Below are 121,896 nucleotides of genomic sequence, written 5' to 3'. Positions count from 1 at the left end.
CCAGGAGACCGCAATAGACCTGGTGGAACGACCCTGAACAGGAAGAGAGGGAATCTCGGAAACAGACTCCTATGCCAACAAAATAGTCTCCTTGATCCAACGACTGATCGTGGAAAGGGAAGGCTTCATACCTTGACGGGACAACCCAAAATTGACAAATAAATTGTCCACCTTACAGAAGAAAGACGTGCGGGACAAATAAATCAACAAGGCACGTCGAAAATCCAAAAGATGTAAAAGAGCCTCCTCATCCGAGGAAGGATCCGGGCAAAGAACAGGAAGAACCACCTCCGCAGACCGATGAAAGAAGGAATCAACCTTCGGGACAAACGTAGGATGAGGGCACAAGACCACATGATCCATCAAAACAACCAAAAAGGAGCAGACCGGAGGAAAGCCCCCAACTCCCCAATACACCTGGCAGAGGCAATAGCCACCAGAAATACAACCTTAAGCGTCAAAAACTTCAAATCAACCATTTCCAAAGGCTTGAAAGGAACCGATTGCAAAGAACGCAACACCAAAGGAAGGTCCCAAGGAGGAGGACATAGGATAGGACGCGGCCGCTGGAAAGACAGAGAACGAAAAAGCTGCGCCACCAATGAAGCCTCTGAAACCAAAGGAAGGACATGAAATGCCCGAATGGCGGCCCACTAAGCACGAATAGTAGAAATGGCTAAACCCAACTCAAAACCCTCATTCAAAAAAATCAAGAATGCGAGCCTGTTCCACAGAATCCACAGATAAATCGTGATGAAGACACCAAGAAGCAAAGTTGTCCCAATGCTTAGCATAGGATTTCAACGTAGAAGGCCTCCGGGACTGCTGAATAACACTAGCAACAGTCACCGAACAACCACCACGGATCAGGGAATCCCTCTCAAGAGCCAGGCCCGCAGACCCAGGGATTGGAACACAGGAAGCGGAAGCAGAGGGCCCAACAGAGGGAAAGGCACGAATGGCAACGCCCACCCCGGTGTCACAGCCAATTCCAATAATGGGGGAACCATGGGCGACGACTCCATCCTGGAACAATCAGAAGTACAAAGGACTCCTCCCTCTTGATCTTCTGCAAGACAGCTGGAATCAGGGGAACAGGGGGAAAGGCATACAGGAGGCCTCGCGGCCAATGGAACGACAGAGCATCCACCCTCCAAGCATCCCGGCAAGGCATAATTGTGCAAAAGCAGCGGACCTTGGCATTGGACTGGGACGCAAAGAGGTCTACAATCGGAGACCCAAACATTTGCCTCAACCTCCTGAACATCAAGTGCATCAGGGACAATGAACCTATGGAGGGAAACACAGTCCACAGTCCGCCACAGTGTTCTCCCGACCAGGTAGATAAATCGCAGTCAGGGACACCAGGTGCAACTCCACCCAAGAACAAATCTGACGACTGAGGCAACTGAGAGAAAGAACTCTGCAACCCCCTTGATGGTTGACATACGACATCACCACCTGATTGTCCATCCGGACCTGGACATGGTGACCCAACAGTAGATCCGAGAAGGCCAACAGGCCCAACTGAACTGCCTTCAGCTCCTTGTAGTTGGAAGAACATGATATCACAGAGTGAGACCAAACCCCTTGCGTCGTCGAATCCCCCAGAGTAGCACCCCAGCGCAACAGGCTGGATCGGTAGTGAGAATCCGAGACGGAAGAACCATAAAGGGGCAACCCTGAGACAGATGAACCTCGTCCAATCACCAACCCAGGACCACCCAAATCTGGGTTGACACAGGGATCAACACACTCATATCTAGAGAACAGGGGTCCCAATGCAACAAAATGTGGGACACCACAGGATACATATGTAAGCGAGCCCAAGGTACCATCAACAAAGATGCGGACATCAGACCCTGCACCCTCAACCACAGGCCCACAGGATGAGAAGGACCCAACAACAGGGATCGAACAGCAGATATTAGAGTCACAATCCGAGCAGGGGGCAGGAACACCATCCCCAACTGAGTCCTGAAAAGTGCTCCAATGGAAGTCAATTCCAGTGCAGGAACCAGGGAGGACTTTGGGACATTCACCAGGAATCTGTGATATTCCAGGACATGGCACACCCTCCGGACATGCAACTCCGCCTTAGAAAGAGAAGAAGCAGAAATCAAAATATCGTCAAGATATGGAAAATCACTAATGCCCTTCCCATGCAAATGGCCAATAAGAGGAGCCCGAACTTTAGTAAAAATCCTGGGTGAAGAGCAGAGCCCAAAAGGCAATACCCGCAACTGATAGTGTCGACCCAGGACGCAGAATCGCAGAAACCTCTGAGAGTCGGGGTGGACAGGCACATGAAGATACGCATCCCGCAAGTCTATCGAGGCCAGAAAATCCCCTTGAGAAACAAGAGGAAGGATCACCTGGAGAGAAACCATCTTGAACTTCTGATGGGGAATGAAAGTATTTACCCATTTCAAATCCATCACAGGTCTGAGATCCCCTGTGCGCTTGGACACCAGGAACAGAATAGAATAAACTCCCAAACCCCCAATTGATCCTCTGGCACAGGAATCACCGCTCTTTTTCTCACTAGGGAATCGATGCCTTCCAAAAGCGCCACCCTCTTCAGAGCGTCTCTGGGACAAGGAGTGGACCTGAAACAGTCTGGGGAAGTCTGGGTAAACCCAAGACGAAAACATTTGGAAATCACTTGAAGGACCCATTGGTCCGAAACAGTCTAGTTCCAAGAGTCCCGGAAGCAATTCAGACGACCCCCATCCGGACCCACTCCAGGTGCAACCCAGTCATGATTTTGTATGAGGCAAAAGCGCCGGAGAACCGGGACTTGTCAGAGGAAGGAGCACCCCGATCACGCCCCCTCCCCCAAAAGGGCTGATGTGCACGTCCCCTCCATGAAGGACCAAAAGCCCTCTGGGACCCAAAAGCACGGTAGCGACCAGCCCGTTCAGGTGCAAGCAGCTTACTGTCCTCTGCCGTCTTCTCAACCATATCATCCAACGGGGAATCAAACAGCTTAACCCCAGTAAAGGGGATTTTCATCAACAGACCCTTCTGCGCAGCATCAGCCTTCCAGGAGCGGAGCCACAACTGCCTCCTTGCAGTGACAGAAGACCCCGCAGCAGAAGCAGCCGCCCCCAAAGAATCAAACGATTCGTCAGAAAGCAGACGAACCTGCTGCTCCATCATAGCCAGCATAGAAGACACATCCTCCCCTTGGTCCATCAATTCTGACAATGTTTGAAAATCTTTAAGCAAAGATTGGATGGTGTAAGAAGAATAGGCCGCCGGAATGGAAAAATTAGCAGCAGCAAAAGTGCGCTTCACCGCATTATCAACCTTACGATCCACAAGGTCAGCAGGAGAGGAATCCTCAGAAACAACAGTTCCATGAGACGACATACTAGCCATCAATGAATCAACCTTCACCGAGGAAGGAAACTTCTCAGAAAAATCTTGCAAGGGATAACATTTATTAAAAAAACACAGAAAAGAGCCCTTGTCTACATCCTTCCACTCCGTCTCCAAAACCTTTAAAACAGAAGAATGAAGGGGCAAAGATTCTGGCACTGGACTCTGATATTGCACAAATAAATCATCCTCCAAATCCACCACAGAATCAGGAAAAACTAAATTTTTGCGAATGTGACTAAGTACCACCTTAAGGTCGGCACCCTGCACAAAACGTCCCTTGACGTCCACATCCTCCTCCGTTTCTGAATCAACGGCAGGAGCAGCATCAGATTTAGTCTTCTTATCAGGAGGAACAGCCACCTTATCCTGCAAAGCAGCAGCCACAGCAGAATGAATCATCTTCGGCAAGAGATCCATAGAAGGAATCGTCACGCCAGAACCAGAAGCCATATCCATGGAGCTAGGATCAGCCACAGCAGAGGAACCACCTTCCATGACCACCAAATACGAGTGAACACACAGGGGCAACACACAGTCAACATGACCGGTAAAAAAGGCCAAACGTTGCCAGGCAACCAACAAAACCTCCCACTGCACGCCCACAATACCAATATAAAAGCGGAGGAAGTCCGGCGCTCCTGCCTAATGAAGCCGCCAGACCCACCGCCAAGAAAAGCCATGCAGCGGAGGAAAAACACCAAGGTAGGAAAAACGAAGAAGCTCAGCAACTCCATCCACCCACGGGGGAAGAACTACATCCCAGAAGCGCGCAATGTCCGCTGACGAGGATGCGCGTTTCCCCAGATGCAAAACGAGTCAGAAAGACCGCTAAAGCAGGTCAAGACTCGCGTGTTCCCGCAATGGAGGCCGGTTCCCATGCGAACCCACCACCATGAAAATCCCGAGTCCGCTAAGCAGGACGAGATGAAAAAAATCGGCAGATGAGGGGAACAGACAAAAAACACATAAAACCAAACACCAACATCCCCCGACATCAAAACCCCACCAGGACCTAGATCCCAGCTAAGGCAGGACCCAGCCCCACTTACCCGCAACGCAGGCACACAGAGTAGTGCAGAAACAAAAAAAACAGATAGTTTGGCTGTTTCTATGTCCCTTTATGGGATTGGCTGTTGCCACCGGGGGCCATATTGGGAGAGGGAGAGGGAGACTAGAATGTTAAATTTTACTTGGAGTTTCTGTGGGAGCCGGAGGCTCAATGGTGATTACTGTGGCGAGGAGGTAATGAATGTGAGAGCGAGGGGAGTGAGAGAGACTGCCAGCAGTCAGTCTGCAGCAGGGGCGGCTGATGACATTTGAAAGTGGTGGGGTGTAAAATTATTGGCATACTGCACTGTAGCGAGCGAGCCCGACCAACCTATGGGAGGTAAAAATATATGTAACAATCATTTCTCTCATTCTCCTCATCTGATGTTAATTATCTTTGTGATATTATGTTTATTACATTTTTCCCTTTATCTATACTGTTTTGGAAATGTTGCTGCTGTTTTCTTGCGTTTAGAACTGTTGACACGCTTGAACTTAACGCACTACACCATAACTACCCGTTCAGTACAGTTTCCTTGAGACTCGTGCTGAGACATAACCAGCGTTTCTTCAGAAAGTTGGTAAGGCCCCCGTCCCAAAATGAATACCCAACTTTCCGTCTCTCTCCTATTTTCAAATACCAACTTCCCCAGAGAGGCGCATCACTCAACCAACCTCGGGAGGCAGTATCCCGGCTGGAACCATCGCTGCTGCATTACCATTCACCGAAAGCTCGGCCGTGCTTGCCTAGCAACCAGCCCGGCCGCTTGCCAGAGGGAGATTGAAAATAATCAGTGTCATTACAGCGCCAGGCATGCAGGCTATGAGCAATTCAAAAAGTGCACTCTATGTCCACTCTATGTCCATACACGCAGACTGCCTGTTTATTATTTCATCTTTAATGCAAGAAAAACCACAGAAAATCGGTGGGTTGTCAAGCAGTTCGTTTGTTGTAGGCAGCAACTAATCTCATCTGCATCTCTTGCAAAATATGGAACTGCTTTTATAAGCATAGTAGCATACAATACATGGATAAGATTAAACAAAACTGGACAAGGAAAAATCTAGGATAGTACGCAGCTCGGACAGGCAAAGGAAATGTGAATCATAGAACTTTCCCCAAGCAAGGATAAGAGCAGTTAAACATCACAAGCAGTCCCACAACTAGTATCAACAAAACATGGCACTAGTTTCAGGGAAAGTCACTCGATAAACGCATGTTCAAGCATAACGCTTTCCCACATGATGTAGCCGTCCACACATACCCGCACTCTGCATGCCCTGCAATCTAGGGTAACCTAGAATAAGTGCCACCAGCTTGTGCTATCCTGTGGATCCACGCCATATAAAATGAATAGAAACTGACAGTCAACAGTTCTTGGCACTTTACTAACAACTCAAAAAACCAGTCAAAAGCAGTACATTTTCTTTAACAGACAGATGGTAGCGCTGGAGGCCATACGTGGTAAAAGGACAGACTCTTCGACATTTACAAAGAAATAGTCTGAACTTCCCCCAAATTATTTTCCACTGGAATAAAGCCATCCAAACGCTGCCGACAAATCTCCCTCCCACTGCCCCCCTTCCATCCAGCTCCAAAACGAAACCTCACCAGGAATGCGCTCCTGTCCAAGCTATATTAGGTTACACTTGTTTCCCCAGGTACACAAATTGTGCTAAATACAGTGCTTACCAGGCGCTTCCTGCAGTAATGCACTGGTGACCCAAAACACAGGAATTGGAGATTTATTTGGTTCTGGGGATTAGAGGTTGACATAAATATACTGTAAAAACAGGCAAAATGGAAACGTGCTTGATGTAAATAGAGCCGTGGAGGCGGCCTGCCCGCTGCCTGAGTTAATGAAAGGCAGACACACAACCTGCACAGTGTGTGCTGGTCCTGTGTGACAGCCCCTGCTGCGCCAGCCACAGGAGCCCAGTCAACAAACCAACGCCTGGCACCGAGTAATACAGTTTTCAAAGAAACCCTTCCTTGTATTCAGGTGCAGTGCAATGTTATTTAAAAGAAACTGCCTGAACTCCGTTCATTTTCTGATGTATCCAGCAGTGTCTCAGTGCCACTGCAGCATCCAGGTATTTTACACCAAACACTGGTAACGTCTCGCGCACCGCTTTCGACGTTCACGCGCAGCACCATTTCCATGAGAGGTGTTGTTAAGCAATAAGTGGACTGTGGCCATAAATTAAATAAACACACAGTGGTGTCTTTGCGCTATTTTAGATATGTTCAGTCGCGACTCGCGAGGGGGAGATTAAATATAATAAAACAAAACTTAACTCAATCACCGCCGGTCGGGTCCGCGCCACCTCTGCTTCCCCCTTGACGCCTTCACGTCACGAATGGCACTGGTCGTGACTGGCAGCACCAGGATTGGCTTGGGGCACAGGTTATTCTTCGCCCGCAGCACGCCCATTAGGAGACCGAGGGCTCCTAATGGGCATGCGCAAAAAAGTGCAAACACAAGTGCGCATGAGTGGGCACGGGTACAAAGTTCGCCCTCCGTCCCCACTCATGCGCACTTGTGTTGCTGCCTGTTGCCATGGTGACAATCATGTCAGTCAACATGACGCCAGGCCGCCCACCCCCTTCAGACTCTGAAGGGGGTTGTCGGTCTGACGTCATGCCGACTGACATGGCGTCTTTGTACTTAAGTTCAGAAACGCCGAGGGAGCTGCGGGTGGCTGCAGGCGGGGGGCTACGCCCCCATGCCCCAATGGACGCACCGCGCATGGTCTGCAGGACGAGTGTCTGCTCAGATGAAGTTGCTGCACTTCTAAAGGTTGTCTGGCTCCCACTCCCTGTGATGGACCAAGGTGACCTGTTCCCTTGGGATATGCAGTAAGAGGACAGTATACTTATTACGTGCCCAATGGATAAACAGGTGTGTAATCTAGCGCATAGATGCCCCGGCCTGAGGATCACGGTAGCCCAGTTAAATTGCACCAGCGCTCACGAGCGTACCCATAGGTTCCTGTCAGGGGCACAAAAGCTTCCTCAATGTTTAAAGTATCATCTGGTTCTTGGTGGTTCTAGAATAAGGTTCCTAGGGTGAGGTTGTGGCACTTTGTGCCGCGAGGAGAACCCCTCAATCATTCCTCTAGAAAGGCGACAAAATGTAAATATAAATGTACATGTATTTATATAGCGCATATCACCGACACAGTATCTAAGCGCTTGCTTAGGGAACCCGTCCTGGTATTCCCCTGTGAGATACCCCGGCAGGGTGGGCCGTAGTGGAGATTAAACAAGCTATTGCCCAGAGTCACAGAGTGTGACCCCGTGAGTCGAGTAGGCACCGGAGCGAGAATTATCGAGTCAGTGGAATTTTAGAGCCCGAGACCCGCCGAGGCGGGGAATCGAACCCTGGTCCATGGCCGATCTCAGTTTCCGGGTCTGCCGCCTCTAACCACTGAGCCACACTTCTCTACAAAGGAGAAGAGTTAACGGTTTATGTGACTGAACTTTCACTTTCACTCTCTGCGACTGTAGGAATGAGAGACTTGGATTCTGGGGGCTGTAGTTGGACTAATTAACCGCGATAAATCCCTTAAAGTTATGTGGATGGGCCCAGGGCAACTGAATTCATGTAACGAACAGTCCTGTTTGGTACTGACATTCTGCAGCAAGTTTGAATTTTCTTATTTTTTTCTTGTTATTGTTGTTTTCAGATCATAGGCACCCCTGATGGAGCAAGGATTCGAGTGAAACATTAAACTTACTCGGTAGCAAACCTCCCTGACAAAACTACTAATGGAATTAATCAACAGTTTCGTGAAATTAACACGCACCACGTAAACAGGCGGGTTAGGGAAGCTTGTAAAGGCGTGTAATAATTAATGCCTGCCAAGTATCACGCATCACGTGCGACACTAACGCCTTTTTGTGTGGTGCTCCGCATCACTGCACTATAATGCCTTGTCACGCATTTTTTATCATGCCAGTCTGAAACTGGGCGCCTGTAGCACGTTCTGTGCCCCGGCTCTGCTGCTTCCCAAAGACGTGCGTGGCCAGCAGCGCTCTGGCTCAGTAAGTAAATACTAAAAAAAGGACTGCTCAGCTCCGGAGTCAGAGTGCTTCAATGTTACTACCTGCCTGCTCCCATGCTTCATAATCATTTCATTTCCTGCCGAGCGCGGCTTTCAGACGCCACTGACTCGCACTCTCATCAGACCCGGGGGGCCGGGCCTGGCGTCTGCAGTGGTTGCTACTGGCAGCTGTGTGGCACCGTGGGGGGCCCCGAGGTTGGGACCGGCTCGTGCCTCGCCACGTCCTGGAGGAGCCAATAGGAAGTGAGGTAAGGTGGTTGGCAGGTCATAGAAACGGCGGGGGATCCAAGTGTCGGCGTGTCCTGGTAGTGGTTCGCAGCTGAGCTGTCTCCCAATAAAAACCCCCTTGGACCTGCGGGAGGCACTCACGGACACTGTGGTCTATTTACGGACAGTCCATGTAATTAACGGGCAGGGGGGGTCTCCCTATTTTACACTCCTGTGTGTTTCCCTTTCCTTTGTTCGTCTCCAGCTCTACCTTTTTTCCTCCTTCGTTTTATGTTTAACTTGTTGTACTTCTCTCCCTTCTCTTCTTCCCGGTATTAAAAGAGTCAGAGACAAGCATTACAGCGCGTGTAATCAGAGAGGAGCGGCAGAGAACACAAACTGACCCAGACCAGCACATTACAGACACCTGGGGTTAGGCTGGGCTACAGCATCAACCAATAGGAATCAGGAGCCTGTCCACCAATCAGAGCCAGTGCGGTCCTCAGCAGCAGCTTCCAAGGGACCCTGCAAACTGACGGCCAATCAGAACCTGCGCTCACCATTTGCAGCAACCAATTAGAGCCAGACGATGGTAAGCCAATCCGAACCCAACGATTCGATTTCTAAGGCGCCGACACACACTTTTCAAAAGGAGAAATCAAACTCCATTCCCACCCCACTGGACCATGGCAAAATTACATTCATGCAATCGCATGATAAGGGTAAGGAGTTCAGCTGGGATGGCTAATTTATGTAATACCATCCATACCTTATACCTTGAGACCAAGTCAAAGGCTGCCCGCAAGTCGACAAATGCAACATACAGGCAGCCTTTGCCAAGCAATACCGTCCTCCACCGCAAGATGGTAAATTGAAAAACTTGGTCGATTGTGCTGGTGGCCCGCCTAAATCCTGCTTGGTAGGGGGAAAGGGCATTATTATCGTCCACCCAGTCCATAAGCTGATTTACAACCATTTTCCCCATAACTTTTTGTATGGTTGCAATCAAGCTTATTGGCCTATAATTAGCTGGGAGAGATCGATCTCCTTTTTTGTAGATGGGTATGATAATAGCACCTTGCCACAGCTCAGGGACCACCCCTCCCTTGGCAATTGCATTACCCAATAGTAAGACATACCTCGCCCACCTTTTCATGTCATGTTTATAGACATCCGAGGGTATCCCGTCTAACCCTGGAGCCCTCCCCCCTTGAACAGAGCAAATGGCTAGTTCGACTTCCTTGAGGGAAAACAGGTTATCAGTAGCAAAAACTGGCGATAGCACCTCCCCTATCCCGTCCTTCTTAACTTCAGCATATTGTGGTCTAAAGTACTCAACCCAGGCTTCTTCAGCTACATTATTATCTGGCCTTCCAGGGGTACCGCCTCTACCCCACTTTATAATCTTCCAAAAAAGCCTGGAGTCCTTGCTACTGGAAGCCTCCTTTAACTCTGCCCAGTGCTCTTCATCCCATTGTCTCTTTGCCTGGAGAATACTTATATTATATAATTTTCTGGCTGCACTAATCGCAGCCCTGTCTCTTTCTCTAATAGCATGGCCCAGTGCCAATCGGGCTGACCTACACTGTCGATTAAACCACCTGGCCGCCTTAGGAGATTTTTTACCTTTAATACTTTGTGGTTGCATAAAGTATGGTCTTAGGAGGCAGAAAAGTTTATTGTGAATATCTGTAATTTCCCTGGAACCAGGGTTTATAGGTTTTGCCGCTTCCATAAAAATAAGAGCCTTATCAACCTCAGCATTAATAGTAATCATGGATTCTTCATTAGCTAATACACTTGGCCATTTCAACCTTCGCATGTCGTTGGCCATTACTGGGAGTTGATCATTTCTTATGTGCATGTTTTGGGGCCCAACACTCCACCATTTATGGGTCACACAAAGGGGATTGTGATCGCTTTCCAATCTACCTTTGATGACCATATCAAAAACCCCCTGCCAGAGTGAAAGACTACATATAACATAGTCTATTCTGCTCCTGCTATGACCATTGTCAAAAGTACAAGCACCCTCTTTATCCCCTGGTGTCCTCCCGTTTAGGGCTCTTAGCCCGTGCTCCAAACACATGGCATTTAGTAGCAGTATGTCCTTCGTCCACCGCTTAATAGGATCTATACTCAAATATGGTATTCCCCAAAGTGTATCCTCATCCTGACCTAGGGGATCATTTGTACTGTCAAGTGGTTCGAAGGTCCTGTTTAAGTCCCCAGCTACTACTACTCTATTACCTAGGGACTTAGTTTCCAAGAAGGCGAACAAGGCCTCTAGAGTGGGGGAACTCCCCGAGTTGGTTCCTCTTGCATAGATGTTATACAAATCAATCACATCCCACTTTTCTGAGGACAGTCTTAACATTTGAATGTCGTTATGGCCCAAATCCAACACTTTAATGGAAATGTCCAAGTCCTGCTTTATCCATACTGTAAGCCCTCCCATTGGCCGACCCCTAGCCCCTCTGGAGGCTGGGATTGAAAAGTTTAAATACCCACAGAGGAAAACAGGGTCACAGGCCCATGTTTCTTGAAAACAACACACGTCGAACCCATTAATGAAGTCTAACCAGGTTTGTGATTCAGACTTGCTACCCAGCCCAGCAATGTTCCAAGATAGGAACTTTCCAGGACTAAACCCATCCTCACATACTGCATTTGTTATAGAACATGGTTGAGGATTCATTGAGCTTTCATCATTCCCGACAAGTCTCACGCTATTCCTCGTACTGCCCCCATCCATATCATTAGCAACATATGCGGTTGGTATGGGTAACTCCCCCTTTCCATCGTTAACACTTACTTCCCCACATCCTTCCCCCACATTCATAATATCATCGCCAATGTTCATGTCATCTAACGTCGCTCCAGCATTTAAATCAGGATCATTACAATCCCCATGTTGATTCATGCTATTTCCTCCCCCACCAATATTCATATAGTCAAGGGTTTGTCAACATCCCCAACCTAGATCTTGCCATCCAGCCGAAAGATTATAGTTCGGGCCAATAAGATGATTTTGGCGCTGTAACAGTGGAACAGGTGGGGAAATCCTTGACCATGGGGGGTTAGAAGGACAGTTTTGCTCATTAAGCAGACCAGTCAGAACACTAATAGGACGTGGATAAAAGAAAGTAAGATCAACAATGTTAATTCCTCCATTGTTTGTGCCCCATCCCAATCTAGTTATCCATCCTGCCACCCTTGGATCTTGAAAGTTAACCACAATGCAGTCCCCCCCAAACTTTTGGGAGTACAACCTATCCATTCTATTCTCCTCACCCCCAGTATTAATCCATCAACTTCCCCTGGTAGAGGCCGGTTCACCCTTAACCAGTGCATAACCTTGTTTTTGAGCATCTGGAAGGTTTCTCTCTGTCCCGTTAAGAGTGGTGGGACATTTGTAAGGACAACTACATAGGGAAAGGAATCAGGGGTAAGGCTCATTGGGGGTTTCTTTTGAGGTGGCTTTGTCAAGGGTGGTAAGGACGGTTTGAAAGCTATAGGAGCAGGGCAGGGTACAGGTTTACTTACTAGGGGCTGGTTACTAATTGATGGAACGGTTGGTGGAACAGTACCTGTACCAAAACACACATTACCCCCTGCTCCCTCAGTGAGCAAGGGATTTAAACATTGATTGTGCCGCTATCTGGGATATAGTTACAATATTAGGACAATTGTTGGCAGAGCCCGGTGGAACTGAGTCAAGAGGCTTGGGTGGTATCTTCCCAACCGCACTGCCCAACGTAGGTAACACAGGGGAATTAATTTGTGACCTTCGTCCCTTATCCTGCGTTATACATTGGGTGTTGTTCTGGGGCTTACTACTTTCAACTAGCCTTGCTTGAGTTTTTATGAGTGCCTTTGTTGAAAAAAATGTATCTAGTGTTACCTGCTCAAAGTGGTCTAGCCGATCGGATAGCTTACTAATTCGTTCCTCTATTGGGAGCAAAATTGACCGCAGCAGCCTTTCTAGGTCAGGCAACAGGTTGCAGGGAAGTGGCGGTGTACCGGCCAATGGCAAGCCAGTGTCAGAAGAATTAATAATACTAGAATCTAAACTATCTAGTAAAACAACATCTCCCTCTTGTACACTTTCTCTGCTATGGCTTACTTCAGTGTCAGCCTTACTGGGGCACGTATTTCTGCCTATTTTCCTAAGTTTGTGTGGGGGTTTTGCTAGATAACATTTTCTAGGTGCAGTACTCCTTTTTCTTTTTGAACCTGATTTGGGTTGGGGAGAGAAACCGGGGTACTTATTTCTGGTGTACATATTATAGGATCAATATGGCTCACACAAGAAGATGTTAATTCTACCGCAATACCCTGGTTCTCCTCGTTAGTGATAACATCATGACATATTTTGGCTACAACAGGCAAATTTAAAGATGATAAGGGCGTTACCAATGCAGGGTAGGTTTGTACTGAGCGCTTATCTACAGGATTTTTGAGAAGTTCAATAGATAATCTACGCTCAGCACGCCTCTCTGCAAGCGTTATCTCTTTGTCGATGTCTATGGTGGGCCGGTTGAAGTATTTATCTAGAGGTCCAATAACTGCGGGCCCGGGCATCGGGATAGTACTGCTTGGAGATACAGACCTACTTGTAGACACCACCCTTTTACAAAACTTATAGTTTGGCACTTATCTGGCACAACCCTTTCCTTAAGACAGTATATTCCGTTAGGGTCAGTGTCAGAGGGCTGGCCCAGCCCGGCCTCCCTTGGCCCCGGATGGCCACAGACGGCCCCGCCCTTGTCCCGGGCTTCTCCCGGCGCTCCCGCGCGCTACCGCGCAGCTGGGCTGGACTATTGGCTTTATTGAGTCAGTGTGGGAAGGGAGGAGCCTGCAGGAAGAGCTGCTCAGCTGTTGATGATTGAGGCTGGCGGGCGCTCCTGGGACTAGTAGTCCTGCACCCACGCTCGCTCGCAGCCCTGCAGAATCAAAGCACCCACAGCTGCCACCACAGGCGTAGCGTTCTTAAAACCACAACCATACGCCTGAGAGTGCTGATGTGAAGTTCCCAAACGAAGCGGGACCCGCGAAGCGGGTTCCGCGAGCAGTCTCTGAAGCCACAGGAAAGGTCAGCTACTGTCGGTAGAGCAAAGCACAGAGGAATCATGGGGTGGTAGCCTCCCACTTTTACAGTGGACCAGAGTGTATGGACCCTAGACTCCCAACATAGTCTTGCACCTGCGGTTGAGTTACACTCCGTTTGTATACCACTTTCCAGGAGAGGGGGCTTGTGGGCTGGCCTTCCTCACAAGAAGATATCCCAGACCTGCCAGAATGATACAATGGAGCCGGTTTTCACATGGACACTGCACCAGGGGTTTTGCCGCGGACCCTGATTTTGGTTGGTGCCTATTCTCCTTGTCCGGCGTCTGCTCCTTGTTGCTGAATTTGTATCATGATATCACTTGCCGGTCTGTTCTCAGTTATAGACCCTGTATGAGATTGATGTCTGTTCCCTGTACCAGACCCTTTAAAGGGTAATGTCTGCCCTCTTGCTGCCTGTTCTCAGTTACAGCCCCTGTATTAGATTGATGTCTGTTCCCTGTAGCAGGCCATGTAAAGGGCAGTGACTGCTTGCTCACTTACAGCCCCTTTATGAGATTGGTGTCTGTACCCTGTAAAGGGTAATGTCTGCTCTATTGCTGCCTGTTCTCAGTTGCAGTCCCTGTATTAGATTGATGTCTGTCTGTGGCAGACCCCATAAAGGGTAGTGACTGCTCTCTCACTGTCTGTTCTCAGTAGCAGCCCCTGTATGAGATTGGTGCCTGTAGCAGACTCTGTAAAGGGTAGTGTCTGCTCTCTCACTATTCCTGACTGTTCTCAGTAGCAGCCCCTGTACACGATTGGTATCTGTTCCCTGTAGCAGGCCCTGTGGAGGGTAGTGTCTGCTTTCTCGCTGTCTGTTCTGAGTTGCTGCCCCTGTATGACATTAGTGTCTGATCCCTGTAAAGAGTTGTTCTTGCTGTCTCGGTCTCGCTGCTTGCCTGTCACAGACCTCTGAGACTGTCGTCTGTTTTCAGTTGTAGATTATGTAAGACGCTGGTGCGTGATTCTTGTTTCCGACAGTGGAAAGGGCTGCACGTGCCTTGTCTTGAACTCTGTACAGTGCCTACTGTCTATTTTCTGTACAAAAGGGGTTGGTGATGGACGGAGCATCTGAACCAATCAAACACTCACACCCAGTCAACAGATCTGGATTTGATCCATCACCATTCTTTAGCCCACTCTGCCACCCCAGTTCAGATATGGGCATATGCAAATCAGTCTGACCCTGTGCCTCATGGGAACAGTCCAGCCCGAACTGCCAAGCCATGCCTTCCCCGGACCGGAAACAAGCTTCATAGGACCGGTTTCAGGCAATACAGCCGTCCTCAGCCCGGCTTGCTTGAATCCAGTGGCAAAGTGAGCAAGGGACTCACGTCTGAGCATACCCTGCAAACTTATGGCGAACAAAGCGGTACAAAAGTCTGTTCGCTGTGATTCTCTGGTATTTAAGGTTACTACTAACCAGATATTCTACAGCACGATTAATATATTTTAGAAAATAGGAAATTTGATGTGCACTCTAAATATATGTTCCATTTACGGTTTACTTCCGATGACCAGTCTATCCAACAGGTCCCTAATTTTCTGCTATCTATAGGTATATTCTATATCTTAATCTTTCCACAATATTCAGGAAGTTGCTATGAGGACACAAGCATGGGTGACTGTTACGTATAGACACAAATCTTATGGTGTCTTTTCTCTTCAGTGTATCAGTTTTTCCTATATCTCACGATTGGCCAATTCTCACTATTTAATACCCCTAGTTTCTCCTAATTGAAGCATACTCTTTACATATATATTTTTTTGCTTTACTATACTGATATTTCCTATCCCTCGTTCAATGCATATTTTTGTAATTATATTGTCCTATGCTGTCATTATAGAACCCCTTTTATTGACAAGACCACTTTTACTTTCAGAGACTACACAACATTCTCTTTCTTGTGGCCCTTTTCCCTGGCGAAGGCACTTTTGGTGTGCCGAAATGCGCGTAGAGCACCCCTTTTCAACTAAATTCGTGCCACATTGTTTTTAACTGACATTGTTCTTTATATAAATTGTTACTTTGTCAACTATGAGAAATTTGTCAACAAACTGAACAATGTATTTTAATAATCTTTAGTATGTCTGGGAGTATGCATGATGGACATGCAAGTGAATGAATGAGTGTTATATTATATTTTTCTTGATTTCTCTATATTCAATAAAAAGTTTATTTTGTACTTTTTTGATAAATAATTTGTTCTGTTATTTTTCTGACATTGTATTGATCATACTTTATTATTGTGTCCATGATTAGTTGCCTTAATTCTGTAAATTTATTGTCTTTTTCCCTATGTTAAGGAACCATATCCTAATAGGGGGCCTCTCTTTTTGTGCTTTTTCTCTGTTGCAGACCATGTATGTTTGGCACCTGCTCTTTCACTGTGTCTGTTCTCTGGCACAGTGCCTTCGTGGATGATGGTAACTACTCTCTCGTCATGGATGTCTTTTGTCTGTTGCAGACCTTTCATAGGGCTGGCCCTGCTCTCTTCCTGTGTATTTCTGATACTTGTGCCCGGTCCCTAAAGTCTCAATAAGAAATTGACCTAAGCATAACCAGAGAGAGCTCTATGGAAGCCAGGGTAAGCGCCGGGACCGAATACACTTCAGATTTCACACGAATAAGATACAAACCAGACAAGATTGAAGAACTATCCACAAACGCGAAGGATCTAATTCATCAGGGTAAGCTGGCCACGAACCCAATAGAAGCCTGGGCGGAGTATACGAAGGCCCTCGGAATTAAACACGCAACAAAACCAAAGACGTTTAAAGGTAAACCTCAGAAGCACACATCAGGAAAGACAAGTTCACTGGAGACAAAAAGACTTAAACGGAAAATAAAACAACTTCTGAATTGAACAGCACCAAATCGCATGCCCCACGATTGGGAGAAATCCCGCTGTCCAATCTCCTATATGCTGACGATCTAGTCCTAATAAGCCGGACTCCAATTGGTCTCCAACACCTTCTAAATACTACCAGCTCATTCTCACAGCGCATTGGACTAATCATCAACTTATCAAAAACAAGAACTATGACTGTGAATTACAAGAAGGCTAGGAAAAACAGTTGGTACTTGGATGGGCAGAAACTAGACCATGCTACAAGTACCTTGGGGTCCTACTAGACAGCAGAGGCTCATTTAAACCTCATTTTAGAGACGCTGCATCGAAAAGGCACCATGAGTTATCTTGCGATGAAGCCCCTGAAGATAGTCCTGCCAGATTGTACATTGGATCCGCTACTACAAGTAATAAGAGCTCGTCTACAACCTATGCCGACATATGGGAGCAAATCAACACTTGGTAAAGATGCGCTGATTCTAGACAAAGTGATCAGTAAAACCTACAGATCCATCTTTCAGCTGCCCAGTTATGTATCTCCAGCCCAAATACGCCTCGAATTCGGTCTCCAGAAGCAGACGGTGGAAAGAAGGGGCAGCTACATAAAATGCTGGCACAAGAACAGAAATGCTGAACAACGGACCTTAAATGCCCACCTTTGGATTGAGCTACAACGACGAGAACGATCACCTGCCAGAGAGTATCTGATGGATCACTAGAGATGCTTGAACTGACTGATCTCTGGGAATCACCAGCAGACCATAAGAGTTTTCAAAAAGGTAGTAACCAAAGTAACGAAAATAATATCGTTAACAGAAGATAAGGAAGCTCTAGCAAAGAGGGCACATGGATGGACAGTTTTAATGACTACACAACACTTAAGCCTCAAGCTTATTTGGACCACGGATTCAAACAGAAGATAAAAGAAAAATTTCTAAAGCTGCGGCTCGGCATTTTACCAATCCTCCTTCGTCTGGCACCATGGAAAAGGAATCCAGAAGATCAGACTTGTCGTCTTTGTGGAGTAGGACCTGAAGATTTAACCCATATAATATGTATTTGCCCAGGCTTAATGGATAAAAGGAGATCTTTACTACGTGCAATATGGAACCAGAAGGGCATCAGAACTTGCAGACAGGCAGTCAAACTATGTTTTAACCCGCAGGAGACCCAATTAAACTGCCGCCTCTCAAAATTCTTTGATACAGTGACGGAAAGACTCCAGAATAAGCAAAATGAGGAAGTATACTAACAGACATACAGTGCTCTAGAGCACAATTCTGGGACTCCAGCCCATACAAACAACATTAAAAAGTAAATTGGAAACACTTTATTTACTATCGCACAATATGGCGATTCATGAATTTTAATCTTTGATAATCATTTTTATCTTTTGATATATACTTCCTTTTAAACTGTGAATTTTAAAAATTGTGAGTTTTAATTAACTGTACAATAAAGTTACTTACTTACTAAAGTCTCAATATGTGTGACTGGTACTTACAACCAGGATCGTTACAAATGATGCTTAAAATCTGGATATGTGTTACTGGAACATACAATATTTATTTATGGCCAGTACTTACTATCTGGGCCTTAATGGTTGGTACTTTAGTGATTGTTTTTTGTAATCCCCTTGCCAGTTTACACTTCTGATTCTTGCACACTCATCTCTTAAGGTAATACATCAGGAGTGGCGGCGTCTTCTCAAGAAAGAGGAGGAATATGTTCTGGAGTCTAAAGTCAAGGAGGAGGATCAATATAAAACCATGAGGGTGAGTGTCTGCAGTGAGTGCTGTGCACTTGTGTTTATGTAAATGTCTGTGTGTAGACGTATTAAGGTGTAACTCGCGGAAGCCGAGTCCCCCCACAGAGTGGGTCATGGTCCCCAACAGGTAAATATTCTGACTGGAGTCACTGCCATGGATATTGGGGCTGAAATCAGCTCAGTGTTAATGTAAAAAGAAAAAAAAATAAGAACTACCTGGCTGACCTTTAGCAAGTACTCACCTACTTTTGTGGTCTGTTTCTGTATTTATGCACAGGTGTGTCTGTGTACGCATGGGTGGGTGTTTGCGTATGCATGCACACGTTTTGAGCCATCCTAGTATGAAAATGCGTGTGTGCATCTCTGTTCATGTGTGTTTGGGGTTAGTGTGTGCACGGGCCTGGATTCGTTGGCACTGAGTTTGTACTTGCATATTTCGATGTGTCTGCATATGGCAAGGTCCAGTGGAATTTGAGAGTGCACATGCATGTGCGCATCTGTTTGAGTACAAACCTTGCTGAGTTTGTGTTTCCCTGGGTCTGCAGTTATCAGTCTTCCAGTGTATGCACACATATATGCATCTGTGTGCGAGAATGCATGTGTCATCTGAGGGTTTGTCTATGCATGGTCTAGAGATATCCATCTGGGAGTTTATACAAGCATTTATACATCTATATGTGAGTGTGCACATTGTGTTCATCTGTCTCAGTGTGAGTCTTTTTGTTTGGATGGACATCGGTCGGATGTTATACAAAAGCATATATGCATCCATGTGTGAATGTGGTTATGTGCATCCTCTATATTACTGCATAAGTAATTACTCATCACTCTGAAGGTGGGCCGTAGTAGGTACTCCCACAATGTCTCCTGCTTGGCATACACATCCAGTGTCCTGACAGCATGCGGGTACTCCTACTTCAGATCTCTGGTCTTCCAATCCCATGTGGTGAAACTTCATGTTCTCATCTCATTTACATTCGTGTTTGTCTGGCATGAACCCTTACACTTGACGTAAAGCCTGTCTCTCTGTCTTTGACTGTCTCTGCCTGCGGCTGTTTCTCTCCCTTTTATTATGTCCTTGGATTGAACATCTCTGCAGCTTTACAAATTCTGATCTCTGTGGTATGTGAGGTGTTTGAGGAGAGGAAGAGGACAGGAGTGTTGGGAAGAAAGACCGTAGAAGAGATCGTAGTTCCAAGATTAGTTCTGCTCTTTTAAAGAATCTGACCCTAGCAAGGATCGTCATGAATGCTCCTCCCAGGACACCATCCTGCCCCCTACTGTCTCAGCTTCACTGGCTTCCTGTGAAGAAGCGAGTTCATTTTAAGACTCTGTGCACTATACACAAGAGTCTAATGGGGATGGGCCCTAAGTATTTCATAGACATTTTTCAGCCCTACATCCCAGGACGCTCCTTGCGTTCCAGCGATCAGCTACTACTCAAAATACCTAGAATTAAGAAAACCAGGCAAGGTGGCCGTGCACTGGCCCATACCGGACCTATCTTATGGAACTCATTGCCGTTCGGACTGAGGTCAATCACCAATCACATGGCGTTTAGAAAAAACCTAAAAACCCATTTGTTTCCCAGCTATTAATTGTCTTCCCATCCTTGGACACTGTCTCTTACTCTCCCTCTACCTGCAGTTATAGCGCGGAGATACCCCTTCGGGGGTCTAGTCTGGCGCTTTATAAGCATATAAAATAAATAAATAAAATAAAATAAAAAAATAAAGCCAGCTTCATAATACCTAACCAGCTTTTCTTTGCTTCTTACAGGACAAGTTAAGAACTGAGCAGCAGAAAATTGAATCTGAGTTTGAAAAACTGCGGCAACTCCTGAAAGAAAATGAGCAAAAACTGCATGAAAAACTAGAGGAGATGGAGAAGAAAATTACCATGGTAGAAAATGCAAATATTACCGAACTATCCAATCAAATCACCTCTCTTAATGTTCTGATAACGGAGATAGAAAAGAAGTGTGAGTTGCCAGCGTGGGAATTTCTGAAGGTGAGTCACGTTTGGTAAATGCAACGAAAGAATGAAGTGAAATATTTGTACTTTGTGTGCAATTTTACATGTCTGAGGAAAACATGCATGATCTGACCGGGTGCATGCACAGTGAACCCATGCACCCTGACAGCCGCACACAACATACATTATCTTGATTATGCTGACAGCTCAACACAATATATAGACAATGCAATTTCAGGGTAACCCTAATGGTGTTACATGAATATCTATTCGAGCTCGGCGGATATGGGTAGGTCTCCCCACGCAGACACAGGTGATTCGAGCTACAATTAATGGGCTCATCCCTGATGTTCTGTCCCGCCGATCCCTCATGTGGCAAGTAGTCCTTGACCAGTAGGCATAAGAGAATCCACAGAGGTAACATACACCACACACATGACACTAGCATGTTGTTGTTTTTCCTTTTCCTCACTTTCGTAAAGGTCCTGATGAATCGCGGGTGACTTTACCCTTTGCGAGAAACATGTCGACCACTTTCACTTCTAGTCTCCTCTAGGGTCACTTGATCTAACCTGTTGACACCTAGCGAGCTAGCCCAACATTTTAATAGCAGCCAGGGGACCCCTAGAATAAAGCGAATTCCGGTACCCCTTGCTACATTTTAATTTCCCCATCATAATAACACACCATCCTGCCCACACACCCCCACCTCATCATAAGGCTGTTGGATAAAAAGATCTCCGCCAAAGAGCCCCTCTTTGAGGTGAGCCCGTCGGGGGTTGCACCGCCTCCCCGACGAGGAGCAAACGCCGATGATGAAGCATGACACCCTTCTGGGTGTGTGAGGCAAATACATCCAACATAATGGATGCCCTATGGTGTCATACGAACGCCTTTGGTCACGCCAGCTAAAAACTTCCCTATCTCTCTTTAGGAACAGTTCAACAACCCTTCTATTGCTTGCTCTGTACTAGATACGGACACAAGCTGTTACTGGACCTTCCATCATTCTGAGTGGTAAACAGTGTCCGTTGATCAATTGATCACTTGTCTTACCTCCCCCCTTTTTTGATAAAAACATGAATATCAATAACATCTCAATTTTGAGGCTAGCTCTTTTTAAAAAAACATTTTTAAAAGATTTTTTTTTCCCCATGAATACAGTGTAATACATAAAAAACAGTGTAGCCCCGCACTTTAACACCATATATATCGACAAATATTACAAAGTCACAGGTTAGCAAACTCAAAGCAATATAAACCAGACCCCACCGGTGTGTTCTTGGATCCTTATTCTTCATCAGAGTCTGTGTCATCTTCCTCTTGGTCCGGTGGCGGATCACAGATATTGCCCCTATATTTATTCCACGCCCCCCATATTCTACTCCACTTTTTCGGGCAATCCCTACAACTGAACACTGCCCTTTCGGCTACCATGGCTGCCTCCATGTGCCTTCCCCATGCCGCCAGCGATGGTACCTCTGCACCCCCCCCCCATTTTTGGGCTATGTTTCTTTTTGCAACCATAATTCCCATTGTTACCCAGCTTTGCCCGTTGCGCATGAGGTCATTCGGCTCCCATATATTTAACAAGCATCTTCTTTGTTCCGGCAGGAGCGATACCCCCTCTGATTGAGACATAATTCTCATTACCTGTGCCCAGTATTCCGCTATCCTAGGGCAATCCCATATGGTATGAAAAAAGGTTCCCTCATCCCCGCAGCCGCAGATACAGAAGGGGTGTTCAGCCCTCCCCATCCTATGTAAGGTATGTCTAGTGTAGTATGATCGGTGTAAGAGGCGGAGCTGCACTAGCCGGAGGTGTGAGGGTATGCCCACCTCTCTTGGGGATGCTAGTGCCTCTTGCCACTCTGAGTCATCAAACTCACCAATATTCTGGAACTGCTTATTCCTCCGTGGTCCCGTTGGGTCGGGCAGATTGAGGGAGGTGGCCTTCCTTGGCATATAGTCTATTAACAACCTATCCTCCATAGGGGATGCCTCCGGAACCACGGAGCCAGGCGGCAGTGCCGACATCAGGGCGTGTCTTATCTGTGTATATCTAAACAATTTTGTGGGTGCCAATTCGTATTGTTTCTGGAGATGTTCGAAGGAGACCATCTTCCCTCCCCGCCAAACATCCCCCACCGTGGATATTACAATATCGTCCCAATGATCAAATCCCTTACTATTCCGAAGTCTGCCAAGACGTTTTGTCTAGCTCTTTTTTTAATAACATATTTTTGTATGGAGGAAGTTTCAGTAAACCAGTCAATACTCTTGAGAGGAATTAACCTATGGCGACCAAAAAGCCAAAATGTAAAAATAAATAAAATAATGAGAGAAAAACCAACTGAATTGAGGGTTAGGGCACAAGATTACTAAAATATGGGGAAAAAATACTTCACTTTTCAATTCATCCCATGTTCTCTTTTATACTGACGGCCCCCATTTTCTTGTGGTCACCTAACACTGAAGGGCTAGGCGCACCATTCCAAGAATGTAGTCTCTCTAATGGGCCATTTGCCTGTAATTATGTATCCAGAATACAAAAAGTGATGAGTGGAATGCTTGAATTTATCTCAGCCGCTGGTAATTACACTCATGCGTATTCCATTCCATCATTTTTGTAGGCTTCGTTGCAGTTATGTTTCACATTGTTGGCTATAAGATGCAGTATTTTATATGACTATAAAAGGACGGTGCTGAATGTGATCATCTGGCCATCCATCATCATGTCCTCGTCTATTGTATCAGACGGACATGTAATGATCTTGGTTCAGATGTACTAACGTTTTTTGTGGGCGCAAATGGGTTTCTTATTTGAACTAACAAATGAGGCAACTCACGTACATGGTCACAAACTCACGTGGGCCCACCCGCCTCGACGCAGTGGAAATATTCTTTCTATCTCATCATTACTGTCTGAACTGAGACACAAAACAAACAAGTTCCACACTTTCCTCAGGAGTTTGAAAGCCTTTCTGTTCTGTGCAGTAATCTTTCTCCTGATGCAGATGTCTGCAGCCTTTCACCAGAAGTACCTCTTGTTATGGCAAACAGTGCCTATCTCACCTCTGAGGAGCCAGGGGGGCGCGACCAATAAACCATCCACTGAAGATCAGTGAGGTTTACTAGGACTCGAACTTTGAACCCCCCCCCCCCCCCTACCCCCCCTCTGTGAACTCCATATTATTTCTATCTGCAGGGACTTCAAGTCTGGAATGAAACGCACTGGAACTACCAATAGTGTCTTCGAAAAGAATAAAGCATGTGAGGTACAAGCCCCGCTTTAAGAGGCTTCCAAGGCTCCTCGCTGAACCCGGATAGCACATTCTCTTGTGCCCTAAAACATCGACACCAAGTATTTAAGGTAGAAGGCTTCAGGTCTAAGCCTTGTGCATGCTGAGTGGTAATACTTGGACCTCAGAGATGTACCAATGGGAACAAACTGGACTCAGTAATATTGGGTTTCAGCCCAGAAATGGTTACAAACTGCTCCAGCTTCAGAAGTGTCTCAGGGCTTCCATAGTGCAACCAACAACCTTCTCCTCGCCCCCTTATATACAGCAGGATGGCATCCTCGTACAGTGAAATGATGTGAGACTGATTATGTACCATCAGCCCATCTCACCTCTCCTCCCACCACCCCATCTGGCGCTCGTGACACGCCAGGGGCTCCGTAGCAACGGAGAACAAGAGGGGATGAAGGACAGCCGTGTCTCGCCTCTCTGCGAAGATACTTGATAGGATAGTTGGCTGCCTGTCTTCATTGGTGCTGTGGAGACCACGTATAAGAGTCATGCCCAAACTTGGAGCTCCAAACCCAAACCTGCACCCCAACAACTTGGTGCAAGTGATGCCAATTAACCAAGTCAAATGCTTTCTCCATGTCTGTAGACACCACCACCACCGTGGCATATGCATAGTCCGATCCCAAACCCACACTCCCAAGAACTGGGTGCAAGTGATGCCAATGTAGGGTCTCCAATGCTATCCCCAGTAGACGCCACTGTGGCATGTACACAGTCAAAACCCACACCCCCAAGAACGGGGGTGCAGGTAACGCCATTTAAGGGAGTCAAATGCTTTCTTGCAAACTGGAGACGCCTGCATGCCCCAGAGGCCATGTGGACTTTGGTCTGAGTGCAATAGACCTGGGAGATCCCTGTGAAATCGATTTGTTATAACTTCCCCCTGTACCTTGTAATCGGAAATTTGGTATCAAAGGGACCATTAGCGGTCAGGTCTAAAGGATCTCAGGCTGTGTTCTGGAGCTTGGTAACACTCGCCTCCTGGGTCGTCAGTGGGAGCTTGTTCCTCTCAGAGGCTGATGTGCACAATTCAAGGAGCTGCTGCAGTAGTTTGTTCTGGAAGGCCTCCTAGAAATCTAAGGGGGGGCTTTCCTACCTGGTGTTTTACGTCTTGGCAGCTGATCCACCGTGCAGAAAAGGCAGGATTCCTACACCAGACAGATGGTCTGATGATCCCACAGGACAGGCTTCTCCTCATGGAGTGTAGTTCAATATTTACTTCCTTCAGCAGACAGCTCCTCCATTCTCCAGGAGCTCTACAGCTCTACTTGAGGGGTCTCGTCCAGGTTGTCCGTACCTGGCAAGGAAACCAGAAATGATAGACCCTGGAGTTCAGGTGTTTCTCTTGAGCAGCACTGTCTGGCTCCTGGCTCTGGTCGAAGAGACTCCTGGCTCACTGCTGTGGTTTCCCACCTGGGTGAAGTGTAGCTTTGCCACTACACATGCAGATGTAGGTACCTGAGATCTATCTCTGGAGCTGGTTTCAGGTAGTTCCTGAGTATTTATTATCCCAGACTGGTCTGGTTAAAATGTTGTCTCTCCTAAAACGCCAGGAGTTGGACGTGGAGCTGTGTGTGCCGTGACAGGGAGTCTGAGACAAAGGCACATAACAGAGACTCACCTTCCCCCTCAGCCCCTACATTAACTGCAGTAACACCTGTGGCTAAAAATGAAGGGGGGGACTGTTCCTTCAAAACAACACCTGTCTTCACTTCGAAAGATCCCCAGGAATGACCCTACAATCTTCCTCCCTCTCTGGCACGCTCTCTCCGTCCAGTACCATGTATGTCCCCACACCTGAAAGCACAATAGCCTCTCTGTGATCACCCTAATACACACATGCAACATGTATAGCGCACACGCGCTATCCATACATGTCCCCTGCACCCTACTCAGAACACCTTTACCCTAACTGTCCGTCACAAGTGCTTCCAGTCTTTGTGTTCTCACTTGTAAGGTCTTGGAAAATGTCACCTTTATGTGACATTTCACATTCATTCACCACTTGTAATACTATGTGGCATTTTCCATGTGCTGAGTCATGTGACACTGATTAGAATAGACCAGGCAATGCAGTGTCATGTGACTCACAATCTGTGTCATGTGACCTTATCACAATATCACAGACTGTGATGTTTGCCCTTTATTTAGAATATTGTAGATTGTGCTTCGTCATGTGATCCCACAATCTGTGCTGTCACATGACTCGGTTCAGAATATTATAAACTGCGCTGTCACGTGACTCGGTTCAGAATATTATAAACCTCGCTGTCACGTGACTCAGTTCAGAATAGTATAAACTGTGCTGTCACGTGACTCAATTCATAATATAATAATCTGCGCTGTCACATGACTCAGTTCATAATATTATAAATTGCGCAGTTGCGTGACTCATTTCAGAATATTATAAACTGCTGTTGTCACATGCTTTAGTAGAAAATCTAAACTGCGCTGTCTCGTGACTCAGTTCTGACTCTCACAGGTTGTACAAGCGGTGGTGGGATTAGCTCCACAATGTTTTCTAATCAGAGATAGAAATGTGTAATGACTGTTTGTTTCTCTGTTTTGCAGGATGTCAGAAGCACCCTGAGCAGGTAAGGCTGGTTTATTATCCTCGTCTCAGTGCGTAAGAGTGTGTCTATTCATTACAAGTATGTGAGAGGCTTAATGGTGTCTTCCGTTATGTAGCTAATAATGTCATTTCCTCACAGGATTTATCAATAAATGACCTCTGAAGCACTTCATGAAATGATGTGAGATGCCGCTGGACCACACATAGGCTGTGGGGTTTTAGGTTTAAACCTATAATAACTGATAAACCCCACTGAAATAGAAATAGCCCTCACCAGTGAAAACCTATAAATACTGAAAAAAAACACCTGCACAACCACAAACTAAATGTCGTTCAAAGAAAGAAAAAAGAGTGAAAGGGCCCTTATTTTCATCCTGAAGGGGCCAATACAATGTAACTTTGTTATACAAGCTAGCAGTAAGAAAGACTGGGCTAACATTATTCTGCTTGAGTTTTGTTGTTTAGGGATGCCACTAAAATATTGTTTCTTCCTTTTGCTTTTTTCAGTTTTGTGGTTTTTGATCTAAAGATGCAGGGTTTATCAGCATGTGTTAGATCTCGTTTAATTATTTTATAAACTGTAGAGAATCGGAAAATATCAAAATCATATTTGATATTTTGGCTGCGTTTAATTCCTTCACTGATAGGTATAAAGAGCGCTATCTTGAAAAATATTAAAAGGGACCCCTAGTTTAACCAAGGGAATAGAGGTACTACACCAGAAAAAAGAGCAGGTTCCCTTGATTGTGATGCTCGCTGTACTGGTTGCTAAATTAGCTCACCCTATTGAACTCTATAATCAACACAATTTTCAATATTATCACACAAAGAATTATATTATCTAAAAAAATATGTCTTTATTTACATGCCTTTGGCATTTTCAATAAAATTATTTTTTTAAAACAACACGTGCAATGAATTATACAAAAGTGCATTTACATAAACAAATGTTACACAGAAAATTAAAAAAACGTCAAATTCACAAGTATTTCACCATCTCCACATTCAATATACATTAATTATGACCTTCATAATCTGGACAACAGAAAAACATAAAAATACCTAAAAATTATCTAATTAAATTGCACATTGATTTCGATAGCCGAAGGCCAATACTTTAAACTTTATATTTGCACCCTTCTGTGGCTGTCTTTTTCAATTGTGCTGTCCTTTAGCGTCGACGCGTTTCGGCGGTTTATCTTAATTTAATACCACCTTGTTTCAAGACATATAATTAGTTTGGTTGTCCCCAATGTGTTCAATGATTTTCCTAAAAACAGACACACATACATTCCATCATTTCATTGTAAATTTTCATTACTATATCATTATACATTGAAAAGTTGTGCTGCCTTGATATTTTACTGCATGGTTAGTTTTAGAAGGGGCGATCTCAGAGGGTCGGGTTGTGCTCACCCGACCACACCAGGACCCACCTCTCCCACAGAACTTGCCGAATCTTGACTGGGAGGTCCTCACCGTGGAGGACTTCGGGTCTAGGATCGTACACACTGAGCTCACACCACACTACGAACAGACACCACACCGGTGGGTTTTAGTAACAAGATCTTTATGTAAGCAAATAACGAAGGAAGCACTCCTGTATACACAGGGGTCAAGGGACCACAAAGTCTTGGAGGATTCGGGAAGGGGGAAGCGGGACAGTCTTTTAGTCTCTGGGTCAGTACGCGGCGTACCCTACGTACAGCTCTCAACCCTCGAGCCGGGGGGTACGGGATGATGGTCGTACTGGCTGCCTCACCTCCGTCGAGTCGGCTCGGTCGTGACGGTGGTCTCGATGGTCCCGCCGGACCAGAGTACTCCTCGAGCCGCGACGAGGTCAGCTGGGCTCGGATGGTCTTAGAGGTCGAGCAGAGACAGCGTCAGCAGGGCTCCGAGGGTTACAAGTTCAGCTTGAGCCGCGACAGCGTCAGCAGGGCTCCGAGGGTTACAAGTTCAGCTTGAGCCGCGACAGCGTCAGCAGGGCTCCGATGGTTACAGTTCAGCTTGAGCCGCGACAGCGTCAGCAGGGCTCAGAGGTTCAGGATGAGACTTCCTAGGGTCAGCCGCGATCAGATCAGCAGGGCTTCAGGTCCAAGATACAACTGCCCGCTAGTTGTCGGGCGGGCCCAGTTATCGTCCTTCTCCTCTTTGATCTCCGGACCCTCCCAGGTGGAGGCCTCAAGCCCTGGGGGCTGGTCGTTGGTGAGGTCCGGCGGTTGGCTCTTTGATCCCTTTGAAAGGTGGGTCCGGGAATTCCCAGACGCCCAGCAGGTCTGGAGCCAGCCCTCGGGGAGGCCAGAGGGGTGATCGAAACTGGCTCACAGGGGAGGGCCAAAGGTGTGACAGAAACCAGCCCCTCAGGGGAGGCCGGAGGTGCCATCGAAACTCCCTGGCTTATCTCACTTGGGAGCCCTTAACCCCCCAGTCCGGGACTGGCGCGCTTTTGGAGTCTGGGTTTCGCTGGGGCCGGGGTCACGCTAGGCCCAGGGATACAGGGATGCCGGGAAGGGAAGATGGCGTCCGGGCCTTGTGGGGCATGCAAGGTTAGGTGCTCGGAGCCGGGAGTGGAGCGGGGGAGGCAGGCCTGGTCGAGGTTCTAGTGGGATCTAGGCTTCGCTGGGGTAGGGCGCCCAGGCTCGGGGTGCAAGCTATCTTAATGGGGAGGCTGCGCCGGGAACCCTGGGTACCGGCCTACGCTCGCAGGGTGTGGAGGGACATAGGCGAACCACGCCATGAGGCCGGGTCCAACACGCGTCCCCCCCAGCTGAAGGCGGGGAGAACTACCCATCCTCTTGGGGGTTCTCTTCGCTGAGGCGGAAGAATCTGGACAGGCCGTCTGCGTTGGCGTGGTCAGAGCCAGGTCGGTGCTCCACAGTGAAGTCCATCCCCTGGAGGGAGATGGACCAGCGCAGCAATTTGGGATTCTCCCCTCTCATCTGCATTAGCCACCGGAGGGGTCGGTGGTCGGTTTGGACCCGGAAGTGAGTACCGAACAGGTAGGGCCTCAGCTTCTTCAGGGCCCAAACCACCGCGAAGGCCTCCCGCTCGATGGTGCTCCACCTTTGTTCGCGCGGGAGTAGCCTCCGGCTAATAAATGCCACTGGATGGTCTAGGCCGTTCTCGTTCACCTGGGACAGGACTGCTCCGATGCCATGCTCGGAAGCGTCTGTCTGGACGACAAACTCTCGGGAGTAGTCGGGAGCCTGTAGGATGGGGGCGGTGCACATGGCGTCTTTCAACCTTTCAAACGCCTCTTGGCAGGCGGCGGTCCAGCTGACTTTCTTCGGCTGGTTTTTGGAGGTTAACTCCGTGAGAGGGGTTACGATGCTGCCGTACCCCTTGATGAATCTTCGATAGTACCCCGTGAGCCCTAGAAACGCCCGAACTTCCGTCTGGGTCGTGGGCGCCTCCCAGGCCACGATGGCATCGATCTTGGGCTGGAGGGGGGCTACGAGGCCACTTCCGACCTGGTGCCCGAGGTAGATTACGGACCCTTGTCCGATCTGACACTTGCTTGCCTTAATGGTGAGACCAGCCCTTCTGAGGGCAGTCAGCACCGCCCAGAGGTGCTGGAGGTGCTCGGGTCAGTGGGAACTGTACACTGCGATATCGTCCAGATACGCAGCGCTGAACTCTTCCAACCCCGCCAGGACCTGGTTCACCAGTCGCTGGAAGGTGGCGGGGGCGTTCTTCATCCCGAAGGGCATCACCCGGAAATGGTAGTGACCATCCGGGGTGGAAAACGCGGATCTTTCCTTGGCTCCCTCGGTGAGGGCGATCTGCCAGTAGCCACTGGTCAGGTCGAACGTGCTAAGGAAGCGAGCCGCCCGAGGCGATCGATAAGCTCGTCGGCTCGGGGGATGGGGTGCGCATCGGTTCTGGTGACTGCGTTGAGCCCGCGGTAGTCGACGCAGAACCTCAGCTCGGGAACAGCACCGGGGGCGGCTGCCTTCGGAACCAGGACCACGGGGCTAGCCCATGGGCTGTCAGAGGCTTCGACCACCCCGAGAGCTAGCATCTTCGAGACCTCGGCCTTGATGCAGGCCCGGACTCGGTCAGGGACGCGGTAGGCTCTGTGCCGTACCGGTGGGCTGTCCCCGGTGTCCACGTCGTGGACGCACCAGTTGGTGACGCCGGGGGTGAAGGAGAAAAGGTCCGAGAACTGTCCCAGTAACTGGCGACAGTCCTCGCGCTGCTCGGGAGAGAGGGAGGAGGAGAGACTCACCCCCTCTACGGAGCCATCTTTTTCTTTCGTGGTCAGGAGATCAGGGAGAGGCTCCATTTCTTCTTCCTCCCCATCGTCCGTGGCGAGGAGCAGGCTCAACTCGGACCAAGCGAAGTGGGGCTTGAGGCGGTTCACGTGAAGGACCCGCAAGGGGTTCCGGGGGGACTCTACGTCGATGAGATAAGTCACCTGACTCTTGCGTTCTACCACCTTGAAGGGCCCTGTCCACTTGTCTTGCAGGGCACAGGGCTCCACAGGGGCCATCACCCAGACCCGCTGTCCGGGCTAAAACTCGACCAGGGTGGCATTCTGGTCATACCACCGTTTCATCTCTTCCTGGCTGGCCTCGAGGTTGGCCTCGGCCAGTTCTCGGAACTTCCTCGTCTGGTTCCGGAGGGCCAGAATGTATCGAAACACATTGGGAGGGGGGCGCTGGGGCCGCCGTCTCCCATCCTTCCTTGACCAGGGTGAGGGGTCCCCGGACGGGGTGCCCGTAGAGCAGCTCGAAGGGGCTGAACCCCAGGGACTTCTGGGGGACTTCGCGGTATGCGAAGAGGAGACAGGGGAGGAGGACGTCCCACTTACGCCTCAGGGGCTCTTCGAGACCCATGATCATTCCCTTGAGGGTCCGGTTGAATCGCTCCACCAGACCGTTACCCTGGGAGTGATATGGGGTGGTGAATTTGTACGTCACCCCACATTGTTGCCAAAGGGACTTCATGTACTTGGAGATGAAGTTGGTCCCTCGGTCGCTGACGACTTCTCGGGGGAATCCCACCCGAGAGAAGATGGCCATGAGAGCCCGCCCCACTACGGGGGCTGTCACCGTTCGGAGGGGAATGGCTTCGGGGTATCGGGTGGCATGGTCCACCAGCACCAGGATAAAGCGGTGCCCCAAGGAGGTCGGAGGGTCGAGGGGGCCCACGATGTCGATACCCACCCTCTCAAAGGGGGTACTGACCACGGGGAAGGGTTGGAGAGGAGCCTTGCGCTTCCCCCCGCTCTTTCCGCTGGACTGACATGTGGGGCAGGACTTACAGTGTCCTTCTACATCGGAGCGCATGCCCGGCCAGTAGAAGTGGGTGACCAGGCGATGGTACGTTTTGTCTTGTCCCAAGTGTCCCGCCAAGGGCACGTCATGGGCCAGGTTCAGGAGGAAGCCGCGGAAGCGTAGGGGGACCACCAGCACTCTGCCGGACCCTAGTTCGGCGGACTTTTGTTCGCTATACAAGAGGCCGTTTTCCCAATAGACAAAGTGGGAGCCGGGCGGGTCACCGGCGGCCTGGGCGGCGGCCTGCTGCCGTGGCCCCACCAAGGACGGACAGGAGGTCTGCTCTAGGCAGAATTCTTCTCGGGACGGTCCTCCTTCCTGGCGCCACTGGGCCAGCTCAGGAAGGTCGTCCCGGCTCGGGGTCAACTCGACGCTAGGGCCGAGGGGACCTGCGTCGGGGGGGAAGCTCTCTCCTGGGACCAGCTCCGGGGTCTCGGAGGGTTCGGGGACCTCGGGGTCCTCAGGGGCCACCGGTGCCGCCTCTAAGGTCGCCCCTTCGGGGGTGACCCTCCGGGCAGTCATCGACCGGGTGCTCACACAGGCCCACTCGGGTAGGCCCACCATCTCCAAGTGGGTCCTTTTCTCAACTCGCTGCCATGGGGAGCTCTCTAGATCGTTGCCGAGCAGGCAGTCCACAGGCATGTCTGAGCGGACCGCCACTCGTAACTCTCCCGAGACGCCCCCCCATTCGAACGGGACTTGAGCGATCCGGCAGGTGCGGACGGAGTTATCAGCTGCGATCACCCTGCAGGAGATGTGGGGAACAATCTGGGCCTCGGTGACGAGGTGCCGTTTGACGGCGGTGATACTGTCCCCAGTGTCCCGGAGTGCCCCGATGTGATGGCCATTGACAGTCACCTGCTGTCGGTACTTCTCTGTGTTGTCGGGTAGGGGAGCTCCGGGGACCATTTCCCTATCACCCAGGGAGACTAACATCATAGCCGCGGGGTCTGCTCCCTCGAACTCTTCCTCCCCCTCCTCTTCTAGGGCTACTGAGGTGATGTGGCGCGCTGGGGACCCTGCAGCGGCAGGCTTCTTGAACAAAGGGCAGCGGGGGTCATTGGCATAGTGCCCGGGTTGTTGGCAATGGTAGCAGGCTTGGCTGACTCGGGGCCCTGGTTTAGCTGTGGGAAACCCTGCGCGCGCTGTGGGAGGCGAGGTGCCGGGCTGGTTTCTGGGGGGGACTACGCGGGGACCCTACCTGGGAACCCCTCTGCCTATTCTGATTCCCCCTCCCCTCTGGCGGAACGACCCCTGTTCATTTCGGCCAGAATCTCCCCCGGGCCCCCGGGGGACTCTGGTGCTCACCCAGCGATCGGCCTCGATGGCCAGTTTCCGGGGGTCAGCCAATTTGCTGTCCAGGAGGTGCTGTCGGAGTTCCACAAAGCAATTCAGGGACAATTGTTCATATGCAATGAGGTCGATGAGTCCCTCGAAGGTGGATACTTTGCTGCCCTTGATCCACCCTTCCAGGGCCCGGCTGTAGAAATTGACATATTCCACCCAGGTGGTGCCGGGGATCTTCTTACAGTCTCTGAAGCGTTGGCGGTACATTTCTGGGGTGAGCCCGTACCTTGTGAGGAGGGCCTCTTTCATGTGGCTGTAGGAGGTCTGTTCGGCAGACGGTAGGTCGAGTAGGGTGTCTCTCCCCTCACTCAGGAATCGACCCCACAGCCCGGCTCCCCAATCTTTCTGCGGAACTCGGTGAGAGGTCATGGCGACCTCGTAGGCCTTGAACCATTGCTGGATGTCATCGTTTTTATAATATTCTTTGACCACGTCCTTGGGGATGTGGACCTTTGGTTCCACCGGGGGAATGGCCTCTCGGGTCGCTGCTGTTTTGTTGCCTTCGTTCCGAGCCTTTAGTTCTATTTCCAATATGCTGCGCTCGTGCTCCAGCTGGAGCTTCTTTCCGTCATGTTCTCGTTGGAGCTTCTTCTCCTCCAGTTCTCCTTCCAGCCGCAACTGCTCGATGGCTAGCTTTTTCTCGGCCAGCTTGAGTTCTACCTCCATCTTTAAACGGGCTAGTTCTGGCTCGTGGCTTCGGTTGCGTTCTGGGTCGGTCATCTCCTCTCGAGACAGACCTCTCTCCGTGCTGGGAGTCCGCGTGGGGGACTCTGCTCGTTCTTGCTCTGGGGCGTGGGTTTCGATCAGTGGCGCTCCCCCTCCATCGGCTTCTGTCTGTGCTGGAGGTTGGGCTCCGGTCTCCACCCAGGCTGTTAGAGCTTGTTGAAAGTCCTCTTTAGTGTTTAATCCCGTTGACGGGATACGGAGATCCTTGCAGAATTGCTTGAGCTCACGGTGCGAATAGTCTCCCAGAAGCTCCATCTGGAAGGTGGTCTTGTCGGTCGTGACGCTCATGGCTGCTCTTCGTTCGGGTAGTGTGTCAGTACTGTACGGTCCGTAGACGTAGGTTCTTATCCCGACACTGCCACCAATGTTAGAAGGGGCGATCTCAGAGGGTCGGGTTGTGCTCACCCGACCACACCAGGACCCACCTCTCCCACAGAACTTGCCGAGTCTTGACTGGGAGGTCCTCACCGGGGAGGTCTTCGGGTCTAGGATCGTACACACTGAGCTCACACCACACTACGAACAGACACCACACCGGTGGGTTTTAGTAACAAGATCTTTATATAAGCAAATAACGAAGGAAGCACTCCTGTATACACAGGGGTCAAGGGACCACAAAGTCTTGGAGGATTCGGGAAGGGGGAAGCGGGACAGTCTTTTAGTCTCTGGGTCAGTACGCGGCGTACCCTACGCACAGCTCTCAACCCTCGAGCCGGGGGGTACGGGATGATGGTCGTACTGGCTGCCTCACCTCCGTCGAGTCGGCTCGGTCGTGACGGTGGTCTCGATGGTCCCGCCGGACCAGAGTACTCCTCGAGCCGCGAAGAGGTCAGCTGGGCTCGGATGGTCTTAGAGGTCGAGCCGAGACAGCGTCAGCAGGGCTCCGAGGGTTACAAGTTCAGCTTGAGCCGCGACAGCGTCAGCAGGGCTCCGAGGGTTACAAGTTCAGCTTGAGCCGCGACAGCGTCAGCAGGGCTCCGATGGTTACAGTTCAGCTTGAGCCGCGACAGCGTCAGCAGGGCTCAGAGGTTCAGGATGAGACTTCCTAGGGTCAGCCGCGATCAGATCAGCAGGGCTTCAGGTCCAAGATACAACTGCCCGCTAGTTGTCGGGCGGGCCCAGTTATCGTCCTTCTCCTCTTTGATCTCCGGACCCTCCCAGGCAGAGGCCTCAAGCCCTGGGGGCTGGTCGTTGGTGAGGTCCGGCGGTTGGCTCTTTGATCCCTTTGAAAGGTGGGTCCGGGAATTCCCAGACGCCCAGCGGGTCTGGAGCCAGCCCTCGGGGAGGCCAGAGGGGTGATCGAAACTGGCCCACAGGGGAGGGCCAAAGGTGTGACAGAAACCAGCCCCTCAGGGGAGGCCGGAGGTGCCATCGAAACTCCCTGGCTTATCTCACTCGGGAGCCCTTAACCCCCCAGTCCGGGACTGGCGCGCTTTTGGAGTCTGGGTTTCGCTGGGGCCGGGGTCACGCTAGGCCCAGGGATACAGGGATGCCGGGAAGGGAAGATGGCGTCCGGGCCTTGTGGGGCATGCAAGGTTAGGTGCTCGGAGCCGGGAGTGGAGCGGGGGAGGCAGGCCTGGTCGAGGTTCTAGGGGGATCTAGGCTTCGCTGGGGTAGGGCGCCCAGGCTCGGGGTGCAAGCTATCTTAATGGGGAGGCTGCGCCGGGAACCCGGGGTACCGGCCTACGCTCGCAGGGTGTGGAGGGACATAGGCGAACCACGCCATGAGGCCGGGTCCAACAGTTAGGCTCTTCCACTTTACACACTATTTGTTAAAAAAGAAAAAGATTTTTCTACAAGTAAACATTTATGTCCTTTTTCTAACCTCACTTGTTCTACACCCCTATTGCAGCAGTGACACTAGTGACCCAACGGTATATAATACATTTAATTGGAGTTCCTTGCCTTATCACACATATCACACTCGCTTGTGTATTCATCATTTACTACAATGTTTAACCAAAAAATGCTTGGGGTTTTGGCTAGAAAGATCGCTGTTCCTTGTCTATGTCCTATTTCAATGCCTGACATGTCTCAAATGCTGTACTGAAATAAAGAGCGCTATCACCAAGCATCTGAAATAGTGGTGAAAACAGGACAACAGACTTTTGGAAAACATGGAACGCAGTGTCACTTGCAATGCTCTGCAAAAAAGGTTCTTCCCAAGTTCAACAAAGATTGGAGTGATATTGTTTGTATTTGCAGTGAATCAGCTACGTATATGAAAAAGTTGTGTGATGACCTATCAAAATTGATACCCAAGCTGAAGTGATTCCCTGTAGGAGATCCTTATCACTTGTTAGATGGTATGCTGAAAGCATCTTTACAATCTTCAGAGTTAATGAGGGATCCTATTGACTTTTTAGTCCATTCTGGTGCACTGTTATCATATGCACAGGAACTAAAACGCAAATATTTATCATTTTGTGCTTTGTGTTGCATCGAAGAAAGAGTCATCCCAACTGTGTCCCTTAGCTGATGGTTCTCAGTCTAAGGGGCTATGAATGCTATATAATCCATGTGGCAACTGTTTACAGAAATTTTGCTGAGTGATGATGCCAAAGGCAAGAAATGTGAGGATCTTTGGTCGCATATTGATAATGATGTGAAAAAAGTACACTCTACTACTTTATTAGATTTTTACAGGAGAACATAACTGCTGTAGTGGACATAATAAAACAACTAGAGTCTGAAAAAACTCTTTGTCTGCCAAGTGTTCAGCATAATTGGTGTAGATGTGAAACATCTCCTTGAGAGTAGGCTGGGCGACACCTTTAGTGACTTTGGCACTGCAACATGTTCCATGTTAGAGTGCTTGCCACTTGGTAAGCAAAGCAATGTTGAAGAACAATTCTGGAACATTTATTTTACAATGTATGAGAAATGGCTTGCAATGATGCATAGAAATGTCCCTTCACCACCAATGTCATGTGAAGTCAATAAAATCTCACTGTGGTACTCTATACAAGTTCTAGATCCCTTCAGTGAAGGGGAATTTCCTCCATAGTTTCAAAAGTGACGCTTAATTTTTGACCGCTTTAATAACTCTGAGGGCCTAGCTCAGTGCAAATGCTGCAGAACCTCCCCTGAGAATCGCAATCTTCAAGTGTACCAGTATTGGCATGAAAGGCTATGTCAGTGGCCAGAGTTAACAAATTCTGTACTATAGGGCCTGATTCACTGAACTAACTTAAGATAAAATGCTAAACTTACTACCATTTTGGTATTCACAGAAGGCACTTACTCATTTTGTTATTCACAGAAGGCACTTACTCATCAATGAGTAAGTGCCTTCTGTGAATACCAAAATGGTTAAGTTGGTTCTGTGAATCGGCCCTCGCTGTTTTGGAGTTGCCCTTCTCAAGTGCCAATGTTGAGAGGGCCTTTTCACAGACGTTTACATGGGAAGGAAAGAGCGCGCTCACATGGCCAAAGACTCACTGAAGAAGTATTGTATGGTGTACTATATAAGTTTAATTTGCAAAAATCTATTTGGACCTCATATACACTATACGTACACTGTCTATATATCATGTTCTATCAGTGCAGAAAGCAAGCAATAATAAAAGCAAAACGCTCCATAAACACCGGAAAAACACTTTTTTTGTTGTTTTTAGTAGCGCGAATATGTGTAACCACTGATAACTGTTTTTTTAAGGTATTGAAATCACTTGAAAACACTCTACCGGAATTTACCAAAAATCGAAACTGAAAACAGGAAAGCCTAACCGCACGCAATCACTGTCCTTGGTATTGTCACAGATTTGCAAACTAACCTTACTCTGCTTATTAAAAAATGTATAAAACACCGAGGTTGGAGGTCAATTACTCATCAAATTTTGACAAAAAAGGAAAGAAAAAGTATATTAAAAAACTGAAGCCTCTAACTGATCGATGTTTCACTTGAACTTGGGGTTACTAAGCGGGTAGAACACTAGGGTGGTTATTAAGCGGGTTGATCACTAGGGTGCTTATTAAGCAGGTTGGTCGCTAGGGTGGTTATTAAGCGGGCGTATCACTGCATTAAGAGGGTGGATCACTAGGGTGTTTTTAAGCGGGTGGATTACTAGGGTGGTTATTACGTGGGATGATCACTAGGATGGTAATTAGTGGGTGGATCACCTGGGTGGTGATTAAGCTGATAGGTCACTAGGGTGGGTATTAAGCAGGTAGATCACTAGGGTGCTCTCCACTTCACTGTCCTGGACCCACCCCATCTTCAAGCAGTCTTATCTCTACTCCCAAGAGACGCCCACCCAGTCACCAAAGACCGGCTGAAGCCTGTTCAGAATCATAACCAGGACGTCCGGCATTTTGTGGAGATAAAGTCCTGTGTATCACAATACTCTCTTTTTACCCGATAAAGTTAATCCAATAGATGCATTTTAAGTGTGATGCTGGATTATAACTAGAGACGCTACCTCTGGCCTCTGCGCGATAATTGTGGTCCAGTCGACTAGCGTGAGTCGCATGAACTGCTGCAATTCTCTTTGTCTGGGCTACACCATGGATATAAACTCTGGTTGTGAGTCTGCCAGCTGCTTCCATTCGAAAATCCACAGGCGGCGCAAGCGTTCTACACATTTAAAACCTGTGCCCATATCTAAGGGGTCAATTTATCCAGTAGTGAATTGGGAAGGTTGCATGCAGAGCTTTTCTTTTTTTATTTTTTTTTTTTTAAAACCTTAATTGTACAGAAGGCGCGCACAGATACGGGCCTACAACCCCCCGGGCCGGCCACCACAATAAAGAGACATACGAGGCAATACAGGAGAGACAACAGGATTTCTAAATAGCTCATATGAAAGGCAAAAGCAACAAGTCTTTGAGTCGCCATCACGGACAGGATAAAAGTAGGTTAATTTTATAATAGAAAAAGGGTGTCACAGGATACTGAAAATCTGTAAAGTCCAGAGGGCCGTGGTGGGCCGTGAGCAAGCCGAAGTCCCAAATACAGGAAAAGACCAACAGAACAATACATTTTGGCAAAGGCAGAACGTGAGTCCCACATCAAGAACAATCACAATCGCTGCTCAGCACCCACCCACCACTACCAGGGCACATAATAATAAAACAGCGAAAAATACGCTTACAAAACTAAAAGCCCTCCGTTACAACACCCAAGGGGGGAAAAGAAAATGGGGTGGGGAAAGGGAAAAAAGGGGAGGAAGAGGACATCAAAAAAGGGGAGGGGGAAAGTGAGGGCGCAGCGTCAGTGCACGCCCCCCACGGCTAACAAAGCACCCAATACTAATTCGGCACATGGAACTAGTGGCAACAGGAGAAATGAATGCGTAGTAAACCGGGACAGCAGACATACCAAAAGGGCCATGCCAGCACAAACACCCCGGGGGGCCACGTGCCGACACCGCGCCACGAAATTAGGGGATACATAAGAGCCATAGAACCAAAAAGAGGAACAGGGAAAGATACAATAAACAGACCCCCCCACCACCCCGCACAGCCCACCCTGCACCCCTGCAGAAGGCTATGGCCTACCCCCCAGCAGCGTGCCTGTCGCCCTAATTAGAACCCGAAATATAGAGAAATATAAGAAAGAAAGAATCACTTAGATTAAAAAGGGGGGGAAGGGAAAACAGGGAAAAAACAGCGGGAGAGGAGCCACATAATCAAAACCCCTTCAGCTCCCACCCCCCCGCCCGAAAATGTTCAGAGCCCACGGGAAGATAATAAACACACGGAGAAGCTCCAGGAACGTAAAGATGTATCAAACATAATCATACAATTATGAACGGATCACCCAACCATACCGCAAAATAACAGTCCACAGAGGCAAGATCAGCTCAACCCTGTCCTCGTTTTTCGCAAACTGTAATCGTCCAGCGCACCAGGAACCAGAACACATCAAACAGGAGGTGAATAACAGGGAGTCGGATCAAAAATACACTCAAGTTGTAGCGATCGTGACCCGGATTATCCAGAAAGTACAGTAACCACTTCAGGCAAAGTTCCGATGAGAATACGGAGAAAGCCGGTCCAGCGGCACCGTCACAGGATCTTCGTACGGCCATGTGAGGCAAAAGAGGAAAAGGAGACCCATCGAGGTCGGTCCAGACGGGATCCAGCCGGGGAACCTCCGGAGCAGAAGGAGGCACAGGATGAAGAAGGGCAGCGGACCCCCGCACATCTACACCAACAGCAGCCTCCAGGTCCACGACCCCAAGGAAAGTTCCAGCAGCACTCAACAGAGATGAGGCCGCACAAACCGAGGGGGGTCCGGCAGGCCCAACAAAGGGACCCCCCTCCAGGATAGCGGTCGGTGCGGTCATGGGTGCCCCCCAGGAGCGCAGGGCGGCGAGGATGTCGCGAAGCGTAGGCTCACCTTTACAGTATTCAGCAAACGTGCCGCGCGGCGGACCCGCATCGCCGGTCCCCGCAAGGCCGAGAATCATGGGGTCGGCCGCTATCTTAGAAGCCCGGCGGGGCCGCTGCGAACACCGACCTCCGCCCGGATATCTGCGGGGCAAAACAGGACACCGGCAACCACCTGCGGAAGTGCCACCAGGGCAGGAAGGGGAGCCACCAGAAGAAGGCGATGCGCCGGCACCCCACACGCCGCCGGTACCGTTCTCCGAGTCCGGGCGGAGGAACTCAAAATGGCCGGGCCGGAGAACAAAGGGGGGACGAGCCAGATGTACGGTTAACCCCGTCCATGGAAGTCAGCTCCCCAACACCAGGCAGCAGGACCGCCGGACCAGGCCCGGGAGGCCGCAATCGGTCTATTAGCACATCGGCCCCTCCGACCGACTCCACACCACCACCAAGGGCCAGCCACCGCGCCTCGTCCAGCCCGGGCGCCGCCAAGGAGTGCCAGGCCCGCCGCCCCAGAGGCCCCGAAGTAGACAGGGGCGTAACTCAGGATCCGTGGCACCCAGGAATCACCGGAGCAAACGGTAAGTGCCTGTGAGTTATCGTCGTTCCACTGCACATCGTGGAATACTTCCCGGGGCAGGATAAAGTACAGGATATTTGTTGCAGACAGGAGAGTGATCGGAGCCGAGCTAAAACGCGGCCATCTCGGACGCGAGCTTGGCTCCTCCCCCCATGCCGAGCTTTTCGAGCTCTTCCAATAAATAACCTTATGTAGTACGGGCACAGAGACTTCCCCCTAAACCCTAGTGCTGGGTGCAAAGCAGTTTCCCCACCCCCTAGAGCTCATGGCGAAGCAGGTACTTCACCGGGATCGCGGATTACGTATGGGATTGTACCCACTTATATAAATGACATAATGTTGTAGAGTCACAGAGGCCTCCCCCTAAACCCTAGTGCTGGGTGCGAAGCAGGTACTTCACCAGGATCGCGGATGCGCATAAGATTGTTTGCACCCAGGTTTATAAATAACGTAATGTTGTACAGGCACAGCCCCCCGTCCACCCCCCATAAGGGATCGCGGATGCGTATGAGACTGTACCCAGTTACATAAATAACGTAATGTTGTACAGGCACTGAGGCCTCTCCCTACCCCTTAGTGCTGGGTGCAAAGCAGGTACTCCTCGGGGGTCGCGGATGAGTATGGGATTGTACCCGGGTACAGCGCACCGAACCATCTGTATCTCAGCGAATGAGGGCGAGGATTAGAGTATCTGTGCCTGAAAATAATCAATCCATCATAGTGCGAGTGCATACGCGGATCCCATGAATCCCTCGCTTGATCAATTCCCATGCCGATTTCATGGCATCCCTGACAGGAGCAATAGCCAAGCGGATCCTATGGAATCCTCACAAGGAGAATGCACAGACAGATCCAATACATCCACCATAGCAGGAATGCACAGGCAACTTCTATAGATCCCTGGCAGGAGGAATGTAATGGCGAATTCTATACAAACCAACACAGGATTAATGCAGAAGCAGATCCTATGTATCCTTCATAGGAGGCATGCACAGACCAATCCTGTGGATCCTTCATAGGAGCACAGCCAGATCCAATGCATCACTCTCGGGAGGAATGCACAGGCTTATACTAGGGATCCTTCAAAGGAGTAATGCACAGCCAGATCCTATGGATCACTCACAGGAAGAATGCACTTATACATCCTGTGGATCCACCATATGAGGAATGCACAGGCAGAGCCAATAGATCCTTTAGTGGATAGCATGCACAGGCAGAGCCTGTGGCTCCCACAGAGGAGGATTGCACAGGCAGATCCTATGAATCCCTCCGAGGGGTTGCACAGGCAGATCCTTTGGATTCCAACAGAGCAGTCAAGCCAAAGATGGAGGAAGAAGGATTCTTTGCAAGTACAGGCGCATAGAGGCGGCAGTGTATAGTAATGTCTACCTACTCCTGTGTACGGTGGAAGTATTATGTGCTGATCCCACCAATGTTGTAGAGCAGCAGTGATGGAGTTTACAGTGGCAGGGACTGTGTGAGGTCTCTTTCCATGTTCTAGAGCAGTAATGGTGGGATTAACCGCGGCAGGAACTGTGCACTTGTCTCTTCAGGGTTCTAGGGCAACAATGAAGGGGTTTACAGTGTCAGGGACTGTGTGCGGGCTCTTGACCGTTCTAGAGCAGTAGTGACAGGATTTACAGTGGCAGGGACGACGTACTGGTCTCTTCAAGGTTCTAGAACAGTGATGAAGGGGTTTACAGTGGCAGGGATTCTTTGCATGTCGGGTGCTTTTGTCCAGGTATGTGCACAGCCGTCTCCCAAACTGCAGTTTTTTGGCATTCATATTTGCTGTAAATAAACTTAACCATTATCCACTTAAATGGTGCTCCCTTTGTTGACCCCTGAAAGATGAAATGCTGATTTTGCCTTGCTAGATTTCACAGGTGGCAATACTACTGAGGATTTATGTTTTTGGAGGAGTTGGTGCTCCAAGGTTCTAGAGCAGGGGCAATGGGGTTTACAGTGGCAGGGATGGCATGTGGCATTGTGTTGAGGGTGGTGGCCGGAACACACGTGGACTCTAGTGAAGACGGTGTTTATTATTTATATAGTCCAGTCCCACCAGGAGCTTGTTTAACCTGATGCTCAGTCCTGATATTAATGTGCCAACCACCTCTTCTAGAACACCCACACGCAGGACGCAGGCCAGGCTGCTAGAGGTAACCACAATTCCTAGAACACCCACACATAATGTATGGCGGTCTGATGGAAGTAGCCACAGTTACTAGAACACCCACACCCTGGTTGCCCGCTGGCCTCAGAGGTAACCGTGGTTTCTAGAACACCGACACCCAGGATGCATTCTCGTCTGATGGCGGTAACCACTGGTAGTAAGGCACTACGTTAAGCATATGTTTGTGAGTAAATAATATCACAGACTGCAGTCTGCTCCACTGGAGCTCCTGTGATTTTAATATTATATTTCTAATAACAGGGTGTAAGTGATGTTCCTTCTGAGATCTTATGAACTCTGGTGGTTCTGTAACACTTATGATGATTTGTTTGCTCTTCCAGGTGCAATAATGAGAAACTGCCATTCACAATGTCACTGATGAAAGGTTGTAAAGGTAAATATAATTGTGTAGCCTGTTAATGTATGTTACTGACTATAATACAATATTGTATAGTTAGTTATATGTTTAGTATAATGTAACATCAGACTTTACACACAGACCAATGCATACTTTGTATTCGGTCAAATCAAGATAATACAAGCAAAATCATTTCAAGAAGTCTCTCTTTAAGGACAGTGTGCACTAGTTCCTAAATCAAAGTATGACCAATTGAGTTGTGCCTGAACCTGAACCCTTTTCAGATCTTTTTTAAAATCTTTTTGGGGATTGGATGTTGTTCAAGTATATGGAGTATGGCCAGCATTGAAGCTCTCCCTCAAAACTAGTGATCAGCACCTGTCTTCAAAGTTTCGGGATGATTCGTCAAGCGGGGACCGAGAAAAAAGGGGGGTCCCAAAAAACACGTTTTCCCTGTGTAAGTTCCCATAGGAAACTTTAGACAAAGCTACAGCCCAAACTGCTGAACAGAATTGCACCAATTTTGGCAAAAACGTAGCCCTTGGTTCAGAAAGGGTCCCTTTTGTTAAATGGTGTAAATCAGTTCAGTAGTTCTGAGAAATTAAAAAAAAAAGTGTCGATATCTGGGCAGAGCCTAACTCCCCCGCCCCCAACATGAGCATGCCTCTGATTGGCTGCCAACAGTTCCCACCAGGAAGTGTTGGCAGCCATCTTGTGCCTCGAATGGAGAAAAAGGAGAGAGAAAGATTAAAAAACAAAAAAGGGGGCATGGTAAAAACAGCCTGATGCTCCTGGCCTGCTCAGGGGACCCCCATGCTAAAAAAAAAAACATTTTTGAAAAATATTCGGGCGGGGTCGCAAAGGTGTGTGAAACCGTCCGGGGGGAAAAAAACGAAGTGCGGACACCCACGTTTCGTTTTCAAAGCCCCCGGGTAGGCCAAGTCCTGGGGCAATTTATTTATGTAGCTGGGACCTGCGGGGCTTGCTTATTTTTAATCTGTGTGGGGGCCTCCAAGACACCCCAAACCCCGGGGCCCAACACCCCCGGGATTTTCTTAAATATTTGTGGGGGCACACAGCCCTCTTGATGACCGCCACCCCCCGGGGCTTTTTAAAAAAACTAAAAAAAAACTGTGGTGGGGCTGGAGCCTCCCCCGGGGACCCCCACCTCCCCGGGGCACTAAAAATGTAAATGCGGGCATCCATTGTGGTCCCCCGAGCCCCGGGCATCACCACCTCCACTGTACACTAGTAGGGAGGGGAGCCGCGCAGCTCCCCTCCTGGACCACCACACCCAGGGCCGGCTCCTGCAGTGTCCTGGTGTGCCCACCCCAGGGACACTGCTGTTTGCTATGGCAGCGGGGGGAGCCATGCTGCGCCCGCCCTGCCATAGCAAACACTGCTTTGGATTTTGGAAGCAAGAGCATGTTTCCTGCTCTCTCTTCCAAAATCCAAAGCAGATTGCTTTTCCACATGAGGAGCCGCATGTTAGCAGATCCCCGTGTGGAAAAGCAATCCCAGCACCCGCATGAGACGGGTAGCCGGCGGGACCGTGGGGGCTTTTGGGCTCCCCCACGGTCACCAACGAAGTGGCCAGGCCCAGGGGGATGGTGTCCCTGGGGTTGAAGTGACCCTGGAAGGGAGCCACTCGGAAGGACGGCCACGCAGCCCCCTTGCTAAAAAAAAATTGAAAAAAAAACCCAGCATCGCGCCGAAGGTCCCGCTGCCTCCCAGCAACACTCTGCAAGCGCGCTTGTGGCGCGTTTTAAGTTGGGGTATTAATTCCTCTCCAATCCTGAGGGTCCCTGGTGTCCAACGAGTCCACCAGGTAACTCCAGTGAGCGCCACAGAGCTGTGTTGAAGAGAGGTGTAAAAAGGGGTCGTGGCCTTGGACCACTCCTCTGCAACGCAGCTTCCTGGCGCTACTGGAGGTACCTGGCGGGCTAGTTGGACTCCAGGGACCCTCGGGATTCAAGGGGACTTAATCCCCCAACTTAAAACGCCCCCATGAGGCGCGTTTGCACACTTGACACTTGTCACATCAGACCCCGCCCCCTCCCTGCACCATTGTGCAAACGCGCCCCGTGGCGCATTTTAAGTTGGGGGGGGGGGAATTATTTCCCCTTTCAATCCTGAGGGTCCCTGGGGGCCAACTAGCCCACCGGGTACCTCCAGTAGTGCCAGGGAGCTGCATTGCAGAGGAATGATCCAAGGCCATGACCCCTTTTCACACCACTCCGCAACGCAGCTCAGTGGCGCTTACTGGAGGTAGCTGGTGGGATAGTTGGCCCCCAGGGACCCTCAGAATTCAAGGGGATTTAATCCCCAATTTACAACGCACTAGCCCATCAGGTACCTCCAGTAAGCACCAAGGAGCTGCTTTTCAGAAAGGTGGTCCAAGGCCACGCCGCATTTTTACACCACTCTTCAACGCTAGGCACTAGTATATTCACTGCTACAATCCCCAGAGCATACCGATGCACTCCAGCATTCCCCTTGTCACTCCGTGAGCACTCTTCTAATCACCCTGTCAGCACCGTATACTTGTCCAATCATTGTGCCAATACCCAAGCACTTCTGAATTCACCATTTATATCTTTGCAGCACTCTAATCATCCAGTCACTAACCATGTTTTTATGCAATGACCCAGGCACTAACAGATGTAGTGCTACAATTCCCTGAGGGCTACCTACGCAGTCCAGTAATCTGCCTGTCACTACCTACGCGCTCCTCCAATCACCCAGCCAGCACAATGTACTTATCCAATCAGTCTGCCAAAACCCAAGCACTTATAAATTCACCATGTACTCTCCTTACAGTACTGTAATCATACAGTGTCTACCCATGTACTGATGCCATGGCACAGGCACTAATACATTCACTGCTACAGTCCCCAGAGCACTGCCCATGCAGTCCAGCAATCCCTGTCACTCCTTGAGCACTCTTCTAATCACCCTGCCAGCATCATGTCCTTATCTAATCACTCGGCCAAAACCCAAGCATGTACTCTCCTTGCAGTACTCTCCTTGCAGTACTCTAATCACCCCATCACTACCCATATTGTCATGCAATGACCCAGGCACTAACACATGCAGTGGCACAATCACCTATGGAGAAGGAAAACAGAGGAGATAAGAAACAGCTGATTCTTTAGTAAAAATGGAAGTATTGATTTGATTAGATATAAAAAGAGGTGTATGTTGTAATAAAGTGAAAATATCCTTCCTTATCTAATGTTCGTGTTTCTTAAGCTTATGAAAACTGGTCTGAGATTGCCAGATGTATTCAAATGCCTAGACAATATCATTAATAAAGGTCACAGTAGAAATGTGAGCTACTTGTGGGTTTATAGATCGTCGTCATTGGCATTCATGCCCAGAAATGTCCTAGTTTAGTCCATGGAAATGGGTCCTGGGGTGGAAAATCCAATGTTCTCTGTTGAATAGCGATCTCTGCTCCCAGCAATTATTAGCCTTCAGTATCGTCCATCTGATGTCATCCAGTGTGTGTCTGACAGTTACAAAATGTACTGACATTATAGTATTGTATTGTATTGGAAACTTATATAGCGCAAAAATGCCACCCTACGGGTATCCTGGCACTAGATCAAAGAGAAGCCCTGAAAAAAAAACAGTCCGGTATCTATGAAGACAGACTTAGGCCCCATTACTTGGGAAGAGCCAAGTTTTCAGGCTCTTCCTAAAGCCAATCAACGAGCTAGCCTGTCTAAGAATTAGGGGCAGTTCATTCCAGATACGAGAGGCCATCACTCCAAAAGCTCTACCACCTTTCCGAGATCTCTTAAATCTGGTGGTAGCAATCAGATTAGAGTTTGAAGAATGGAGCTGGCTACTTGAATTGTACCAGGTGAATGTTTCTTGTAAAGGAACTGGGCCCTGGCCATGTTCTGCCTTATATACAATACAGAGGGATTTGAAACGAATTCTCTCCCCGATGGGCAGCCAATGGAGGTCTCTTAAGGCCAGTGTCGTAGAGGATCTATGTTGTCTATTTAAGGCCAGCTTTGCTGCCATCGATTGAACTCTCTGCAACCCCTGTACAATATATTGTGGTGCTCCCAAGTACAGGGAGTTGCAATAGTCCAGTCTACTCAGTATTATGCTCCCCACTACAAGAGGACGGGTGTCCTCGGGGAGTAGGGGAAGGATTTTCCGTAAAATTTGGAGCGAGGAAAGGCAGATACTGGCAGTTTTGTTGGCCTGCGCATCCATTTGGAGGTTTTCATCTACCACGACTCCCAAATTGCGCACCACTTTAGCCGAGGCCAAAGAGTCACCTTCAGGAGTGAGCTTAAACTCTATAGGTAGGTGTCGGGACATTCTCGTGGCAGGACCGTATATTACCTCAGTTTTTCCCTCATTAAATTGTAGGGCATTTCTCTTCAGTCAACCTGCTATTTGACACAAGCACTCCTGGAAGGTGTCAATAGATACCGCTCTTTTCCCCTCCAATGAGAACACCAGTTGAGTGTCATCTGCATAGTTGATTAGATCTACCCTGAAAGATTTAATAATGGGGAATAGAGGACGTAGATGGATGTTAAAAAGGATCGGGCTTATTGCCGAACCCTGAGGTACCCCATGGAGTACTGGGGACATGTCAGAGGTAAATGGCGATAAGGATACCGCCTGTTGTCTTCCTGACAGGTAGGATCGTAACCATTTTAGAGCCTGTCCTTTTACCCCTATGTCTTCCAGTCTCTCAACCAGCACAGCACGGTTGACTGTGTCAAATGCGGCTGACATATCAAATAATACCAGGACAGATGAAACCCCATTGTCAGCACGCATTCGCAGGTTATCCATTACCGTTACCAGTGCGGTCTCAGTCCCATGTCCCGGGCGGAAACCAAACTGATCCCTATCCAGCAATAAATTATCCTCTAGATAACAAGATAGACTTTTACTAACTACCTTTTCAAGGATTTTGACTGGGTAGGGCAGTAAGGAGATTGGTCTGAAACTCGCTGGGTCGGAAGGGTCCAGGGATGATTTACAATAGCTTGCTTCCAAGCCTCTGGTGCCACACCTTCCTCCAGTGACTAGCAACAGATCTTCCATAGCCATGGTAAAGGTTCTTCCCCCAGGGTTTTCCAGATTTTATGAGGAAAAGGATCCAACGGGGGACCTGAGGACACACTTTGAGCCAGCTGGTTAAAAGAGTCCTCTTTAGGAGAATGGAAGGTATCCAACGAGGTAGCTAACTGGGGTTTAAAAGCAGGCTTCTCGGCTAGACCAACCGGACCGTCCGATTGAAAATTCCCGACAATTTTAGTTATTTTGTCCTCAAAGAAGTCAGCGATCTCATCACATAGTTTCTGTGAAGCTATTACCTTATTACTAGCATATATTGGACTAGATATGTTCCTAACAATATTAAAAAGTGCTTTAGTACTGTTAGGGCCTTGCAGAATAGAATTGGCATAAAAATCAGCCTTGGCCCTGGCAATAGATTCCTTATAATGGGTATGTGCTAATTTCAAAGCTTTCCTGTCTAGATCCAGATAGGCCCTCCTTCATTTCCTCTCTGCCTTTTTACATGTTGCCTGTATCTGTTTTAATTCGGCGTTATACCAAGGAGCAGAAATGTTGCTCCTGTTTTATAGATGCTTTATTGGCACCACTGTATCAAGGGAGTCCGCCATAATCTTGCAGTAAGTCTGATCGTTTTCACCTACAGAAGTTGAAGGGGTAAAGGACATCCGGCCCTAAAAAGGCAATAGGGTTTTATTTTTTTATCAGCTTGGCCCATTCTCTTCCCTTTCGAAAACTCAATGACTGATTACTAGTGCCCTCTAAGCTAGATAGCTTGATAACAAAGTGGATTAACGAGTGGTCCATCCAATTTTGGGGCAAAATATCCACCACCTCTGTCTCTGCTTGCTTTGCAAACAGGAGGTCTAGAATATGGCCTCCTAGATGCGTTGATTGAGTTATCATTTGACAAAGACCAAGGTTCTCACAAGTTTGTCTTAAGTCACTCAAGTGGTTATCTAGACGGCCGTTGTCCCAAAGATTGAAATCTCCCAATACCATCAAGTGTGCATGAGTAATACTCAAATCGATAATGGGAGTTAAAAAGGTCTTGAAACTGCGTATCTGCCCGCGGGGGTCTATAACCGACCACCCCTGTGAGTAATCTACCCTTAGCCTCCTGAATTGAGAAGCCCAATCGTTCGATCCCATGAATCTCATCTATTTGTAGGGGTACAAAGTTCCATTTTTCCTTGAAGATTACCCCAACCCCCCTCCTCTCCCAGTTGTCCTTGGTTTATGGAATATTTTGTAGCCAACTGGGCATGCAAAACCCAACTGCACCAGTAACTCTGATGTAGTCCAGGTTTAGCTTAAAAAAAGGGCATCCAATTCCATATTTTCCAGCATGGTCTATACCTCATGATGGTGTTTCATCAGCGATCTACAATTAATCATCCCTCTTACCCAGGAAAAGTAGCTGTTCTCTGGAATATTTAATTCTATGCTGATGAACAATGCAACGGACAGCGTGGCTGGCACTGTGCGTGGCCGATGCGCGGACGGGCGCAGACGGGCTTGCCTCTGGTGCGCTGCTGGTGCGCCCGCTGCGTGCACGCTGCGCGCTTGCATTCCCTGCTCTAAAAAGGAAGAGGAGTGTCCAACCACTGGAGCGCAGCCCCGGAAGTGCGGCTGAGCCCTTGTCCCTATACCCAAAATGGCGCTAGAAAGAACCGCTTGCTAGCTATTCTCGCTAAACAGCGAGTTGAGTGGATTCAGTTTTTTTATGGTGCGGGTAAGAGTCTATGCTTGTAGTTGTCAGGAACAATTTTTAAAAGTAAATTTGGCAGTTTTACGACAAAAGGCTTTAAATATACAAACTAAATAATAATTTTAAAAACTGACAGCATATAGTTGCCAGCATAAAGCGCAAATGATTTACAGCTTTTCAGTGGCAAATCTCGGGTCCTAGTAGTTGCTTGTTTGCATCGGAGATTACTACGATGTTCTGTAATCCTGGCGGGGGCAATCCGCCTGACGTCCTCACTCGTTTTTCCCCCCGCCATATTAGTATGGCGGGGGGGACCTCGGCGGACGGAAAGACCGTCCGCCGCTTTTCCGCCGCGGTCGCCTTGCGGCCAGGGTGGAAAAGGAATAATATGGTGACGTTGTCTATCAGACACCGCCAGCCATATTACAATGGGCATTTTACAATGCCTTTCCGTGGCGGCATGGCATGCGGTCTTCACTTTGGGGGCCCCCTGCGGGCCCCCAAAGTGAAAGAGGGGTGGGTGGTGCACACGGGGGGTACCTGTGGTACCCCCCTGCATTTGCATATACAATGCGGTAGGCACCACGCGGTGCCTGCCGCATTGTGTATACAAATGCATACATGCATTTATGGCATTGTGGCCACAATGTTATAAATGCAGGATGCGGCCGCCACTGTGGCGGCCGCCTCCTAATACCACCCACGGGACCCCCGCCCTTCTGGCGGGCGGTCCCAATCCCCGTCAGGATGGCGGGCGGGCTGGCAAAGTCCACACGCCATCCTAATGACCCCCATAGTGTGCAGGGGCAGGTGCTAAGGTAAATGGCATTCTTGGTATTGCAATTGGTATGTCCTTTATATACCCTTGGACGGCATTCACCCAGATCAGTCTCTTTAGTTGCTTTTTTAAGAATGCATGCGTTGCACATTCAACATTGGTAGTTAATGTTAATGCCATTTATAACGTGCACAAATCACCCCAAGGGGTATCTCGGCGCGGCCAAGCAGCATAGCGCAACCAGCTCTGAACAAAACAGTCTCCAGTAATTTCCTAAAACAAACATTATCCGTACAGGTCCTAATATAGTGTGGTAGCTTATTCCAATATAAAGGGGCCAAATAATAAAAGGACCTGCTGCCCAAGCGGGCCCTCTTGACACGTGGGATACTTAAGTAATTTGTCACTTGATCTCAACAGTCTAGGCGGGTGGTACTGCCTAAGTTTGGTGGCTAAGTAAACAGAGCCACGACCAGTAGTGGCCCATAACTCGTTGTATCCCCTTTAATGTAGGTGGCAGGCTCCTTGGGGTGATTTGAGGTCGTGTGTGGACAGAAGGCCTCTCGGCTTCTGTGCCCGTTTGTATGCAAACCTGGGATTGGAGCTATTTAGGGTGCTTGTCTTGAGGATAGACCAGTATTTTTGTGATTATCTTTTGGATCTGGTTCGAGGATGGTGTGAAAGTAGTCATGCAGGTGATTAATCGTCTGGTTCCTCCTCTCGTGTTTCCAGTTGGGCTTCCCGGTGGTTGTTCCTGACCCTTTTGTATGCTTGTGTGACTATCTTCTGAGGGTAATCACTTGAAGTCAAATTGGTGCACAGTTCCTTTGCTTGAAGACCATACTCTATAAGGGTGTCACATTTACGCCGTAGTCTAAGGAACTGACCAAGTGCCGGTTGTTACGTAAGGCTCTTGGATGATGACTTCCATAGAGAAGAAGGCTGCTCCGGCCTGTCAGTTTTTTAAATTGGTGGTAGATAGTCTACCCGTGTCTCGGGTGACCTGAAGGTCCAAACACTTTACTGCTTGATCTGGGTTCCATGTAAATAAATAATTTAAAATTACATAACATATTCTATATTTAATTAACACATTAAACTATTAAAAAAAGAATAAAACATACATTTAATAACAAAATAAACACAACAGTAGTGAAAACGGTGGATAGCGAGGGGGTAAAAATTACTATTCCCACTCCAGTGAGTGCAACAGCAGGGAAAGCGCTGGATAGCGAAGGGGTAAAAATTACTATTCCCACTCCAGTGAGTGCAACAGTAGGGAAAGCGCTGGATAGCGGAGGGGTAAAAATTACTATTCCCACTCCAGTCAGTGCAACAGTAGGGAAAGCACTGGATCCCACAACAATAAAAAACAAAAACATCAACATTTGTATTAAATTTAATTTTCAATATTAACATAATATATACATTTAAAGATATTATTAACAAAGATAATAAATCATTAGTTACACATTAATGAACACTATAATATCCACAACACACACCTCAAATTAATCACACAATTAAAAATAAATAATAATGGAAATTAATTTATAAATATTTATTAATTAATCAATAAAAAATAATTACTTACCACCTTTCACAACATTTACGCTTGTAAACACCACAACACACCTAAAGTTAATTACAATTACTAATTACTAATTAATGGAAATTAATGTAAAAATAATTAATCGATACAATTATTAACTACCACCCTTGGACATATAAACACCACAACACACACCTAAAACTAATTAAACAATTAACATAATTAATTGAATTTAACAACTAATTATTAAACTATTAATTAATCAATTAACACATTAATTACTCAATACATTTTATATAATTAAATTACTTCCCACCCTATTCCCCTATAAACCCACAACCTGCTACGGAACTAAATATGCAAAATTCAAACAAAATTAATACCTAGTAAAATTTTAAAACCTATAATAAAATGACAAACAATTCTCATTAAAAACACTAAAATACATAACATTATGAATAATTCGATATTTTTGTAAACGATATTTAAGACGTCGATGTTTTTGAAATCAATATTACTTACCTGTCTGTCGATATTCTTGTCCGCAATATTTTTGTTTTCGATAATTCTTCCCCACTATATATTTGCGTGGCTATGTATGTCCCTTGATATTTATACGTCGATATTCCTGCTCTGCACCCTTGATCGGATATAGTGCTGGTCAATCTCGGGTATGGATTGAGTGTGTTCATCCAGGCGCAGCAGTTCACGCATGTGTCCACATCGCCATGTCAAGAGAAAAGAATATCATGAATGAACCTTAGACATATTCGGATATTGGTTTTGTATGGATTGGTATGCCCGGTAATGTATTTTTTCAAATGCTGCCATGTAAAGGCAGGATAGACTCAACCTTTGCTAATCACAGTAGAGAGGGACAAAGAGTAGTTCAAGAACCAGCACCCATGCTCCTTAATAGAAGTACGAACAAAAGGAGTGACTGTTCCTATACAGAGAACGTAAGGTTGAAGCGTGTAAAGTGAGAGGTCTTCCTTATTGGAAGGTATTGCCCTCACACACCCTTGTGGGTGATATGCTTTTCGGTCTTTTTCTCCTCATGTGGCTGGTGCTGCAATGCCCCACTGGTACCACGAGATGTCTCTTTAGCAGAAATGTTTTTGTTTTAGTCATGATGATGCATGCAGGTGTGTGGGAATTCCGTGATGGATATAGTGAGAAAGAATTGGTCTAATACTACTTAAGAGGTACCCAGAGATCTATTTAATCAGGGTACCCTTGGCAGGATTAAAAACAGATTAGTGTAGCTTGTCAAGGCAGTGTTATGAAGCGTGACAATCTAGTGTGCATTGGAGACAAGCAGTTTTGGCATGCCTGGCTCCAAGTGATCCTCAACTAAACTGTGCTCTGGTAAAATTTTTGACAGCATGCACTAAAAAATTGTTGCCGGAAATTAAAAATACTGACTGAAAACTAACTTTTATTTTTATCTATGCACTTATAAACAAAGTATTATATCCAAGAATTACCGTGGTGTAAATAATTGCGATATGCATTTCGGGATATAACCTGCCTGATCAAGTGTCTGCCTATATCCGAACTTTTATTGTACAGTCTTTTTAATAGAATGTTTTACCTTTTTATAATTATGGAGATTTTATGGGTTTGTAATGAAATACTTTTGTGTTGCAATGGTTTTAACAAACTATGCATAAATAAAATAAACTTGTGTGCATTGCTTGGAAGCCACAGGAAGGATTAGTCTGTGAGGACCTTAGAATATATTTTAGAGTCTGAATTAATCAGTGAGACAGGGTGATAGGAAATGCAGTTAAGAGGAGGCTTCGGTTTAAAAAAAAAAAATACAATATTAGTTTCTTTCCCTGAGAGAGTTGGACCTCCTACCCATTATTAGCTCAAGAATTAAGACCAGTCAGAAAAAGGAGCAAGAGCTGGAAAAACGGTCTCATAACAATTCTTCATGAATTCCATCTGGTCCTGTCGCTCTTCCTGAAGGGAGGGGCTTTATTGTCCTTTCTAACTTTTGTGGCCAAATGTCTAGGGCGGTCGACCTTGGAGCAGGGGAACCGGGTTCGTCTCTCTGCAATGACACTCCACATTCTGTAACTCTGAGCAAATCACTTAATCTCCCCGTGCCTACTAAAATGAATGTGTCTGTCTGTAACGTAACTGGTGCTCATGTAAAGCGCTCCAATACCTACAGGTCTATTTAGCGCTATATAAAACTCCACAAAAAAAAAACAACAGTTGGCTCTGTGATGAGGTGATCTTGGGTCTTTTAAATAATAAGAATTTATTTGAAGTATGCAAATCTGCTGACTAGACTGATATAATACCATGTAACTTTTCCTGAAAGGAAAATGTGTGCTATGTAAATAGATTTTACTTCTGACAAGTGTAGAGGTTATTCAAATTCCAAGTAAGAATTTTAATGTTGTTTAATGTAAAATGTTTATCCTGATTTACCCTTTACTCTGCAGTGGCACTATATAATTAATTGTGTTACTTCTAGTTGACTGCATCTCCCATTTTCTTTCACGTGTGATCTACAATTCTCAAGCCTGTACCATCCCCAACCCTCCATTGGCCCAACCAACCTACGGGATCATCAGGTTGGCATCACCCCCACGCCAAGGAGATATCTGAGAAAACCTCCCATTCCACAAACCCCGTTCCTTAACCATGACCGCATAGATATTTTAGTGATTCCAGCAGTGCTAAGTCCTCAAAAAGAATTGAATTAGTAATGTAAACCTAGACCATAGTAAGTGAGGTAAGAAAGTAAAGAAAGGCTAGTAACGCTAATAGCACTGAAACTGCCATGTGGTCCAGCTGATTAGAGCACAATTCATTGATCATTGTGAAGTGTGGCTCAATGGTTAGAGCGGCAGACCTTGATGCAGAACGCATGCCAGGGACCAGGGTTCGATTCCCGCCTCGGCGGGATCGGGCTTAAATTCCTCTGACCGGATATTCTCGCCTCAGTGCCGAATCTAAGCATGGGCCCCACGCTGCAACTCTGGGCAATAGCTTGCTTAGTCTCTACAACGGCCCCCGATGCACAAGGGATGCCTGGTTTCACCATGGGATGCCCAGGAGTGGACACCTCACAAGGAAAAGCCAGGAGGGGTTCCCTTGTGGTAGGAGTACAAGAGCCGGGATGCCTCCGGGTTACTGTTCGCGCTATACAAATACAACACATTTACATTCATTATGAGATATGCCACTAGTCCATGACTCCAAAAGTGCTTTGGCCTTCTCTTCAAAGATGCACATGTGAGTGTTTGAGCCCTTTATCATTTTCAGATGGCCAACTCCTAAAGGAAGACCTGGGCTCCTGGATCTTGGAAGCATGGAATCAGTTGTAACTTCAAGCAGAGATTGACTGTCCGCTGGCAAAAGTTTGAGTGGACAAAGAAAATATGTGTCCATCCACAACTGGATTAGAGGGGCGGACTGACTGGTAAAGCAACTGTTGAAATATAACTGTCAGGCTCCGTATCCTATACTCCTCGGGACTGTGACGAATGTCCTAAACCCGCACACCCACAACAACCCGGAAGTCTGATAAGATAGCACAGACCCCAGAATGGTTCCGAGAGCGCGGGAAAGGAAGGGGACAGCAGGGAAGGAGATCTGGAATGACAAAAGACAGTTTGTTTAGAAAAACATTCCCCCCCCTTTGTTTCTTACAACATTAAATCCTCTCACTTCCTCTATACTCTTCTGAGTGGATTCCTAAACCCCTACCTGAAAAGGAAGATAATAGGATCTTTAAACACAGGAGCACAGGCACAGGGTAATACCAGGGGCGGTCACCAGCTAGAAGAAAATAAGGAATACCTTACTACCCAGCTCTATCTCTTGATTGAGAGAAAGAAATGTATGCACCAAAGATCATAAATGACATACCACAATATATCTGAGTGCTAATCTTGGTCACACGCTCCCTCTGATCATGTACCCCCTGTTGAGTCTCTCCTGATGAAAACAATGAAATAACGATGTGCAGATAAGGCAAATAATAATGCGTGAGGTTGAAATCACCAAATCACAGTTCCTTCCCTAAATATTAAAGGACAGTTTCACACCTAGAAAAGTGTATTAGTCTTTATACATATTGATGTGACCATTAGGGACTTTGCCCAACGTTTTGAGCCCAAAAGCGTTATCAGTTCCCAACTGCTCGGGTAATTAATCTTAACCAAGCATACACATCAATAATATATATCCAATGATCGTTTGGCCCCAAGAATAGCGTTTCCCTCCTGCAATGAGAAAGCATATCTTTCTCCTCCAACAGGAAAGAAACCAAACATTAGTTTTACCAAGTCCGGAAATCCAATATGTTACACGGTTTACACGTTCAAATGGTTTACATCTTTTTTGGAAGGTCGCCGCCAGACGGTCTGGGTCTCCCAGAGCTCCTCCGAGATGCCGCCGTTGGGAGTAGGGGTTCCACAGGGTTCTGTGTTGAGCCCGTCATTGTTCAACATCTATATGTCCCCCCTAGCGGCGGCGGTGGAGGCCCATGGGGCCCGGATCGTGTCTTACGCCGATGACACGCAACTTCTCTTCACATGCGGTAAAGATCTAGCATTCGATGGAGAGAATATCCGGGGTTGTCTTGTCATGGTATTCGATTGGCTCCAGCGGAACAGCCTGAAGGCCAACTCCAGCAAGTCGGAGGTTTTATTCTTCGGCTGTGCTATCGACCCTGAGTGGCGGCTATGGTGGCCGTCTGAAATGTGCCCTCCCGCACAGTCTTCAGTGGTCGCAAAAAATCTTGGGGTTAAACTAGACAATAAGCTTTCGCTGAGAGCGCATGTCCTGGGTCTGGCCGGCACCTGTTTCGGCATTCTGAAAATGCTCCGCAAGTTTCTTCCACTGCTTTCTGCGGAGCACAGGCGGATAACCGTCCAGGCGCTTATCGGATCCAGGCTGGATTATGCCAACGCCCTTTTTCTTGGCCTCCCTGATTACCTTGTCCAGCGCCTGCAGGTGGCTCAAAACTCTGCTGCCCGGGCCATCTTCGGTTTGCATAGGCGAGCACGAGCGTCTGGGCTGCTGCAAATGCTCCATTGGCTACCTATCCGGAAGCGGATTATGTTCAAATCCCTGACGTTGATGCATAAAGCACTTTTCGGCTCAGGGGCCGGGTACCTAAGGCGTAGGTTGGCCTTCTATCGTCCAACCTGCTCGCTACGGTCAGAATCTCTCTTCACTGCCGTGGTTCCGCGTGTGAGGAAGGCCCGCACAGGGGGCCGTTCTTTTAGCTGCAAGGCTCCCCAGTTGTGGAACACTCTGCCATTGGCACTACGCAGTACCTCCAATCTGCTCCAGTTTAGGAAGAACCTGAAGACGTGGCTTTTTAATCTGTAGTTCCTTTCGGGCGGGTTTTGTTTTATTTGCTTTCTGTATTTGATTTCATTGTTGTGTTATTTGGTACTGAGCTGCCTGTGGAAAGCGCCGGGACACTCTTTTAGAGTAGCCGTGCGCTATATAAACTTAGTTTAACATAACATAACATAACACGCAGCCGCGTGTCTTCCAATTGCCAACAATGCGACACCCACTCGTTCACAGTCCAAGAGCGAGTGTCGTCTAGAACACAGTTTATGTACTCACGATTTCCCCAGATACTCTGCTTACCGACCAGATCACCAAACACAGAAGGAATTATCGGCACCGTCCTTCCTTGCCGCCGGTACTAGTTCCTGAATCAGCGCGACAACGTCATCACGCTCTTTTGCCGCTAGGGACCATGGGCAACGTAGTTCTCGATCCTCGGGGCTAGGATATGCCACGCATCTCGCGACAACGGCCCCGCATAGCGCTGATCCTGACAGTACATCCCCCCTCACAAGGGGCGCTGACTGGCAGCAGGTTTGGCTGGAAACCTAGAATGGAACCGTGCCACGAGCCGAGGCGCGTGAACCGAACCCACAGGCTCCCAGGAGTTTTCCTCCAAACCAAACCCCTTCCAAGCAATCAAATACTGCAAATGCCCCCTCACCCACCTGGAATCAAGGATCCTGCGTACTTCATACTCCTGATCTTGCTGAACCCAAATAGGTAGCGGAGCCCTACGCACAGGTGCCACTGAGGGTTTTAACAAAGATACGTGAAAAACAGGATGTATTTTGAAGTGAGCAGGCAGACGCAATCTTACAGACACAGGAGATACTCTAGACACCACCTGATAGGGACCGATAAACCGTGGGTTGAACACACTATATCTCCTAAACTTAATGTGTCTCGTGGACAACCATACAAGGTCCCCTTTCTTATACTCAGGACACTGCCTACGATGTTTATCGGCCTGTGCTTTGTACCTCACTTTAGCTTGAGCTAGATTACTCCGCGTCGCCAGAAGTATTTGGCGTATGCGCAACAATCGAGCCCGGACGTCTGGCAGCTTGACTGTATCGTTCAGGAGCACCAAGGGATTCACCCTAGGATGATAACCGTACGAACTGAAGAAAGGTGAGTGTTGCGTGGAAGAATGCTGAGTACTATTATATTCAGAAAAGGGGGTGGTGATGAACAGAGTGTCTGAATTAAGCAGACCACTCTTACCCAGTCCAAAGATCAGGGCTTGATCCATCACCGTTATTTAGCTCACTGCCCCATCCCAGCTCAGAACCTGGCTATATGCAAATTAGTCTGTCCCTGGCCCAGTGCATCATGGGAACAGGGCAGACCAAACTACCAAGCCAATTCTTCACCAGAAAGGAGACAAGCTACCGGGGACCGGTTTCTGGCATTTCAGCCTCGTCGGCCCGGCTTGCTTGAATCCTGATGGAGCAGTGAGCAAGGGACTCATGTCTGAGTATACCCTGCCACACCTATAGTGGCCAAAAACGATTCAGAAAAGGGGGTGGTGATGAACAGAGTGTCTGAATTAAGCAGACCACTCTTACCCAGTCCAAAGATCAGGGCTTGATCCATCACCGTTATTTAGCTCACTGCCCCATCCCAGCTCAGAACCTGGCTATATGCAAATTAGTCTGTCCCTGGCCCAGTGCATCATGGGAACAGGGCAGACCAAACTACCAAGCCAATTCTTCACCAGAAAGGAGACAAGCTACCGGGGACCGGTTTCTGGCATTTCAGCCTCGTCGGCCCGGCTTGCTTGAATCCTGATGGAGCAGTGAGCAAGGGACTCATGTCTGAGTATACCCTGCCACACCTATAGTGGGCAAAAACGATTCAGAAAAGGGGGTGGTGATGAACAGAGTGTCTGAATTAAGCAGACCACTCTTACCCAGTCCAAAGATCAGGGCTTGATCCATCACCGTTATTTAGTACACTGCCCCATCCCAGCTCAGAACCTGGCTATATGCAAATTAGTCTGTCCCTGGCCCAGTGCATCATGGGAACAGGGCAGACCAAACTACCAAGCCAATTCTTCACCAGAAAGGAGACAAGCTACCGGGGACCGGTTTCTGGCATTTCAGCCTCGTCAGCCCGGCTTGCTTGAATCCTGATGGAGCAGTGAGCAAGGGACTCATGTCTGAGTATACCCTGCCACACCTATAGTGGCCAAAAACGATTCAGAAAAGGGGGTAGTGATGAACAGAGTGTCTGAATTAAGCAGACCACTCTTACCCAGTCCAAAGATCAGGGCTTGATCCATCACGTTATTTAGCTCACTGCCCCATCCCAGCTCAGAACCTGGCTATATGCAAATTAGTCTGTCCCTGGCCCAGTGCATCATGGGAACAGGGCAGACCAAACTACCAAGCCAATTCTTCACCAGAAAGGAGACAAGCTACCGGGGACCGGTTTCTGGCATTTCAGCCTCGTCGGCCCGGCTTGCTTGAATCCTGATGGAGCAGTGAGCAAGGGACTCATGTCTGAGTATACCCTGCCACACCTATAGTGGCCAAAAACGATTCAGAAAAGGGGGTGGTGATGAACAGAGTGTCTGAATTAAGCAGACCACTCTTACCCAGTCCAAAGATCAGGGCTTGATCCATCACCGTTATTTAGCTCACTGCCCCATCCCAGCTCAGAACCTGGCTATATGCAAATTAGTCTGTCCCTGGCCCAGTGCATCATGGGAACAGGGCAGACCAAACTACCAAGCCAATTCTTCACCAGAAAGGAGACAAGCTACCGGGGACCGGTTTCTGGCATTTCAGCCTCGTCGGCCCGGCTTGCTTGAATCCTGATGGAGCAGTGAGCAAGGGACTCATGTCTGAGTATACCCTGCCACACCTATAGTGGCCAAAAACGATTCAGAAAAGGGGGTGGTGATGAACACCCCCCCCCCTTTTGTACCGCTTTTGGCCGCCATAAGTGTGGCAGGGCATGCTCAGATGTGAGTCCCTTGCTCACTTTGCCACTGGATTCAAGCAAGCCGGGCTGAAGACGGCTGGAATGCCAGAAACCGGTCCTCGGAAGCTTGTTTCCGGTCCAGGGAAGACATGGCTTGGCAGTTCGGGCTGGACTGTTCCCATGAGGCACAGGGTCAGACTGATTTGCATAAAGCCATGTCTGAACTGGGGTGGCAGAGTGGGCTAAAGAACGGTGATGGATTAAACCCAGATCTTTTGACTGGGTGTGAGTGTTTGATTGATTCAGATGCTCCGTCCATCACCACCCCCTTTTGTACCGCTTTTGGCCGCCATAAGTGTGGCAGGGCATGCTCAGATGTGAGTCCCTTGCTCACTTTGCCACTGGATTCAAGCAAGCCGGGCTGAAGACGGCTGGAATGCCAGAAACCGGTCCTCGGAAGCTTGTTTCTGGTCCAGGGAAGACATGGCTTGGCAGTTCGGGCTGGACTGTTCCCATGAGGCACAGGGTCAGACTGATTTGCATAAAGCCATGTCTGAACTGGGGTGGCAGAGTGGGCTAAAGAACGGTGATGGATTAAACCCAGATCTTTTGACTGGGTGTGAGTGTTTGATTGATTCAGATGCTCCGTCCATCACCACCCCCTTTTGTACCGCTTTTGGCCGCCATAAGTGTGGCAGGGCATGCTCAGATGTGAGGCCCTTGCTCACTTTGCCACTGGATTCAAGCAAGCCGGGCTGAAGACGGCTGGAATGCCAGAAACCGGTCCTCGAAGCTTGTTTCTGGTCCAGGGAAGACATGGCTTGGCAGTTCGGGCTGGACTGTTCCCATGAGGCACAGGGTCAGACTGATTTGCATAAAGCCATGTCTGAACTGGGGTGGCAGAGTGGGCTAAAGAACGGTGATGGATTAAACCCAGATCTTTTGACTGGGTGGGAGTGTTTGATTGATTCAGATGCTCCGTCCATCACCACCCCCTTTTGTACCGAGTACTATTATATGCCATTTCCGCCACCCACAGCCAATTCACCCAAGAGTCCGTATCGGCCTGCACATAGCACCGGCAGATATTGTTTCAGTGATTGATTTAACCTCTCCGTTTGACCGTCCGTTTGGGGGTGAAAGCTAGTGGACAAAGATGAAGTGATATGTAAAGCAGAACACCATACTTTCCAGAAGTGAGCAGTAAATTGTGCACCCCTATCCGACACTATCACCCTCGGGAGGCCATGTAACCTTACCACATGTACAAACAGCAGCTGGGCTAAGCGACCTGCCGTTGGAACCTGATCAAATGCGATAAAGTGTCCCATCTTTGTGAGATAGTCCACCACCACTAGGATGGTTGTCATGCCCTGTTCTTTAGGAAGTCCCACTATGAAATCAACTGAAAAACTTTCCCAAGGCTCTCCAGGTGTGGGCAAAGGTTGCAGATATCCCTGAGGTTGTTGCCGGTCCGACTTCATTCGAGCACACTGCGTACAGTTTTTTCCCCATTGGCACAAATCCAGTCGTATAGAGGGCCACCAGAATTGTCTCAATGCTTTCTCAAGAGTCTTCACGTATCCCATATGCCCTGCACTAGGCGTCTCGTGACACCAAGAAAAGACAGTTCTTTGCAGGGATTTTGTGGGTACCAGCACTTGCGTTCCTTTCATGGCCACTCCGTGTATCATTTTCCACTCTGGGTGATGACAAAGCCAAGTTCTCCACACACAGGACTGAATCCCAGTCTGTACAGCCTGCAGAAAGTCTTTAGATTGAGCAACACACACCACTTTCGTGGGATCAATGATGGAGCGAGTCTGTGTCGTAGAATGCAGAGCAGGATTTTCTTGCCTAGTCAGGGCGTCCGCTTTTTTGTTGTTGACACCAGGTCGAAACGTAATCACAAACCGGAATTCTTCAAAAAACAACATCCAGCGTAGCTGTCGGGGAGTAAGATGACGAGCTGATCGCATAAATTGTAAATTGCGATGGTCTGTGTAGACAGTAACTACATGCAGGGCTCCCAACAACCAATGTCTCCATTCTACAAAAGCATCTCGTATAGCTAGCAGCTCTTTTTCAGCTATTGTATAATTTATTTCGGCTGTACTGAGTTTCCTTGACATAAATGCGATAGGATGCATGTTTCCGGTGGTTTCATTCCGTTGGGATAATACAGCTCCTAACGCCACTTCAGAGGCATCCGCCTCCACCAAGAAGGGTAGGTCAGGATTAGCATGAATTAGAACAGGGGCACAAGTAAACGCATCCTTTAGTCCATCAAAAGCATCCTGTGCTTCGGTTCCCCATATAAATGGTACGTTCTTCCTAGTAAGACGCGTAAGAGGAGTCACCAAAGCCGAAAACCCCCTTCTAAAGCGCCTGTAAAAATTGGCGCAACCCAGGAGGCACTGTATGTCTTTGATGGTACAGGGACGAGGCCAATTCTTGATAGCTTTCACTTTTCTTTCTGCCATCACCTGACCCGATGGCGTAATCATCACCCCAAGAAATTCGACTGTGGTCACATGGAACTCTCATTTCGTGATTTTACAAAAAAGACGATGAAGAAGCAGGGCCTGTAACACCTGGCTCACATGTGATGGATGTTCCTCCGTTGAGTCTGAGTACACTAAAATATCGTCGATGTACACGACTACAAAACGGTCCAAGAACTCTCTCAGCACCTCATTCAGAAAATATTGGAAGGCTGCGGGGGCGTTACACAGCCCAAAGGGCATCACTAGATATTCAAACAGCCCATACCGCGTCTTGAAAGCTGTCTTCCATTCGTCACCAGATTTTATGCGGACGAGGTGGTATGCGCCTCTCAAGTCCAGCTTTGTATACACCTTGGCGGATCTTACCTGTTCTAATAAAACAGGGATCAAAGGTAACGGGTATTGATTCTTGATGGTGATAGAATTCAAGGCACGGTAGTCGATACAGCATCTCTTGTCACCGTTGGCCTTAGGAATAAAAAATAAAGGCGACGATGCAGGAGATCTTGAAGGCCTTATATACCCTATAGCCAGATATTTATCCAAATATGCCCGTAGGTATTCGTTCTCGGGCACCGTGAGAGCATAGAGTCTTCCGTTAGGAATAACCGATCCAGGGGTAAGGTCAATCCGGCAATCATAGGGTCTATGTGGTGGAAGAGTTTCGTCTTGTAACAGGAAGGCAATACCACTTCCTTCTCCTCAGCTGTAGCAATATGATTTAAGGAGGCTAAGGCTCGGGATGGGTCTTCAGACATCAACAGACACTGCTCGTTACAAAAATCAGATACAAAACTAATGGTTTGAGAAGTCCAATGTATGTGTGGTTCGTGCTTCTTAAGCCATGGCAGACCCAATATGATCCCATATTGCGGGGCCTGAATAATATTAAACGATAACATCTCCTGATGTTGCCCCTGATACACGAGCAAATATTCCGGCGTGTGGAATTTTATAGGCCCAGCTAACAATTCGCTACCATCCACTGCATATACCATTTCTGGTTTGATTTTGGTAATGAGTGGGATCCCTAGCCTTTCGGCTTCTGCATAATCCATGAAGCAGCCGGTCGCCCCAGAGTCCACCATCGCATTCGCTTCTTTTTCCTCTTTTCCCATGAACAGAGACATCACCAGGAATACATGGCTCTTCTCCTGATTACCTCCTGGTGTAATGGAAGGGATTATTATCCTACTTGAGGGGGCCCCTTCGTTCGTCCTCAAGCATGGGAGTTTTCCGACATCTTGTCAGACACTCCAACTGCTGCCTGTCCAATTTTATATTTTCCAGGTTTGGGCTTCACTGGGCAGTCTCTCAAATAGTGACCTTTTTTGCCACAATACAGGCAAAGACCGTTCTTTCTCCGATATTCTTTTTCGCTAAACGATAAAGAGGCTCTCACCGCTCCGATCTCCATAGCATCTTGAGCTGAAGCTGATTTTTCTCCCCCTCTGTCATAAGCCATCACAGGCGTTTCTTTTTTCTTATGATCGCCCCTCCGTTCTTTTATTCGATGATCTAGACGCAGTGCCAGTTCAATCAGCGCGGAGCAGGTACGAGGCTGTGGGTCAATGTGCGCTAAGACGTCTTTCATTTCATCATTCAATCCTTGGTAGAACAATGCAGATTGTTTAGCTTCTGGCCAATTAGTTTCCGCCACCAAGCGGCGGAAATTATTCAAATAAGTCACAAGTTCAGTGTTGCCCTGTTTTAGTACCAACAATTCTCTATCTGCTGAAAATGTCTCTGCCCGGCGATCAAACGATTTTTCAAATTCTGCTCGGAACTCGTCCCAGTCATGGAGTAGGGGATCATCCCGTCTAACAACAGGAACCGCCCATTGTGCTGCTTCCCCCCCTAGATAGGATATTAGGAAAGCCACCCGAGCCTGGTTGGTTGCGAACATCTTTGGTTTGCACATAAAGTGCAACAACACTTGGGTCATGAACACCTGGACCTTCTTATTATCCCCATAAAACCTTTCTGGAGGGGCGAGTGGTATTTGTGTTGGCATTTCTACTACCAGAGAGGGGGGAGGTGTCGAACTGGTTCCTGCACTAAAAGGATTCCCTTGCAAACCATCCACCCTTGCCTTCAATTGCGCGGTTTCTACTCGAGAAGCCGCCACCTCTCTATTGGAGGCTGCTAACTCCGTTTGTACTAAAGCCAGAGCTGCCAATACATCATCTAATGTCGCCATTCCTAATTCAACACAGCCAAGAGGAGAACAGTATCCGTGGGCCGATAATTCTGTCAGGCTCCGTATCCTATACTCCTCGGGACTGTGACGAATGTCCTAAACCCGCACACCCACAACAACCCCGAAGTCTGATAAGATAGCACAGACCCCAGAATGGTTCCGAGAGCGCGGGAAAGGAAGGGGACAGCAGGGAAGGAGATCTGGAATGACAAAAGACAGTTTGTTTAGAAAAACATTCCCCCCCCTTTGTTTCTTACAACATTAAATCCTCTCACTTCCTCTATACTCTTCTGAGTGGATTGCTAAACCCCTACCTGAAAAGGAAGATAATAGGATCTTTAAACACAGGAGCACAGGCACAGGGTAATACCAGGGGCGGTCACCAGCTAGAAGAAAATAAGGAATACCTTACTACCCAGCTCTATCTCTTGATTGAGAGAAAGAAATGTATGCACCAAAGATCATAAATGACATACCACAATATATCTGAGTGCTAATCTTGGTCACACGCTCCCTCTGATCATGTACCCCCTGTTGAGTCTCTCCTGATGAAAACAATGAAACGATGTGCAGATAAGGCAAATAATAATGCGTGAGGTTGAAATCACCAAATCACAGTTCCTTCCCTAAATAATAAAGGACAGTTTCACACCTAGAAAAGTGTATTAGTCTTTATACATATTGATGTGACCAGTAGGGACTTTGCCCAACGTTTTGAGCCCAAAGCGTTATCAGTTCCCAACTGCTCGGGTAATTAATCTTAACCAAGCATACACATCAATAGTTTATATCCAATGATCGTTTGGCCCCAAGAATAGCGTTTCCCTCCTGCAATGAGAAAGCGTATCTTTCTCCTCCAACAGGAAAGAAACCAAATATTCGTTTTACCAAGTCCGGAAATCCAATATGTTACACGGTTTACACGCAGCCGCGTGTCTTCCAATTGCCAACAATGCGACACCCACTCGTTCACAGTCCAAGAGCGAGTGTCGTCTAGAACACAGTTTCTGTACTCACGATTTCCCCAGATACTCTGCTTACCGACCAGGTCACCAAACACAGAAGGAATTATTGGCACTGTCCTTCCTTGCCGCCGGTACTAGTTCCTGAATCAGCGCGACGACGTCATCACGCTCCTTTGCCGCTAGGGACCATGGGCAACGTAGTTCTCGATCCTCGGGGCTTGGATATGCCACGCATCTCACGGACAACGGCCCCGCATAGCGCTGATCCTGACAATAACGTTGCCTGTGTATATTAAACTTGCCCTTAGATGCACACTTTTTTTTATTATCCTTTGGTCTTTGCAATGGAAAGCAATGTGCTTGTTTTACCTGACAATCTATATCTCACTCGTGTAAATTAGAAAGCGCTCTCTGGAATAGAACAATGGAGCTGCATGGATCATCACATTCAGCACCCTCTTCACTGCCCTGTTGCTGCAAATTAATGGGATGTATACAGTTATCCATAGCCGACATAAGGCATGGGTGTCCTTGTGATAGTCTCTTTCAAAAATTCCAACGATCTTATGAGGCATCCTCGCCTACAGATCTCCCGGACCGCGTCCGCCACTACCATTGCCGACCTCATGGTGCCTCATGCTATCACCTCCATGGACTACATACTCAACGGAGAACTCATCTTCCACCTTGACAACCTCAGCGACCCCCAACTCTACCACCCTCCTGCCCAACCTTGGACTGCACAACCCATCACCACCTCTACCCACAAGGCAGGACACATCCTTGACCCAGGCTTCGCAGGAGACCACTACGTCCACTTCAACCACATCACGCAACCTATCTGGATGACCACTACGGCATCCACTGTCATGTCGAAAAACCCAGTGCACCCAAACCGGCACCCGCCCACCAGAAAGGAACTGGAGCAAGATCACCGAGGAGCACATCATCTCCACCCTCAATCGCGAACCAATGCAAACTCCGCAGCCAAAGAACTCCACAAATGGATCACCAACTGCACAGACGAGCTTGCCCCCTCTGCAACCCTGACAGACAGCGACCCAGGAAAGCCTCCTGGTTCACGACCAGCCTCCCAAGAAGCAAGACGCACCTGCAGATGTCTCGAAGAACTGGAGAAAGAGCAAAACTTTGGGAGCCCACTCCACTTACAAGGACGCCCTGACAGAATACCACCAACTCATCAGATCCAAAAAGAGTATTTTCATCTGTAACAAAATCCATGCCAACACCAGCAATGCCAAGGAACTCTTCAACATCATCCAGGAATTCAACAAGCTGCCCAGTGAGGCCACGGACTTCATACCCTCCCAGAAACTCTGCAACAAACTCTGCTCTTACTTCCACTTGAAAATAAGATCCCTCTACGACCACTTCGACAAACAGACACAAGACATCAAACCTACTCCGCCCCCCAGCAACGAAAGTCAGCCTGCCATCTCCTCTATATCCCAGTCACCACCAAAGACGCAGAATCTACCATGAAAGGCATTCACTCAGGAGCCCCCTTGGACTCCTGCCCTCCGCACATCTTCCACAGAGCTTCCGCCGCCTTCACACCGGAGCTATGACGCACCATGAAGCTGGCACATTCCTCAATGACTGGAAATGTGCAGAAGTTAAGTAGCCTCCTCTAGAAGCCCTCCGCAGATCCAACGGATCTCAAGAACTACTGTCCCAATCACGGCCAAAGTCGCAAAAAAGATCGTCAACGTCCAACTTAACAAAATTCATAGAAGGTAACCCCATCCTCGACCCCTCCCAATCCGAATTCCACCAAAACCACAGCACCAAGACCACCCTACACGCCATCACAGACGACATCCGCACGCTCCTCGACCAAGGACACACCGCGGCCCTGTTCCTGCTTGACCACTCTGCAGCCGTCGACACGGTCTCCCACAGCACTTTCACTGCCAGACTCCACAACGCCGCCATACAGGGGACCACCCTCGACTGTCTCCATTCCTTCCTCACTGGCAGAACCCAAATAATCAGACTTCCTCCCTTTCTCTCCGAACCCACTAAGATCAGCTGCGGAGTACCCTAAGGATCATCTCTCAGACCCACACTCTTCAACATGTACATGGCCCCCCTCGCCGTGATCGTCGGACAGCATGCACTCAGCATAGTATCCTACACTGACCACACCCAGCTCATCTTCTCCCACACCAAGGACCTCCTCACCACCAGACTCCGCATCCAGGAAGGAATGAAGGACATCGCAACCTGGATGAGCAGCAGCTGCATAAGCTAAACTCTGAGAAGACAGAAATCCTCATCCTCGGACCCTCCACCTCTGCATGGGACAACAACTCGTGGCCCATTGCCCTCTGCAACCCTCCCACGAACCACGCCCGTAACTTTGGCATCATACTAGACTCCTCCCTCTCCGTGACCCGTTAGATCAACACGGTCACCTCCGCCTGCTTCAACATCCTTCGCAAGACCTTCACATGGATCTCCCTGAATCAAGAAAGGCCATCACCCACGCACTCATAACCAGCAGAAACGCCCTCTACGCAGGGATCAACAAATCTCTGCTCTGCAAGCTCCAGGCCATACAGAACACTGCAGTCAGACGCGTCCTATGCGTCCCCCGACACAAACACATCATTCCTCACCTGCAAGACCTCCACTTGCTCCCCGTCGAGAAGAGAGTAACTTTCAAGATACTCACCCATGCATACAAGAGCCTCCACAACATCGGACCCTAATACCTCAATCAAAGAATCGCCTTCCACGTACCCAGGAGAAACCTCGGTTTCGCCGACCTCGTCCTCGATGAAAGCCTGCGCATTTGCAGAGCCAGAACAGGTGGAAGAGTTTTCTCCTACGTCGCAGTTAAGACCTGGAACTAGATCCTGATTCACATCAGCAAGCACCCACTCTGCACATCTTCTGGGGGACCCTCGAGACCTGGCTCTTTGACTGACTGGAGCTGCCCCTCCCTCCGCAGTGCCTTCAGACCCTCTCGGGTAAGTAGCACGCTTCACAATTTCCTGATTTATTGATTATATTGAGCCGAAAGAGGGTTCCTCCAGCTTTCGCTGTGCTTTGGTGCGGTTCTTGAGAGACTTAAATTTTTCAGTAGCAGTCCAGTTCAGTCCTTGAATGGTGTGTCAAACAGTTGTTGTCTTAACAGAAATTTAGACTTTATGTTCCTATGACCCCAGCACATTTTATTACTATTCTCATCCTATTCCATCTTTTCCCCCTGTTTCATTAGAGTATGGTGGCCAAGCTTGACCGTTTCTACATGTTCTTTGCTTCCCCATTAGTTTGCCCCAGGACACACTGTCTGTCGGGATTGTCACAGTGATCGGATTCGGACTAGGAACCTGCTGTAGGCCCTATACCATGTTTATCTCCTATATCCGAGTAGAAGCTTCCTGGTGCTGTGATTCATGCTTGAGTAGAAGCTCCCTGCAACTCTGTGATTCATGCTTGAGTAGAAGCTTCCTGCAGCTGTGATTCATGCTGGAGTAGAAGCTTCCTGTGGCTGTGATACATGCTGGAGTAGTAGCTTCCTGTGACTGGGAGTCATGCTTGAGTAGAAGCTTCCTGTGGCTGTGATCCATGCTGGAGTAGAAGCTTCCTGCGCCTGTGAGTCACGCATGAGTAGAAACTTCCTGCAGCTCTGTGATCCATGCAGGAGCTCTGTGACGTCTGTAAGGCTGAAAAGCTGGCCTCAAAAGGCTGCGAGCTGGCAGCTCTTTATAAAGTGACAAAAATACATACTTCATAAATGTTATCTTAAAAACAATAACAAGTCACAGAATAATATGAGTTAATCAACTTTTTGTAAACACCACTGCGTCCTTAAACTTGTGTCCTCTCCTCTCGGTTCTCCTTATCGTAATCCTAAGAGACTTTTTATCCGATTCTGTATGCTCTTGACTAAAGTTACTTTTGACCGCATATTTTCTAACCCACATCCCTGCTAACAATGGGAATGGAATATGTGCGTGTGCACTCTGATCGTAAACTCTTCAAGGCTGTTTAACCATGTTTTCCTATTTAACTAAAAGTTCCTGATCTTGTATTCTGCTTTCTGATGAACTCTCACCTACTTGGTGTCCTTGTGAAGCAAAGGCTTGTACTGCTGTTTAACTATGTATAGTTCTGTAATGCTCTCTACCAATGTCTGTAGCGGTGAGATTTCCTTGCATTTTATGCTTTCCATAATATTTGCCCCTCTAGTTTATATTTCAACTACTTTCTCTAATACTGGAACTATACTCTGTATCAGATGATATGCATTATCTTGAGCAACTGCTACTTGTGTAGGTGGTCTAACAGTGAACATTCCTTCCACGTTTGCACTCATCCTCTTACAGCAACCTATTGCTAATTTAAAAACATCAAAAGCAATAACACAATGAGCAATAATAAAGCTTTAAACATTCTTGACATCCAGGATGGCAGTCATTCGAACCAACCCTCAATCCATTCACCTGGGGCATCTTCTTTATCCACCATTTTCTTTTGTAGGGTGTGCAAAGTTTCTATGGCTTCCAACAATGTTCCAGTGTGCGCATCATTTGCAGGGACAGGTTTACAACAACCAGTTCCTATCTTGGCACATACTACTCCTTCCATGGCCGTCATAAGATCAAGTACATAACGGTGCTGCATGATCATCATTCTCATGGCATGCAGCTCTTCCTTTCTAGCATTGAATCCATTCTTTGTGGCATTGATTGCCTTAATTATTTATTTGCAACCATCGAGCAGTTGCTTTTGCCTGAACGAGTGGCAGGCCTCTTCCAAAGAACAGCTGAGCATCATTGCACACCCTGTGCTCTTAGGGATCATCTTCCCAGATGGTAGTGCCGTAATATTCTGCAGCTCTTCTTCTCTGGTGATGGGCAACAAGGTTATTGGAAGGCTCATGGGGTGGTCATGTAGCTTGGAGATATTTACTACAGGAAATGACCAAGACTGGTGTGGGCAAAGGAACGAAAGAGCAGAGGCCATTCCATTCAAGTGCAACTGGGTGTATTGCAGTTCTCTTTGTAGGTGCACCCCTGCATGTCGGCGTTATCTATTGTGGTATTGCAGTTGACATTTTTCCCTATGTTGATCGTGGCATCCCCTCTGAAACATAAAGAAACATATATGAATCTCATGATTGTCCTGGGGCTTACTGCACTAGCCATCCAAGTATATTGCGCAATATTCTCATACATGCACACTTTTCTATTCCAGCCTGACAAATGTCAGTGCCATTCCATAGGGATATAGCCTGATAGGAAAACTCAATATCAGAAGGCCATTGGAATAAACTGATACAGTAACCGAGTCCTGGCCTACGGACACAATCCGGGGGCAAGGGTTTTACCAAGTGATTATTGCACCCGGTAGGTTAATGTACCACACATAAAAAGCATAAGTCTAGAACTGTTTCTATCCATTCTGTAATCTTGTGATGACCTATATTCTGCATTTGTGCTATTTATTCCTTAATATCTTTCCTATCTGTGAGGATATGCAATATTCCTACAAGGGAGTTGTGCTTTGTGGCATTAACTCCAAAATATGCTACCCTAACAGGCCTTAATCCTGCAGCGTAAAGGTGTCAAAGGCATGAAGCTGTTCCCAGGGATATTTCTTTAGTTGAGTGTAATTTATCTGTCCATGTGGCATAGGGCATCAATGCGCAAACAAAGCATGATTCATTAGTACTTTCTAACCCTATTTCTGATAAAGGAAGTAACCCGTTTAGAGCCACTCAGGTCACTAATGACCACCTCTTAGCCTTCCATACTAAATGAAGAGTCAGTCAGACAGGAAGAGAATACAAACCAAAAACTGTTTATTCATATTAAGCCTGGGCGTAGTGGGCATAGCGGAACTACCACGGGGTTGATAACCTGCCTCCCACCCGCCTTATTAACAATTGCTAAAGGTTTTAAAAAATAACTTTAAAGCACCTTCCCTGCTCTGCGGCATACCCGGCTGGCCTCGTCTCTGCATCGCGTTCGCGGTAAAGACTGCACAGGCGCCCGCGCAGTTTTCACTTCCAAAGAGATGAAGAGAGGAGGAGGCCAGCCAGGGACGCGGCAGATAAGGTAAGATGCTTTAAAGTATTTTTTTTTATTTTAACAATTGTTAATAGGGGGTGGGAGGCGGGGACCGGCCAACGCCGCGGATTGTGCGGGGTTTTGCCTACTCCGCGTTATCCACGGAAAACGAAGTAGGCAAACTCCGCACACTCCGTGGCCTGCGTACCAGGAGTCATCCTACGGAGATGTGTTGTTCCTGAAGATTAGTATTGCTGTTTTGTCGGTGTTGGGTTTGAGGCAGTTGCACAGGTGGAAATTGACCTTGGGGTTTGCGTGGTTTGCGGATAGGGAGAGGATGAGCTGAGTGTCGTCAGCATATGATATGATGTTCATACTATAGGTCCTGGCCAGCGGGGCCATATAGAAGACGGTGGGGCTTAGTGAGGACCCTTGGAGGACACCGCAGCTGATGTCCTTGTTGCCCAAGGTATAGGGTGGAAGGTAAATGCTCTGGATGCCGCTGAGGATGGATCCCCATCAGGTGAGTCTGTTTAGGAGGGTGTAGTGGGACACAGTGTTGCAGACTGCCCAGTGGTCGAGGAGGATCAGGGCTGTGGCAATGACGGACCTGATGTTGTCAGTGGCTGCACCTAGGGTAGTTTCTGTGCTGTGATTTGACCCAAACCCAGATTAGGATGTTTCCAGGAGGTCATTGTTCTCTAGGTTGTTGGGGAGTTGGCAGCTGCTTGGTTTTCCCAGACCTTTAGCAGGGTAAGGGATATGGGGCTGTAGTTTTTGAGCTCTTCTGGGTCTGCAAATGGTTTTTTCAATAGTGTTTTGACTTCTGCGTGTTTCTATTCCTTTGAGAAGGTGGCAGAGGTGTTGAAGATGGTGGTGAATTATTTGCTGATGGTGGTGTTTCCAGGTTAAACATCTAGTGGGGGCAGGGGTCCCTGGGTGCTCCTGAGTAGATGGAGCTCATGACGGTGGAGGTGATCTGCATGGTGAATTTGTCCCAAGTTGTAATCCTTCGGTTTGAGTCACTAAGGTTCAGGAGGCTGTGGATGCTGGTGAAGGGGATGGGGGTCAAAGTGCTTGTAGATGGTGGAGATTTTGCTGTGTAAGAAGTCTGCTAGTGTGTTGCATAGATCTTGAGAGGGGGTGATGGTGTTTTCGGTTTGCTGAGGGATAGGAGAACTCCTTAACAATCCTGAAGAGTTCTTTGCTGTGGTTGGCACTGGCTTTGATTTGGGCGGTAAGGGTGTCCTTTTTAGTAGCCTTCAAGCGTTGGTGGTAGTTGTTGAGAGCCAGTTTGAATGGAGCTCGGTTGTTTGGCTCTTTGCTATCACACCTGATCCTTTCGACTCATTTGCAGTCACATTTGGTAGATTTAAGTTCTAGGGTGAACCAGCTTGTGTTTGATGGGTGTGCCTGGTTTGAAGGGTTTGAGGGGGGCGACTATGTCGGCACATTCGGTGATCCATGAGTTGAGGTTTTTGACGGCCACCATGAGGTTGGAAGTGGTAAAAGGCGTTGAGGATGTTGGTGCATAGGTTTTTGCTTACCTTGCTTCAGCTCCTGTAGGAGGTGCTGGTCTGGTTGGTGGGGGTGTCCGGTGTGGTTGTGATGGAGAAGTGGTCAATCAAGTGGTCCAACCAAGTGATTTTTTTTTTTTTTTAAATCTTTATTAACATGAAGGCATATTAAGCAATTATCATGGTACAGACAAGCAGTTAGTCACACTTCTGCATATTTATATCTTCGTAGTTTACAGTATGTAACATATAATTTCCATCAGTGACTCAACCAACCCATTCTAGAACCTACGCAATCACTCTTATATGTTCATAGTTATTGGAGTTTATCTAATTTTCTCCCGCTGTGTGTTGCTTAACATGAGCCCCCAACTCAGAAATTCTAAGATAAACCCCCCCCCAAACATGAGTCATCATTTTCAAGTACGCTTCCACACCAATCTCCCCATCAGCAAGCCCCCACGCCCCCCGCTACCGCTTAGTTACGCTGTTTCGGAATGCCATTGCATTTGGTCCGTTCAGGCAGCCACCCCTAGCCCTATCCGTTACTCATCTTCCCCCTCGGAGTCCAGTTCATCTCCCTCCGGCAGCGGTTCACATATCTCTCCTCTATAGACATTCCATGCTGCCCACACCCTGTTCCCCTTACGGGGGGAAGCTCGAAGGACATATACCGCCCTTTCCGTAACCATCAGGATATCCATGTTTTTAGCCCATCTGTTCGCAGTGGGCATCTCCGGAGCCCCCCACTTCTGAGCGATATCTCGCTTAGCCACTGTCATGGCCAGTGTAGCCCAAATTAGTCCGTATCTGTCTAGATCGTTGGGGTCCCAGATGTTCAGGAGGCATTTGCGTGGCTCAGGCAAAACGGAAATCTTAAGTGTTTGGGAGATTGTACGCAGTATTTGCCTCCAGAATTCCTGTATCTGTGGGCAGTCCCATAATGTGTGAAACAGTGTTCCCTCCTCCCCGCAGCCCCTCAAGCAAAAGGGATGTGGTGCTCTATGTATTTTGTGGAGCAGCGTTCTAGTGTAGTAGATGCGGTGTAATATTTTGAGTTGCACCAGTCTGAACTTTGCCGAAATGCCCACCTCTCTTGGGGAGGCTAATGCCTCATTCCATTCCGATTCGTCCGTCTCCCCTACCTCCCCCTCCCATTTTTCTTTGAGTTTCAGTGTAGGGTCCCCCAAGTTGTTGATCAGTTTTTTGTATGTGAGGGAGGTCGCGCTCTGTTGCATAAAGTCTGTCAGTAGTCTATCCTCCAGTGGTGAGGATTCTGGTACGTCCGTGCCCGCTGGAATCGCCCGGAGCAGTGCGTGTCTAATTTGTACGTATCTAAATGTTTCAGTGGATCTAAGGCCATATTGCTGCTGGAGCTGTGGAAATGCTATCAACGTGTCTCTGTCCCAAAGGTCCCCTACCGTGGAAATGCCTATGTGGTCCCACTGCGCAAATCCTTTACACAATCTAAGGGTCCCCAGTGACTTTGTGTCCCACAGTGGTGTCATTTTGGTGACCTTCCCTTTCCAGCCCAGCCGTGCCTGCGCTATGTTCCATAGGGCCGCCGTGTGTAGTGTTGGACCGATCAGACGAGTAAGTTGCGGTTTATTATATAGCACTGAGAGCATGCAGTCCGTCCCAAGCTGTGACCAGTCTGCCCGATATGCTGGGTCGTCTCTCGGGGCGTGGATCCATTGGTTAATTATTTTAAGTTGAGCTGCCCAGTAATATAGCTGAATGTTGGGCAGCGCAATCCCCCCCTCATACCAACTTTTTACCAGTTTGTCGTAGGCTATACGTGCCGGGCCATTATTCCAGAGCAGGTTGGAGACTAACGCAGCAATATCGCGGAAGGACAAGATGTGGGGTGTTTTCCAATACATATAGGAACCTGGGGAGAGCCATCATTTTATACAAGGCTGCCCTCCCTAGGAGGGTCAGGGGTAAAGTTGCCCAGTGCTTAACGTCTGCACGTAGTCGATCCATAGGTGGTTTTAGGTTGTTAGTAAAGAAGGCTGCTTCATCACGCGTGACAACAATGCCCAGGTATTTAAAGGAGGTCGTTGCCAAAGGGCAATCTTCCCGTAGCCTTGGTGCCGGGCCCTTTAGCGTGTATATCACCGATTTTGCCCAGTTCAGGGTATAGCCTGAAGACTTCCCGTGCGTGTTGCAGAGATCCAGTAGGGCTGGGATTCCGTCATCTGGTTCAACCATATAAACGAGCATGTCGTCTGCATACAGGGAGATTTTATCCTCCCAGCCTTCCTCCCATTTAATGCCTTTGAATAAGGGCGTTGTCCTGATTAGGATTGCCAAGGGTTCGAGCACCAACGCAAAGAGCAAGGGTGACAAGTGGCATCCCTGCCTAGTCCCCCTGCCCAACGGGAATGTCAGCGAGATGTGGCCGTTGGCCACCACCTGCGAAACCGGTTTCGTATAGAGTAGTCGTATCCAGGCTATGTATTTCGGCCCAAAGCCCATACGCGCAAGTACCACAAAGAGCTATTCCCACTCTACTAGGTCAAACGCCATTTTGGCGTCGAGGGAGAGAATTACTGCCCTCTCCGAAAGGAGGTGTGAACGAGCCAGTACCCCATGAACCCTCCGGAGATTCAGTGCTGTGCTTCTGTGGGGCATAAAGCCTGATTGGTCAGGGTGGATCAGGGTGTGCAGGTGTGGCATCAAACGGTTGGCCAGAAGTTTGGCCAGTACCTTGGCCTCTACATTAACCAGGGATATCGGGCGATATGAGGTACAGTCAGTTGGGGGTTTTCCCGGCTTCGGTATGGCTATAATCGTGGCCGTGCGCTGATCAAGCGGCAATTCCGCCTTTTCCCGGCTTTCTATATACATGTCCAGTAGGGGTCTACTGAGCTCCGAGGCCATTGATTTATACCATTCCACTGGTAGTCCATTGGGACCCAGCGCTCTGCCTGATTGCAGTGCCTGAATCGCCAACTGAATTTCCTCCTCTGTCGGGTCTACCTCTAGGTCTTGCATAGCCTCGTGTGTTATACTGGGGATGGCGAAGTCTGCTAGCGAGACCGATGCCATCTGTGCTGTGACGGCATGGTCCGGGGTGTATATTTCTTGAAAATGACTCGCCAAGGTGCGCACAATTTCCTCCGGGTGTGTCAGTACCCGGCCATCATTGGTGTGAAGCCTCTGAATACCCCTCGCACCCCCCCTTCTCCTATCCAACCACGCCAGCATTTTCCCCGCTTTGTCGCCCACATCATAAATTCTGTGTGTAGTGTTTGCGATGTAACCCTGAACTGTCGTTTTGAGGTGGGCCTGGTAATGTTGCTGCCTTAATTGCAGTGTGTGTGCTGTGGCCGGGGTGGGATTCGCCATATGTGCAGTGTTTGCATCGTTGAGAGTCAGTTCTATCTCCGTGAGTTCACGCCGGGAATCCCGTTTGTGTCCCGTTATTGCTGCTATCGCTGCGCCTCGGAGGACCGTTTTATATGCTTCCCACAGGACTGATGGCGAGGTCACCGTGCCAGTGTTCTCCTCGAAGTAATGTGTCGTTGCTAGTTTAAGTTTCTTCCGGACTTTGGGGATTTTTAAGTAATTCGGGTATAGTGGGTAGATTCTAGCGCATTTCTTTTCTCTGGTGGTAAGAGATATAGTGATTGGTGAATGGTCAGATATACCTCTGGGCAGGATGTCTATTTTGTCCACAGACCCCAGCCCAACCCCCAGGAATAAAAAGTAGTCTATGCGTGATAGGCTATTATGCACGGCGGAGTAAAAAGTGTATTGTGTCGACGCGGGGTGTAAGTGCCGCCACACGTCCGTAATGCCCAAGGCTTCTAAGAAGTCAGGGAGTGATGCAGTCCCTCTTGAGCGGTGTCTGGTGGGAAAGGTATCCAGCGTAGGGTCCATTATGGCATTCAGGTCACCCCCTATGATCGTATCTCCTTCAGGGAGGTCTAGGAGGAATTTACCCAGGGCAGACAATGCTACGGAGTGGAGTGCCGGGGGTATGTATACGGAGACTACATTTAGCGACCTGCCCTCCCACTGGCCATGTATAGCTGCGAAACGACCCTGGTCGTCCGTCGCGCGGTGTGTTATTATAAAGGGCGACGTCTTTTTCATTAGGATCCCTGTCCCCCTGGAACCGGTAGTGAATTCCGCATGTATTGCCATCGCATAGCCGCGCCTATCAAGCGCTTTACACGTTGTCCCTGCAAGGTGCGTTTCTTGGAGGAGCACTAAATCTGGGCTCTGGCGCTTAATGGCTTGTAGGACCAATCCCCTTTTAATTTTATCCCCTAGGACACTGACGTTCCAGGTTAACAGGCGCAGTGGGGGTACCTCCACAGTCATAGGGGTACTCTCAGCGGGTGTAGCATGAAGTGGTCGGGCCATTCAGTCGTTGGGACAGTGTCACGCGTAATGTGCCGCCAGGCTCAATGCCGACGTTGCGTGCCGTGATGGTGCGTAGGAGCACGCCGATATCTGGAGTGGTAGTATGTCGTGTGGGTTGAGTGATGACTAAAAACAGAAACGTGAACAACAAAACTTTATCCCCATCCCCCCTCCCTGCTCCCCTGCTCCACGGACAAACCCCCGCCCGTGTCCCCAACATTGCAGAGTGCTTCAGTCCTTCCCCAACTATCTTACTTGCTCGTGGGGTTGGTGAGTTCCTTACAGGCACCAACTGTGCCCACCCTACTCAGCCGCATCAGGTCCAAGGTCCATCGCGCCACACTCAGTCCTTCCCATATACAGTCAATCAGCAGACCGGGGCTGGTTGTCCAGAGTCGAGCAGATCTTGTACCATGTCAGACTCTGTTTCTTCCGTGCCATCTTGCCGTGTCGATTGGCTGGTCTGGCTGCCCATTTGCTTGCCGTTACGATGATTATGCCGATCCCTGTGTGGACGGTGTTGTTGCCCCACCTGCCTCCAACCATCAAGCCAGTCCTGCGCCGCTTCCGGTTTGTCGAAAAACCACGCCTTCCCATTGGCAACAATCCGTAACTTGGCAGGATACAGCATGGAGTATGGCAATTCTCTGTCTCGCAGTGCTTTTTTCACCTCCGTGAATGATTTGCGGCGTCTGGCCACCTCCGCTGTGTAGTCCGGGAAGAAGGCCAGAGTTGCGTTTTGAATCTTAACAGGTGGTGAGACTCTCGCTGCTTGTAGGATTGCATCCCTGTCTCTAAAATTGAAGAGTCTGACCAGCACAGGCCGTGGTGTGGCTCCTGGTTTGGGTGTTCCGCCCGGGACCCTGTGCGCTCTTTCCACTGAAAAGAAGTGGGACAGTCCTTTTGGTTGTAGTTTGTTTTTTATGAGATCTTCGATGTAGATGTCCATTGCTCCCTTCCCCTCTGTCTCCGGAAGTCCGAGGATGCGTACATTATTTCTTCGAGAACGCCCTCTACCTGGGATACTCTTTCAGTCATTTTTTGGAAGTCTGCTCGTAGCAGCGTGACCTCAGAGGAGATGGAGCCTACTGTAGTTTTGACTTCTGAGAGGGTTCTCATAATGTCCTCCAACGTTACTTTCTTGGTTCCTTCCGTTTCTTGGGAAGCACCCGTGGAGTTTCGCCCACTGCTTTGCGATTGTCCGTGTTGGCTGTAGGCAAACTTATCCAACTTGGCCTGCGTGGACCCACTCCTAGTTCCTTTGCCCGCCATGGCTCCGGGGCTTGCGGAGACCGGTTCCGTCTCCCACTGCGTCGCGGTGAGCGTTTTGCGATGATCTTTGTCCCGTGCGTTTGGGTCAGGGGACAGTTGGTCGGCGTGTACCCCGTGATTTCGAGTGCCCGGAGGAGCTTTCCTCTCATCCACCTCCCGCTGTATTACTTGTCTCTTTTCAGTCTCGCTACGCACCAGTGATAGGTATCCTTCAGGCCGTTTCCATCCGGTAGGCCGCTAAGTTGATTGTAGTGATTGCGGTTCTCTACCCCGCTATTTAGAGTGTTCAGTGCGCCATGTCGCTGCCCGCCTCTGAGAGTGCCCCGAGTAGGGAGTGCTCTGTGAACCCTTACGCTGGGCTTTCCGGGCTGGATCAGTTTAGTTGTTGCACCGCCTGGTGGGGTGACTTGCTGGGTGTTTGCTGCACTACTGATGGGCCATGCACTGTGTCAGCGCCACTGGGCCTGCCGGAGCCCCACCAGGGTTCCTCCCGCTTGGTGTCTCAACCGCTGTACCCCCACTGTGCCCGGACTGTAGTTTCCACTGGGCAGGATAGACGCTGCTAGCTCCCCCGGTGTTTCTATTTATTTTAGTAATGTGCTCCCCGGGCCCCTGGGGGCACCCGCTTTCACCGCCGCTGGCCGGGTCCAAGTGTGTGCAGTCGCACCGTCGCAGAGGGCGAGTGAAGTCTTCTTCATCCGTCGCGGCCACACTCCGTCAGCCGCGGCCGCTCCGAGCAGATCGTTGTCCCCCTGGGGCGCCCCACGGCCCTGCAGCGTGCCGCCGGCCGCTCTGTCCTCCGCCAGTATCTGCTATCGCCGTCTCCCTTTGGCCGCAATGTGCAGGCGTCGGAGGCGTACCTGTTAGTCGCACCCCCGGCAGTGTCCCAGAAAGTTTCTTCACTGTGCCGGTCTCTTCGGTGAGTGTTCTCGCGCTTCAGGCTGGGCGCCGGGGAGCGCCTTCACAATCAAGCCGGCCCGGTCTCACTTCCGCCGCGGCCGGAGGATCACGCCAGGCTGATGCTTTCCTCCCGGTCACAGGCCCAAGTGCGCCAGTATTTGGTTAGGCAGTCCCCAGTCTCCGTAGCTCTTCAAAATCAGATCTGGTGATGCCGCTTTGAACCCGGACCCGATCGCTGCCGCTTCGGGTGAGTGGTGTGTCGGATTAATATGCCGGATTATTGATTAGGCCACAGTGCCCTCGGGAGCTCTTACGCTATGCTGCCGCCATGTTTGGCTGCTAGCCACGCCCCCCTCCCAACCAAGTGATTTTGGAGGCACAGCTGTACCTGATTCTGTTGCTGGCTGTGAAGATGGAGTCAAGCATTCACCCAGCGATAGGCATGGGATCAGTGACCAGTTTGGTGAGGCCGAGGTTGTTCATGCTCTCAAGTAAGTTGGCTGTGTTGGGATCGATGTGGAAGTTGAGGTCTAAAGAAAGATGGAGTTCTTAGAGTTGATGGGCAGTGGGGCGATGAAGTTCTAGCTGGCCTTGCAGAAGGCGGGCATGGCCTTGGTGGTCTGTATTTCAGGGTGCCTCTGATGGTGGTGTTGCCATCTGTGTTGAGTTGGAAGTTGATGTGTTCCATGACGGGAGTGGTGTTGTCGGTGGTGGCTATGCAGTGGATTGATTCTTTATGAATGATGGCTATTGCACCTCTGTGTTGCATTCTTAATGTATGATCTTGTAACCGTTCTGTGTGGAGGTGGCAATGTCAGGTGCTGATGCGAGGTTGAGCCAGGTTTCGGTGAGGATGACTACTTCGGTGGTAAGGGAGGTGATGGTGTCATAGATCTCGGTAGCGTTTGTGGAGCAATCTGGAGTTAATCAGGAGGTATTGGAGTTGTTCGGGCACAGTGTTGGTGGGCATGGGCCTGTGGATGGGCGATCTTATGTTGCAGGAGAAGAGGCATTGTCGGCAGAAGGAACCTGCCGTTGAACATGGGGATGTGTGGCTGCAGACGTTGCAGCACAGTCCAGAGCAAAATGTGGAAAGCAATGTTGTACAAACCTGGCAGACCAGTGTAGGTTCGAGCAGACAGCTCGGGCTGCAGCAGCGGTGGGGAGCTGGCCCGCAGACCTGCTCAATGGGTTCGCGCTATAGTCTAAATCAATTAGGTTCCTGGGAGGGGCACTAGGCAGGGTCAGCAGAAGGCAGGACGTGGGAGGGAGAGCTGCGCTGAAAGCACCAATAAACGAGCGGGGAGAGCGTGGGAAGAAATGCAGTTTACAGGAAACAGTTGAGAGAATACAAAAGGAGGCAAAAGTCGGGGAAAAGCACAGTTAAGAGGAGGCAAATGTCAGATAAGGAAAGCATAGTATAGAGGAGGCAAAAGTCTGATAAAGAAAGCACAGTTAATGAGAGGCAAAGGGAAGATTAAAAAAACGCAGTTAAGTGAGGGAAAAGGGAGGCAATTGTAGGAGAAACAATAGAAATAGACAAAAAAATAAAACAAACATGCAGAATCGAAAAATCGTACCAAACAAAGGCGGGAGGGGGGGGGTGGTTTTACAGTTGCAATCATCCACCCTTCCATTTCCCTTTTATGTGCTTGGTGTGAGGCGGGGTTCATCTGGACATTGGAATGGTGGATCCATGGCTTCCTGCCATCCACCCTTATAGCAGATGGGGTACTTATTGTTACTGAGTAGGGGCCATCAAACTTGGGATCCTCCCATTTCCAGATAAAGTTCTTAATGTACGCTTGATCTCCTGTTTGTATGGCTGGGAAGTACACCTCAGGTTCGACACACTTCTGCTTTCTTCTGGTTGCCTGTTTGGTAATTAACTTTGCAGCCTTTGTTAAATCCGAGAAATAGACCTGCATTTCATCATTCAGAATTTCAGATGTACTTTCCGTCTGCACTTTACAGCTAGTGGAAGGTATTTGCGTGTTCATAAGCCTTCCTGTCACTATTTGTTGGAGAATTAGGTGATGGTCATATCTAGGTGTGTTCCTAAGGGAAAACGGTGTGAGTGGTAAACAGTACAACCATTTTTGAGCAATGTGTTGCATAATTTGCTTATCTTATTTTTCAGCAAGCCATTAAGGCTCTCATCGATATCATTACTCTTGGGGTGATAAACAGAAGATAGTTAATGTTTTATCCCCAGCATTACTGGAAAATGTGTAAAGATGAAATTGAAAAAGTGGGTGCCGTTATCGGATTTTATCCCTATAGGAATTCCCCAGTGGGGAATTACCTCATGGATCAGGAAAGTAGCAGCTGACTTGGCATCACAATAGACACAGGGTCCTGCCTCAACTCACTGGGGGAAAGGACAAACCACAACTATGAGGTAGCGTTGGTTGTTAAATTGATCAATCGTTTCAATGAAATCAATATACAGAGCCTTCAAGGGTCAGTGTGGGCATGGTATAGTGAAGTTTATTACCTTTAATGTAACGTTTGGGGAGAATCTTTGGCAAATAGTACAATTATGACTGTACATAGTAAGCATATCATGCAGGTTGGGAACAAACCAATCTTGTTGTATCCGCATGGACAAATGATCTCTCAAGATGTTAGCTGGTAAGTGCAATTGATCAAGGGCTATCATGAGTAAATCCTGAGGCAACTCTGGTTTACTTGTGGATATTTGTCTCTAGATCAAATCCTCCCCTGACTGGGAGTACCCTCTAGCCTCCCCTAATTGTTTCTGGATCAGCTTCCTGTAATTCTCGAAGATGTAAGCGTGCTATCTCAGCATAATGAGGTATGTTAAAAACTGTGGTAGTGTTTGACTCGGGCTCATGCAGAGAGGTGGCCTGGACAACTCAGGCTGGGATATTGCGAACCTGGTGGTACAGACGGTTAGCTGGGTATTTAGCCGCCCCATCTGCTAATGCATTTACCCAGACACAAAGACCTGTCCATTTGTATGTGTCGCACACTTCACAACTGCCACTGCTTGTGGTTGGGCAAGCATCTCTATTAAGGCCTCTAGGAGATTGTTATGCATGACAGGGCTCCCGTCTGATTTGAGGAAGCCCCTTCTGCTCCATCTCTTGATGCATGAATGTACTGTAGTAGATACATAGGCCGAATTTTAATAGACTGTGATCAGCTTTCCTGTTCCTTGTTAAGGGCCGCTATCCGGGCTAACAACTCTGCTGCTTGGGCAGAATCATGTGCTAGCAGTGTTTGTTGCTCAACCATGTGAAGTGTGTCTGAGGAATAGTGCTGTTGTGCTCTGACAACCGTTGTACCTGTGTGTCTTATTCCTATGTCCTGGTCGATCGTGGAAGATTTGTCAACAAAATATATAATACTACCGAGATGAGATCATCTGTTGCTTGACTGGATTCATTAGGGACATACGTTGCACAGTAATTTGATCATCCTCAGAGTCCAATATAGGGTGAGCAAAAAATGTTTCAGGGTTCACTATATGACACTTTACAACTTTCAAGGATGGAATTGACAGTATTACCCCATACCCTGATACTATCTGTGTGGTTAGGGTAAGCTTAACCTTTTGAATGATGGCATACACTGCATATTCCGCAGAGGTGCCCCCATGATGGCGGTGTTTTTCTGTACCACAAAGGCTGCTTGTTCACAGGTGTAAGGTCCCTTCATTATTGAGTCCAGCGAACCAGTGAACCATGCAGTGAGCTTGTGTCCGAACAGATATTTTTGTGTGAGGACAGCCATCATCACTTGACCATTGCAGTGGCAGATGATGTTAAACTCTTACGTGTACTCTGGAGTCCCTAAAACTGGGGCGTTTGCTATCTCAGTTTTTAATCTTTGGAAGTTTTCCCTCATTTCTGGAGTCTATGTTATTTTATTGTATCTGTCTTTTGCTTGCTTAATAGAGGTCAGCAGGGGTGCTATTAAAGTGCTGTAATGAAAGAGCCACTGTCTTGCGTAGTTGCAAAGGCCAAGGAACTTCTGCATTCCCTTAGCAGTCTCTGGTTCTGTAATTCGGCGTATAGATGCTGCTCTCTCCGGACTTATTTGCCATCCAGAAGCTGACAGTAGTTCCCCCTAGATAGAGGACCTCTTCCTAACAGTACTGATCTTTGTCTTTCTCCACTTTATATCCTCTTTGTGCGAGAATGACCAGAAGGCATACAGTATCTTTCCTACACTGTTGTTCTGTGGGGCTAAAGACTAGTATATCATCAACATATTGCAACAGAGTACTGTCGCACTGAAAGTTTGACCGGTCATTTTTCACCACCAAGCCCAACAATAGGAGAATTCTGGCAAACAATGACTGGCTGGTTGAAGAGGGATGCTGAAGAAGGTGTTCTTAAGATCTATGACAGACAACAATTTGGCATTCTGAGCAATCTTTGTCACTGGGAGGGTCAGGAACAATAGGGAATTTGTTTTTAAATTGCATTCTCTATGTTCTTTAGATTGTTATGTTTTCTACAACTTTTAACTCTCTATGGTTGTCAATTGGTTCTGGAATTACTGTATGTTCTGGACTCCAAGTTCTGCAGAGTCAGTTGGTTGACTGGTCAGCAGGCGTTAGGTCCTTTCTGCTGTACTACATAATAAATCTTAATCTACACACCTTGTTCTCCATGGTGTCTACTTACAACATTTTGGCGACTTGAGCCTGCTGTCCTTTGACGTCCAGGAAAGGCTTCAAGAAAAATTTCAAGCCTCAGTCATCGTCAGCGATCGGATCCAGCTAAATCGAACCCAGTGATGTCTTCAATCCTCAGCGTTTGAGGAAATCGACATCGGAAACCGGTGGACATCGGGAAGCCTTCTTGAATTTGGTATTTTTATATATTTATCTCGAATAGCTTCTACTCCGATTAGGGAGTACCGTTGTCTCCTAGCAACGCGTCAGCGCGAGTGGACTCTGCCGCGAGCCGACGAAGACTACGCAGCAACGTGAGTGTCAAGCCTCTCTTCCATAAGCGGCCATTTTGTTTGCAATTTGTTTCTAAAGGAAATACTTCATTTGTCTGGAAATCGTTTCCCTGCATTCCAAGCCTCGTTTCCACAATAGTCAAGCCTCGTTTTCGTGCGGCTGAATGAAACTTTACCGTTTTTAACATTATTTCGGGGGCATTCAGTGCAGCGTTTTTCAGGAAAGAAAATCAAAGACAGGTATTCTATAATTTTCATTTACTAAGACTTAAATGGCTACAGCACAGAATATCAACATTACACTTCCTCCTCCATTCCTAAATGAACCTGGGAATCCTCCAGTACAATGGGAGGATTGGTATGTGATATTCGATAATTATTTAGAGGCAATAGATGGTCAAGAGTTCTCCTCGAAGAGAAAGAAAGCTATTTTATTAAGTACTCTTGGCAAGTAGGGACAAAGAGTTTTTAGATTTTTACCAATTGCTCTACAGGCAAATGGAGAGGCAATACCAGATCTTTACAAAGAGGCTATCTCACGTTTAGAAGTAAAATTCGCAAAGGAAGAAAATTTGGTAATGCATCGATACAAATTTTATACTCAAAAGCAGAGATCAGAGGAAAATATTGATGATTTTGTCACTCGTTTAAGAGAATTATCAATAATGTGCAAGTTTGGTAGTATGGCTGAAGAACTAATACGAGATCAACTCATAGTCCAATGTAGTAGCCGGAAGATCCAGGAGAGACTATGGGCTGCCAAGAATCCTACTCTCAAAGTTGCCATCGAACTTGCACAAGTAATAGAGGAATCAGAAAAATGTATCAGAGTTATAGAAAACTCAAAGAGGAAACAGACAGAAGAAGTATCAGTTGTCTCAGATAAGGAGGCAGAACATGATTCTCAATGTTATTCTGATGATGCAGTTGCTGTCATCAAAAGCAAATTTAGAACATTTCCAAAGAAACCTCCAACTTCTAACAGATTTTGCAGTAGATGTGGCAGCAATTCACATTCTTCGGAGGCACGATTCTGTTTTGCAGCCAACAAAGAGTGTCTCAAATGTGGGAAATTTGGACATTTCTCTAAAATGTGCAAAACAAAGAACAAACAGAAAATTGCTGTGGTGGAAGATTACCCCAGTGACAGGTCTTCCATTAGTGAGAGAATGTTAATGATCTGTCAGTCTGATATAATTGCTAACTTAGATGATCGAAGATTGAACAGGCCCAAAGCTATGTTCATTATAGATGGACGAGAAGTCCAATTAATGGTTGATACGGGCTCACGACATACAATCATTCCTCAGTGCACATTCAAAGAACTTTGGTCTAGTATGCCACTACAGAAAAGTGATATTTCGCCTAAAGGTTTTCAAGGGGAAGTTATAGACATTCTGGGATATTTTGAATCTGATATTATTTTCAAGAAGAGGTCTATAATTGGGAAAGTATATGTGTCCATTGATGGACCACCGATTTTAGGGTGATTTCATCAATACGACTTATATATTATCATAAATCCGAGGGCTCCTGACCAGGTTATGGTGTTAGAGGATGATTCTATAGACACTATTTTGAATGAGTTTAACTCTGTCTTCAGGAGTGAGTTGGGTGAACTTAGAGGTTATTCACACATGATAAAATTGAAAGAAGGGTGTATACCTGTTCAACACAAACTCCGAAGAATTCCTTTAGCAATTAGGAATGATGTGAAGCAGTTAATAGAAGAAATGCTCCAGAATGGAGTTATAGAGCCTGTTGAGGGGTCTGAATGGGTTTCACCAGTAGTTATTTCAAAGAAACCTGACAACAAATTGCGTTTCTGTGTTGACCTCAGGTCTGTAAACAAGAGTGTTGTTGCAGATACTTTTCCCCTCCCGAACATCAATGAATTCGTATCCACACTTGAAGGGGCGAAGTTTTTCTCAAAACTTGATCTAAAAAACGCTTACCATCAGGTTAAGTTGCATGATTCATGTAAACATATTACATCATTCATTACCACGGAAGGAATCTTCCAGTTCACGCGCTTACCGTTTGGGTTAATATCAGCGGCAAGCGTGTTCCAACGCATGGTTCATGAATTGTTCAGAGGTTTAAAAAAGGTGGTCTATTTTCAGGACGATATACTAGTATTTGGCAGTTCTGTTCCTGAACACAATTTACTACTCAGACAGGTGTTACATAGAAGTAATGATGCTGGTCTCACCTTGCGCAGGGAAAAATGTTCTTTCCTTGTCCAAAAAATTGAATACCTTGGCCATGAAATATCTGAGGAAGGTATCAAGCCAAAAAAAGACCTATTATTAGCAATAAAGTCAGCTCCTCCCCCAAGTGACAAGGACCAGTTGAGATCCTTTATGGGTCTTATAGAATATTATTCCAAGTTCGTGAGCAATTTCTCAGAGAAAACTATTAATTTAAGAATTTTACTGAAAAAAGGTACAAAATTCCTGTGGGGTCCTGAACAAGACTCCGCTTTCAATCTAGTCAAGAATGAAATTTGCGAAGCAGGTGTTCTAGCTCCTTTTGACACTAGGCTTCCTTCAATTCTTATGGTTGATGCCAGTGCGTATGGTTTGGGAGCAGTTTTGGTTCAAAAGCATGGCCATGGAGAACGTCCAGTTGCTTTTGCTTCCAAAACTTTATCTGTGGCTGAAAGAAATTATAGTGTCATCGAAAAGGAGGCCTTAGCTGCTGTTTGGGGCACTTATTATTTCCGCACCTATCTTTGGGGGATTAACTTTGTCATTAAAACTGATCACAAACCATTGCTTAGGATTCTTGCACCTGGAGGTGCTGTCAGAGGCTCTCCTAGGTTGGCAAGATTGGCAGCAAAACTACAAGACTTTCATTTTCAGGTTGAGCACATTCAAGGGTGGAGAAATCTCCAAGCTGATTGCTTTTCGAGATTACCACAGAAATCATTAGAATCCGATGTTTCCTTGGATTTGCTGGATGAAAGTATTGCTTGGGTACAAGATCTTGTTTCTTTTGGAGTTGGTTCTTTCTCACACCAAGATTGGATTGATGCCATGAAAACTGATGAAGTTCTAAAAGATGTTATGAGACTGCTTAAGGAAGGTTCTAGGAGAGAGAGTTGCCTACAAGTTTCTGTTCGTCCTTTTGTCAAAATTTTGGACGAATTATCTACTTGTGGAGATGACATCCTCTTGAGAAATGACAAATTTGTTCCACCCAACAGTCTTCGACGAAAGCTGTTTGACATAGCTCATGAAGGACATCTTGGGCAAACTCTGACTCAACAAAGACTCAGGAAAATTTTTGGGTGGCCTGCTATGGATGCGCAGGTTGCTATGTGGGTTGAGCAGTGTAATTTGTGTAAAGAGGGTGAGAAACGTCTAAAGGTGGCTACCAATAGTACTATGGGGCGGATTACCTGTCCAGATATACCGTGGCATACCATATGCTTAGATTTTATTGGACCTATGTCTGAATTGAATGTCAATCAGAGATTTGCTATTGTTTGTGTTGATGTGTTTTCAAAATGGATTGTGGTCAAATTTGTCAGAGACATTACTACTGAGACCACTATTCAATTTTTGAAGGCATTATTTCTTTCTGAGGGTTATCCCAGTGTCATTATTACTGACAATGGGACCCAGCTAGTTTCTCAGAAAATGCAGCAGTTTCTGTCACACTCAGGGTTGTCTCACCATCGGACTTCTCTTTACAACCCTCAAGGGAATGGTTTATGTGAAAGGATCAATAGATTAGTCAAAGGAACAATACAACAGGCTGTCTCCAGCGGACGTTGTGTGTCTGATCTTGTTCAGGAGATGGTTTGTGCCCATCGTGCAACTATCCATGGGAATGCTACAAAGTCTCCTTTTGAGATTTTGCGGGGGAGGTCTCCTGGCTCGAAGCTTGTTCCTTCTTGGGTCAAGCAGATTATTCTAGCACCATTAGTCGTTCAGGGGGCGCAGGTCTTGAACCTTACACCAAGTATTACCCTTAGATTTCTTAACTGGGTAAATCAGGGTATTACAAGGGGGCACTCTGGGGTATATTACTCTTTGGTCTAGTAACGCCTGTATGGTGGGGAAAAGTCCTCATGGGCCCATCTCTTCGCCATGGGCTTATCTGCGGGGCTAAACTTTCAGTTCACTTTGCTAAATTGTCTGTATAGGGTATGGCATTATACCAACTGTTTTCCTCTTGGGTTACTAACTTATTAGGGGTGAGGTAATTGCCGTGTGGGGCAGATTGAACACTCATCTGTTGTATTGGTCTGTAGCATAGTGTCAATCCCCCGATAAGATCCCATTCCGGGATATGGCTGACCATGTCTTCCCTGGAACTGCTCGAGCTCTGTCGCTCGGGGTCTACTAGTGTTAAAGAAAGTGCCCTGCTCTCCTTCTCTAGTGGTTTTTATAAACCTAGTAGTATTGCTGGGTGACTCCATTGATCCATCCATATGGTCAAGGTCAAAGAGGGGCCTCTCTTGGGTGCTATTGTTGTGAGTGGGGCGTCTAGCCTCTGGTGATTAAAGTATTTGGCCCTTGATGTCTTTATATTGATTTTATTCTGTCTACCATCCGCCCAAATATTCCCTGGATTCGTTCTGATATAATATTGCGATGTTCTTGTCTCCCTGTGTCCTTCACATCTCTCTGTCTTCACGTTGTGACAACCATTCCTGAATGCTCTCTGGTGGAACTATAACACTTCCCTTCTCCCGCTGCCAAGGTGGCAAATTATCTTCTGTCTTTTTCGGGTCCTCATATTTTCCTCATGGTATTTGTCATCAGGCCATACATGCAGCCCTATAGACATAATCATTCCACCTTCTATCTCCTGCATCTCCACTTTGTGGGGTAGGCACCTGCTCCTTGACTACCTTCCTGTTATGCCACTTTTTTGTAATAGGGGTGACGTTGCTGATAAGATGAGTGACTGATCGCCATTGTCCCCTGAACCCCGCCCTTCGTCTCTAACCTCATGGGAGAGACCGGATCTAAATGTAATGTCATTTGTGTAATTGTCCTAAGAATTGAGTCTCCCACCCTTGTTTGTGAGTACTGGTGTGTTTTGTCTTTGGTACACGTAAGGCAACTAGGGGATTCTTTCACAGGTGGAGGAGTCACAACCTTGGAATTCTTGAATCCCACCACTGGAATAAAGAGACCGGACCTTATTGGCAAGCCAAAAGTAGGTTTCATCACAACATCCAGGAGATCAGGCATCTCTGTAGAGCTAAAAAGCTGACCTCAAAAAGCTGCGAGCAGGCAGCCCTTTATATAGTCACAAAAATGCTGACTTTCATACATATCATCTTAAAAACCAATAAGTCACAGAATAATACGAGTTAATACTATACTTTCACATAAACATCACTTCACCTGCATCCTTAAACTTATGTCCTCCTCAGTTCCCCTTATCGTAACCCTAACAGTGCGTTGATGAAACCTTAACCTTCCCTCCTCGAGAGTGTATATGTTTGTTCTGTTCCCAAGACATCTTATCTGACTCTGTATACTCTTGACTAAAGATACCTTTGACTACATATTTTCTGAACCACGTCTCTGCTAACAATGGAATGGAAGACGTGCTTGGGCGCTGTGATCCTAAACTCTTCAAGGCTGGTTAATCATGTTTTCCAATTTAAGAAAAACTTGCTGATCTTATGTTATGCTTTCTGGTGACCTCTCGCCTATTTTGATTCCTTGTGAATTGCTCTTTACTTGCATATAGTTCTGTAATGCTCTCTACATTAAAGAAGTGCAGGTACTCAGTAGATGCCAATACTTGCCCTGTTCAAAGAACTTTCTTTCGAGCTCAGGGCATGCTGTAGTGCAGTGCGCTGATTACATAAGTGCTGTGTAGCACTGTATTCTGAAGTGCAATGCTACCTAGTTCTGTTTTCTGCCTTATGCAACTTGCAGTTTTGTGCAGTGTCTCTAGTGTAGTGTGTAATGCCTGCTTAGCACAGTGTTCTGCTTAGTCTTGTGTGCTGTCTAGTTTACAATGCTATGTAAATGTGTGCCGTCTAGTGCAGTTTGCTCTGTGGTGTAGTGTGCTGTCCATGGTCAGTCTGTTATGATAGGGTACTGTCGAGTACAGTGTTCTTTCTGGTGCAGTGTATCACACAGCACAATGTACCGTCCAATGGTGTGTGCTCACTAGGACTCTGCACAGTCTAGTACAATGGATCGTTTAGTGCAATGAGCTCACAAATGAAGCATTTCATACAGTACAGTGCACTGTCTATTACCATGTACATTACAGCCTAGTACAGTGTTTGGTGTAGTGTTGCGTAGTGCTGTGCTCTGTTTAGTACTGTGTCCTGTCTAGTACTGTGTTCTGTCTATTGCAGTGTTCTGTCCAGTTTACTGTGCTGTCTGGCACTGTGTGGTGATCAGCAGTGTGTGGTGTGATGTAGTGTGCTGTGTGAGGAAGTGTACTAAGTGGTACAATGTCCCGTCCATTACAGTGTTTGTAGTGTAGTATGCTGCTGGTGTAGTGTGTGGGCCAGTGCAATATATTTTGGGTGAAATCAGCTGTTATGGGCAATGTTTTTGGCACTACAATGTGCTGTCTATTGCAGTATAGTTGCTAGAGTTGTGCACGGACTTGAACAATGTACTGTCTATCACACTTTCGCAAGTACTAAACTGTAAGACTACCCTGCAGTGTCTAATAGTGCACGGTCTAGTACTGTGGAGTTTCATTGTAGTTTTTGGCCTAGGATAGTGATCTGTGTAGAGCTGTGTGTTGGCTACTACAATGTTTAGTGTTGTTTCTAGTGTAGTGTAACGTGCTGTGTCGTCCAGTGAACTGCGCAGTAGAATGTCCTCCTTATGTAGTGCTGTTTGGTGTAGTGCGTGGTCCAGCTAAATGTTTAGTGAAATAAGCTGTATAGTGCTGTGGGCTCTATAACACAGTGTACTTTGCAGTGCGGTGTACAGTTAGCAGACTTTTCTGGAGTAGACACGAATGCTACCCAGTGCAGTTTGTAATCCAGTGCAGTGTGCTGTGCAGTTCTGATTTCCACTAGACACACCCACACTCCAGTGTTCATGTGCAACACCTCATGATTGCAAAACGTCTGCTACAATAACAAGATCTTCAAGCAGGTCTGCGTAAGTTCCACATGGCAGGGAAATGGCAACACCGCAATTCGCACCCAGGCTGAAGAACCTTTGGCATGCACCTCGTGCAGGTTACATGGTGTGAACTCTTGGGCACATAAATGATGCGCCATGTGCTCTGCTACCATCTTCCATCATGTCTGTGGCACTGCTTGTAGGGTTATACACCTGTCACAAAACTCACTCTGAAATCCCCTTTGTTGACACCTACTTCTCACCGGTCAATGGATCTATGAACATCGATATCATCTTCCTCACCACTCGCAGAGCCCAATGGAGAAAAACATTCCTCACCTTACTCACTGTCTCCACCACCAGGAAATCTGCTCATGGCTTAACTCTCTCCATCACACCATCCCAACTCTTCCTAGGCAGAACCACCATTAATATTTACAATAACGGGATTGTCCTAATTCAATCATCAGATAGGAACCTGGAACTTCTAGACAACCTGTTCCCCACTTTCAAAGAGAACCTCTCCAAGAGTGGAAGTCTGCGGACCTCCACTCACATCCCCTCCAGTAATATCACCCCGGACTTCACAGCCCCCACCGACAACCCTTCTAACCCAGCTCAGCACCAGAACGACATGCATCCCCTCACTTCCCCCATCACACCAGTCACTCACCCACCTGCTATAACCACCCCACATTCCTCAATCACAGACACAAACTTCTCCCCCTCATACACCAGCCGCCCTCACACCAGCCGCCCCCACACCTACATACCCGGGACCCCCACTCAAAACACTCCCACTCATCCTCTCCCCCCTGACATCACAGACCCCACCCACAACGCCTCTAACCTAGCTCAGCTCCAGTTCGACACACATAGCGACAAATCCCACCCTCTGTCCCCCCCCACTCTCAGCCCCCACTCCCACACGCTAACTAACCATGCAGAGTTCTCCACATCTACTATCTTAACTCCCCCTCTCCACGACAGGACCCTCTCTAACTCCAACCCCATCTCCCTCCCCACTCTCAGCCTTCACTACCCTTCAGGCTCCCCCATCACCACCATCATACACTCCACTTCCACCCCGCTCTCTCCGCCTGCCACGAATTCCCTCCTCCACGCCACCAACTTCCTCCGTTCTTCATTCACTCCCATCGCCCCCTTACCCTCTCTCCTCCCTAAAACCAACCCAAGCGACGACATCACGGAGCCCCGCATGAACACCAACCCTCCCCCCCACTCGCATGATAGGCCACAGGTCAGTCACTCACCCATGACCTCCACCCCCAGCACTAACACTTATCCCACGCTGGAAAACATTATGTCCTCCCTCCTACAACTCAAAGAAGAAATTCACACCATCAAAGAAGACATGCACACCATCAAAGAGCGACTCACCGCACCCCCTAGACTCGCCTCACTTACCACCACCCCACCTCTCAACTTGCTCTTCTCCCGTCCTGACATCGCTCCTAAGCCACGTCCCTCACACAGGACTACGATCCAGACCCACAATCGCAACAACCGCACCCGCCACACTCACTGGACCGCGATCCCTTCCCACAATCGCAACAACCGCCCCCGTCGCACATGCAACCCTCTTTCGGATCTCGACACTCTCTCCCTCCTCCGCTCCTACGACCCAGCTCCGATAAACCCCACAACCGCCTCGCACCTCCCCATTCCCACGATACACTCAAATCCTCGCAGACCCCCAAATCCAAACAACAGAATCTCCGTCCCGAATAACCTTAGAAAAGTCCCCCTCTCCCTAATACCCTCTTCCTCCCCGGACACACCACGTCTCAAATGCACCCTCCTAAACTGCAGATCGGCTTCTAGACACTCCTCCGCCATCGCCGACCTCATACTAACATTGGACCTTGACCTAATTATCCTGACGGAAACTTGGCTAACCGAATCTTCTACACCTATTATGGACATTCTGGTTCCCCCCAACTACCTCATCAGTAGGCTTGATAGGTCTGGCAAGATAGGGGGCGGAATCGCATGCATATACAGGAATAGCCTCTCTGTTCTGAAAGTCTCCGAGCCTTCCCTACCCTCTCCAACATCCTACGAATACATTTGCCTCGATATCATCAGTGATGGCAAACCAATATGTTCTCTTCATGGCATATACCACCCACCCAGAGACAACCTCATCTTCGTCCAACAAATCATGGACATGATTTCAACCAACGCTGGACGACAGCTCACCCAAATATACCTTGGTGACTTCAACCTCCATTGGAACGATCCCAATGATGCGGTGGTAAATAGTCTTAAAAGCTTCCTCAGCGCCCTGGACCTCACACAATTATGCAACAGCCCGACTCACGAGAAAGGTTCTATCCTCGACCTTATCATCGCCAAAGAGGACGCTACTCAACTTGAGTCTATCCAACCCTGTGACTGGTCAGACCATCATATTGTCACATTCCACATCAACGAAAAAGTCAAACTCAACTCGGCTCAAACCTTCAGACCTTAAGTCTGGAAAAGAGACCTGAAAAAACTCAACCCATTCTCCATACCCCCGAACAGCCGAGACCTCCTACTCCCGCCTATGGGCGCAACAGATGTCCAATCCCTGACTGACCACTATCTCAACACCATGACCTCAATAATTAATGAGGCTGCTCCCATGCAGTTAAAAAGAGTCTCCGCTAAAATCTCCAATCCATGGTACGACGGGAGTCTCAATGAAGATAGACGAGCCATGCGAATGGCAGAGCGCACCTGGAGATCAGCTCCCTCTGCACTGCACCTGAAAACTCTGAAGAAAAAGAGAAACGCCTACTTCAGGAAAATAAAGCGCTCAAAAGCAAACTTCTTCAGCCTCCAGCTTGACCAAGCAAAAAACCGCCCAAGAAAACTGTTTGAATTAATCCGAACACAATCCAAGGAACAACCCCAACCTCTCAGTACCTTGCACGAAGCACCCGCCTGTGAAGACTTCGCCGCTTTCTTTACCCATTAAACTGACAACATAAAGAATGATCTCCGCACTGACGCAAGACTCCACACCACACTCAACTGCATAACACCCACCGAACCTAAAAACAATGCAACATGGTCGACCTTTGAAACCTACTCAGAAGAAGAAATAGGCAAACTGCTCAGCACCTTGAAACCCTCCAATCACCTCACGGATCCCTTCCCTGCTAACGCTGTCAAAGATTTCACCCCAATGCTCCTTCCACTCTGGACTAAAATTATCAACAGCTCGCTCCAAGAAGGAACCATCACCGACTCCCTCAAAGTTGGACAAGTCACACCTTTGCTAAAGAAACCTACTGCCGACCCATCCGACCTAAACAACTACCGTCCCATTACCAATATTCCCACTCTCGCCAAATTATTGGAAAAATGCGCACAACTACAACTGACTAAACACATTGATCGGTTTGATCTCCTCAACCCCCATCAATCAGGCTTCCGAGCAGGACACAGCACTGAAACGGCTATGACTCACATAATTGACGACGCCCTGCAAATCCTAGATCAGGGTGATACCTGCCTCCTCATCCTTCTTGATCTCTCTTCAGCATTCGACACTGTTAAACATGAAAAGTTACTCGATCTTTTGAACACAAGAATGGGTCTTTCTGGGACTGTTCTCAAGTGGTTCACCTCCTTTTTACACAACAGGTCGCAGAAATTCAAGAGTAACAACCTGTTGTCCTCTCCAATACCTGTTTCGTTAGGCGTCCCCCAAGGATCCTCCCTATCACCAACTCTGTTCAACCTAGTTATGGAACCTCTCACCACCTTGCTACAAGCATCCAATGTACTTTTTCACATGTACGCAGATGACACTCAACTATATCTTAAAATACAATCCCCCAATGACATCTTACTCCTGAACTCAACGATCAGAAGCACCCAATCCTGGCTTGCTGACAATCACCTCAAACTCAATGCTCTGAAAACAGAATTCCTGTTGATCTCGCCTCCCGCGAAGATCTCTACCACTCAAACCTGGCTTAAACAGCTAACTGCACTCAATGTCCAACCCACCATAGTGGATTCAGCGAAATCCCTAGGTATAACTCTCGACTCCAATCTCAACATGCAGCATCATATCAGCAAGGCGACTAAGGGAGCGAACTTCCAAATCAATACCCTGAGGAAACTTAAACCCTTCCTACCAGCCAAAGACTTCCAAACTGCAGTACAAGCACTAGTAATCCCGCGAATTGAATACGGCAGCACCGCCCTCTGCGGTCTCCCGTTAACTACTACTGCACCCCTAAGAGCCTCTCTAAACGCTGCAGCGAGACTCATCACTGGATCAAAAAAATACTCTCATATCTCCCCTGACTTGAAATCACTGGACTGGTTGCCTTTTGAAGCCAGAATACATCTGAAAATCGCCTGCATGACACACAAGGCTCTACACCTGGGCTCTCCCCGATACCTCACTCAGAAACTGTCAATTTCTGGCGGCTCTAGAAACACTAGAGGCACAAACAATCTTTTGTTAAAACCTCAAAGATTCCGGAAGGAAAAAACCTATAAACGCTCTTTTTCAGGAATGGCACCCAGGATTTGGAACTCACTCCCTCCTGAAACCAGGCTCATCTCCTCCACCACACTTTTTAAGAAAGAAGTAAAAGCTATCTTTATGGCCAAATACACTTGACCTATTAGCGTGGATCTGTAAAGACTCTACACCGATCTGTTTTATTCTGCTCGAACTCTATGACTATGTATTCCACCTGTATTATTGACGTTACTGACTATCTATGCACACATTTATCTGTAATATGTATATTATTGATGTACCTGTATTAATTTGCTCCCTCACGTACCTACCCTTCCCACTTATTATGTTTAATTTCACTCTCCTGTTGGTATTCACGGCTTTGTAAAGCGCTCTGATATCTGCAAAGATCTTGTTCGCGCTATATAAAACTTTCAAAATAAATAAATAAATAAAACGGCATGGCCACATTTACGTGGTTTCGTGTGCATTTAACTTTATTATTGCTGTGATGCGTAGTGCATCTTTATTCACATTTGTGAACGCTGAGAAATGCAAATCTTACTGCTTTTTGGTGTGGAAAGGTGGCACAAATGTGGCCCCAAATTTCACTATATTACCATACATGTACTTGGATATACACAAGAATCTACAATAGACTTACATCAGTAATACCTGTGTAACCACATGCACGCACATTTAGAAATACCATGCATGCACAAATGTTCACAGTACGGGTAGCTTGAATCACACAGCTTGTACTGCACAAATATCGACATCTACAAACAAACATTGCCCAATAATGGCTTTGTAGCAGCGAGCTTTCCCTGCTCACGTGCAGGGTGTAGTGTGACATGTGCCAAGTACACCCGCCGGTAATGTCTGCCCTTACATACACACATGAGCGTTTAAGTGGAAAACAACTGTGCCATTACCGGTAATGAAGTGCCATTCTTCCGCAGAGGTCCCCTGAAGACTCCTTTAATGCCACGGAAGTGCCCATTACTAAGATGCGTTAAGCTGATGACAAGGTAGTAGCACGCCATACGGTCTGGTGTCTCCCATATGGACCCTGCCTTAGCATACGTGGGCCAGCTCAGCGCTGGCAGCTTGGCCGGATGCAGCTGGAAACATGAAGCACTCGCATCTAGCGCGCGGGTCCCTGCCAGTCTGCTCTGAAGAAAGCCAGCCCCTCCAACTGCTATTGTTATCTGCCGATTAGGAATTGGCACTGAGGAGGCAGCCCGCCTGCTCAGCGCTGTAATCCCGGGAAGCCGTGAGGAATGGCAGAGCTCCGAGACTGCCCCGGCTTCAGCGGCTTTCCAGGCTCGGTGTCACCGCCCCGCGCCTCCCGGAGGGTGGGTGAGCAGGGCTAGCGGTGGCGCCTGTTAGCTGTCCAGGGTGACAGAGTAGTTCGCAGGCTGCAGCCGGTCTTTCCTCGTTACAATCAATCAATCAATCCATTTATAGAGCGCGCTACTCACCCGCGAGGGTCTCAAGGTGCTGAAGGGGGAGGGAGAGGGTGCTACTGCTTGAATAGCCAGGTCTTGAGGTGTTTCCTGAAGGTGAGATGGTCCTGGGTCAGTTGCAGGTGTGCGGGGAGGGAGTTCCATGTCTTGGGGGCCAGGTAGGAGAACGATCTTCCTCCGGTGGTGGCTCTGTGGATCCGTGGGACGGTTGCGAGGGCGAGGTTGGCGGACCGGAGCTGGCGGGTAGGAGAGTAGAATGAGAGGCGGTTGTTGAGGTATTCGGGGCCCATGTCGTGGAGCGCTTTGTGTGCGTGGGTGAAGATCCTAAACATGATCCTCTTGCTGACGGGGAGCCAGTGCAGGTCTCTCAGGTGGGCCGATATGTGGCTGTGGCGAGGGATGTCGAGGATGAGTCGTGCGGAGGCGTTCTGTATGCGCTGTAGTCGTTTCTGAAGTTTGGCTGTGGTTCCTGCGTAAAGGGCGTTCCCGTAGTCCAGTCGGCTGGTGACGAGGGCCTGCGTGACCGTCTGGTTTCTGTGGGGATCCACCGGAAGATCTTTCGGAGCATGCGCAGGGTTTTGAAGCAGGAGGATGAGATGGCTTTGACTTGTTTGGTCATCGTGAGCGAGGAGGCCAGGATGAATCCCAGGTTGCGTGCGTGGTCCCTGGGTGACGGTGCGGTGCCCGGCGCTGTGGGCCAGCAGGAGTCGTCCCAGGCGGATGGGGATTGTCCGAGGATGAGGACCGCCGTCTTGTCTGAGTTCAGTTTCAGCCGACTGAGCTTCATCCATTCCGCTACGTCTTTCATTCCTTCCTGGAGGTTGGTTTTGGCTGTGGTTGGGTCTTTGGTGAGGGAGAGTATTAGCTGGGTGTCGTCGACGTAGGAGATGATGTTGAGGTTGTGTTTGCGTGCGATGGCGGCGAGGGGGCTCATATAGATCATGGACACCCCCACGCCGCGCTGCCCACCAGCTTTAGGCGCGGCTCTCCCCTAGCGCCACAGGTCCATCCCTGACCTCAGGTGCCCCCTCGCTGCTGCTCGCTAATTTCGCCTGTTTTTTCCGCTTTTTGCCCCTCTGTGCTCAGTTGTCATTGTTCTGTATTTCTACTGTTATTTACTGTTTAGTGCTTCTTTTTTGTAAGTAGGATTATTGCGCCTTGTACTGTCACTGTTCAACTAGTGTGTTCCCCCCCTCCGCTTCCTGCCGCTGCTCCCTCGCGGCCCCGCCCCTTTTCATTTTTGTCAACCCCATTGGCCCCCCCGCTCCCAGCTGCTCCTCCCTCCCACTTCGCCTTAAATGGAACCCGCGCAGCGATGGCGTGCCAAAGGCAAGCCCGTCTGTGCCTGGACCGCGCACAGCACCAGGACCCCTGGCCTCCGACGATGCCAGCCCACACGACGGACCTACGACGCCGCCACCCTCAACGCACTCAAACCCGACTGGAACCCCGCCTGCTACCGAGCCACCCCGAAACGCACCCACGGACCCTTCAGCTGCCAAGCCTGCAATTTCACCAGCCTCCAGACCTGCACCGCACCCAAAAGACCAGCCACCAGCAACAACCACCTCAAGTGCATCCTGCTCAACACCCGCTTCGTCCAAAGACATGCCATCGAACTTTGGAATCTGCTCGACACAACATCACCAGACGTCGCCTTCCTCACGGAAACCTGGATGAACACCTCCTCAGCGCCCGATATCGCCATAGCCATCCCGGACGGATACAAGATCACCCGGAGAGACCGCGTCAACCAAACCGTAGGAGGCATCGCCATCGTCCACAGGAACACCATCCGCATCTCGACCGACTCCAACGACACCTTCACACCGCCGAGCACCTCCACTTCCAGATACACACCGACCCCAGGACCACCCTCAGAGGCACCCTCATCTACAGGCACCCGGGACCATGCACCCAATTCAGTGAAGACATCGCAGACTTCATCAGTCCGCACGCCCTCCCCTCCGCTGACTACATCCTCCTAGGAGACCTCAACTTCCACCTGGAGAACACCAAGGACTGCAACACCACCACCCTGCTGGACAACCTCGCCAACCTCGGACTCAAGCATCTGGTGAACACCCCCACCCACTACGCCGGCCACACGCTTGATCCCGTCTTTTCCTCCAGCAAGCACATCTCCTTCAGCCAGTCCACCGGACTTCATTGGACTGATCACAGCTGTGTCCACTTCAGCTTCAGAAGAACCACGACCCACCACCAACAGGTTCATCGCAGGAGCTGGACCAAGATCCCCGTCGACCAGCTCACCACCTCCCTCAGCCTGAACCCTCCCGCCCGCGCAACGGACCCCAACGAAGCAGCCTGCACCTTCACACAGTGGCTCACCAACTGCGCCGACCACCTCGCTCCACTGAAGAACCCTCCCAGCAGACCCGGCAGCAAGAAAGCCTCCTGGTACACCGACAAACTCAAAACATCCAAGAAAAACTGCCGCACCCTCGAAAAAGCCTGGCGCCACGACCAGACCACAGAAAACATGACTGCACTCAAGAACGCCACCCGCAAACACCACCAGCTGATGCGCACCACCAAAAGGACAACATTCAAAGAACGACTGGACAACAACACCCACAACAGCAAGGAACTCTTCAGCATCGTCAAAGAGTTCTCCAACCCCAACGCCGGAAACAACAACTTCACACCCTCGCAAGACCTCTGCGACTCACTCGCCACCTTCTTCCACCGCAAGATCGCCGACATACACAACAGCTTCGACGCACAGACCACGCACCCAACCACCGAACCAACGCCCCCCACCCCCACCCTCTGCAACTGGACCCCGGTCAGCACCGAAGACGCCACCCGCACGATGAACACCATCCACTCCGGATCACCAACCGACCGCTGCCCCTACCACGTCTTCAACAAGGCCGACTCCATCATCACACCCCAACTCCGGGACATCATCAACATCTCCTTCAACACCGCCACCTTCCCGGAGAGCTGGAAGCACGCCGAGCTCAGTGCCCTCCTGAAGAAACCAACAGCAGACCCCACAGACCTCAAGATCTTTCGCCCCATCTCGCTCCTCCCTTATCCTGCCAAAGTCATCGAGAAGACCGTCAACAGACAGCTCGCCGCCTTCCTTGAGACAAACGGACCCCTCGCAGTCCGGCTTCCGAGCCAACCACAGCACCGAGACCGCCCTCATCGCAGCCACCGACGACATCAGATCCCTGCTCGACAACGGTGAAACAGCGGCCCTCATCCTCCTGGACCTATCTGCGGCGTACGATACTGTCTGCCACCGCACCCTAGTACAGCGCCTCAGCAACATCGGTATCAAAGGGAAGGCTCTGGAGTGGATCATCTCGTTCCTCGCTGGAAGAACCCAGAGAGTCCACTTCCCCCCGTTCAGATCCGAGGCCACCGAAGTCATCTGCGGCATACCACAAGGATCCTCACTCAGCCCCACCCTCTTCAACGTCTACATGAGCGCCCTCGCAGCCATCGCACGCCAACACAACCTCAACATCATCTCCTACGCCGACGACACCCAGCTGATCCTCTCCCTCACCAACGACCCCGCCACCGCCAGAGCCAGCCTACACGAAGGGATGAAAGACGTCGGCGAGTGGATGAAAGAACAGCCGCCTAAAACTGAACTCAGACAAGACGGAATTCCTCATCCTGGGATCATCGCCCTCCGCCTGGGACGACTCCTGGTGGCCCCCTGCCCTTGGCACCACCCCCAAGCCAACGGACCACGCACGAAACTTGGGCTTCATCCTGGACTCCTCCCTCACGATGACCAGACAAGTCAACGCCGTGTCATCATCTTGCTTCAACACCCTGCGCATGCTCCGTAAGATCTTCCGATGGATCCCCACGGAAACCAGGAACACAGTCACCCAGGCACTCGTCACCAGCCGATTGGACTACGGGAACACCCTCTACGCCAGAACCACTGCCAAACTACAGAAAAGACTCCAGCACATACAGAACGCCTCCGCACAACTCATTCTGGACATCCCTCGCCACAGCCACATCTCGACCCACCTGAGAGACCTGCACTGGCTCCCCGTCAACAAGAGGATCACGTTCAGACTCCTCACCCACTCACACAAGGCTCTCCACGACATGGGCCCGAAGTACCTCAACAGCCGCCTCACTTTTTACACACCCACCCGCCAGCTACGATCGGCCAGCCTCGCCCTCGCCACCGTACCACGCATCCGCAGAGCCACCGCTGGAGGAAGATCCTTCTCCTACCTGGCGGCCAAGACCTGGAACTCCCTCCCCATCCACCTACGGCTGACCCAGGACCACCACTCCTTCAGGAAACAACTCAAGACCTGGCTTTTCGAGCAGTAACGGACCCCCCCCCCTCCTCAAACGCCTTGAGACACCCACTGGGTGAGTAGCGCGCTATACAAATTGTGTTGATTGATTGAAGAGGGTTGGGCTGAGCGCGGAGCCTTGGGGTACGCCGCAGATGATCTTGGTGGCCGTGGAGCGGAACGGCGGGAGGCGGACTCTCTGGGTTCTGTTTGAGAGGAACGAGGTGATCCAGTCCAGCGCTTTTCCTTGGATCCCAGTGTTATAGAGGCGGGTTATTAGGGTGCAGTGGCAGGCGGTTTCAAAGGCGGCTGAGAGGTCTAGGAGGATGAGGGCGGTTGTCTCCCTATTGTCCATCAGGGTCCTGATGTCGTCGGTGGCTGCGATGAGGGCTGTCTCGGTGCTGTGGTTGGCTCGAAATCCGGATTGGGATGGTCGAGCGAATTGTTTGCCTCGAGGAATGCAGTCTGCTGTTTATTGACGTCTTCTCGATGACTTTCGCCGGGAAGGGAAGAAGAGAGATGGGGCGGAAGTTCTTGAGGTCTTTAGGGTCAGCTGTTGGTTTTTTCAGAAGGGCGTTGATCTCTGCGTGCTTCCAGCTCTCTGGGAAGGTGGCTGATGCGAAGGAGTTGTTTATGATGTTCCAGAGGTGGGGTGCGATGATGCCGTCTGCTTTGTTGTAGATGTGGTGGGGGCATGGGTCAGAGGGAGAGCCGGAGTGGATGGTGTTCATGACGTGGGTGGTGTCTTCTGTGCTGATGGGGGTCCAGTCGCTTAGGGTGGTGGTGGGGGTTGTTGGTTTGGTGACGAGACGGAGTCTGGGCGTCAAAGCTGTTGTGTATATTTGCGATCTTGCGGTAGAAGAGCGTGGCGAGGGAGTTGCAGAGGTCTTGTGATGGTGTGATGTCGTTGTTGCTGGCGTTTGGGTTGGAGAGCTCTTTTACGATGCTGAAGAGTTCCTTGCTGTTGTGGGTGTTGTTGTCCAGCCGCTCTTTGATTGATGTCCTTTTGGTGGTGCGGATCAGCTGGTGGTGTTCGCGAGTGGTGTTTTTGAGGGCTGACATGTTTTCTGTCGTCCGTTTGTGGCTCCAGGTTTTTTCGAGAGTGCGGCATGATTTCTTTGAGTCTTTGAGGACGTCGGTGAACCATGTAGTTTTCCTGTTGCTGGTCTTGTCAGGGGGGTTCTTCAGTGGAGCGAGGTTGTCGGCACAGTTGGTGATCCACTGTGCGAGATTGTGAGCTGCGTCGTTGGTGTCAGAGGTGTAGGCTGGTGGGTTCTGGCTCAGTGATGTGGTAAGCTGGTCTGTGGTGACTGTAGCGTGCGGTGGTGTGGTGTAGTCTTCTTGTAGGTGAAATGGATGCAGCTGTGGTCAGTCCGGTGGAGTGGCTGAAGGAGACGTGGTTGCTGGCGGAGAAGACGGGGTCCAGCGTGTGGCCGGCACAGTGGGTGGGGGTGTTAACCAGTTGCTTGAGTCCGAGGTTGGCGAGGTCGTTAGTAGGGATGTGGTGGTGGTGGTGTTGTTGTTGTTCTCGAGGTGGAAGTTCTGGTCCCCTAGGAGGATGTATTCTGGTGAGGTTAGTGCGTGCGGGCTGACGAAGTCGGCGATGGTTTCGCTGAATTGTGTGCGCGGGCCCGGGGTCTGAAGACGAGGGTTCCTCGGAGTGTGGTTTTGGGGTCGGTGCGGATCAGGAAGTGTAGGTGTTCGGCAGTGGAGAGTGTGTCTTCGGCGTTGGTCGTGACACTGATGGTGTTCCTGTAGACGATGGTGATTCCTCCTCCGGTTTGGTTGACGCGGTCCTTCCGGGTGATCTTGTAGCCATCCGGGATGGCTATGGCGATGTCAGGGGCCGAGGAGGCGTTCATCTAGGTTTCCGTGAGGAAAGCGACGGACGGTGCTGTTGTGTCGAGGAGGTCCCAGAGTTCGATGGCGTGTTTGTGGACGGAGCGGGTGTTGAGGAGGATGCACTTGAGGTTGTTGTTGTTGTTGTTGGGTTCGACGGGCGGGATGTAGGTTGGGAGGCAGGTGAATTTGCAGGCTTGGCAGGTGAAGGGTTCGCTTCGGGGTGGCTCTGTAGCAGGCGGGTGGTCGTCCGGTGTTGAGTGAGTGGAGGGTGGCGGTGTCGTATCTCAGTCGGGCGCCCTGGCTCCTGCGTGGGCCAGGAGTTCTGGCGTTGGGCACGTATGGGCGCAGACGGGCTTGCCTTTGGCGTGCCAGCGCCGTGCCCGCAGCGCACGGCCGCTGTGTGGGCGCTGCGCTGCCTCCATATGAGGGGCTGTGGGAGGGAGGAGAATCTGGGAGGCGGGGCAGCAAATGGGACAGCGGGGGGCGGGGCCGCCGGGACGCAGCGGTGGGAAGGGACACAGAATGCAAAACGGGGCAAAGGGGGCACAGAGGGCACAACAGTGGGGGTAAAAAACAGTACCAAAAAACGGGTACACAAGTGCAAACCGGGAACAAAAGAAACCAGAGGAGGCAAACGACTCACGCAAGAGTCACAGGCAGCGGCAAGAGCGAGGCGACAGAATCAGCGGGGGCAGGCGTCACAGGAGTACCGTGGAGGAGCGACCTGCCTGAGGACAGGGTCAAAGGTCGCTGCAGCTTTGTCTTAGCCAGCGAATACCTCCCATGCGTCGCCTGTAAGAGCAGGCACAAGTTAGCAGTGCACCACTCTTCCAAAAATCACACAGCACCTAGCTGCTGCGCGTCTGGTAACGCTGGGAAATGGTCTCAAAGCTGGGACGGCCATATTCAAAAGAAACAAGGCAATTAGTTTAAAACGCCCGATTTCGTGGCAAAAATCCTACCTAAAGAAGAGCGCCGATTCCTTGAAGAACTTTCCCCTCTTCCCCGGCTTTTGCCCTCACCCTGTCCCCCGCGTGGGTCGCAAGCTTCCCTGTCTGCGTCTTTCACTCTCCACCGCTCTGTCTGCTACCTGCCTGCTTCAGCCTGTGCCTGGAGCCAAGCTGTAGGCAGCACAGCCTCGCCGTCAGCAGCAGCAGCTCTCCAGCTGGCCGTGAGAATGATCAATTCACTCCGAAAGAGGGTAAAGGCAAAGAAACAGGCGCCAATCAGTTCATTGCCTCACATCAATAACCCCCAGCAAGTGGCATTTAAGTGAATTATGCTATTTGTTTTGATGAAAACCACCGGGGTGCGTTCCCTTTCCCGGGCCGTCTCCTGCGTGCAGCTATGTTATTGAATTAATTAAGCGCATTCTCGCTAATGCCTGCCTATTGATTGGGAACCAATTCTACGACGCTTTGCGGAGACAGGCCACGTTTCCAACTTAATCCTCTCAAAGCCTACTTTTCGGAATCACCCCATCTCGCTTCGGTGTATTAGCTTCAAAACACAGTGGGAAAAAAATCCCGCAGTGGTGGGCGCGCCACTGCAAGTATATGTTTTGAATTATCGCGGCTGTCGAGCCACGATAATTCAAAACATATGGCCTCTGGTGCGCGTAACCAACACCAATAGGCCATAGGCGGAGCTACGCGACCACCTATGGCCTATTGCGTGTTCTGTTACAAAACAGCACGCACGCGAAGGCCACTGAAAATGGACCTTGGAAAATCCACACGCACGAGCTATGTGGAATTTCAAGGTCCATTTTCAAAACGCCCGGAATAGGGCTCTCGCTGCGCGACACTGCTGCGCAGTGTACGCAGAGCCCGAGCCCTAAAAATATTCTGTATGGGACTGTGCTTCTCCTTTCAGTTTAGGGTTACATTATTTATATGAAACTTATATTAAAGAATAAACAATGTTTTAGAGTATATTTGTATCATGTAATCTCTAATTATGAATCTCTTTTCTGCAGTGATGGTAACTCTAGATCCTGACACAGCTCATTCTGAGCTCGTCCTGTCTGAGATGCGGAGACGTGTGAGAGACACGGATACAGCACCGACCATGCCGGACACCCCCAAGAGATTCACCAAATTCAGCTGTGTGCTGGGTAGCCAGGGGTTCACCTCCGGCAAACATTACTGGGAGGTGCAGCTGCTGCAGGAGGGGGAAGAATGGGAGGTGGGGGTCGCTGCAGAGTCTGTGAACAGGAAGGGAGTGATCACATGGTCACCTGAGGGGGGAGTCTGGGCTTTGGAGGGATGTCATGGTGACTACAAGGCTCTCACCTCCCCTCAGACCCCTCTGTTCCCACTTCAGAAGCCCCTGAAGCTGGGAGTGTATCTGGACTACGAGGGGGGGCGGCTGTCCCTGTACAATGCTGACTCCATGGAGCTTCTCTACACCTTCCTGCAGACCCCCTTCACACAGAGGCTCTTCCCATTCTTTTATCTCTGGGGAGCAGAGCTTAGGATGGTATAGAGGCTGCACTCTTCCCTCTCCCCCCTCCAAACACACCAGCAGAGCTGAGGCTTGTGTAGGTGCTGCAGCCTCAACCCGCCAACACCCAGCAGCAGCAGAACTAAGGCTGGTGTATGAGTTATGTCTCCTCCTCCCACACGTACCCTGTAGCAGGACTGAGGCTGGTGTAGGCACTGCACCCCCCCCCCACACACACACAAACACTCGCACATCAGCAGAGCTGAGGCTGGTGCGTAGGAGCTATGCCTACCCCCACACACATCCCTTGTAGCAACACTGAGACTGGTGTAGGCACTGCACCCCACGCGCACACACACTCAGCAGCATAGCTGAGGCTGGTGTAGTTGCTGCACCCCACCCTCCACCACCTCACCGCAGTGATAAAAATGTAACCAGGAACACATGCAGAGGTTTAAAGTAATAAAACACTCCTTTTGGGGATAAGTCTCTTAGAAGAGGCCAAGTTGTTAGGATGTTTATTTAAGCTTTAAAGGGCTCCTCTGTCCCAGCCATCTGCACAGCACCCCCAAAAGTTTGTTTCCAAGGTGAGAGACCGCGAGAGTCCAGAGAAGGGCGGGGCGGTGTTGAGAGAGTTAGGTTGGGGTCAAGTTGCAGCAGCGAAGATCAGAGCACAATTTATTTTAAGACGGTTGGGAATTACATAAAGTTCATCTGAATGATGCAGTCATGTCATTTGTTTGTGAAATTTACACTCCGAACAGCACCAGGCACCCGTGAAGTGTACTGTTTGGTTCATCTCTTTGCTACTTGTAAATAATAAAATGCAATTATTAAAAGTAAAAAAAAAAAGTCTTACGATTTTATCCCAGTGTAATATTTATTGGTTATAAATTGTGTTTTATATGTTCTTTATTTTAGTGAATTTTTACCTGAATTATCATGATATGACGATAATACTATAATTGTTCGGTCTTGCCGCATGTTCTGTCACTACTAGATCTATTCTTTATGAGAAAAAAAATCTAAAAAGGCTAGGGCCCACCCATTGCTTACCATTGGCTGGCTTCCTCGTCACTCTCATTGCTTTGGTTTTCATTAGTCTTTGTCAGCCGCCTGTCTTACTTTGTAGGTCATTCCAGGCGGGTCAGACGTTAGGAGGATTTTGGTTTCATATCGCTAGCTTTGACGCAATCAGAGACAGCAGCTTACAAGATCTGCCGCTCTCCTGCTCCCAGAATACCGTGGGAAAGGACTGCCAGGAATCTGGAGCTGGCCTGGAAACGAGGAATTCTCTTAATCAAATGATTTAAGATTATCCGGTTTATTTTCCTGTTTCCCAGCTGACATGTACGTTGCTTGATTTGCCATGTGCATTCGTTTTTTAAATAAGGTGGATAAAAATACCTTTCTATCTTTGTAAACTTGTTTTCCTTCCTCCTGCACCAGTGCATTTTATTTAATTTGAACAACCCTGTGAGTTGTTTAGGTCGAGCCAAGGCCGCGCGTGCGCCCCACTCAACATGCTGTAATCTGGTGTATGGATGTTCACCACGCCCATCGCTTTTCATTGGTTCCTTGGTTGTCTTTCAAATTTGCTTTGGTTTGTTTGGTGAATGGCTTGCATTTGTCCCACTTTTTGCCTGTTTTGGTCCACCCTGGAGACTGACCCTGCTACATTGATAAGTTCCTTTGTGAATATCAAGGATAGTTTCACACTATTTTTTCCTTGCCTTAAATCGCAGTGCTAATCCCCCCCCCCCCCACCTCTGTCCGTTGCTGAGTTTCACTTAGTCTGCCCATGCGGTGTCCCCCACCCCCTCCTGCCCCTCACTGCGTTTCCTACTCTGTTGCACCTGTCTTTATTCTGCAGTGGTTGCCATGTGCTTTAAAAGGAAAAGAAAACCTCTTCCGAGGCAGTCGACTTCATTGTCCCCGGTTGGTAGCAAAAGACAGGCACATGCGAGGCTGAGCTCCTGCGCCAAACTTTAATACATAATTCCCTTTCACTGTGTATGTTTACATGACTAGCAATTTGTTTCCCAATCTAGGGCACTCACATGTCCCTCACAAGCCAGGCCTTGAATGTTTACTAATCGCCCTGCTTTTATAAACTCGATTTGAAGCGAGCTTTGCACTTTTGGCGGGAGCTCTCTGAAGGGGGGTGGGTGAAAGAACGGGCTTGACCCTTGTGGCACATCAGACCCCTCGGCCAGGCCTGTAGTTTCGTTGGTAGACCTTGCAATGCTTTTCTATATATGTAGCATTCTTCTGTGTGCATTTGTCCAGCTGTGTGAGCGGCAGTGGGTGCTTGTGCTACTTTGGAATTTGCAGTGCTTGCAGGGTATGGGTGTATGCGTGGTGCACATGCAGCACTACATGCATGTGTCCTCTGTGAGTATACGTGCACAGCACTAGATCTAGCAGTCGTGCACATGCAGTGGCTGGTGATTGTTAGCTTTATGTGCTGCAAATGGTTTGTGGAATGAACATGGACTGATACAAGTGTGGTGCATTATCAGCCATTTGTGCATGAACAGTTGTGCATGCAACCCTGACTGCATAAGTGGAGGCATCTGGCACTCATACCCAGTCAATTCATATGTAGTTCATGTTCAGCGCTGATGCAGTTCTGGGTGTAAACAAACTGAATGTATATGTACCCTGTAGTGCATGCCGAGTATATGCACCATAGTTGTCATTGGACACATAAATGGTGCGTTTCTAGTTCTTGGATTACATGTACCATAGTGTACATGATGGGTATGTGTAGCACATGCAATGTCAAGGTGTCCCCTTTCCAGCACTCAGTATCAAGCATAGAATGCATGTCTGTTACGGGGTGCATGAAAAGTACAAGTGCAGCACAGGCGCAGTTGTTTGTTAGTACAGGGTGTGAGCGGTCAATGCAGTGTCTGACGTTGTACCCTTCTCACTGAGGATGAGTAGGGTCTGCCGCACAAAAGAATGAGATGTGTGTGTCTGCAGCACGGGGGAGTTTGAGTGTTGCCGATAAATCGGATACATTTGAATCATGTGAGCAGCACTGGTATAAACGTAGACACAATCGCAATGGACCACACACCGCTATCCCCTCCTCCGGATCGCCCCTAGGGACTCTGGTACATGGAGTTCTTGAGTGGTTCACCCCAGTGGGTGCAAGTAGGTACTTGTTGAACTGATGATCTCTAGACCCGATACATGTCCCGGGTTTTTGGATATTGGCCGAGACATGGCTCGGGTTTCGGGATAACTTCCCTCATCAGTAGAGAAAATAGTTAGGGGTGGAAGGGAAGGCCGCCAAGCAACCGTCAAAGGCCTCGATGCCCGAACCGGCACGCAGGTGCGTCGTCCAGGAGCCCGTCGGCTCAAAGCTCAAGGGAGCCAATTTGTAGACACAATCGCAATGGACCGCACACCGCTAGCCCCTCCTCCGGATCGCCCCTAGGGACTCTGGTACATGGAGTTCTTGAGTGGTTCACCCCAGTGGGTGCAAGTAGGTACTTGTTGAACTGATGATCTCTACACCCGATACATGTCCCGGGTATTTGGATATCGCCCGAGACATGGCTTATTGCGAGTGTAGGGCTTTATCACAAGTGGTCCTTATCTGGTTCTGCCCATGAGTGGTGTTTTAGCTGCATATGTTGTATAATTTGTGCATTTTTTTTTTAAGTTTTAAAACAAACCTCTATTCGTACAACGTAGTTTCACACAGCTTGTTGCCACAACCCTGGGGCCGGCAGCGCACATCTCTGTCGATCATCTGCAGAGAGCAAGTTGACACAGCCTTTCTGCCGACATCCCGGGGGACCGGCGGCGTATAGTTGTTGTAAGTGCTCATAAGCCATAAATTGTCATACAATACTCCCCCCCTACACATATGGAAAGTCTGTACGCCTTTATCTCTGCACTTGTTCGCTACATTGGGTTACCTGTCGGTACGACTAATATGGCTTACACTGTGTGCCTCCTACAGACAAACCTGTCAAATAAACCTCAAACAGCCCAACTCCCAACCCCTATCCCTCCCGGTTTCTGCTTGGTGCCTCTGCTCTACACTAACCCCACCCACCTATCCCTATGTTCTCAAATACGCCCTTCACTCCGTATATGTAACCTAGTTCTGTGATTACTCCTGTGCGTCACCTTCCTCAGCATGAGCCTCCCTGTCCACATCCAGTAGTCTCAAATAATCCTGATAAAGACCCCAGAAATTCTTCGGGCGGCTTACAGGGGGGAGAAGTTCACTGTAACATTCCGTTTGGGTGCAGCAATAGAGCATGTCGTGCGTCCATCTGTTTATAGTGGGGAGCGGTCCTCTCATCCAGCATATTGCAATTACTCGTTTGTCGATAAGCATGCCCATGTCTGCTAGCCTCCGCTGGGCCTTTGGCAGGGTCTTAGAGTGGCCCAGGAGTGCCAGAGCCGGGTCAGGGGCCAGGTCTATAGCCAGGATTAAGCTCATTTCAACAAACACACTGTCCCAAAACTTGCTAACTCCAGGGCACCACCAGGCGAGATGCATAAAGTCTGCAACCGGTGCTAGGCATCGTTCGCAAGCGGCTGATTGTCTAAGGCCATACCTATGAAGCCTCTCGGGCGTGTAATACACTCGCTGTAAATATTTGAAATGAATCAACCTGTGTCTGCCGTTTAATTATATTTCCCTGGTGCTGGAACAGCAGTACGACCACATGCCATCATCTATTGTCACCTGTAAGTCACTCTGCCAGGCCGTTCTTGCCTTGGAGAGTGGACGCTCTCTTTGCATTTCTTCCATGCTATACAGGTTAGCCACCAGCCGCTTGGGGGATGGCGTTTTAATGACATATGTGAGCTCCGGGAGCTCCTGTGGTTTCACTAGTTCAGGGCCTAAAACTTCCTTCAATGCACTGCGGATTCTGTGATATTGGAAACGCAGTAAGAGGGAGGCCCCATCTTGGGTCGACAGAGCCTGTTCACAATTTTTCACAACGCCCCCAAGAAACAAGGTGCCAGCAGTATGTATGCCCATCGTGTAGAGGGCACGTATCACTCCCTTTTCTTCCACAGGGGACAGCCACAACGCCCATTCAATAGGCATCAGGGGTGAATACAGCAAAGCTTCGCCTTGGGCCCGCAGTAGTGCGTGCCAAGCATGATTGGTTGATGTGATCGAGTCAAGTATTCCAACTCGACGGTCAACCGGTCGGAAGATCATTGCTGGAAGCGGTAGGGGGTCTGCGAATAACCGTTCCATTTTAACATGGGGTATGTCCTCTTGCCCATGAATCCACATGTGTAAGTGTGCGGCCTGAGCCACTCTGTAGTAGCGTTCCATGTCTGGAGCGCTGAGTTCCCCCAGTTCGTAAGGAAGCATCAGCGTTGTCAATTTCACCCTGGGCTGTTTGCCACCCCAGGCCAGTTTGATCAGCAGTTGCGTTAGGGTTTTAGAGAAGACCTTCGAGAGCACTATCGGGAGAGTGTTAAATAAAAACATAATTTGTGCATTTGTAGCACTGGTTACAGTAGTGGTGTATTTGTTGCACATGGGACATTTGCAGGAAGATCCAACATAGGCAGTTTAAGTTTCTTTTCTGAAGTACTAGTTGATTCTGTGATGCTCATTCAGTGTTGTGTGCTTTTTTTTGCTCCTGCACCTCTTGAGTGTGCATGGTCCATGCGATGTCCCATGTGTGTCTCTGGTAATTGTTCAAGGCTAAGTTTGTTTGCAATGCTCTACAATGCCTGGCATGTTTATAGTGCAGACGCAGAGCCAAATCAAATCCAGTCATGTGGCGCTTGTGAACTCCTGTGGTGGGAGAGCAGGCTTGAGGGTTCCTTTCACTGTCTCCGGATACTCAAGGGCTCTTTGTTGCTTTTAAACGCTCCAGGACCTGATGCCTTGTCATGCTTGGGCCATGCCATGAGTCTAACCCCCCCTTTCTCATCCCAAACTTCCTCCTTCTGCAATGAGCTCCCAAAAATGTTTTTTAAGACCACGCTTTTTCGATCCTCCCTTCTCCTCATCCTTGACCTATCGTCTGCCTTTAATACTGTCAAGCGTGACACCGCCTAGATCTACTTAAATGTAAGATGAGACTATCCGAACACTTCTCAACTGGCTTGCCTCTTTTCCTCAGAACAGAATTCAAAGAATCAAGGTCAATATGTCCCTATCAAACCCTTCACAGGTCACTCAAGGGGTCCCTCAAGGGTCAGCGCTCTCGCCCAATCTCTACAATGTTATGTTATGTTATGTTATGTTAAAAGTCTCTTCTATAGCGCACGGCTGCCCCGAGGGGCGTCCCGGTGCTTTGGCAAAGAGACATGCAGCTAAGAAACACACCGCAACAACCCCGAGGTCCCGACAGAAAAATTATACCGAAAAGAGCCAGGTCTTCAGCTCCTTTCTGAAGGCTGTGGAAAAGTAAATTTTGCCATGTTCTGTGTCCCTACGCCCCATCCATCATATGTTATGTATGCATGACCAATATGCATATGTTATTCCCCATTTCTGATTAATGACGCAATTACAGTTGTGTCCACCTCTAATATGTTAGTTTCCAGTCCTCGTGAATACTACGAATATCAGGCCTATGTAAAATAATGTTGCCACGTTTCTCAGTGTGCACGTTATTCCATTATAAAGTCCCCGTTTCTAGGCCTCAAAAGGGCCCGGACCCTGGATTCAGCTCCTGTCTCCTGAAAGCCTCGCTGAGGAGCGATACAGCCCCCACCTGTATCCTCGACCTTTCACTTACTTCCTGCCTCGCACTGCCCGGTGCAGCCCGGCCCTGCCTCTAAGTCTGCCAAAAGTATGTTATAGTTCCAGCTATCAGTTCAGTCCTCCTCCTTTGCATTCCTAAGCTACTGAACTGCATCAATAGTTTCCGTCGTTGTCTAGCCTTCTCGTCTCCCTGTTAGAGAAATACTGTATTTAATGGTCATTTAGTATTCTTCATCACGCATTTCATGTAGAATAATGCATGGTCCAGTCTTAGAATCAAGTTAGCCTCTCCCCTCATGACTTCTAGTTTATATCAACATGTTCCCTAAACATTAGATACCAGATAGGGTTTAGGTACATGTCGCTCCGACCCTCCAGACTCTAGTCTCTGCTCCTAGCACAGAGTTCGTAGCCCCCAGCTTCTCCTAGTAACACGTCATTGCCAGTTTTCGCGCACCATTAGGTTAGAGGTCCCGGCTCCTTAGGTAGCCCCCTCCTATGTGTCCGCCCATTCATGACATATTCTGTTACGTTTTACTTCACATGTCTAAGTAAACTCCCAGTTACACCTCTTTTTACTGTTATCTCTCGCGACTGCTACACGTCATGCCTTCTGCTCCACCCACTGCTACGCCTACTGCAATGTAATGCTATGTGTTTGCGTTATGTATATAAATGAATGTCTTGTTATTGAATGTTAGCGAGCTCATCCCAGACCAAGCCCCGGCAGCTGCCGGGCCTCTTTTCCCCTGTCATCCTGTTCCTATGCAGGTTGTCCTGATCCTGTCCTTATGCTGTAATAAACCTACAGAAACTCCTACTACCTCGAATCTTGACTCTTATTTATTGAGCTATCTGTTATTCATTCATTCATCCAAAAATAGGGTATTATTTATTTATTTACCACATAATGGCGCCCGAATAGGGACTTGCCCTTTCCCCACGCGTCGGTGAAGCCACGCCGACCCCCTGACCCTCTGCAGTCGTGACGGAACCATACCGTGCACCTGGCAGATATTTCTGCTTCAAGTATCCCTCAGGCCCACGGAGGAGACGGAGGAGGCGGTCCAGCATCCGAACGAGACGGTGGAGGAACGCGGCGAGTCCCGACCAGAGCCCAAGCCGAGAGTCCAAGGTCCGAGGTATCCGGAGGTCCACCCGTAACTGAAGTCCGAAGTCCGAAGTTCGTCGTCGTAGTCCAGTCCCGTCCGAGGCCTTCCGTTCCGTGCTGCCCGGTGAGTACCATTGCTGGGGTAGTGTCTAGACAGGGTCAGTCTAAATTGACTCTGGTCCGTGGGTTGGTGGTACCCAAGCTCACAAACGAAGTGTTCACCTAGGTGGATACGGGTCTTGATGTGTTCCTTTATGGGACCGGTATGTTCCGTACTGTTATAGCAGTGCATCCAGTAACTCTAGTCTGTTCCGTTCTCGAGAATTCTGTTCTGTTTTCAGTATTTTCAGGTAGTATTCTGTTCGAACTGTTATTTATAATGTTGTTTAATGTATTTCCAATGTCGTGGTATGCCTGAATTGTTTCCCCAATTGTTATTGTTTTTCGTGTATTGTATTGTGTTCCGATTCAAGTTTAGAATGCCGCTCTTTTCCAAGTTACGTCAGTTAAAAACTAGAAAGGGTCTGCTGGAAGCAGCAGTTCCTGTTCCGCCTAGGGACAGTCCAGGTCACTTTATGTATCAGAAACATGGCATAAGCGCCATATTGTATCTAGATTTATGGGTAGAGTATACCAAACAGTTAGAAGAAAAGTATAGATGGCCCGTATCGGGTACATGGGATGCCGAATGTATCATGCGAGTAGAAGAAGCATTATGGAAAAAGAAAGCCAGACAGTCACAGAAAGATGCCATCGAGTTATGGCGTAAGGAAGCTCATAAAAGAACGGAAAAGGAAGTCAGAAAGTCAGAGTTAAGTAGAGAATCCCAAGAACGAACCCAAGAAAGAGAATTAATCGAGATAGGTGAACAAGTTCCGACCAAGCTACGTCACAAACCGACCGCTGCTGATATTTTTATTTCGTCCTATTTGGACGACACAGTCCCAGAATATGCAAATCCTGTTCGCGCTCCGCTAGTCCCTGTAAATCAGGCACTTCCCGTTCCTCCAGACACCGGAGTACCTGTTACGGTACCCCCGGGTCAGCCTGCCATACAAGTTCAGCCCACGTTACAATTACCGACCCTGCAAGCACGAAGAATGTCAGTCGACGATTCTAGTCTAGGGGCCGCAGGAGGAGGTCCTCCTCAAACCCCGCCGCCACACAAACGTTTATCAGCACTCGAATTACATGCTCAAGCATCACAGCGTACTCCTAAAAGTAATAAGTCTGTTACAGAAATCAGACAAGCCCTTGCCGAATGTGTTTATGATCCAGTTCCAGGCGAATATAATATGGTTTTATATTCCGTACGCGTCAGAAGGGTGACCGAGTATCTAGTCACCTTACCAAATATGAAAGAAGATCTAGACAGAATATATCGTTTCATCCGTACAGGGGATGATCCAGAAAGTATTGGCGAGATCATGTCTCAAAGGAAAGCCGAGATTCAGCTCATGATATTAAAGTTCCTGATCAATTGTCTAATAAGAGAACAAGATTACCCGTCTAAAGATCCCGCCGAGATGAGAATCCTGACAAGGTGGAGTGATAATATAGCCGAGGGTAAGCACAAGACCATTAGTGCCATGGAAAGTATGTACAAGAAAATTCGTAAAGAAATAGTAAGGTTACACGAACAGCGTAAAGCAGCACAAGTAAGTGAAAAAGAAAGTATCTCTGATCCTGAAGAGGAAGACGAGAATCCCGCCAGAATAGCGTATGTAGGGAAATCCAGATTTCCAGATCGCCATTTACGTCTAGAACCCAAGTCTATTTTTCATCATCCAGCACCAGAACGAGAGCCTTGTTCTCTAGAACAAGTATTTCAAGCTACCGATCACATTCTGAAATCACGAGTCGGTTATAGCGAGTTAAGCACCATGCATGAACAAGAATTAGCCCGATCAGCAGTCCGATGGATTACTGATTCTACCACTTTTCCAGACGAAATAGTGGCACAAATGTTTCTGAAACTGCCCCCAGCCGAGCAACGACTGGTGGGTATGTATATGATCCAGCACCTCATTACTCAGTATGAGGGTCAACACTCTGATCCAGCCCCGTTACACGATATCCTGAACGAGTTACTCCAGTACAGATGGAGAGGTCTAGGTACCGATTTAATTAGTGTTATTCTAGAACAGCGTCACAAGTATAGAACGTTCCTGAACCCGCATTTTGTTCACGTCTCACCCCCAGAAAGTAAACCATTCTACATAGACAGACAGAATCCGTTACGAGAAGTCCACCCAGTCCAAGGGACGGGTGGCGAAATGCAACGAGTGTTTGTATACACTCCGATTTCAAAGATGGAACTCCTCGAAATGAAAAAGCTAATTCCCTGTCATGACAAAGATCCAGCAGGGTTCCATAGAGAATTAAAAGACATGCTCCGTATGGGAGAATACACGTACCCAGATGTCATTAAAATGTTAAAGGTTCTGCTACCCGTAGGGGTGTATGAAAAGTTAAAGGAAAAAGAATGGGAGGTGGGAGAGAAAAAGATCGATTGGACAGCTCTAGAAGCTGAAGACAAGGCACGAGTACCAGGTACCGGTCTTGGAGATAAATGTAAAGAATTACCAGAATTATTGATTCAAGTTTTACCCAGATTATTGACAACTAGAAAAGAAGACTGGGATGCCATCTCAGCCTGTAAACAGAAACAAGATGAAGACATTAGTGATTTTTATTCTAGATTTGAGAAATGTTTCAGTATTAATAGTGGTCTCAAGACAAGTAGTGAGTCATACCCTCATCTTTTCGTTACCAAATTAGTCGAGAATTCAAGTCCACAAATTAAAAACCGAGTTTTGAAAGTCGAAAGCACCTGGCAAGCAAATACTCCGTCCCAGATGCTCCAGATGCTCCAGTATCACCAGAATAGAATTAGAGAAGAGCAAGAACACGAAAGAAAACGTATGAAAGACACGAAAATGAAAGTGCTAGTTGCACAATCTATTCCTCAAGACAGTCAGAAGAGGGGTCCGATTCAAGCCAGTCATCCTGCGGCTCCCGTTAAAGGGAACTGCAATTATTGTAAACAGCCAGGTCATTTTATAAACGAGTGTGCAGTTCTGAAACATAACATAGCTACTGGTAAGACTAAAGAAAGACCACGTCCGCCTAGACAAGAACAAGTTTCACAGATTCCTCAGTCACAGAATGCACCACAGACAGTTACAGTACCGCAGCCTATTGCTGCAACACAGCACGTTACATCGCAGATGTACCAGTATGCACAGTCCGAGTATCCAGAATACCAGTCATATTCATGAAACAGCCTAGAGAGGGAGGTAGGCTTGCCTCTCATCGAGATACCTGTAGACCAAGAAGGTCCCTATGTACACAGTCAAGTATTAGGGAAAGACAGAAAGTTTCTGATCGATACAGGGGCAAGTAGGACCACAATTAGTCACGCCGAAGTTCCAGGGGCTCCGCTCTCAGGCTCAAGAAATGTTTCCCTTGGATTTTCAGGAAAACCCATAGTTAATGAAATATCTCAGCCAGTTACTCTAGAAGTAGGTCCATTGTCCCGTACTACTGATCTGTTACTTACTAAGGCATGTCCAGAAAATCTGTTAGGTATTAAGACACTGAAAGAGTTAGGTGCAGTTATTTGCTGTTCCCCAGAGGGAATACGTCTGTTCCTACGTGACTTTAAGGGTCACTATGTATTACGAGATTTTGATTCCAGATTGTCTAATGTTCCGCAGCATTTATGGGCGCAAGGTCCAACTGATGTAGGTTACATGCAAATCACACCCTATCGTGTGACTCTCAAACCAGGTGTAGTGTTACCCCGAATCAGACAGTACAGATTGCCACCTGAGGCTGTAGCAGCCTTATCCAAAATTATTGACGAGCTCATGGCTCAAGGAGTAGTTGTAGAAACTGACTCCAATGTATGCAATTCTCCGATCATTCCAGTCATGAAACGTACTGATCCAAATGCACCCCCAGTATATCGATTAGTGATTGATTTACGAGAGCTTAATAAATGTATTATTCCTCAGTATCCAGTTGTTCCAGACATTTCTTCCCTGTTAACTGCCATTGATTCCGAAGCCATGTTTTTCACTGTTATTGACCTCAAGAATGCATTTTTTAGTGTTCCAATTCATCCAGACAGCCAGTTTCTTTTCGGATTTTGTTTAAATGGAAGGAGCTATATGTTTACACGCGCTCCTCAAGGTTTCACAGAAAGCCCTAGTATTTACAGTCAAGCACTCAAGAGACAACTAGACAATATTCACATGCCAACTGGCACTGCCCTGCTCCAGTATGTCGATGATCTACTGATCACAGCCCGTTCTGAACGTGCTTGCGAGCGAGCATCACTTACAGTTCTGTATTTTCTAGCCGAGATGGGGCACAAGGTGTCACCTTCAAAGCTTCAATTCTGTGTCCAGCAAGTGGTATACTTAGGACACTTGCTGTCCAAGAGGGGTAGGCAGTTGACACCCGACCGTATCCAGTTAATAGCGAATCTTCTCCAGCCCAGAACCCAGAAGGAGGTACGTGCTTTTATCGGCCTTACTTCTTATTGTAGACAATGGATTCCCCAGTATGCATTTCTAGCCAAGCCACTGATACAGTTAACGACACAGGAGGCAGCCGTATCGACTGTCCTCCCTTGGACATCTGAACATACACTTAGTTTCAACGAGTTAAAGAAAGCCCTATGCCAAGCTCCAGTTCTAGCTACACCGAACTACAGTAAGCCTTTTACACTTTTCGTTACAGAACGCGAAGGTACAGCATTATCTGTTCTCATACAAGATCAAGCAGGTCAATACAAGCCCTGTGCTTATTTTTCAAGCACATTAGATCCAGTCGCCCAGGCGTTGCCTGCGTGCCTCAAGTCAGTTGCAGCCACAGCACTAGCTATCAGACAAAGTGATTCCATAGTTTTAGGACATTCCCTGACGGTACAAGTTCCACATTCAGTAGAAGTTCTTTTAAACCGAACACAAACTCAGCACTTGACAATTGCACGTTTAACAGGTTATGAATTGACACTGTTCCAGCCACACATAGAAATTAGACGCTGCAATGTCCTGAATCCTGCTACACTGTTACCATCAGTTAATTCAAATCCAGACACACATGACTGTGTGGAAGTAGTTAACGTTACGACAAAGCCAAGACAAGACCTGACAGACATTCCGTTACCAGATCCTGACCTGACACTTTATGTGGATGGTTCATGTATGAGAACTAGTACAGGAGAACTAGTCGCCGCATATGCAGTGACTACTGACACTGAAGTTATTGAAACACACCGTATTGATACCCTGTCCGCTCAAGCAGCAGAGCTAGTTGCTCTGACACAAGCCTGTATACACGCCAAGAACCTGAAGGTTAATGTTTACACAGATTCACGTTACGCATTCGGAGTTGTACACGACTTCGGAGTGCTCTGGCAGGAGAGAGGTTTTATGACTTCTCATGGAACCAAGATTCAGCATGGTCTCCTTATTCAAGCTCTGTTAGACGCCATACATTTACCGACATCTATTGCTATCATGAAGTGCAAAGCACATACGAAAGTTACTGACATTATTTCCCAAGGTAATGATCTAGCAGACCGCACAGCCAAGCTTACAGCACAGACACCAGACATTCCAGTAAACATGACACATACTCCAGATCTGATTACATGCATGACAGTTAAGGACCCTACACAAGATGTCATAGATATTCAGTTACATGCTACTCCCGATGAAATCAAGAAATGGTCTGTACAAGGAGGGGTCCAGACAGATCAAGGATGGTTAACGAAGGGTAGAGCCACATGGTTTCTCCCCGATTCTATGGTTCAAGTTATTATCAATACCGCACATAGTCCAGCACATTTAGGAGAAAAAGCTATGTTAGACAGTATCCAGAACATTTGGTTCAACAAGCATTTACGAGCTGCAGCCAAGCAGAAAGTCCGTACCTGTATGATATGTTGCCAGTTTAATCCAGGTAAAAGTGTCCCGGTGGAACAAGGTGGTTTCCAGCCCCCTGACCACCCTTTTGAGGTCCTCCAGATGGATTATATTCAGATGGAGCGATGTCGAGGTTTCAAGTATGTCCTTGTAGTTGTATGCGCTTTGTCCAGGTGGACAGAAGCATATCCAGTCCCAGATTACACAGCCGCGACCACTGCCAAGCAGCTGGTTCGTGAATTCTTCCCTAGATACGGACTCCCTAGAGTCGTATATTCTGACAACGGCCAGCCATTCTCATCCGAACTCATGAAACACGTTTCCCTGTTGTTAGGGTACCAGTGGAAGTTCCATTGTGTACGCCATCCAGAAGCAGCTGGACTAGTCGAAAGACATAATCAGACTCTGAAAATCCGTATAGCAAAAATCTGTAAAGACAAGGGTGTGGACTGGTTAGTAGCTTTGCCAGTCGCTCTATTTTACATGCGTATGGTCGCACATTCCAGATCAGGTCTGTCCCCGTATGAGGTCGTATTCGGCCGCCCCCCTAACATGTGGGGTACTCCTAGACCCCGAAGTATTACCGATGTTTCATGTAATATGCTGACAGATTACCTAGCTTCCTTGATGTCTGCCCTCAACTCATGTCGTTCACAGGTTGCCGCCGCATTTCCAGACAATACAGAGGTGGCACCGCACGAGATCGTTCCAGGATCCTTGGTGATGGTCCGCAATTTTGACAGATCAAGTCCGCTGGAACCACGTTGGAAGGAGCCACGTCAGGTCCTCTTGACCACCCGAACTGCCGTCAAGTTAGAAGGCAGGAAGGGGTGGGTCCACCTCTCTCATGTAAAACTTTTCAAAGGACCAAAGCCAGACTTCAAAGACATTGCCAAGAACATTTCCCCGGATTCGAAGGATTGCCAGAACATTGTTTTAAAGGACTGTCCCGCACCAGACTTTATTACAACCCCTCCCTTGGTAGAGAAAACTCCGCAACAGGAGTATAAGTTAAAGCTCAGGTCTAATAAGTCAGCCAGTTTGATTGTATAAGTCCTCCCCTAGGTGAAACGGTTAGACTGTTTCTGACATGTATAAAATAGACCCCCATAGTGAGAGAGTCAGTCGAAGTTCATTTCAATGCATCGTTTTTCTGAGTTTCATACTATTCATCAGCATAATGATTTCCTGCACCAGTTATGCTTTCTATCTGTGTTTTCCAGTTCCTCATGTAAATATGTCTGCTCATGCTACAGTAGAGCACACGTTTAGTGATCTGCCTCCTCACGAATATTCATACCGCCTCGCCATGCGTAATAACACATTCA

At 48.4% G+C, this 121,896-nt stretch overlaps 1 protein-coding gene across 1 annotated transcript; it reads left to right on the top strand.

Annotated features, from left to right (window-relative positions):
- The first annotated feature begins 3,927 nt into the window (after positions 1-3,927).
- LOC144752399 (E3 ubiquitin-protein ligase TRIM39-like) lies at positions 3,928-107,623 on the top strand. Its single transcript, XM_078640330.1, has 6 exons — positions 3,928-4,089; positions 18,353-18,448; positions 20,221-20,451; positions 26,301-26,323; positions 43,084-43,136; positions 106,340-107,623. The coding sequence occupies exons 1-6, from the start codon at positions 3,928-3,930 to the stop codon at positions 106,846-106,848; spliced, it is 1,074 nt and encodes a 357-aa protein (XP_078496456.1). The 3' UTR covers positions 106,849-107,623.
- The last annotated feature ends 14,273 nt before the right edge of the window (positions 107,624-121,896 follow it).

The sequence above is a fragment of the Lissotriton helveticus genome, chromosome 5_1 (genome assembly GCF_964261635.1).
Source record: "Lissotriton helveticus chromosome 5_1, aLisHel1.1, whole genome shotgun sequence".
Lineage (NCBI taxonomy): Eukaryota > Metazoa > Chordata > Amphibia > Caudata > Salamandridae > Lissotriton > Lissotriton helveticus.
The sequence above is the reverse complement of the archived record's forward strand: the minus strand, read 5'-3'. Positions and strand labels throughout refer to the sequence as shown.

Coding starts and splice junctions, on each gene's coding strand:
- LOC144752399 (XM_078640330.1), top strand. CDS start 3,928: ATGACCGGTAAAAAAGGCCAAACGTTGCCAGGCAACCAACAAAACCTC. Junction 4,090..18,352: donor AGCGGAGGAAAAACACCAAG/GTAGGAAAAACG, acceptor TCATCTCTTAAG/GTAATACATCAGGAGTGGCG. Junction 43,137..106,339: donor ACTGATGAAAGGTTGTAAAG/GTAAATATAATT, acceptor TCTTTTCTGCAG/TGATGGTAACTCTAGATCCT.